General features: G+C 39.4%; 1 protein-coding gene across 2 annotated transcripts; it reads left to right on the top strand.

The window, feature by feature from the left end:
* Positions 1 to 312: 312 nt before the first annotated feature.
* Positions 313 to 72950, top strand: PRRX1 (paired related homeobox 1). Of its 2 annotated transcripts, XM_082400642.1 has the most exons (5): positions 331 to 1939; positions 55206 to 55381; positions 59810 to 59991; positions 63782 to 63853; positions 69577 to 72950. In XM_082400642.1, exons 1-4 carry the CDS (start codon positions 1699 to 1701, stop codon positions 63834 to 63836), a joined length of 654 nt encoding a protein of 217 aa, XP_082256768.1. In that variant the 5' UTR covers positions 331 to 1698; the 3' UTR covers positions 63837 to 63853; positions 69577 to 72950. The 2 variants fall into 2 exon arrangements, with proteins under 2 accessions (XP_082256767.1, XP_082256768.1); XM_082400641.1 differs by lacking the exon at positions 63782 to 63853 and having other exon boundaries at positions 313 to 1939.
* The last annotated feature ends 48946 nt before the right edge of the window (positions 72951 to 121896 follow it).

The raw sequence follows: 121896 nt of genomic DNA, 5'->3' as shown, positions 1-121896 counted from the left end.
CCAGCTAAATAAATATGTAAATTTCCTACTGCCTGGCCCCGGGATTCCTAGCGGCGCGGAAAGACTCGAATCGATTCAGTGCCTTCTAGATCTCCCCCAACCTGCCTTCAGTCCACGGAGGAAGCGTGGGAGAGCCTTCCATTATGATCACTCCTGTCATTTTATTACATTATTTAATAGGCTGCCTCTACAGGGCCAAATGTAGCCTTAATATGCTTGCTGTCTCCCTTGTTCTCAGACGCTCTTCCAGCCCCACCACCCAAAAATTGTTAGAACAGCAGGAAACGTTAAAAAAAAAAAAAAGGCAGAGGGAGAAGAAAATTTGATTGAGATAGTTGTGGATTTTTTCCAACAAGTTTCCCCGCAGCTGTTATCAAAACATGCAAATGAGATTTTCCAACAGGATCTTAAACAAATCTGGAGGAGTTAATGCCGAAGCAAAATAATCAGCCCGTTTGAAGTGACTATGGGTTTCAGTTTGTCTTTTCTCCCCGTGATACTATTGCAGGGGAATGATAATTAGACCTTTACTTAAAAAATCCGAAGGGGCTCTCTCGCTTTCTTTTCCCTCCCTTTTCTCCCCCCTCCTCCCTCTCTCCCTCTCTCGCTCCCTCCCTCTCTCCTTCTTTCTTGCTCAGAAGTTGGCAAAGGGGGTTTTCTTAATCAGACTGTTTTTTTGGTCCGAGGGAAAGGAGGAAGAAGGAGATTGTGATGGAGAAAAGGGGTCTGTAAAACGTCAGGCACCGCACAAAGGCTTTGCCACGTAATTACAGGCTCCTATTAAGTCGAGATCTGCCCTCCCAGGGGTCTCCAATTTTCTTGTATTCCCTACAAAGCCTCCTCTGCATGCCAGTTTGTGCCTTTTGAAGTGCCAGAGAGCTTCTTGATCCAACTGAGAAGGAAAAAGGAGCTCAGCAAGAAGAGGGGGAGAGGGAGAAGGGAACGGGGAAACCCACCACCCTCCTTCGGACTCTTGGAGCCCTTTTTTTTTTTTTCCTTACGAAAAGTAAAGTGAGAATCCTGCTCTCCAATACATCTGCAAGACATCACCCTCTCCTCCTGAAACTTTAGTCACTCCTGAGAATCCACAGGAGTGCAGAGAGGGGGAACACGTTTTCTTGAAGATGTTTTAAAGCTGGAACAAGCCTTCTTCTGTTGGTGCTTGAACTCTTGCCTGGGAATAACTTTTTTAACCTTAAAAAAAAAAACCACTTTGATTCTTCTCTCCCACCCCTTCTTCTCTGTTCTTCTGTTTGCCTAACTCCCCCGCCCTGCTGGCCTCCCCTTTCCTCTCTCCCCCTTATTATTATTTTTAGTGTGTGCGCGTGGACGCTTTTGGAGAGCTGGAAGGGATTTTTTTTCTCCTGACTTGAACATAGGGTGACTTTTAATTTTATTTTTTGGTGTGGATTATCTCTTTGGACCCCGCCGGACTTGGCCTCAGGAAAGCAACCGAGGCTGTCGAAGGCTGCTGGTGCAGAACGCTCTGCTCTACACAAGGGGGTCCCCCGCCCTCTTTCCACTTTTTTTTTTGTTCTTCCCCTCCTTCTCTCTCTCTCTCTCTCTCTCTCTCTCTCCCTCTCTCTCTCCACTCCCCCCCTCTCTTCCCCACTCTTCTCCTCTCCCCCCTCGCGCCCACAGCGTTTGGTGTTGATTCGAGCGGGAAGAGGGGGGTGGGTGGGATCGGAGGGGGAGACCATGACCTCCAGCTACGGGCACGTTCTGGAGCGGCAACCGGCGCTGGGCGGCCGCTTGGACAGCCCGGGCAACCTCGACACCCTGCAGGCGAAAAAGAACTTCTCCGTCAGTCACCTGCTAGACCTGGAGGAAGCCGGGGACATGGTGGCGGCGCAGGCGGACGAGAGCGTGGGCGAGGCCGGCCGGAGCCTACTGGAGTCGCCGGGACTCACCAGCGGCAGCGACACCCCGCAACAGGACAGTGAGTGAGGGGCGCATGCCCGCGGGGGTGTGTGTCCCGGGTCGAGGACGGGGGTCCGGGCTGGGCGGCTGGAGCCCGCCTGGGGCCAGGGGGAGAAAGTCAGGAACCAGGAGAGGTTGGTGGCAGTGGCCGGAGGAATGGCCGGTCACAGACAGAGGGAAAAGGATGAGAAAAGGAGGGCTCCGCGGAGGACGGAGCCAGGGCGGACGCTGGAGGGAGGCCCTGCGGTTGGGGTCAGGGACTCTGCCCGCCGCAGACTCTCGCCGAAGCCGACTGCGCTGCCTCTCCGTCCCGAACGAGTGCGGCTGCCAGATCTTCCCGCTTGCGGGGCGACGGGGCTGGGCTGGAAAAGGGTCCCAGGGCGGTGCAAATTCGGGGAGCCCGCCCTGTTTCGGAAGGCATTGGGTTAAAGATGCTGAGTCGAGTCCGGAGGGCTTCTCCCGGGCGGCGTAAGCGGGTTGGAGGGCAGACGGGACAGAGGTGGCGGAGGGCACCGCGTAAATCGAGCTAGACCCGCGCTGCTCTGGCTGCGCACCGCGCGCGGGCTCCGAAGGCCGGGTGTGCCGGAGAGGCGGCGCCGGAGCGCCCGGCTAGAAAGCCGGATCCGCTCTCTGTCCCCGGAGCCACTCTCTGTCCCCGGCTGTTGCGGACACCTGCATAAGGGTTTGAGACCTCCGGTAGAATGAAAGGCCTGAATGACACGGGAAGACTCAGGCGAAGCAAAGGTAGTGTCCTTTAGGGGTGAAACCCGAGCTGCCGCCCCGCATGAGCCCGCACGGGAGAGATGCGCTGGGAAAGTGCGGAGCGCTGTGTCGCATTGAAGGAGCTCTCCCTACTGGTCCCAAAATTTCCAGAAAAGTCCATGTATAGTCTCCCTTCCGCAACCTACCTGATTGGTATCGCGCCCCCAAGGAAATCTCACCTCGCGTTATTAGCTGTACCTCAAAAAACGTGACTCGGAGTGTATCCATACGTCCTGGAGTCAGTAACAGACCTGTCACCTGCCTCATCCCAGGTGACGTGGGGTTGGATATTTCCTACACAAGGTTGCTAGAGTCAGAACTTGGCTGGAAGTTTTTAAATGAGGCTGATCCCTTTCCATGCCATTATTTGCTGACTGCTATTTCGTCTTGGAACTTGGAGACTGTGGAACCAGGGGGTCCACTGGAATTCTGTGATTTTCAAAAAACAGTGCCAAGGTCAGACTCTCAGAAAACAGATAGCAAAGCAAACGGGACTTAGAAACAGCTGGAAGCAAGGCCTGTGCAAAGTGGTGGGAGGGCCAAGCTGAAACAGGCCGCAGGGAGAGCCCATCTCTACCGCAGGCCGCCTGCTGCTTGCCCAGCATCCTTGGTCCAGGCCTGGGCTCCCCTTAGAGCTTATTAGCCAAAAGCAAACTGGGACAGATCCACCCTAATACACGCAGAGGCAGAGGGTGATGGGGAGTCTGACCTGGCCTGACACTAGGGAAAAACTGGGCAACTCTGAGGAGTGAAGACCCGTGTCCCCAAGTCCCCGATAATGGCTAGGCGCAGAGGCCTCCTTGTTGAGGTTGCTGGTGCTTTCTGGGGAGCTGCTCAGGCCCAGCACAGGCAGGCAGCATGAGTCAACCACCGAAGGCGTAGGCACTTGTAGCTCAAGAAAATGCACTGTGAAATCATATTATTTTAAAACACTTTACTAGGGAATATTTAAACATACAAAGAGTAGGCAGAATAGGATTATGAATTTCCATGTGCCTATTACCCAGCTTCACTAATTCTGCAAATTCTGCCGTTTTTTGTTTTGCCATGGCTAATTATTAATCACAACGTTTATCACTATTCGGAGAACTGAAGGCTGGAGCCACAACAGAAAACAACATTGTGAAGAAACTGCTGTATAGAAAATCAGGGTGCGGCAAGGGAGACCAGCCGGGGTTGCTTTGCCCCAAAAGCAAGCGGAGGGCTGTGTAAAGCAGGCCCAGGGTCAGTGGCCACAGCAAGCCCAGGGCCCACGCAGGGCAGGTCTGGAGAGATGCTGACGGTTCCTGTCGTTTGACTTTAAGTGGACACAAAGAGAGGGGAGTTCGGGTTCATGGAGGCCTCCTAGTGGGTACAGAGCAAGACCGGGCTGAGGCGCCCAGCTGGGAAGCACCCCCAAGCTGAGGCGAGGCCGCAGTGGTGGGGAAGCAGCCCAGGGATGGCTCTTTCAAGACCCAGGCCTGGCGCAGCTGAGGCTGCGTTGAGCACGTGACAACCACGGGGCGGTTGGCGACAGGCAAAGAGCAGCAGGAGGAGTTGGGGACCGTTTGTCCTGAGGGAAAAAGGGATGACACCTGTGGGAACCTGCCTGCTTGATACTTGAGCACATCACAGAGTTTCTAGTAGTAAGGAGGCCTAGTGGGGAGTGACCCCAGAAAGGAAACAGATTCTGGGGGAGAGGGTGTTTGAGGAAGAATGGTAGACAAACAGTTCCAGAAGGAGGTCACAGAATGCAGAGCGAGGTCATGGGGATGAGCTGATGGACACCTGGGGCTGAGAAAGTAGCCGAGAAAAAACACATGCCCAACCCCCCCCCCCCCCCACACGCCACAGGCCTTGCTTTCTGGAGATGACCAGGGCCTATCCTTCTAACAAATAGTAGTTGCTTTTAGAAGCAAAGTTTCCTCAACCTCCTTCCCCATCTCTGGGATGAGAATAAGAGGGTTTGGTAAGTTGAGTGATAGCAAGTGTCCAGGAGGACCCTTATCCTTAATCTTGGGCCCCAACCAGGAGATGCCAAGGAAGCTGTCATGAGCTACCTGGAAGTCAGGACCAGTGGGGTCCTGCTGGCCTCCAGTCCACTGTGGGCAGTGAGGGTCAGACTGTGAATCAGAGAAGAGAGGAGCCTCCAGGCAGGGGGTTGGAGCTAGGCTGCCAGCCGCGAGGGACAGAGGAGGGCACCAAGCGTCAGGCGCTTTTAGCAGCCTGCTGGGAGTCTACTCCAGAGTGAGAAATCCTAATCTCCTTTGGAGAGATGAGGAACATTTAAAAGACACCTTTTCCTCTTAGAGCTATATAGAAACAGGTCCTTCCTAAATTTTCTGTTCAGCTGAAATAAGTAAAACAGACTCTACTTACACTTGCAATATTAGATCATTAATACTGCAAATTTTTCTGAATTACAAACTGGACCCGTCTTAGCAAAGAGGGGCCAAGTACTGTCCAAAGTGAAGGCTTCCCGCTGATCTCCTGCACTCCACACCACAATTCTGTTTCCCCCTCCCCTCTTTTTTTATTCACTCCACTTTCCTCTCTGTTGAAGGATTTCTTTCTCCTTTTACTGATACTCCCAGCCTAGTAAATTTCTCAAACTTCTCGGTTCAAATATCTTAAGTGTTTAAAGAACCGGTTCTTTAACACGGTTAGAAATCCAGTGGCTAATGGGGGCGTGTGGAGTGAGAAGGGGGTGGTGGTAGAACAGGGGTAGTCAGGGAGAGGAAAGAGAAACAGGTCATAAAAATAGGCAGACCTACTTCTAGGAGGACGGTGCATCCCGCTGTCATTTCTTAATCTGAACTTCTGCAAACTCTTAAAAAAAAAAAAAAAAAAAAAAAAAAAGCGCCTGCCTTCCACGTTCCCAACCTCTAAATTAGTGAAACCAGATTGTCCTAATAAGACCTTTTGTTGGAAACACATGTAGTCATAAAAAGGTAGACGGAAAGTCAATTAGACACGCGTGCACACTAGCACACATTCACAAGGCTGTTCTAAGTGTGCACCGGGCGCAGCTGGACCGCGGGCCACGGCGGGATGCAAATGCAGAACAGCGGCGCGGGGAAATCGATTTGTCACAAAGGGAGAGGTGTAAACGCGGCGCGAAGGAATCACCCGCCCAGTGCGCCTGCCACATTCCCGGGGGCCCATCTCTGCCGACTCCTGTAGGCCAGAGAAACGCCCAGGAGAGCGGGACCGTTCTCCAGGGCGCTCCCTGCTTGGAATTCATATCGGAACATCAATTCCACTGGAGTCTCAATATCTGCAACACCTACAGCGCCAAGAAATTTTCCTTTGCGGCACCACCCTGGGGCCCTGGAGCCGGTGCCGCCACTCTGAATTTGGGCCTCGATTCAGGGGAGGGGAGCGAACGAAATATACCGTTTTAAGCGTAGCCTGGAATTTTTTTCTCTTTAAAGGAGGCAGTGAAATCCAGGATCAAGGGAGGTCACTGAGTCCCCAAGGTTGAATGTCAAGTCCAGAAAAGAGGTTGTGAATTCTGTTTACCTTACGTGCAGAAGCAAGGGGCTGAACGGCCTCCTCTTACCATTTCGGAGAAATTGACCGTCTAGTGACTCCCTCCCGCTTTGGAGCGAAGGGCGCTTGGAGTTTGAAGCTTCGGGGAGGGGAGCCTCTAAAGTCCGAGGCCTCGGCTGCCAATACTCCCTGGCGCTCCAGATCCCCCAGGTCTAGAAGACAGTCACTGGCTCCACAGTTCACTTCACTGAGGAGGCCCTGCCCAAGTCTCCGGAGCGCCTTTCCCGCACCTTGGGCGTCGCGCAAACCTGCATTTTTGCTCGGCGACCTTAACCTTCCCCGGGCAAGCTCAGGTCAGAGTGTAGGGGCGTCTGGCGAGGAGCAGTAGGTCACACGGGTCCCTGCAGTTCCTTCGTCTTCCCAGGGGCGTCATTTTAGATTTTACAACACGAGTAAATAAATCATCTCCAAACCAACAAGATGTCACCCCCCTCCCGCCCCCTGCGAAAACCCCCCCAGCAATTTCAGAGCCAAGATCTTCCTACTCCACTGTCTCAGATCAGCTCAGATCCGAATTTTGAACGCCGCTCCGGTCAGCGGCTACCTCCGGGAACCTTTTTCGGTTTTAAATGACATCTATAGATTTTCAACGATGAGGATCCCTAGACCCATTTGATTTTTCTTTTAAAAGATGTGTTTCTTTTACAGTTCCTCTCCCATATCCTGTTTACCTGCTCCCTCCTTCAGCAGGGCCGACAGTCAAAGCAGACCTCCAGCTCCTGGAGAACCCCTCTGCTTCGCGGGGGCGCCAGGGACACGGGTACGAGGAAGTTGCAAATCCGTGCGCGCCTGTACGTGCGCGGCGAACCCCGCGTGCCTCTCGCTCCTGGCGGTGCGGACTTTCAATGGCTCTGAGAATATGTATTTATTTTTTACCCTTTAGGAGAGATGGAGTCAGCAAAAGCCATAAGAAGTACAATTTTTAGGAATCGGGGGAGTGTATTTGTAGAAAAGGATATAAGGCTTTTTTTTTTTTTTTTTTTTTTTTGTCCCCCTGAGAGTGGATAAGGGGCCAACTCCCTGTTGCCACTTCGTGTCCAAACATTCACAGAACTACCTGTGATTGCGGGCCATTGTAATCCGATTGGACGCTCTTTGTCGAATTCCGGGTTTTAACTTGATGCGGGGCGAGTGCCACTCTCATAGTTTTGGTACGCTTTAACTCCCTTTTCAACAATTCAAAGGAGATGCATATGTCAACAGCGTTATTATTTATCCACAAGAATTTAGATTCTTGTAAAATCAAATAGTTTGGTGAGCAGGCTAACAGCACTCAGTTAAAAACCAACCATCTCAAAAAGTAATAATAATATCAACAAACTGCCACGAACTCCTTTTCTCTAAATGCTGTTTGTTATTAAATCAGTAAATGCGGAGAAACATTTGCTGAGACGTCTGAGGAGGGACAGTCATCGGTGTTTCAGGGTCAGTGGGTTTGTTTTCCAAACAAACGTAAGTTTTTGAGTAAGGAGTCTCCACCGTGATCTGAATATTAGTAGATTCTTGGCATTGTCATTTGTCTAATTTAGTGAGGCAGCCTCAAGGAAGTAGTCGTACAGAGAATTATGGCCTATCAATTTTAGGTTTAAGACAAAAAAAAAAAATCACTACATTTCACTTGTCCTGGAAGCACTTTTCTTGATGAAAAAATATCTGGGAAGCCGATTACAGGGGCAAGCAACTTCAGGGGAGGGGAGGGGAACAAAGGCACAAATGGTGGTGGGTTGGGGAAATTTTATGAAAGAAAATAAAGAAAACACGTCAGAACAAATCAATCACAAACACAAGTGACTTCTCAGAAGAGTCTGAGTGCAACTAGAATCAAGGATTCTGCTGTTCCCGGAGTTCTCAAATACAGGAATTTATATAGGTCTGAGTTAGGACCAGAATGCAGTTCTCGGGCACTGGATAGCCGTCGCTTTGCTGCACCACGTAATGAGGGAGCTCTAATTCCCAAGAACTTTGGGCCTCATTTTTGCCATTATTGATTTCCCCAGACTCAGCTCCAAATGAGGAATGCATTTGAAAAATGTGTATTAATTTGAATCCCCAAGACCCGAGTTATAAGAAAGAACAAGGACAGGTCCTCTGGTTCCTATTTTGTCTACTTTCAGGGAGTTATTTGCAAGCGATTGGAAATACTCTTAACTGCCGGATGAGGAGAGACTATACCGAAACTCTCGTGCAGGAATGGCGGTCGCACCCGGCCAGAACTGCAGGCTCTCTTCGACGCTCATCTATTTGGGGGAAGAGAGGCGGGAGACGTGGGGGAGGGAGTAGATTGGGCGAGGGAGAATTAATTCAGTAATTCAGTGAAGAATTTTAACTTGTAAAATAGAGACACAGTATCTTAGATTTTAATGTTCTCCATCTCTGCTGGCCGGGACGAAGATGCGAAAACCGCCACCCCACCTCCGTCCTTTTCCTCCCAGTTCCAGGGGCGCTGGGGCGTAGCTCTCGGCGAGGTGGAACGCACTCGCGAGCCTTGCCAGACGCACCTCTCCTTGCTCTCTCTCGCCGAAAGGGGGCGCATTCCTCCCAGGTCGGGGCTGGAACTTAACCCCGGCCCTCAAAAACCCTTGGACTCCCGCAGGAGAGAGAGACGTGCTGGAAGACCTCTCTACACAAGTAGCAAAAGATGGGAAATATCCATAGCGTGAAGTCACTGCGGGGACTGCGTAAATATATGCTACACATGCGTTTTAACGGAAACATGGAAACAGCTGGTAGGCTTTGTGCCTTCCTCTACTTTGAAATGAGGGTGGTCAGTATTCCAGGGTTAGCAGGCAGGGACGGGAGGAGAGTGGGACTAGATGACCCTGGATAGGTGGGTGCTAGGGCTGAAGCCTGGGTTCCAATGGGAAGGAGAAGATTTGTCCTTATGGAGGTGGGTGAGACATTTCTGTAGATGAACTCCAAGTATTTAAAGAAAGAGGGGCAGTTCTGAGAGCCGGAGAGCTGGCAGTAGTAGTGAGATGCTGCAAAACTGCCACAGAAACCCTCATAGTACCTGAAGTCCTTGGATAGGGCAGAGCATTGGCCACCTTAGAGTTAGGCCCTAGGGTTAGGGTAAGCCTCTTCCCCTCAAAGGAAGAGCAATAGCTGCCCCCGCCGTCTTTTGTGTGCCTGCAACTTGGGCACTCACAACCATTTCCAACCCCTGAATCTGACTCCTGGCCTCCACTGGTCCTCCCTTTTTGGGCAAGAGTTTCAAGAGACTTACAGGACAGATGAGGATACACCCTTGTACATCTTGGGATCTTCTACTTCTCTCTTGGTCTGTTTCTCACCCTGACATTGGAGGGTCAACAGGACAAGGCAATGCTGGGAACAGCAAACGGACAGAATGAATATTTTGTCTTCTTAGCATCGATGGTAGTTTATACATACCTTCCAAGATAATCTTGAGCTTGGGTGTTCACTAGAAACAGAAGCATGAGGCCAGAACTGGAAGGGAAATTGCTTTCCCACAAACGTTTGTCTGAGAGTAAGAACATTCACCCCATTCACTTAATTTCTCATCATCAGTCATGTCATTATATTTTAAGGGACCTCGGAGTGCTGGAAGGTGGTGTGGTTATAAATAAGCATAAAAACAGATGGGTACTCTTCCAGTACTCTGAATATACATGCGGAGGCCAAATCTCTTCAAAGATGATTGAGATATACAACTTAAAGGCCAAGGGGCTCAACTCAATCAAAATTTGAGCCAGGAAATGCTAAGTTCAATCAGCTTGACTATGGGCAAAGTGAAAGGCCTAGCCAGCACTTCAGATATATACAGAGAACATGTTTTCTCAAGTTGCCGTTGTATTTATCTACACAAATTCATGGTAGTCTGCAAAGGTCTTGGTAGAATTGGCTTGGGTCTGTTGAGTGATAGGGAGTCAGTGTTCCGGCCTTCTGAGCTTGTCCACCATCCTTTTCTTCTTTGCATTCATTTCCTGTGCCCCAACTGGCTGTCCAAGATCTGTGTGCCGTGGAGAAAACTGATGCTAGAGGCCACAGAAGCCTCTTAAATGCTGTTCTAGAATCCTCAGAAAAGGAGAAGGCTTTTGATCAAACTATGTAATGTACTAGGTATTTTCATGTATTTGTCCTCTCTGATGATTCATTTTATAATAGCCGGTTAGAGACTTCTTGGGGATTGAGGTTTGGGAAACTGGTTACTATTCTGCTTCTTTTTCAAGTAACTCATAAATATATGAAGTTGAAAGTTCTAGTGGAAACAGGCATTGAATCTAACTCTTTATACCTGGACACTGACATACATCAACATTAATCCAAACTGGGAGGTGACACTAAATAATTATGTACCTTGTGACTTTTCTTTCCATTTTCTACCAGTGCTACTTCCCTAAATACTGGTCTGGATTACAGCAGTCACACACCACTGGGACAGGTGCCAAACTGTTGTCTGTGCTCAGTAAATGCTTATTAAGTGATAGAATGAGCTCCCTAAGTTTAGTGGATACCCTTTCTAACCTAGCATAAGTACTAAGCCCCCTCCCCTCCTCTTCCCACTCTAAACCCTTTGCCTTGGAGATCTCCTCTAGGCTCACCATTTTAGTAACCATCTATATACTAATGACTCCCAGGATATAACTTCAAGGCCCCCCCTTGGAGCTGCAGATCTATATATGCATCTACCTATTGGACATTTCCATTTGAACAGCACAAAATGCTTCAACCTCAAAAACAACCTAAACATGGCACTAATGAGCTCCTTTTCCCAGTCTGATCCTCTCATAACTTTTTCTGTTTTCCTGTATCAAAACATGTGGGTGCAACACTCAGAAACTTCAGACTCATTCTTGACTCCTTCCTTTATGCCTCTGTCCAATCCAACTCCAAATCCCAACAATTTTACCTTCTAAAATCACTTGAATGCATGTCCTTTTTAAATCTTTACGATATCTCACCTGCACTGCTAAGCCAGCCTCCTAACTAATTGGGTCTGCCTGCATCCATGCTTGTCCTCCTCTGTGTGTACATGATGGCAGAGTGGATATAACAGATCTTCAAAGAATATTGGTTGAATGAATGATTGAATGCTAGTGCATTTTTTACAAATATATTTTTTTAAAAATCGTGGCTCTCCTCTTCTTTAGAATTCACAATTACTTTTCATTCTTTTCTATCTTAAGACCAAATTTTGTCCTGTTTTTTTTTTAAATCACTCTTTACAATCTATATTTTTATCTCTGCCCCAGCAACCTGCTCATTCACACACACATGCTGATTCGAACCTTTCCCCTACTTTTCACTAGTATGCCAGTTAGGCTAGTACATGTGCTCTAGTCTCTTTTCTGCGTCTTTGATTCTGATCTGGAATGTACTTGCTCCATGCCTCTTTTTTGCAAACCCACCCATGCTACCTTTCAAGGTTCTGCTTCCATCACCTCCTTGTGACATCTTCTTTGTCTGCTTCTTTTAGACCAAGCAAATCCCTTTTCTCAATGCTTACTGTAGAAATAATCAGTTCCTCTACAGGTATTGCTTAATTCTTTTCTAAATGTTTTAAATTGTTAATTTACCTTGAGAATTTTCTTAAGATTAGAGACTTTTTTGGGCGGGGTTTATTCCACAGGTGTAGTAAGCAAATATATCAAATAGATAATTTTAGGGAGGTATTGTACGATTCTTCCGTTTATGCAATCTCTAATGCAAGTAATTTTTAAAATATGAGTAATACCAAAGTGCAATACATGCTTATTTTAGAAAATGTATTATTTTACATTAAAAAGTTTAAGTGGGAAAGTCAACTAAATTTCACCACCCTGAGGTAGACACAGGTAACAGTCAGATGTTAAAGTATTTCTTTTTTATTTTTTACACAATGTTTGTATTAACATTTTTTTTTTATAAATTTATTTATTTTTATTTTTGGCTGCGTTGAGTCTTCTTTGCTGTGCGCGGGCTTTCTCTAGTTGCGGCGAGCGGGGGCTACTCTTCGTTGTGGTGTGCAGGCTTCTCATTGCGGTGGCTTCTCTTGTTGTGGAGCATGGCCTTCAGTAGTTGTGACGCGTGGGCTCAGTAGTTGTGGCTCACGGGCTCTAGAGCGCAAGCTCAGTAGTTGTGGCACACGGGCTTAATTGCTCCACGGCATTTGGGATCTTCCCAGACCAGGGTTTGTACCTGTATCCCCTGCATTGGTAGGCGGATTCTTAACCACTGCGCCACCAGGGAAGCCCATGTACAACATTCTTGATGGCTGATTTTTCTTAATTTTTCAAAGACTGTGTTTCCACCAAATTAAGAAAACACACACACGTTGAACCCACTTGCTTTCATCAGAAAAGTTAAACAAACACACAAACAACAAACAAAAGTTCTCCAAGAATGATGAGAGCTGTGACATCACAGTTATTTCCCAGCGTTCTCAAGTTCCAGTGGGTACATTTCCAGCAGTAAAGACCTTCAGAGTAAACAGTTTCTTTTTCTTTTCTGCTTGTTCTAGCTGGGAACCTTCCCTAGACATGAGCACATGTCTCCTTTTGAAATTGGAAAAGCCTGCCTAATACCTAAAGGACATTCCAAGACCACAGTTGGAGAGCTACTGCTCAAAAAAAATCATTTTTACATGATTTAGTAAGAAAAGTGCCACAAAGCAAGTTGAGAAGAAAATATCTTAAGGGACTGAAAATTTTCTATTATTGTAGATCCCTGGATCTTGAATTTTCTTTTATTAAATGTTTTAAGACTCATACATGCTTTTGTAGAAAAAAGAGGAGGAAAATGACATATATTTCCCTGTACCCTGTAGAGTGATGATTGGGTTGGATAGCAACATATTCCAGGACACGGTAGTGTGTTCTGACAGAAGACGAAGCACTTAGAAAAAATCAAAGACAATGCATTTATCCAGATATGAAAGTCTGCAGTCCCCCAGCCCTTATTTAAAGTGATAATTGCAGAGAAAATATAAATTGTTATTATGAAGTCTATGTAAAAATCATTCCCAGGCAAAATGATGCTGAAACATTTGCCTGATGAATGCAAATATTTTCTTTAGGGAAAGTATTAACAAGTGATATAACATCATGCAGAACAAAATTTTAAAATTATGAATTAGATATAGCTAAATAATTAATCTTTCTCATGAAAAAGGGGGAAACAGGGAGAGTAATCATCATTTTTGAGGATTAAAAATCACTCTTCCCCAATAAAAGTTTCTGCAGTTTCCCACATTGCCTAGTTTTAAAGGAGGAAAGAAGGAGAACCACCCAGAGAGCTCTTTGCCTATAACCAGATGTGCTGTTCAGCTGCTCTAATCCTCAAGTTCGAGGGGAGAACACAGGATGAATCCTTAACACATTTAAGAAATAAAACGTAGTTTGGTTCATTAATCATGAAACTGAAATCTGCAGTTTTGCTACATATATTTCAAAGGCTGAATCCCTTTTGACAAGAGAAGAAGAAAATAATATCACTGCATGTTTGACTGTTATTGAGTCTGTTCTAGCTTCCCTCAGGGAAGAAGAGACTTTTCCGCGTGTGATCATTTTTTACTCAGAATATATGAAGTGTTATTTAAATTTATGTATTTTTTCCCTTACCCTAACATTCTTCTTTCTCAGGGTGATGAGAATATCTGTTGTCTGCACTGTTTTGGATTTTTCTTTTTTGTGTGTGTGTGTGTTTGAAGATTCAGGGCTACCTTGAACAGCCAGGAAATTCCAGCTGTGCTTGGGTAGGCCTTAAAAGTACAATTGTTTAAACTGAATTAATATACTCAGGCTGCTGGTTTGCTTAATTCTTTTCCCTTATTACTTGTATAAATTGATGACTTACTTGTCTTAAAGGATTAATAACATTAATAATAGGAATGATAAAGTGAGATAAAATGTGAAACTGCTTCACAGACTCTAAGAACATGTGCCACTGCTATTATGTTTTGTAAAGGCAATTCTAAGAAGCAGGTAGGGGTAGCATAATTATTTTTATTTTACAGATAAGAAAACTGTGGCTTGGAGAATTTTCGTGAGCTACTGTTGAGTGACTTGAATCTTGATCAGGAATCTCTTCTGATCCCATTTTAATTTTTGTCATTGTATCCCACCACCTTTGATGTCAACTGGATTCTTTTAGATACATTATTATCTAGAGAAACAACACTGAGTTACGAAGAGGGACCCCAGCATGCCACTTCATGACACACTGCCATGCTGCACAAATCTCTTTTAATTCCTCTGGCTCTTATTCTTCGTTATAAACTGGGCATATAACTTCATTATAAACTGTGCCTATCTTCCTCATGGGAATGTAGCAGGCCAAAAAGATATTGCATTTGTGAAAATATTTGAGAAATAAAGGGCTAAATTTATGTACATTAGTATACCATAAGGAATCAAATGGAAGCTTTTCTAAATTAAGTTATCAAATAAAGATCAAAAACAAGAATGTATTTCAATACATTTATATCCAATTCTCAAAAGCAAGAATACTTAATTTAGATTTAGGGGCACTAGGAGGTTCAAAGCATTTTACTTTGTTTTTAGACAAATCCATGTTAAATGATGGGTCTGCAATTTACTTACTGGTTGACTTTAGACAAGTCTCTGGGTCTTGATTTTCTCATCTAAAAAACTGACACATTAATATCTATCACACAGGTTTATTGTTTGGAATGATGAGATGATGTAAACAAAGACCCTGAATGCTTGCCCTTTCCCTGTTCTCCAATTCTACAACCTCTCTGACAAGTTCAGGCTCAGTTATGTATTCAATATGGTTTCCCAATCCATGCTGGAGGTCATTTAATGTCACTGAAATTAGGAATATTCCCATCCTCCAAAAGTCACAGTCTGACAGCATGTCACTTACCAAGTGACCTGGGAGACATCCATTTTTGATCTACAGTTCAGAGCTGATGCCTTAGGATTTTTAGTGACACTCCTAAGACCACACCATAAGTTCCTGGCAGAGCCTGGAGTCTGGCTCAGATGTTCCTGACTACGGTCATCTCTTTCAGGCCACCCTCCCCTTCTTTAGCATGAAACAGTATTGCACATCTTTTTAAACTTTGAGATGGGACCAACCTTTCATATTTCCACGTGCTTCATCCATCACTGCAGACTTTATTGTGACTGAAGAAGACAAACACCCAACCCCAATTTAGACACTGAATTTAATGGAGAATATATGACATATGCTTAGGCTACCAGCTGTCAAGACTTCTTATCCCAGACCTGACACAGCCAGTAAGTTTCCAGGAGACCAATCACGTTAAATTTTCTCTGTAGTACAATATCTCTAACATAGCACTGTCATACCACCACTCCTCTGAGATTTCTGTGGGTTTTACTTAATTTTTTTGTACATGAATAATACTAAGTTAAATGTGATTATATATAAAGTTGCCATTCTTTTGCCAACTTAGATTTCCTAACCAGTTGAGTAAGATAAACATTCTGTTCTCAGTTTGATACGTGACCTGCTTTCATATGTATGGCTTTGAAATCTGATAAACCTGGAAGACATACAGACTGCATTTCTATATCATGAAGCATCCAGGACTCTTTATTTTTTCTTTTTGCCAAGCAATTAACGATTAAATCTCCCTGGCATTTTTCTGTAACAGAACAGCATGGCTAATGCTTGTGCATGTGGAGAAAATGGGTCACTGTGGGTGAGGCACTTTGAAGACGGTTTATTGCAGGACGTGTGCTAGCTGTCTAGAGGAGAAGCAGGGTACCATGTACCTTCTGCACATGATAGATGAGAGGCAGATCATCTCTTAAACATGCTCAGTGGGTATTAGTCAGAGATTAGGAGCACAGCTTTGTTGGGAATATCAGTTCCGACATATGGAAAAGTGTTTGTGTGTTTGCTAAAAATGCTTTGTGCGCTTTACAGTGTTACGTAGTCTCTAATTGGGGGTGTAGATAACCGGGTTACTGCTTTCCTTTAGGGAACATGGAGTCCTTCCTCATCCAGGAAAATTATCCTTTGGTCCTTATATTCTTCCTTTCTTTCTCCTATATACATCTCTCCCATGTGCAGTTCATTTCTAATGATTTAGAGAAAAAGGATAAAGAGAAATAACAGGTAATCTGATTCTTTCTCTAATGCCCTTGCAATCTAATCCTGTGTATCTTAAAGTGTGATCCCTAACTCACCCGCATGCATCAGAAAGAAGAGTCTTAAAATGCAGATTCCAAGGCCCCACCCACACCCAGTGAATCAGAATCTATGAATCATGTGCATTCTAAATATCCTGGATGATTTTTATATACCGCAAAGTTTGAAAACACTGATGTACACCACTTTCTCTCATAGTAATTGGTATTGAATGATGTTTCTTTGTGACATCCACTGTGTTTTATGTGTTCCATTGTTATTTAACTCTCCCTAAGTGTCAATCTTATCTTTTCCACCAGGTGTATAAAGTTTTGAAGACAAGGGCAAAGAGGCAGGTATTTTATAACTTCAGAGTGCTTATCACGGTGCTTTTCATGTCGTAGATGGCTTAATAAAAAGCAGTTATTAAATAAATGAATGCATGAACAAAGTGGGAGATAAAAAGAGCACACATAAAGCACTCACTAGGTGCCTGGCACTGTTTTAAATCTTCACGTAAAACAAAGAAAAACAGTTTGAGGCAATTATTGGGGGTTGTAAAAATCCTATGATAAATTTTCAGTGATTGTTATCTCAGCTCTTCTTCTAGAAGAAAAATGTTAAAGAAGGAGCAATCTATCACACAGATACTAATATTTGCAATTTCATTTTAGTTTTAAGTAAGTTTTAAGATGAAAGCATGCCACATTTAGGAAGTTATAGTTCAGTATTTTGTATAATTTTTTTTTTTACGAAGTCCTTCCTTTCTGATGGTTGATAAAGTACAGTTTTTCTAATATTTATGCAATTTTGTGTACTTATCTTCTACATGGTCTGAGAAAGCCAAGTTTTAATTTACCCTTTTTTCAGACATTGACTGTGGGAAGGTTGTATTTTGAAATTTCAACATAACTTTTCCAAGTTTGCCTGTTTAGAGACAAATTTATTCCATTAGTGGGCACATACATTAGCTTGGCACATACTAAAGTTACATCTCAAATATCTCCTTTTAAGGTGTGTTCCAGGGCTTTTGCCCTAAATGGATTTTTCTGTTAAATATCACGCTTTGCTTTTTTCTAGTGAAGTATATCTAATTCATAGATTGCTGTTCAAAGAGTGTGGAGGAGATGTGGATAGCCTCTTAAATGACACACCATTCAGTTAAAAAGCAACTGCATTTAGAAAGGCAGGGTTAGTGTGATTTTAGAGAGCTCAGAGGAAGAGACTAAGAAAGGAGGACCTTTGCAGAGATGAGAAGGGGCAAAAACCAAGGGGAAAGGCTTTCCTGGAGTCATATCTGCAGCAGAGACCACTGCTGAGTTACAGGCCTCTAAGCTCATCTGGGATCCTTTGGTGACCTAAACTTTGCTCTAGTGGTTTATGGCATCACTGGCACCCCCTTAGTGGAATTGCAACTTCATAATTTACAGTTAGCTGTTGTTTATTTTATATTTAATCATTTGTGGAGCATACTGGCAGTATACTCAGGAGAACTATGTGGTCATGCTCCTGCAAATCTTGTTGTTGCATAATTAAGTACGTAAGAAGTAATTCACCCAGTGTCATAACATCCCATATTTCAGGTCTTGCAGATGCTGGCCTTGGTTGTGAGTGTCCTGAAAGTTAGCCCTGCTGACTCACCTTCTCAATGAGTTTTTCTTTGGGCTGAACAGTTACCAAAGACAGCTGGGCTTCCTGGTTTAAATACAGTTTTCTAAGTAGCAAGCATAATGCTTCCATAGAAAGATAATCCTCTATGTGATATTAACTTCTATAATGTAACTGTAAAATGTGTTTCTATTCCTATTAACCCAGAAGAATGTAAAATGTATCCATGATATAACAAAGAAGGTTCTTGAGTTAGCAAAGGGAATTTGGATTAGTCTCTATATTTCTCTGTGTTTGGCCCTGCGGCTCAGAGATGATACCACTTATCTAATGTCTTTGGATCTTTCGATGGAGGAAGGGAGCTAAGGGAAAGAAATTAAGATTTATTGAGCACTCATCATGACCAGGTACTGTGCTGGGTGATTTATACTACTTAATACTGTTTAAATTTTCACAATAATGCTGAGTGGTAGATATTGTCATGCCCATTTTACAAATAGGGTTTTGAGACTCAGAAGGGGCTAAGCAACTTGCCTAAAGCCTCAAAGTTAATCCTGACAAAACCAGAACCTGTCTTGACCCCTCTGGTTACCCGTATTCTGTTATCCTATCACTTATCCTCCAGTGGCTAGAAAAGTGGAAGAAGATGATTGAGTTGAATGGCTTTTCTGTGACGTTTAGTCCGTGGAGCACGGGACTCCTGTAACTGTGGTACAGGACTGTTCACTGGGCTTACAAGTTAAAAAATGCAAATAGTCCTTTAGAAAATTACATTTTTGCAAAGAAAACCCCTCGTGTCACTGGATACTTCAATGACAGTTAAGCAGCAAAGTTGAGGTTAATTACAGGGCTCGGTGAACTTGACTGAAAAGGTGATCTGAAGATAGTACTAGAGAAGAGATTAGGAGAGCCAGAGAGCTTTCCTCAAGATAAGGACTTGATTTTGATCATGGCTCTGACCTTGAACATGCCACCCAGCCCCTCTGAGCTATAATCCTCTCAAATAGAAAGCATACCAGTATAGTTTTTACAAGTCCATTGAAGATTAAATCAGGTATATATGGATCTTCTTTACCTCATCTCAACGAGTGGTACAAATCTTTTAAATTGTGTCAGGTCTAATACTGGATTAAAATATTGAAACAAAATGACAGGTCCAAAATTTCTGGTTATATTCTTTCCTGCTATGGAAATGATTTTTTTTTTTTTTTTATAACAAAGAAGAGGGTTTTGTTTGAAAGAGTCAGTCTGATTTGGTTGTTTGGAATTGGAAATTCATTTTTCCAGATGCAATGTTATAAGTGGTGATTAGGGTCCCAGGAAGCCTCCAACAGACTAGTAAAAGTATGGTATAGATGAACAGTAGTGATGATGGAGGCATCCAGAGGGTTGTGTCCTGGAAGGAAGTGTCTCAGGGGCTCAACAGTGAGGAGGAAAGGGATGACTTCCCCTCTTTACTGGTATAAGACCAGTGCTGGGAAAAATTTAGAACTGGATGAATTTTATCTCTGGCAGCCTTCTTTAGCACCTACCCCCTGACCACCAACGTATGCATTCAGCCCTTCTCTCCTGGTGCTCTCATGTCGTTTATGGTGTGGTCTCTTTGCCCGGTTTCTTTAAGAATGCCACTGAGGTTTTGGTGCCTCGACCATCCTTCTCACCCCTCTTCTTTCTTAGTTCCCAGTGATAAAGATAAACACACAGAACAGTAGTTTAATGGGAAATGATATACTGAATTTTCATCATCTGGACCAACACTCAATAAACCCCGGGCAGCCCAAGGCCCCATCTTCTGAGATTTGCTGATGAAACAAAGTTGGAGGCCTAAGTTTAAGTCTGTCATGATTGTGGAACAGACTCCCATTGCACTGTCTTTTCTGTTCCTCTCACTCATTTTCTCATGTTTGACAGCTATGTTTTGAGTACCTGCTGTGTGCCAGTCACTATCCTAGGTTTTGGAGATGAAGCAGTGAAAAAGACAAATTGTTTCTTCTCCTAAACCTTACATTCTCCTGGGAAAGAAAGGTGATAAACCTGTACATAAACGAACAACTAGATAAATGATTCAATTACACATGATGCTAAGTCCTATAAAGGAAATGAACAGGATTATATGAGCAAGGATATAATGAAAAGAAGGAGCTAACCGTGAGGAGATGGGAGTAAAGAGCCTCTCAGGCAGTAGGAATGAACAGCAAGTGCAAAGGCCCTGTGGCAGGTACAAACTTGATAGGTCCAAGGAACAGAAAGAAGGTCAGTGTGACTGGAAAATAACAAGTGATAGGAGTTTGCCAGATGAGATCATAGACATAGGTAGGGGCCAGGTGATAGTGACCTTGTCCGTCACAGTGAGGAGCTGGGCTTATATTCTACGTGTGATGGCGGTGGGAAGCCAGTGGAGAGATTTAAGCTGGGGAGTTCTGTAATCTGACTGATGAATTTAAAAGAACAGTATGACTGCTATATGGAAAATAGATATTAGAGGGGAAAGGAGAAGCAATTAGGAGGTTATTGCAACAGGCCAGGTCGGGGGCGATGGTGTTTTGAACCAGCTGTATGGATGAAAAGCTGAGCAGCGGTGGCGGGCACCCAGACTGTGCTTACTATAGGGGCCTGGGAGGCTGATGGGAGCCAGCTGGCTTAGTAGATAAAAGAGGCCTTGCCTGGAGGACTGACCCCAGGTGCTTACTTTTCTTAGCCTCACCTTTTCTGTATTTCCTTACCCAGGTTTTCTCTCAAACTTGCAAGCCTTTTCTCAGGGAGCTCCCTGGAATCAGTTGACAAAGAAGAGGGAGTGGTAGGGTACAGTGCAGTGTGAAATGTGGGCAATTTTTTTCTCGAGTTTGTGATTTGAAAAGTTTGAGCCTGTAATTCAGGTACTGCCTGTAATTTTCCCAGAAAGGAAGGATTCTGTTTTAAGTTTAAGTTCAAAAGCAGCCTCTTTGTAATTTAACAAAACATCAGAAGGTAGTATTACTAACGACCGCAATTCAGATACGTGATAACTGAAATGCCTTGAGACGTTATTTGTTATTTCCTAGGTTGGAGCTCCTCCCCTTTAGCGTGTGTGCATTAATGCAGTCAAAGGTCAGAAGTCAGTGAGGTCTTTTCTCCAAACAATGAAATAGTACGCAGAGTTCAGATGAGCTCAAATTAGAACATTTTACCTACCACTGGTCATCCAGCTAACAAGTATTTATTGTGTTCGGCACCATGTCAAGCACTTTGGAGGATACTGAAGATGCATATGACATGGGCTTTTGCCAAAAAAAGCCAATCATCTGATTGGCGAGATGAATCTAATACTGGCCCTCACATAGCTCACCTTCAGTGTAATTTTAACACGTCCAATCCTGAGATCACCCGTCCTCCATACCTTTTCCTCCTCTTTTCCCCATCACTCAAGGGTACCTCAGGCTACCAGGTGAACCCAGCTCAAACTTTCAACAGCAACTGCAACTCCTTCCTGTCTTCTGTTCTACATGCCTGTTTCTCCGGGCAGACATTTTGTTTCACAGGGGTTGATCAGATCTTCCCTTATAGTTCTTTACAGATGGAATTTTCTATGACCTGGAAGTGATTCTAAACTGGAGGAAGAATTTCAAACATGTAAGAAACCACTAGTTGGAAAGAAGAAACTTTGAATAGATACATCTTGCTTTTATTTATTTTTTATTTTTTAACATTTTTATTGGAGTATAGTTGATTTACAATGTTGTGTTAGTTTCAGATGTACAGCAAAGTGAATCAGTTATACGTATATCTACTCTTTTGTAGATTCTTTTCCCATATAGGCCATTACAGAGTGTTGAGCAGAGTTCCCTGTGCTATACAGTAGGTCCTTATTAGTTATCTATTTTAGATATAGTAAGGTGTATATGTCAATCCTAATCTTCCAATTTATCCTCTCCCCCCCTTACCCCCTGGTAACCACAAATATGTTTTCAACATCTCCTCTTGCTTTTAAAGAATATTTTGAACCTCCAGTACTTTAAGCATTGTGCAGCTTATAGTACCACGAGAGTTAAGAAATGCCTCATTATCTCATTTTCCTCAGCATTCTAAACCTTCTAACACTTCTCATGATTTTCAAGTTATTTGGCAAATGATGTTATAGTCAGCATAAATGTACAAGTATGCAATCAATTAAACAGACCACACAGAAAAGTTCAGTAGTTGGAAAGAAAAACTGGACTTCATATAAACTGAACCTTGGAACAAGCTGACAGTCCCCTAACTTTGAGACTAGAATTCAGAGACGGTTTATTAATTTCTTAACACAGGGAATCTAGACAATATTTTTCCTGAGGCTGGAATATTGGCTTTGCAACAGGGCTTATTTGAGGTTTTATTAGGCTTCTCACTTCTTCTGAGCTTCCACTAATGTCTTTATTAATGATCTGAAAAAAGGAGCAGAGGAAATTGGGTCAGGATAAATCATTTTACACCAGTGGTGGCTGGAACCAGCCCTGCACATCTCCTGACGCAGGGGGGACACAGAGGACAGTGTGAGGTGGGGAAGCCCTGCAGCCTGACAAGGCCGGCCATAGTCAGCTCAGACCTGGGAAGGCTGGTCAAAGGGTAATTCAAGTCCTGACTAGTAGCTGAAGGGAACAACTCAGCAGTTCTCAGAAGGCTGATTCCAAGCCAGAGGATTTATGGAGGCAATCTGCAAGACACAGTTAGAGGGAAGATGATTTGGGAATTACAGTGCTTTCATCCAGACTAGGAAGTTTAAAAAATATTTGTTTTGGTAGGTGAAGAATAGAAGAATTTGGAATTTGAAATCAGAACATCTAGATTTCAGTCCTGCCTATGTGTGCCACTCTTGGCCTCTATTACCCATCTGTAAAATGGAATGATAATGCATGCTTGATTTGTCTTTTTTTTTTTTTTTTTAATGGAGTCTTGAAGGGGGCACAACATGGAAGAAAAGATGTATATGAGAAGAAACTAACACAACATTGTAAATGAACTATACCCTAATAAAAATTAAAAGAAAAAAGATGTATGTGGTTTGAGGTCTGATCAACACTACTATAAAACTCTAGTATAACAGAAGGGTAGCAAACTGCTAGGGAATCAGACGGTGGGTTTTTCAAACTAGCAGCGTTACATGAGGAAAGGCGTCCTGGAAAAGGCAGCATTTGAACGGGACTTGGGTGTAGCAGAATTTTTTTACAAGTTGGAACACTGTGAGTTAAGAACAATATAAACACTAAGCAAACAAATTTCAAATGGACATGTACCTGTTCAATCCCACAAAGACGCTTGCAAGCAGAAGGGTGAGGCCTGTGAATTTCCTTGGCAGTAGCTGTCATTGCTTCACTCTGTTATAGTTAAAATTATAGACCCTCCGCCTCCAGGCTGTCAATCTAGGCACCTTTCACCAGCATTAAACTCACTTAAAAATGATTTGAAACAACATTACATTTAAAAAAAAAAAAAAAAAAGCCTGGTAGATTTTTAGTCAAGGGTACAAAAAACAAGTTGCTGTTTGTGTTCCAGATATTTTTTAAAAAATATGGTCTGGTGAGTGGAGAACGGCAGCTTGGAAAAAATGCTGGCTTTTAGAGGGCCAGAAAACCTAAGAGGGCAAAAGCGGGCAGCTCTGCATTTTATAACCCAGCTTTTCTTTAAAAGGAGCTATTGGAGACCCTGGAAAGGGGGGAAGGAGAGAAGTGGGGAAGAGAACTCATTCAAATAATCCCATGGTTTTCAGCAAGGTCAAAAGTCTGAGAGTTCTGTGGTGCCTTGGGGAGTGGGACTAAGGAAAATGTGACTTGGCAAGGTCAGCAATTTCTGACACTCATTCAAATTCTAGCCTTAGGAGGGTAGCTATTTGATGAGAACAGAGGAAGAGGTGGCATGAATAGATGACATTTAACATCGGTAGGAGACAGGCGGCTGCAGCAGCTTGTGCACTCAATTCCAGGAGAGACATTTCCAGAGCAAACAGCATCACCTCTTAATTGCCTGCATATGGATTTCCCACTTGGTGGATTCTTTTAATGTCGATGGTTGCTGTCTCTAACTTGCACACTCCAGAGGTACTTCATTTCATTATCCCAGAGACTGCACGTTGAGAACCCAAAATCATCTGGAAACTAAACCTAGGCAAAACCTGTTAGAAATGTATACCTCCTAGGTAAATGAAAACAAAGAAACTATATAATATTTTTCAAGCGTAAATACAGAAGGCTTCTGGACTACCTTTTGTTTTGGGGAGTGGAACTAACATTCATTGAGTACCTTGTAAATGGTCATGGCTTGCTTCTCTCTTAGTTAGAACAATCAATAATTGATTGGACACTTCCTCATCCCCACCCCAAATACAAGTCATTTAAGCATTTTTAAATTAATACTAGGCTCTTTCCAGAGTAACACAAAGTTAAACAGAAAGCATAGTTTCTATGATATTAAGAGCTTCTTTTAGAAAGGTCACCTTGACCACTTAGGATTCTTTTTTTTACAGGTCAGAATATTGTGAGTGAAGAACAATATAAACAGGCAAATTTCAAACTCCGTACGTGAAAGCTGGTTTTTATTTTTATTTATTTATTTTTTAATAAATTTATTTATTTTATTATTTTATCTTATTTATTTATTGTTTCTGGCTGCATTGGGTCTTTGTTGCTGCGCGCGGGCTTTTCTCTTGTTGTGGCGAGCAGGGGGCGACTCTTCGTTGCGGTGGCTTCTCTCGTTGCGGAGCACGGGCTCTAGGTGCACGGGCTTCAGTAGTTGTGGTACGTGGGCTCAGTAGTTGTGGCTCACGGGCTTAGCTGCTTCGCGGCATGTGGGATCTTCCCAGACCAGGGCTCGAACCCGTGTCCCCTGCCCTGGCAGGCGGATTCTTAACCACTGCGCAACCAGGGAAGCCCTGGTTTTTAAATAGTGAGAAAGTGTTGGCGTCATATATTTACAGTCTGTTGCTATATTTGGTGAACAAGTCTGTGGGAAGTACTCATGGATATTAAACAAGGAAGACTCTTGGTCTACAAACCTTCTTCTCTCACCTTTAAAAGGAAATTTATTTGGATGTTCAGGGATGCTCCACAGCTTCTGTGAATTCTTTCCTCTGTGTCCTGCGCTAAGCCAACAGGAGAAGAGCTTTGCTCTGAGAGAGAGGCAGGGCCCACCAGCTAAGAATGTGGACTGAGTATAGCAGCCCATTCCCTCACTTCATGTTCTGTGGTTACTCTCTGAGCCCCACCTTCCTTTTCTCCAAAACGAAGAGTACAAAACCTCCCATATAGGGCTATTGTGAGCATCCAGTGAGATAATGTATTGAGCGTGGTTAGCGCCGTGCCTGGCATGTAGCAAATACTTGCAGAATGGAAGTTATTTTATAATAAGCACTTGATCCTTATTTTACAATTGAGCAGACACTGTGGAGTCCTTTATCACTCAGCCATAAAATCTGTGTGAATATTTCCTTGAAATATTTGTAAACATCTGGAAACAATTTAGTCCGAGGACACTTTAGGTAACTAAAGGGACTCATTCTTAAAATGAATATATAGTCTCAGGAGACTCTGGGGTCAGAGAGCAAGTGACCAAATACTTCTACTCAATCCAGAAAGCTTTGTGGTGAGAGAGAGGGAAAAAGAAGGAGGGCGAAAGAGAACGGGTGGGAGAGAAATAGATTTTGCTTAAAGCTAAGGATCAAGCATATTTTGTTTGAGAAGCAACATGTTGCTTACTCTATGATTTAAAAGTCAAAGCATCTAGGCTATATATCTATTTATTTGCTGAGTGACCTCTAAATCCAGTGCAGTACCTCTCTAAAAATTATTATTGTTATTATTATTATTAAATCTATTAACCTAGAGATCTTGGGAGATAAAGCCTAGAACTGCCTGCTGAATTTGGACCTCGAAGCAGTGTAAAATCACTGAAGGGAAACATTAGTACTCAGAGTACAACGTGGATTAGAAAAATGTAATGTTACGTAGTGTAAAGAGATATCTGTGGAATTGGGCTATACTTGCAAAAATGGAGGTATTTGGGGTTTTTTTCTACTTTTCTTAGACATTGCCTTTTTTTATAAACCAATCCATTTGAAAAAGCAATTGGAGTTTTAAATTTTGCTCTTAAAGATAACACAAAGCCAGGTGTGTTTTGAGGGTTTCCAACTTTTAGCCTTTCAAAATTAATTTCAGATTCATGCTCGGGATAATCTAGACTTTAGAAATTTATTTAGTTGTAAAATTTTATTCAAAAAATTCTGGGCATTCTTACTTATTTAGCCAAATAAGGACATTTATATAAACTTCCTACTCTTTTCTGACTATATTGTTTCATAAAGAAAAGGATACTATAGCACCAAAATAATAAAATGACTATAATCTCAGAATAAAACATATGGGCGCATTTAACTTATGAAGAAACTCACTGCTTTGTACTTATTTCCTCCCCATTTTATATTGGAACCTTGAAAGCTTTGTCTTTGTTCTGAGGACTGTTGACTAGGAATCTCTGATCTAGGTATTTTTTGCCTCCTATATCTTCACTATATAATTGCTGATTTTGTTATTGAAACTCATTTGATGATTTCATGGTGACCCTAGTTCAAGTAAAATTCATATTATTCTTTAGCTATGCATTTTCAGTTCTTAGTTCTGTGGCAATAAAATTATCATCAATATGCCTTAACAACCAATTACATATTTAAAACCAGATGAAAGATAATCTGAGTAAAAAGTAGACATTTGAGACTTTTTTTCAGGAATTATTGATTTGAAGCTGTACGCAATCCATCAGGATCTACTTTTTCCTTATCCACTGGTACCCAAGTTCAGATTCCGCAGCTTCTTAGGGGCAGTGATAGGAAAACTTTACTAATTTTCAGTTATTTCAAAACACCTAATGAAAATATATGTTTACTCTCTACGGACAAAGAAAAAACTTTAAGATTTCTTGATTGGATTGATATTAATTTACTGTAACTTTGTGGAGCATTGTATAGCTCTTAGAATACAGTAGGGACTCATTAAAGAGCTGATTGAATGCATAATGAATGATGATATTCCTGGCTATCACAAGCTAAACGACACTATAGACTGACAATTTTGAGTTTACTTAATGCAAATAACAAATTATAGTTTAATTTCCGGTAAAGTTTTTAAAACATGGAATCTATGGTGGGAGGGAAGGTATTCCACGGAACTGAAAAGATTGACAGCATTCTTTTCTTGCGTGAAGATGTGAGTGGAAACAGGCTGTGCTTTGAGGGAGTTTTGTGCACTTAATCTTTATGTTTGTGACCAGAGGTCTATGCCAAGAAGCGTGTGATTTTTTTAAACGTTCAGTATATGATTCTAAGGTCCTGATATTTATCAGCTTAAAAACAATCCTTTTCATTTCTTAGATATTTTTCTTGCTTTTGGACACCAGGTGGCGATATGAGGTGAGATGTGGGGAGCTTGGGGCCCTGAGGCTGGATTATGTCACAAGACAGATAAATTAAAAAGGGAAGGTGTTTTAACGATTTGGCTGTATTTTGGCTGAGAAAGGCTAGGTTGGCATTCATCATCTGTATGAAACACTTTTCTCACCAGATTTCAGGCAATATTTCACTTGGAAAATTCAGGAGCTGCCAGAATGTCTGTAGCTCCTGCTAGCCATTTTTGATTAGTCTTTCATAATATACAAGACCTGCCCTCCTCCCATCTCTCACATTCATTCAACATTTACAGAGTACCTACACTGTTGCACGCACTGTTATATGCACTAGAAATATTGTGTTGTATAAGGTCTAGGCCCTGCCCCGTAGGACCGCATAGTTTAGAAGAGGCAGACATATGAATCCTAAATCAGCAACATGTCATGGATTCTAGGATGGAGTCAGGATCAAGGCAGGATAAAGAAGAGTCACAAAGGATGAAGTTGTCAGCCAAATGGCTAAGGAAGAACTACATGGAAGATACGAACTTTGGGCTGAATAATGAAAGATGAATAGATGTTAATCACTTAGAACAGATTGGGGGAAGGGAATTCCCTTTATACATAACAGTCCATTTTGCCACCACAGACAGTTCAAGTATGTGTGGTATGTACAAGAAAAGTTGGTTGGGTCTTAGCAGTTAGTCATAGTCATACCCAAAAGCAAACTTGGTAGTTAACATTAGTAACCTAGTTTTTGGATTTGAAAATGTGAGAGAATACACTGTTGGCAAAACCCGCCACCTCCTCCTATATATGAGAATTTTTGTGATAAGAGTAATTGTAATATAAATTGGGTTTAAACATTCAAATGTTTTTACGGGGTCAGGATGGTTTAAATATGGGCCACCTGGATTTTGTGTCAGAAAGGTCTGGACGTGTGTTTCTTGAAAGAGTTTGAATTAAAAAAAATTAGAAACTCTTCAGAGAGACAGAAATTTCAGAAGATGTAAGAGCCTGGAGAGAGAATAGTAAGTTGGCTTGATGCAAGCACTGCCATTGGGGTCAGAACCAGGGACTGCAGGGATTGATCAGAGATACGCCATTAGAAAAGGTTTGATCGCAGGGAGAAGGTACTAATGGTTTTATCTGGGCAGACAAAAAGAATTTAGAGAGGATAATGTGATGAAAAAGATGCTTGCTTGACAAAATTTGGGGATGGATAATAGCACTAGTTTGGGTTTCAGATGGCTGTGGAGAGAGTCGGGTAATCCTTTCAAGTGAGAGACATGTTTTGTTCGCCACTATTTTTCCAATGCCAATCACAGACCTGGGAAATTGTTCCTCAAAAAGCATTTGTTGAGTAAATGAAATAAAGTAGATGGGTTGGGTGCCAGCAAGCAAACTCAGATTGGGTTAAAAAATGTTTATTAGCCAACCTGGGCATGAAATATAAAGTAATGTCTTAGACACTGCCAATGGATTTAATCAGGTCAAATTTAACCCAAGTAATGAGAACCAACTTGTTTTTATAGAGTTGCCACTCACATGAATTCTGACTTAGAGAAGAAATTACATTCATTTCTTCCTTCTTTCTTCTTCCCTTCCTCCCTCTTTCCTTCTCTCCTTCCCTCCCTCCCTCCCTTCTTTCCTTCTTTCCTTTTTTTTTTCTTTCTCATGTTTTTGCTATTATTTCAGGTACATTGAATTATGTAGTTTTCCCCAGTTCCCATCTTTTCTTCCTCTCTCCTTCTTTTTCTCTCCCTTTTCTTCTTTTTCTCCCCCATTCTTCTGCATTCCCTCCCCCACCCTTCCTTTTCTCCTCCTCTCCTTCCCCCTTCTCCTTCCTCTCCCTCTTTTTCCTCCCCTATTCTTGTGTGAGTGACAAATATAGAATTGAAAATAAATAAACTAAAGGAGCACAGTCCCAAGGGTTTAATGTAAAATGGAAATCTTTTAACCCTTGTGCTCTGGTGGCTGACAGAGTTCTAGCTGCAGGTTTCAGGGGACCACTCGACCTTCTGTTGGGGTGGGGGAAGCAATGCCTTATTACAACACTTAAACCTACCTTATTGCAACATTAATTCAAGAAATATTTAATGCACCAACATATGTACATGGTACTGTGTTAAGCACTCTGAGAACACAAAGTTCTTTGTCCCTCAAAAAACTTGAGTTGATGGATGGGTCTAGAATCTAGGCTCTAGATTAGATAAACCCAAAATAAATATAATATTAAATGGAAAGTGATGTTACAAGAGACGAACAAATTATTTGATACAGGAGTTATTTTTATCTTGGAAGTCCAAAATTGGAGTAGGATTTATATTTCTGGGAAAGAATATGCATCTATATTAATGATTGTCCAGGATCAGGAAGTTCTTCCTAATAACTGACAATCTTTATGGGTTAAAAATCTAGTTAGTTTTCCATAGTTTCAATATTTTTGATTAAATTCTTAATTTGAAGGGTTTAACTCAAGAGAAGAGCCTTAAAAATCCCAATAAATGGGGTTAGTAAGACTGTTGGAATATTCTTCCTTGATTCACTGTTGAATTATATATTAGAATGTAGCCAACTTTCTAGAATGTAGTTAAAAGATAACCTTACATTATTATTATAACCCTACATTATAATGAGCATTATAACCTTATTATTATTCTTAAGTTATGCATTACATGTATCTGACGAAAAATCAAAGCTGTTTTTATTTCAGGTCACTAGTATTCTCTTATTATTTAAGAATTAGATTTGTCCTAGTTGTGGAATCATTTTTTTTTCAAGATAAAAAATGATAGTCTGTGACAAGTATTGAGGATTTAAATGGGTTCAGTAGAGAACTTTCATGGAAATAAGTTAAAGAAGTCTTTAACTAATTAATTCCCAACCACCACATAACACACACTCACCCCTACCTCTCTTACATTTTTCTGCATTTGGGGCTTTTGGAATTTGTATATCATCAAAAAGCCTTACCTTCTGCAGAAAGCCCTTGACCTTGAGGTACCTTGGGAAACTTTAGGAGCTTGCTTAATCCTATATATATTCCAGGCAAATTTTGACAGCCTTATTGCTTTTCATCATTAAGTGATCCTGGAACTTTTCCTAAATAGTTGGGCATATTAACACCAGCATCTTGATTCATTTCCAACCCAACCTTCAATTTATTCCACTTAGGCTAGTCATAGCATTCTTCCCTGCTCGTTCTGTGACCTAAGCCATTTGGGAGAACACTGTGTGTGCTGTTAATATGTGTAGAGTTCTCAGGAGACAGAAGCTATAGAAAAGCCAAATAGCATGGTTTTGTTATTATTACTAATCACAGAGCTCTACCTCAAAGGAATGAGGGTGAGAAAAGATGAAATAGCATTGATAAATGACTTGCACAATAAAATATGCTGTAGAAAAGTTCTAAATGTTACTATAAAGAGTGGAGACAGCATGCAAATGTGATTAAGGAGGTGGGGCCAGAGGGCAAAAGCTGGAATATGGGTGCACTTAGGGTCAACGAGACTGAATTCTGCTATGATGTAACTTCCCGCACATACCAATCTCAGAGTCATGTTTTCAGGAAACAGGATATTTGATATGACAGCAGTGCCTTACTTATGAAGGGGACCAGGAAAGAACAACAGTTAACTTTCTTGCTGGGCTACGATCCCCCTCTTCCCCTACCCCTAACCCCCACTAAATTCAACAGTTACCATTGTAAATAATTTGAAAATTGGTGTTGCTAGGTAGAACTTGCTCAGCCAGACTCTTAAAAGGAGAACTTTTAGGAATGAGACGTTTGATAGTACAGCTGGTATGATGGAGGATGGGTAATGGGGTTGATGGGGCCATTTATTACTTGGAATTTCTTGGAAATTGAATTAAAAAGACGAGAAGATCAGACCTCGAATTGGACTAAATTTTGAGATGAGACAATCAGAAATCTGATCTGATTGGAGGACAGTGAGATGTATCAGTAGTAGCAAAGAAACAAGTCTAGATAGTATAAATTGCAGGTGAGTTTTTGTCTGCAAAATAAAATGGTTGGGAGTAATAATTCCATTTTATTTCAAACATTTGATTCCTAATTTCCATGTTTTCTGCCTGTGAGAAGAGGGAATAGTATTGTTCACCACAGATAGATACCATAGAGTTTTAGTTTTGTATAGCACTTTGCAGTTTTTTTGGAAGAAGGTTGCTGTCACAAAGGATTTTATTACCACATACTTTGGTTTCTAGGTGCAAATGTGTCCAAAATCCCAGGTGCAAATTTATCCAGATTTCAGCACCACAAGGTTTTAGTTTCTCACTTGTGTTTGTTATAGCCCCTGCCAACAAATAAAACACAGTAAAAAGGTTGGGTCAATTTCTAAAATGAATTAAGGAGAAAATGGTAACTTACAGAACCTCTGAACTCACAGTTGAAAGAGCGTTTATAAGTGATTGAATCAAATCTATTCTGGGATCTGGAATTCTTCCTCTGGTATTCCTGGATTAAACAAAATCCAGGGCTTGTTTAAAGGTTTTCACAGCTAAGGAGTGCACTATCTCACAGAACAGCTGTTTTCTTTGTAGGGTGGAAATTATCTTTATAAAATTTATATGAAAATTTTGTACATGTACATGCTTGTGTGCATGTATTATACATATGCCCATTTAAAAGAGGCATATTCCCTATATAACTTCATTTTCTTATTCAAAAGCTAGTCACATGGGCTAAAAAGTGTGAGCATATTTATGGGGAAAATAAGAGAATTGGAATAGTGCTTAAAATCTGGGAAATGTGCCCGCAGTATTTACCACTCTTTTAAGAAAGCATATTTAGGCTTTTAATACCAAGCACATCTTTTTATTAACTCAGGAACTTCTACTATTTCACAATGAAAGCAGACTGTAAATAAAACGTTACTGATTTTCTTTTTTCCTTTTCCTGTAGTAACCAAATGCTTTCAGCCACTGGAGTCTAATGAATAACAGCTGTGCTTGAAGTGTTTCTATAGATAAAAAATTTTAAGTACGATAACATCTAAGGATTTTTTTGTTGTTGTTAGAATAACAATAGATGCGGGAAACTAAGTGGTGGCTAAAGGCATCAGTTCTTCTAATTTGTCATTCAGCCTCTTCATGAAGTAAATTAGGAACTGGCAGAGTCTAACAATCCATTGCATTGGGAGAGAGGCCGGGGCTCTCTGAACCTGCATGTAGTTGCAAGAACTTGCAATGGAAGAGTCTAGTTCACCCACTGGGATGTCTTTGGGGGCCTGATTTACAAGATATCTGATATTAGAATGGCTAAATGCAATAACTCTACCCCCATGGATGATTAGAGCTACAAGGGGCTGGAGAGGGTGTCCTTCCAAACCTCTTATTTGCAAAATGAGGAATCTGAGGTGATTTACACAAGATCAGGTCGCTGGTGGCAGAACTGTGTCTGCAAATGGAGCGCCTCTTTAATGCCCATTATGTTCCACCAGTGGCTTTTCCAAAGCTGCCTTCTGGTTGTAACCGCCCCAAATAAGATGCTATATAAATGCTACATACCTAAATATTCAATCAATTGTCCTCCCCCCCCCAACCTTTTAGCAAAACCTTTCTGCAATATATTTGACGCTAGTGTCATGTGTCTGTTCACATACACTTAGTGAAGGACTATTTGTCTTTGGGTGGAAAGGTCATTCTTTCATGCTGGGAATATGTACATGCATGAGATTCTCAGGCACAGTTAGATAGAGGAGAATATTTTCTTCTTCAGAGTCAGGATCAGAAGCCTTTATACTGCCAGCTGTACTTGAGTTCTTTTCACTTGGACATATCAACTCCCAGTCAATTATATTTTCTATTAGTTCAAATCATTTCCTATCATAATATTGTAATACTTATATTCAATACTACATAATATTGTAATACTTCAGTTAAAAAATAAAAACTCAAAAAAGAAAGTAGAGACTATTGCCACCAACAGTTTTGGATTTGTATGCTGGCAAGAGTCAAACATCAAAGAAATTTTGCTGCAAAGTTTTTAGATTTAGATTGTGTTAAAAAAAAGAGAGCAACTGAAGTAGTGCTGGTTCATTATTTTAAAATATTAAATCTGCAACACATAAGCAGTGGTTTGATTAATAGTGGCTAATAATTATGGATGTGCTTTTTTGCTCTATTCAGTAAGGAATCATTTTTAAAGTCTTTATGTGTGAACTTATAGACTCATATTGGCATTAGATATTATAAGAATAATAGTTACTGGTAAATAATAAAAAGAAAACATAAAACTAGATGTATTTAAGGTCCTGAAACTATTTTATTTATTTGTTTATTTGATCTTTTATTTTTTTTTTAATAAAATGCATATATATTCAAGGTAAAAAAAAAATCACTTCCTGTTAGTTCCTGTTAGAAAGTCACACCTCTAGTCAACAAGAAATCTATAAGAGGTATGAAATCACACCTTTCCCTCCAACTATCCTAACTGAGTCTTCTCTTTTCACTTCTTTTCCTGGATGTACTCTTTTTTGCTCTATTCTCTGGGCCCTTATCTGGCACCCCAGTTGATGTAATGTAACATAGGCTTAGAGTGATTTAGGATGATTTTTCTGGGACCTTCCAGATGTTCAGTGTGGAGACATAAAATATAGATGTGCTTCCCTCTAGACTTCAACATAAAAGGCTTGGGCTTTTAGCTTCCTCTCCCTGTAGTGGTACGTGTCCAAAATCCAGCACAAAAGAGAGACAGCATCCACACCTCACATCTGCACGGGTCACTCATGCAAGGTGCCAGCTAGGCAGGAGCAAAGGAGAGAGTGACACATGAAAAGTCCCAGGGCCACATGACAGTAAGACCAGCCTGGCATGCTTTTCTAGAGCGATTTGGAAACTCAGTGGGTGTTATCCCCCCCACTGCAGGAAGGGTGCTAAATGCATTATTAGTCACGGCCAGCGGTGACGTGTCTGTATTAGAGAAAAAGAGGCAACCTTGGATCTCAATATCATATTTTTTGTCTTACTTTGCCTCTTCCCTAGTGTGCAGTTCTCAGAGAGGAATGTGCCATAGTATTCCAATGGTTATGAAAAGATAACATAAGTACAGCTGGCAGTCCAGAAAGGATGTGGTTAAGATTTAAGCCACTTGAAGTTCTTTATAAGTAAAAATACCTCACTCAATGGCTCTTATGATTCAATTTTCCAGTTAAAAAAGGGCAAAGAACACATTTTGCCATTTGTGCTAGAGATTAGTATCTCTTTATTTACATGCAAATTACTTTAAAAGCTAGGAAAACCTATAAAATCTTAAATATTCCACACCGGGGACTCAAACTAAGAGTCTTTGTCAAATAAAATGAATTCTCTGAGATCTGCTTTGAGCTACTTTCTTTGCATCTAAGCACAGCCTGTCTTAGAGGAAGGAAATAGTAAAGTTCTCACAGGGAGAGAAAACGTTTACCACTCAGTAAAAATCCTGGGGCCTCGCTGTATGAAAGCTTTAATTTAGCTCGGCTCACTCCTCCATGGGTTAATTTAGAGCACTAATAAAAGGAGATTATTTTTGGACTGAGAATCTGCCTGGTACATTCTTTGAACCTAATAGAGCTAAATAAAGCCATCCAAACTCCTGTGATTTTTGGAGGCGGTCACCCACAAGTGATAGCCCTGTGATAGTTTTTATGAACATAGCAGACCAAATGTGAAGGAACATGCTCTAATCTGGAGAGATTAGGAGCCTCATATATGAATAGACCCGCTTCTTAAACCCACATTAACTGGGAAAGATATGGAATGTGAATGTGCAAGTGTGCCTGAGTGTGCACACGCACACACACACACACACACATCAGTGCAGGAGGCAGCAAGGAGAAAGGGAAAGCACATAGGCCTAGAAGTAAAATAAGCCATGTCTCAGCTTTGGCTGTGGTACCTACCTGGTTTCCACTGGGCAAATCACTTAATCTCTTTAAGTCTCAGTTACTTTATTGTAAAAATGGGAACAGTCAAAGGGTTATCATATTGGCTGTGAAAAGTATATACATTCACAATCACCTTGCAAGCCTAATATTTTAGCTTTGATTTTTTTCCTTGCCTGTACCTTTTCTGTTTTTTTCTCATAATAAATGAAAGAGAAGCTCATCATAGAAAATTAAGAGTATAGAAAAGACAATATGAGAAAAATATCTGTTATTGCATCACTCAGAGGTAAATACTCTTAACATTTTGATTTATCTCCTTCCAGTCTTTTTTTGCTGAATGATGTTTCACACAGTTAAGAATATACCACGTGTATAACTTGCATTCGTATATATATGGATATATATGTTCACAAGTGTTCTTTCATAACATTAAAAAGGCTTTATAAACACAAATCTTAATACTGCATATTCCCCCTCCTCCTCATCTTTATCAGCATTATTGCCAACAACATCATTAGCATCATTTATTGATCACTATATACTAAACAAAAAATAAGTGGTTTACATATATTCTGTTATTTTACTTCATTCTGATAAAATACTGATGTTTGTATACTGAGACAAATATAGTCAATAAAAGCAAAATATTGAAGGAAATAATAATATTAATCTGTAAGTCTCTGAGAGAAACTCCAGGACCATTTAAATTAAATTAACTGGCAACAAGGTGATAGTAATACTGACAATGACCTCATACTTCTCTGGAAAGTTAAATCTAAATAAAGATACACACACATGTTTCTTGAAAAAGATGTCGAACCACATATATGCACTTGAGACTAAATTTTTTTTTTATTTTAAAGTCTGGAAAACAAAGCATCTCTTTGTTTTTCTGTTCCTAAGGGATGAAATCATTTAAAGATGGTTTAATGCTTCAGTGAAATGCAAAAAGGCTTCTTCCAAGAATACATAGGCACCATTCAGGGTTTGGGAGGGTGTTTTAGAATCACAGTAGAGGCCTTTTGCTTATTAAAATTCACTATTTTTCTGACCAGTTAGCCTCTAAATGAAGCAGCTGAGAGGAATAAGACCATATTATTTCTTTAGTTTTCAGAAACCAATCTTGTCATTTCCATTTTTATCAACAGAGCTCATTCAGAGCAGAATTGGAGCAAAGTTGCTGCTGACTTGATTTGGCCAAAGATTCTTAAGTTAAGGCCTTTCACAACCATTGCATCTTTTTGCTGAAAGCTTGCTGGTGAAGGGAGAGAGTGCAAGAGATGGGAGAGTCAGCCTTTAAAGGGGAAGAGGGTGGGCGAGGAAGGGTCGAGGGGGGTCTCTGGGGAAGGGGCTCTTGGTGTTTAATGTTCTAATCCTCCCTTCAGAGTGGCCCACTGGCCGCCAAGGCTGGTGTTATCCTGTGTGCAGTGTTGATGGTCTGTAATCCTTTGTCAGAGTAATTGATGGTGAAGTCTGCACTTTTGCAGCTAATGATAAATAGGGCTTTTAAAGGTTATAATTTCTTGTTTAACTGATGCCAGTTGCAAATACTTTGTGCTGAGGAATAATTCCTCTCTGCCAAATAAAATACAGTGGAAGTCTGGGGCGTGTTTTTCAGCTTATTGTTAATCACAGCTTGCCTGACAGAGCACTTTCTGTGCAGGAGATAAATGCTCAGGCCGTCTGGCTGCCAATTTCAGTACAGAAAGGACTTTTCTTGTGGAAAAAGCTTTTCTGTTTCTCCAGCAAACATTAATAAGCCTTGTTTATTTTTATTTTTTTTTACTTTTGATTTTTATTCTTGTATAAAACACTTTCAGAGGGGTAAATGTTTAGTTCCTTGAAAAGAGAGGGATTCTTTGAGTTTCTGAATGTGTCTCACTTCTTTCTCTGTTCCATTCTGGAGCTGCGGTGTGCACATAGCTCCTCCAGATAAATGGCAAGAAGGCAACTTTCTCAATTCACAGAAAACTGAATTATGAGCAATAGGGTTGGGGATGAGGATCTTGAGGGGTCTGCCCATTTCAAGACTGAAGGAAAAGTTATAGTAAAAAGGGCTGGAGAATGGCAAAGAGAAGAGAAATAAGGGTTCCTGTGGGCTCAGAAGGAGACAGGCTCGCTTGGATTTGAATCGGACAAAGCAACACAAAAATACGATGAGAAATGCCAGTTTGTCTCAAAGTACAAATGCATGCATTTCTGGGGTTTTCATATATATATAATTATACTTAAAATATACAAATAGAGTTAGCAATTTTAAAATATCCTGTGGTCAATATTTTGTCATATCTGATATTATATTTTTGGAAATTTTCTTTCTTTTTTTAATAAATCAAGTTGCTTAAAGTGAGACTCCTCAGGAGTCTGGGAAGTTCAGTAGGTCTCAGGTGGAACGTTGGAGGGTGGAGGCAATACCAGGTAGTACAGAGCCTTTGATGGGTTGTGTTACTGCAGGCTCCTAGTGGAGGGGTGCATGGACTTTTTGGATATACATTTGGACCATTTGGAAAGTCCTTCAAAGCTCTGCCATACAGTAAAAAATTGCACTTCTTCATGTCCTGAATTTGTACTTTGCATCTTTTGTAACTCAGATACACATATACTTAATAGATTGAAAGAAAGATGAGCAGGGAAGTTAAAAACAGGTACATACTGGAGAGATAGTGAGAGATGATGGACAGAGATATTATGGTGGAAGTTTAAGAATCAGAGATGCCTGGGGCTTCCCTGGTGGTGCAGTGGTTGAGAATCTGCCTGCCAATGCAAGGGACACGGGTTCGAGCCCTGGTCTGGGAAGATCCCACATGCCGCGGAGCAACTAGGCCCGTGAGCCACAACTACTGAGCCTGCGCGTCTGGAGCCTGTGCTCCGCAACAAGAGAGGCCGCGATAGTGAGAGGCCCGCGCACCGCGATGAAGAGTGGCCCCCGCTTGCCGCGACTAGAGAAAGCCCTCGCACAGAAACGAAGACCCAACACAGCCAAAAATAAATAATAAATAAATAATAAGTAAATTAAAAAAAAAAAAAAGAATCAGAGATGCCTAAAGCATCATGAGCATTAGAAGTAGCAGGATGGGCCACATTATTAGTACTGACTTTTTGAATATATAAAGTGTCGATGTTTGCCTCATGCCCAGCCAAAACCACACTCTATGCAATTAGCAGGATGCTATCTGAAAGGCAAAACTGCTCCTGTCACCCACTCCCCTGCTGAAAAATTCATTACTGACTCCCCTGCACTAAAGGATGAAGTCCAAATGCATGTTTTAGGAGGCCCTCCACCATCTGGCCCTGCTTTCCCTACAGCTCCATCTTTCTCCTCTTCTCAAAGCTCCCAATGCTCAGCTTCAGCAACACAGGAAAGTCAAGATCATATCACTTACCAGCCCTGCGTTCTTGAGATGTCTACTTTTCTGAAACTCTGAAATTAGGACAATGACATGCTCCTTCATGGGGCTGGAATGAGGAATAAATGAAGTGAAAATCCTCTATTAGGAATGAGTAATACTGCTTTCTATCACTTTGCTCCATCCATTACAAGCAGTCATTCCCCCACCCCACCCCACCCCCGGTCAAAGTGTAATTTTTTTCCTTGAAAATTCAGTGCAATTTGTTTCTCCTTTTCTGTGACTCTTTTTTTCATCTGTTAAGATACAGTTGATCCCTCCTTTGTTCCACAGCTGTGCAGTGTATGCCTCTGTTATTTTACGTAGCTCATTTTGTTTGAAGTTACCTGTTTATAGATCTGTTTTTCCCACTAAACTGTGAGCTCCTTGTGGGGGTGAAGGCCATTGACCTTTCATACCCACCAGCCACTAGGTGTTCAATAAACATATGTCATATTGAATAGAAAGAAAACACAAGATAGGAAACCTGAACTGATTCATCATTGCAACTTTATTTTAATTCCATGGTTTAAAGGTTCGTATACACCACGGGCATGAACTCAGTTTAATTTGTGGGCTACTGATCGTTCCATCTCTACTCAGACCAAATGCTTTGCTTGCTTTGTTCAAGAATTGCTCATTTGTCAGACTCCCCCTATGGAGTTGGCCTGTGTGTGAGGTGCGTGTGAGAGAAAAGCAGAGGCACATTTCTGCTAACAAATGTAGTCTCCATCACAAAAGAACTAAAAAGAGAACTACCCAACTTAATTTCTTAGTGGGGCTCACCGGATCCTTAAATTGAGGTGCTTATCTACGTTCACATCAGATGATATTGAATTTTGATGTTTTTTTCTCATGTTTTCCGTTGTTCTATCACATGAGCACCCTCTGAAGGATAAACACTTAAATTTTTAATTTTAGTTTGATAGCACTTAAGACAAAGACAGTATAATATGGTTCTTCCATAAATGGCAATAGTAGAGTCTTTCAAACAACGTGGGGATTCCTGAAAGCTGAGGTCGTGGCAGTTCAGTGATTGATGATGCTGAGTGTAACGGATGGGTACTAGATCTATGCAATTATCTTGTTCCCACTGGCCTTGTGCACAATCGGATTTATGCTCCCATGATTCTGGGAAGAATTTGTCACCAGTTGATCAGGAGAAGAATAGAAACATCTCATGGGCTGTAACTTCAATGTTTAACATTTTGCCAAATCAAATGCTCAGAAGTGTTTCTCTGAAAGAAACACTTCTTATACACATCATACGATTGCAACCCAATCATATATATCAAGAAGTTGGTGTATTTATTTATTTCAAATTCTGAGTTAAAATTCTATCCAACACACGCTCACAAATTCCTATGCACTTCTTAAAAGTTCTTTCATTTTTTGATAGTTTTAGGAAGGACATTTTATAACCTCTGCATACTTTCAGGAAAGAATGCTGGTTCTATGAAAGGCAAGCAGAGTAAAGAGTTTCAGAACTTGGGCTCTGTAGCCAAACTACTAAGAGTCAAGTGTCAGCTATGTGCCCCTGGTCAGGCTGCTCAATCCCTCTCAGCCTTGGTTTCTTCATTTGCAACATGAGCATAATAATAACATGACCTATTAAGGTAATGAAATATAAAATATTCCATGTAAAGTACTTAACAGTGATTCTTGGAAAGTAGTAAGTACTCAGTAATTGTTCGTTATTAAGAAATATTAATTAAGTACTTACTTGGGAAATCATATTAACACAACATCACATTAGATCCTGGAAAGCAGGTGAGACAGTTACAAAATATTGTCTCTGCCTTCGCAGAGTTTACAATAATAATGTCTTATTTGTATGCATAGTAGTTTTTAGAAAAAAAATCTTATCTGAACCTCACAACCTCCTTTAAGATTTTTTTTCATTTGTTAGTAAAGAAACTGGAGCATAGTAAGGCTGTGAGTTTGTTGAATGACAGTGAGGGGCAGACACAGGTCGGGCACTCAAGGCTCTGTCTTGAGTTAGTGTCATTTCCAATACACATCAGTCTCTCCCTTTGAGTAGCTATTGAGACTAAAATACATAGAAAACAAAGAAGACAATGTAACAGTGTATAACAATGTGCTAAATTGTGTGAATCAAGCACTTAGTGCAATTAGAGTTAAGAAAAGAGAATAACTCATATGATCCTGAGAAGTTGGGAAAAGTAAAATAAAATTTTTAATTAGAAATAAAAACAATGAACTCACCCACTAACCATTTTTAATTATGAATGTTACTGAACATTGGTTTCTCTTGTATATTAAATTAAGTAAATGTTACTTTACTTAGTTTTGCTAAACTGTATTAAATTATTAATATATTTTTCCTTAAAATTGTATTAAGTGCTCTTTTCTTATACTGTGAACACATTTGGAATATAAATGAAATAGCATATGTGAGGTGTTTTATGATCTTTGGAAGAAAGGCATCATATAAATGCAACCTCTCAACCCTCAGAAGTTATGAATACAATTACATTGTCTCTCTCTATTGGAATTCTGTCCTCTCCAACTGCACTGAGAATAAAGTGGGGAACATAGATTTCTAGTTCTATTCCTGAGGTTTAAAAATCTCTAGGCTGTGGTTAACTTTTGGCTTGAGACCACAAAAAACACACTCCAAATATTTGTCATATCCAAAGGTTAAGCAGGGTACAAAGATGTAATTGATTTATTGGCCATTGCTCACTGGAGTCATTGTATAGGACTGTATGCAAACTTGCCTTCTTAGCTGTACTATATTCTTAAAGGCACCTTGAGAAGCAAGCTAGACTTGGGAAAGCCAGTGACATACATCTTCCTGTCTCCTGTCCTGAGCTCCCACAAGGGATGATCTTGGAGAAACTCGTCATCATGATAGTCTTTGTTGAAACAAGTAAAATGGTAGACAGATTTGCCCCAACAGATCTGCACCCTGTGTATAATAGACTATACACCAAACTTTTCTTAATCCTAAATGTCAGAGTTTTTCTCTCAGCCTGGGAAATAAATTGTTTTTCTGAAAACTCTCCTTTTGGAAGAGGCATCAACTTGGAATCTAACTAACAGGCCTAAATTCTGTTGTTACTGGATCCTTTGTAACATTATTTTTCCAGCCCTGACCAGAAACTGCTTTTCTAGAGGGACCCATAAAATCTACCTAGTGGCTTTGGTCTGGATTTTGAAACATATACTGCAAATGGTTCCAAAGGCTCACATATTACTTGGGTCCTAGTGGGACGGTGTTAATGTATAAATACTCACAGTTTAATGGAAGAGCATCCTTAGTGATTCATCTTTAATGCACTCCTACTCCTTTTGTGCCACTTCCCCTCCTCTATGTCTGCATTGTGCAGCAATTTAAGACCCCATTGATATAGCACTTGGTTGTACCAACCAGCACAACTTGGCAATCGACTCACTTGGAACCTTACACACTCTGCCTTGGTTTATTTAAACTTTAAACATCTGAAATATCTATTTAAGATTCTTTTTTGTTTACAGCTGAGTCCAGCTGGCACTGATATCACATGAGCCATTGTCGGGGAGCTCCTACCTAGAAACTAATATGTCAAAGTGAGTTACCAGATATAGCTGACATGAGACTAGGTAATGATGATAGGTCTTAACGGTTTTAGTGGGCTACACGGAAAGCCCAAACAAGTAAAATCTTTCACCGTGCCAAAGGTTGGTCCTTTCCAGTGTGGGCAATTGGATCTGCTTTTGGTTCTCATGTTTATAGCACTGTTGCAGTTCAACCCAGGATTCTCTGAGCTGAGTCACACACACACTCATGCAGACACACACCCCCACACACATGCACATGCACACAGACTTTTTATAAAAAATATGTCCCCCACTTCTAAATGTCAGATTATTTTAAAATTCCAGAACTTTATAAAATGGTTTTTCATCTTTGCTCTCTTCTCAACTGTTTGAATACTTGCTAAATCTGAACATTTTCTTTAAAGTTTATCTAAAAGAAAATAAGCATCTATGCAATGCTGAAATAACCCTGATATCCACAAAGATCATCAGTAATGTTATTTAAAACATCAAGAACACTGCAAATTTGACTACAAAACTGTGTATCCTTGGAGTTATATAATATCTAGTTAATCATAGATTCCAAAATTGGAGATAATTAGTAAGTAAATATGTTATTCTTTACTATATACCTCTTTGAGGGCACAGATTTATTCATTGGACAAGTATTTGAAGAAGAATTTATAATTTAAAATCAGGAAAAGATATTAAAAAATCTAATAACATGCCACATTTGATAACAATAGAAATGGAAACCCAGCTTGGCAAAGTTACATGCTTAAGATCACATGACTGGGAAAAAAAACCACATGATTTTTAGTACCAGACAGGTCAAGAACCCAGGATGTCTGACTTTTAATCCACTGGAGTAGCTCCCCCACCCCTGCCCCCACCAATTATATAAAATTGTCTTTATAATACAATTCTATGAAAAGACATAAACATTGGATTGCTGGGGAAAGGTATAAAATCACTATCATGAAAATCTGATCTGGGGTTATGACTAATTAGAGATAAAGTCTGATATAAAACTAGACTCTCTCAAGTCAAGAAGTTAATTATACTGATGTCATTCGGTGACCACCTAGGCTTAGTGACAAACAAAGTTAGTGCCCTTTTGGCTTTTGGGAAGATCTGAGACTGGTGCTAAAACTAGAAGTCTCCAGGAAAGAAAATCATGATAATCCTCTAGCCAAGGAGTTTTACTTCCAAACTGACAGACCTGTAGTAAAGAAAGAAGTTTAATTATGCTCTCAAGGGAGGTATGGCCACTACTGGAAAACCTTAGTTTGAAAACAACCAAACAGAACAAAGTGAAGGAGCCCAGCAGGGGTCTGCAAAACACAACTGAATAGCAAGAAGGAAGTTGACTTCCTTGTAGGTAACTCCCTCTTTGGCTAGATAAAAAAGTGTAAAACTGCAGCTTAGGATGGTCTCACTTTCCCAAATCAGTTACCGTATGCACACTTCCTTCAACAAATTTATGGCAAACATTATGTTTATAAAATCTTATTTTCTAAAATCTCTTCTCCCACCTACACACCTAATGCATATTATGTTTTTTTTGTGAGTCACCTGAGTTCATAAAATCTTCCAGTTTATTCCTAAGATGCTTTATTTTAAAGGTGCTGCCTTCCCAGTAAGCTAACCACATCGTCAAACCCTGTGCCATTTTATCAAAGTTGCAGAGGAATAGAGAAGAAATAAGAAGAAAGCCAGCAAGTGAAAGTTGAAGAATGGTTTTGTAGTGGAATTAAACACTAGTTTGTCCTGGTTTGTCCTTCCTCTTGGTTCAACATATTGCTCTCAAAGTCCTTTCTTGAAAATAACTTAAAGGTTGGAAAAAAATCTAAAGGTAGGGAAAATCTGTAAAAAGACGGGAGGATGGGGAAGGAAGAATGGCTGTATTGGCAATGGATGCACATTGGGAACAGGTGTCAAAGAAGAGAATGATTTAGGTGGTGACTAAAAAGCCATTGTTCTTACCCTTGGTTATCCTCCTTTTCTAGTTATCTTCTTTTTAATCAATAAAACTTGTTATTAGGTCTTTCCTCCATCCTGGTTTCTTCCTGTTATGAGTTGAGCAGTATAAAGTCTTCTTGCCAACTTTCAGATGATGCGGAGTTGGAAGTGGTGGCCATGACATGAGTCACAGTGACACATAGATTACTCATAGGTTTCCACTCTAGGCAGACAGAATCACCTACTAACAAGGAGTTCTTTAGGGCTGTTCAACAGCAGGGGACATGATTCAGTGGGATAAGATTATTCCACATGGATTTTTGAGTGCTTTGCCCAAAACCTTTTTTCTCTCATATGACCTTAGTGCATCAGCTTTCTTACCAGTTAAAAGTCACATATCCCTGGAGAGGAAATCACCATATAATTAAGGTTTAGGTGTGGTTGACAGACAGTAATGTTCTTGTATGTTGGCGAATGAATTAGTCATGCTTTTGCCCAAGCTCCTTTACCAGTGAAAAGGAACAGAAAACACAGAAATAACTAACTAGAAGAGAACATAACCTAAAGCTAAAAATATATATTTTTGGAACAGAAATAACTGTATCAGGTCACAACTAAAATGTTCAATAATTCCATAATGTGTCATCATTACCAAAGTCAAACATTTAATGAGTGTTACTGAGATGTATAGGGCTCTGTTCTACACACTTATTCACCTACCTCAAGGCTCTCTTCTAACTGGGGTGATAATTACTGATGCGAAGTCGTGTACAAAGAAAGTGCATGAAAGACCTGGATAACGCATGCTCCTGGAATTTATGTGCCTTGCAGAGATTGCAGTAACCCTTCATAACAGGAAAGTTTCTGTGCCAAGACTTTATAGAAACTCATCCCTGAAAGGGCTGTCAGGTTTGGTGGCTGAGTGTGAATCAACCAGGTGTACAGAATAGGCATTTTCACCAAGCACAGTTAACGTATTCATTAGTCATTCAAAGAAAAGAGCCTAAAGTATGCCAGGCACTAATGCTAGAGGCTGGGATACTACAGTTACAAGTCAGAAAAGGTTCCTGCCCCCCCATGAAACTCATATTCTAGTGTGTGAGCCAATCAACAGCAATAATTACAGATTGTCATAAGTTACAAAGCAGATGGTTCATTCCGATTCCGGAAGGGGAATAGTTATAGGAAGGCTACTTCTCCTTGGTGAACAAAGAGGGTCCCTATGGAGAGCTGACAGGAGGAGGTTAACTATGGAGGTTAACTGAGACTTGGAGGAAGAGAAGGTGCCATCAATATAAAGAGTCAGTGGATAGGGGAAAGGCCTAGTGTGTGTGGTTAGGCAAAGACAGACAAGGTCAAAGAAGAGTATGAATGACAAATGAGGAAGGTGTGATTTGTCACCATCATCAGCTGAACAACCAGAATGGGGTGAATGGAATGACAAGTCATAATGCAGCTGAAAAAAGGATGCTGAACTTCACACGTGACAGAGGGAGGCTCATGCTGACTGTGTCTTCTTACTTGCCACCCGCTTTGGTGTCTCTGTACTCCTCCCTCGCCCATTACTGGCTCTGATGGCCACCACATCTACTGGAATCTCTTTTCTCTGTTTTTACTTTACTTTTCAAGTGCTCATGACTTCATTTCCCAAATCAACTCTAAAGTTCCTTGAAGGTAGACTACATGTAATATTTGTCTATTTCTCAGAGCACCTACTTGCCTCGTGTGTAGTAGACGCACACTTAATATTTGTTCAAATGAATGAATAAGGTGATAGAGATAGGATGTGAAGGTCAAGAATAAGTGTGACCATTGTTAGTGGCACCAGTTTTGGGATTAGTCTTAAGCGGTTGACACAGACAGTGTCTTCAGCAAGTGTACTGTCACCCAACCCACAGTTAGGTGGTCAAAGCTAGTAGAAGTAATAATAGAAATAACAGTTATTCTCATTTCTGTTAAGTAAATTTAAATGTTAGAATAACTGTTTCTTAGAAACCTCTCAGGTTTCCTCTTTTTCTTGACTGTGATTATAGGTGAACTAATTTCTTTTAAAATAAAGATTCACATTAATTTCAGTTTGGAGACATATCTGCAGAGTACTCTGGGCATACAGGAATGGGTCAGTCACTTCAGCTTCCTCCAGGCATGAGTAATTACAGAATAGTCTTCATCCAATATGTCATCTAGCCAAAGGTTTTCCAAAACAAAGACAAGAAAAAACAAAGCAAAACCAAAAACATAACAACAAAAACCAAAGGACATGGTTCATTCATTGCCTTAAACAAACAATTATGAAAAGTTTTCTATTGGGCTAGATACTGAAAATATAAAAACAATCCTAAAAACCCACAGTGCTGGATTTGAAAGAGATCTTAGTTGCCTAGTCCAACCTATAATTTTTCCAGTAAGAACACTAAGGCCAAACATCACATATTTGGTCAGCAATCCTGCTGAATTAGGATCTGAACCTCCTGATTGCCAATCTAACGCCCTAATTGCCAATTTCCACAATTGCTACATAACAGAATTTAAAGCAAAATAGAAGGGAATGTGTATATGCCTAGTTGTTATAATTTTTAAAAAACATGTACTGTTTATGTCATAAAGCAACCCCATTTTACAGATAATAAAGTTGAAATCCAGAGACGTTACAGTGTGATACATTTCTCAGAATATGTCAAGCTTTAAACCACTGTTTACACTTTGGCTTTTCTAATTCTTGAAAGAGAATTTTAATTTCTTTTCACTTAAACATTGTTTAAAGATAGCAGGCTTCTTATGTTGACCATTTTGGCATATTTTAGTCTTTATATTAGTTTGATGTCAGAGGCCAGAGTAACACCTGAGAGGGGCTTTAATCTCCTCTTTAGCCCTCTTCCTTTACTCTGTACAGTGTTACAGTTATCCTTGGCTCCATCTTTATTGTGATGAAAAGCTAATTCTCTGTTCTCTGTGGCTTTCTCTGCTATAGGCATCTGTCCTTTTAACTTGAGATGAAAAAGCATAAGGAAATACAAGTCATGCTTCTATTCTTAAGTGTTCAAGCCTCATAATTGTCTTTTTATCCAAGTAAAAGAGTCTTGTTCCACCACTACTGTCCTTTCAAGAGCTGAGCTGACTCATTAATCATGTACATCTCCTTCATTACTATCTGCTGCCAGCTATGTTTGTTTGTTTGTTTGTTTTTTTAAAAAAACGTGGTTTTTTTACCATATTTTTCTTGAGGACATTAACATTTATTACCTGAAAAATTAATCATTAAAAAAAATGACTTATAGTGGTTGCCTCCCATGAAGACACCAATTTCCACTGCTAATGTTAAGACAGATGTTGTGTCTTTTACAAAATAACAACAAGTCTTACTACAAAGGGAAAATGCTACCTAAAGAAGACAGGAGCTTATAACTCCTCTAGAGCTTTGTTTGTAATCCTACTGAAGTACCCGGCGCTTCCAAGGGGACCACACACCTGGAATACTGCAAGTTTAGAAAGCTTTTAAAATCTCCATCAGAACTCACTCTTTTCCCAGAATTTGCTTTCCTTGGTTTCTTTTTATCCCTTTGGAATTCACCAAAATGCTCAGACATTTAGAAAAAAAAAAGTCACTGAATAAATATTGAGTAGTATGACCCAACTTTTGTGTTTTTAGACATGTGGCAACCGAATTAGTCAACCCGAGGCAAACAGGCTGCGAAATCATTGAATTTTCATAGCCTGGGTTTTAGCCCTTGGTTGTCTTCTTCCTTTTTCCTGTATTTTTTTAAAAAACTTGTTTCTAGTGAGATTACTTGTTAAAGGAACAGGTTGCTTAACTGTCTTTGAGTCTTAGAATCTGCCTGCTTTCTGAAAGTTTCTTTTCAAAATTTTAGTTGAGAAAGGAAAATTGATTGCCTTGTTAGAAAGCCAGGAATTGACTAGCAGTAGAAAAGTGACCCAAACTGCACTGATTTCCATGTGCAATTTTGGGTCTATTGTCATGTTTCAGTTCTTTTTAATTTATAAAGTTTTTACTCATTTTTCATGCTCCCTAGATCTCAACTATGCTCTCCATCAAACCTAACTAAGCCAGATCAACATATTTGAATGTTTTTCTCACTATCTCCCCAATTATGCTGTGATAGAGATCTTAGTGAATAGTTAGATACCAACAAACAGTAAGCAGAAGAAAAAAGGAAGACCAGCAGTGGTTTTGACAATCCACCTCCAAGAAGAAATTGCAGCAGCAGTGGTAGCTGTAAAATCCAGCACTTAACAAAACAACTGCTATGTGCCAGACTATCTGCCTGCTCTGTGTTCATTATATCTTCAAGTGACCCTAGGAAGTAGGTAGTCTTACTTCCATTTTATTGTTTTGAAAATTGAGGCTCAGAGAAGTGAAGTGTCTTACTCAAGACCACACAGCTATTAAAGTAGCAGGGCCTATAGGAGAACACAGGTCATTCTGATCGCCAAGCCAGTGAACTTTCCTCTCTAATCCACTGCACTCCCTCCTGATTATAGTGTAGTTGGCTCTGAGTAAAACATTCTCATTTTCCACTATTTTAGACATCCAGAAATGAATTGAAAAATGAGTAAATAAGTGATTCATCCGTAGAGAATTGGGAGTAGGTTACATATCTGAAGCTGGAATTTTATGTCTTTATCGAAGGGAAGGTATTTCGTGCAGTAACTGAACTCCTATGATAATAATTCCAATATATGAATATTTTATGTCTGATTATTAATTTGTATTCACTGAGCATTGATAAGAGCTTCAATTAAATACACATGTAAACTTTGTACTCTGAAGTTATAGTCTAAAATAAACCCAGAGTCACATGGAAAAATGATAGCATGGGGAAAATTGTCAATATAGTCCCAGAAGAAAGCTAGGGTTCCAATATAGGGCTGCATCGGAAGGCTTGCTTTGTATCGGATATCCTCAAGGTTCTGGTCAGGAATCCTTTCAGAAAAATGTCTTAAGAGAGTTAAAGTAGATAAGATGATATGGATTGTGTTGATATTTTTGACTGTATGGAAATGTATTGGTCCTACAGAGGTGAAAGCAAATATGTGAGATGAAGTGAAAAGCAGTACAAACTGTATTATGATACCTCATATTCTCCAGTATTTTCTATTTCACATGAGAGTTGGTTATATTCAGAGAGCTCAACTTTGAGCTGTATCTGCTTGAAACCACTATAGCTTTACACAGAGCCACTGATCCATCTTTTGGGTGAAAACCATTCAAAATAACGTTATTTCACACTTTTTAGAGCATTTTATTCTCCAAAGAACATATATTCCCCCAAATGTTTAAGGCGTTTTAATGCTATTTTCTAAGGTTTAGGACTCATACTTGACCAAAAATAAACCATGTCTATGCCAAGTTGACAGTAAAGGAAAAAATATACTCATCAAAGACCATGATGCAAAGTTCCGGTTCTGGCAGCCATGACCCTAAGGCGAGTAATAGCTGTACAGTTGGGCATTTGTATTGGCTGAAACCTGGTCACTCTTGACAGTTGCTGGGATTCAGCAGTGGAGGATACGAGGTATGCTGCCGAGAAGATGCAGATGTGCTGCTGAACGGCTTTGGTCAGTGGGATGTGCTAAACTCAGTCTACACTCATCCCGGTGAGGACCTATGTGCCATTTATCGGAGCACTTATTAAAAGGATGCTGTCCTAATTACAATTGGAGCTTAGTGTAACCAAAGAAGCTCAAATGAATGCCATAGCTGTATCTCACTGCTTTTCATAAGCCTTGCAATAAAAGCTAAACAGTTTTTAGTGGCTTTTACAATTATACTTCCCTTCAATTTTCCAAAGGTTACAGGGCCTGAACCACACAAATCCCATTAAAGTAAGTAGTTGTTGTGCAATATAAGTTCCTTTGAAAACATTCTTCAATGCCCATAAAATGATCAGCAGCCTGCTTTTTAGATCCGCTCGCCTGCCATGTTTTCAGCCAAAAGGCAGATGACAAGCTTTGATGTGGTGGTTGGTTTCTGCTACTGAAGCTGGCGTTTTATCTTCTTGCATCAGATTTCTTCTCAAATTGATGTGACTCAGGCATACGAAACACATTTTTTTTCTTCAGATTTTATTCCTAAAATATGTTTTTGCTGTACCTTTAAATTACATTTGGCTGACTGATTTTGGAATCTCAAGGGTCCCACAAGGTACAGAGCAGGAGAGGGTCAGGGCCTTTGGGAGTACACTGGAGCCTGAACAGTGAGTGCAAACCTTAGTGTGGGGGGACCGCGGTGTGCTGTGGGCTCCTCAGGCTTGAGGATGGCACCCCTCCCTGTCTTCTCCACCCTCCCTTCAGTGAACCTTCAGCAGCCACGAGTGAAGTTCAGAGTGAATTTCAATCTAGAGCCAAGGACAGAGCTATTGTTCTCTTTAACTTCTACTTGAAAACGTGAGGGGTCTCCTCCCTAGAATTTACGACTTTCTTTCCTAAAGAAGTGCTTGATAAGTATTCTAACATCCTGTTCCATCGGAAACACCATTCTCTTTAGCAGCTCTCCCCCCTGCGTGTTCCTGTTTGTTGAAATCATTCATTTATCTTAGATCTGCTTTTCTTGTAGGGAATAAAAAAGAAGGACCAGCTCCTTCATTTACGGAAGAGTCAGACCCACCCAGCTTTCTCCCATCTCTCTAAATCTGGTGGTGAACCTGTTTGAAAAAGAAACATGGTAAAAAGATTTTTTTCCTCCACAGGTAAAATTATCCAGGGACAAAAGATAATGTTAACCTAATTATTTACTATGCACTGTTAAAAATAATCATTGGAATTCAGAAGTTATTCAGCCCTTACGTAAAACCTTACGTAAATCACCAAGGTTCTAATTTTCTGGGACTACTTCTATACCACAATACTATCATAACTCTTCCAAATTTTATTGTCATTTAATCTATCAAAAGATCTTATGTCTTTTATATAGGAATACTTGAGCACAGCGAGGTGACAAAACATTTACATAAAAAAGAAATGAACCATAATTTTTAAAAAGTATTTGATTATGTACTAAAATATGGTTAGGAATTTAGATATGGAGAAATCAATATAGATTGGCATTATCAGCAAAGTTTTATAGAGAAAATAGGATTAAGATGTGTCATAGGAGACAGAGATTTTGAACTGTGTCCTAAAATGAAAGAAAGGGAAGCACTAATATGAATGTGAGGAGAATACGGAAGATGAGGGTTTACTACTCTGCTAAAGTAACCCTGCACACACTTAATTGATGAAGCAAGGACTTAGAGAGGCCTTTGAAAAGTGAAATCCAAGAACATCTGGATCAAAGTTGCTGTCCTAGATGAGAATGGTTGCATTTTTTTAATGGCTCTTCTGGCAGGAATAACAATGTGTGATACATGTGGACCCTGTTCCTGAGACCCTCTTTATACAGCTAGTTTGGATAAACCTATCTTTCCCATAAAATTTTTTCCTGGGGTAGTGGTTTTCTATTTATATCTCTGGTGAGTCATTGCCCCTCTCCTGCACAGGGTGTATGTTGTCATTGGCACTTAAAAGTAGAGTGGAATTAGAAGTCCTGGCTTCCACACTACTATATATAAAATAGGTAACCAACAAGGACCTACTGTATAGCACAGGGAACTATACTCAATATTTTGTAATAACCTATAAGGCAAAAGAATCTGAAAAAGAATAAATATATATTCTTTTATATATATATATATATATCTATCTCTGAATCACTTCGCTGTACACCTGAAACTAACACAACATTGTAAATCAACTATACCTTAAATTAAAAAAAAAAAGAAGTCCTGGCTTCTAGCTCTGGCTCAGTCACAGCTTGTATTGTGATTTGAGGCAAATCACTTCATTCTTCTAAGCCTCATTTACCTCATCTGTAAAATAAAAGGGTTGAATTAGATAATTTCTCTGGTTTCATGTGGTGCCAATATTTTACGACTCATGAATCCAAGTGAAAATTAACCTGCTAATAAGATCATTTTTCTTATTTTTATTAGAAAGCATGGCAGTAACTGCATACTTACAATTTACTCAATCATTCATAACATACATAATCATCCATAGAATCTGTAAACACCTTGGATTTGAAACATGATTTTGATAAAAATGTATCCATGTACCCTGTGGTTATCCTGCAGTTTGGTGAACCCTACCCATTTCAGAATACCAAAGAATTAGCTATTTCCTGATGGCCAGTTGGCTGTCAGCATCCTTGGGCAGCATCTTTCAAAATCAACCTTTACAGTAGCTGTTTTTACCAGAAAGATGATATTCCAGCAATGATAAAAATACACTACTTTCTCTACCCTGTGTTCAGCCAGAGTTCAGAATCTGATAACAGTTCTTATCCCAGGTGTTTCAAATACCCCACGTTTGTAAACCTGTACGATGTTCACATTTTCTCTCCTGCTGCTGATGAGATTGTACTGATCCTGTTCTGTGTTCTTGGGGGGAAACAGGGAGCTCATAGTTGGTGATTAGTGAGCAAAGACAGACGAGCCGAAGGGCTGCTGCTCAAGCTGTCTCTGTTGCCCCCTCACTGTCTCTTTCTATTATACTTGTGCTCTGAAGGACATTTGCCAGATACACTCCTTGGACCCCTGTTATTTGTGTGTCTTTTCTCACCTTCAACATGATCTGGACTGGTGTTTTCATTTGTTAAAAACAACAAGAACATTCACTGGGAAACTTTTGCTGGAATCATTTCAGGTCATCATAGCTATTTATTCTCTGTCATAAACTGTAATTCTCCATTTCCCTTGCTCCCATGTCAGGGGAGTTGGTGGTTTATGGGGGACAAGCAGTGGAATTTGAGTGAAGAGTGGAAGATTTCAAAGAACTGCTGAGAGACTATGCAGCAGGTTGTAGTACTAACAACAAAACATAAAAAATTCTTGTTCTCCATCATAGTTTGGCAGTACAAGAAGAAATGGGCTTACCAAACAGCATAAAGGATTTATAATTTGTGGTTATACCTGAGAAAGCATTTTCTTTGAGGAAAGAACACAAATCATGGGATTGGCTTAACAAGGGATTTCCTTTATATGATTAAAATAGCCTAGGGTCTAATTGGTCTCAGTCTAGGGTTGGCATGGAAGCTAAAGATTTTTTGCAGACTTCTGTTTAATAGGAGCATGAAATACAGGTGTGGTGCTGTCAAAAGGCCTGAATGACTGAGAGAGACCTGAAGTGCAAGACATAGAACTGTGAAAAGATTTAGAAAGAGAATGGGAGCAACAGGAATGCCTTCAAATATTCAAATAGGAAGGAACATACAAATGCAAGGCAACAGCTGAAAGATGTATGATCCTAGGTGTTTGAACTCTAGTGTTGACATTATTGTAAACTAATTTTGCTAATAGCTAAATAGTGGTAAAATCAGGGTTGTTGGATGGAATATTCCAGGCGTTGATAGATCCCAGAAATCATGATAATTAAATTGGCTCCATTCTCAAGATGCCACTGATCTGACCTTCTTATTGAGAGTGTCACAAAAGTGCCTTCAAAGCAGGACTCCTAGTTGAGGTACCACAGTGGAAGAAACTAGAGAGGTGGTCAACTCTGAACACAACCATAAAGCTGAGAGAATGGGTGTCAGCAGCTTCTTAGCTGGAGGAATGTGGTTGAGATCATACTGGTTTTTTTTTTTTTTTTCCTACAGAAACAATTTTCTAAAGACAGGAAAAGTTTCACATTTTCCCTGGACACAAATTCAACAAGCACTTACTATATCTAGGTACTTCAACTATCAGGAAGGAATGAGCAGTCTCTCTTCTGAGCTCCAAGGGCATCACTGATGAAGCAGCACTCATGAAGGGGTCTCTCATGAAAAAGTCTTGGAGGCCTCAGTTAGGCACTGAGAGATCTGAGCTAGGAACTCCTAGATTTAAGCTGCACTTTGAATCCCCACCCAAATCTGGAACATGCCCTCAATTTGTAATAATACTACTATAGCTCAGGGGTGGGTCACTCTCCTTGGGGCATTAGAATTCATGCTAGTAATTTTCTTGAGTGTTTTGTGTGTTTATAGTCAGAGAGGATCAGGAGACTTTACATGTTGGAAAAAATGGCTGAGAGCTACTTTCTGTTGAATGTGGAGCGAGTGGCCATGCTCTTCTTTCTCTCCATCTTCACTCTCACTCCTCATATTTTTCTTTGAGCTGAGTGGGGAAAGTGATTAGAAGTGTGAGTTCAGTTCATCAGGCTGAGCATGTGACTTGGGCCTGAGCAGCTCGAGCTGTAAATCTCTGAGTGCTACACGGGCTCTGCAGTGGCTTGGGTGTCAGGGTGAGGGCTTGATGGTGGTGTTAGCACAACTGGTATTCCGCTCAGCTTCACACATCCATCATTCCTGTCTGGGCTGAAGGAGGGTGGCAGGACAGGAGCACACTACTCTCTGACTGCCATGGGCAACCTGGATGATCAGCTTGCCAGGGTGCCTTTGGGGGCATTCAGAGAAAACCAAGGAGGAATCTTGACAGGTGAAAACATGGGGAAATGATTCTCCAAAGGTTCCCAAGAGCTCAAAGCCTTAGAACTCAAATTTGGAGTGCAACTGTTTCAGAGATGTTTCAGGACTGTTCTTGAGTTCTTAGAGGGTGAGTCTCAGGTCAGTGTCAGCTTTTGATGGTGTTATAGCACGAGCTCTGATCTAGGCTGAGGCCCCTGAAGCCTGCCTCAGCAACAGCGTGGAGCCTTGAGCAAATACAGTTGGGAGTTACTTGCTATTTCCAGGAAAATGATTGGTAAAACAGAGATCCTTCTAAAACTGTCTAAGACAAATGAGGTACAAAGCAATCTACTCTCCTTCCCCCATCTCCAGAGAATATGGAGAGGAGTTAAATTTTCCTTTAGCCCTCTTTGACAAAACAGGCTTCAAAAAAAATTTTTTTTTTTCAGCATACAAAAAATGTCCCTCTGACAGTTCAGGTCTGGTCCCAGATTTAGAAGCAACGACCAAGCATCAGAACTGCTGCGGGTTCTTGGCATATGAAACTGATAGCACCAATGCCTGCATTTGCACACTGAAAGTGGCATTTGGCTATAGCACTTTGATAAGCATGTGAGCCAAGGAAACAATCTCACTGTAGGTACACAGTAAAGAAGTGTAAACCGGGACCTCCAACGTGACTTTTTAGCTCCTTACCATCAATTTCTTCTATTCCAGATGATCAACTGAACTCAGAGGAAAAGAAAAAGAGAAAGCAGCGGAGGAACAGGACAACCTTCAACAGCAGCCAGCTGCAGGCTTTGGAGCGTGTCTTTGAGCGGACACACTACCCAGATGCTTTTGTGCGAGAAGACCTCGCCCGCCGGGTGAACCTCACCGAGGCCAGAGTGCAGGTAACCGGAGTATTCCCCTCCTTAGAGGCACATCTCTGAAGACTGTTGAAAAACACAACTTGCAGGTTTCAGACCAGAGCTGATACTAAAAAGAATTATAAATGGACAGCATGAGAACAGAATCAGTTTCTAATTGTGTTTCTTTTGGCAGCAGAGTATTTTTAAAAATTGCAGTGAATGCCTTTCAGTAGGGCAGAAAATGCCTTGCTAGAGGTCTCATTCCTCCCAATGTTTCTCACTCTTCCAGATCCATGTTATAAACATTGTCTATGGGAGCATTTGACTCTGCACCCTCCCTCCTCCACGTCCCAGCTTTCGACTTGAGCTGTAGGGTGGCGGGAGAGATGAACTCTCTGTCCTCGATCTCAGTTTTCTTCCCCAGACTTTGGGAATATCCAAATCTTCAGGAAATGTATTATAAATACACACAATTATGGACATGGATGGGAGTGGGAAACGAACACACCAAAGACCTTGCCCTTAGGAACTGCATTAAGAGCACATTCAAATAGATGATTTTGTGTTTCTATGAAGTAAAGAAGGGTAAGGGCATGTAAGACAGGGGAAAGAGAATAGCATGTGTTTCTCATATGAATGCCATGAGACATCAACTACAAGCCAGACATCTAGAAATAATACAACCTGTGATTAGGAATAATAATGATGATAATAATAACTAACACTAGTTGAGCCCTTATATGCCAACTAGTGTTTGTAGTTACATAAACTAACCTGTCTAATCCTCACAACAATTCACTGAGGTGGATAACATTATTCATCTTGCAGATGAGGGAACTGAGACTCAGAGGTTAAAGTAGTTTCCCCAATGTCACACAGCTAGGAAATGGCTGAACTAGGATTTGAAGACAGATATGCAGATTCAGAGTTCATGATTTTAAGCACTACAGTAAATTTTAAATAAATAAGAGTCTTCTGGCTAAATGCTTTTTCAAGCAGTGCTTTGCTATCTTTGCTGAGAGTCCAGATTTTATTATTTTCCATATTGCCAGTGGTAGGCTGCTCTTTTGATAAAGAGGGGTTGTGGGCCAAATCTGTCTTGTCTTCCCGAATGAATTATTGTTTGCATATCTGTGTTCAGTCTGGGCTTAAAGCGTTTCTTTCTGCAAATAATAACCCTCTTGATGGGGACTTGAGCTAGACTCGAAGGGCGTGGAGGGTAGGAACTGTATCTAGTACCCTATGCTACGAGAGACATTCGTTGAGTTGAGGGAGAGGGTCCTAGAGGTCCCTTCAGCCTGAAGAGAGCATTCAAGAGTTTTCCCCATGGGAAACAGGGACTTCACCTAGAAGTGTTCCCCAGGAGAAAAAAAAAATGTCATTGACAAAAGGGGAAAGTTGCCTGGGCACTGTGGTGCCCCCGAGGGTAGGTGAGGAGAAGGCATATGTGAGGATGCATATGTTACTGCGTGGCGGTCTCTCAGGGCTCAGATGAGAGTGGTCCACAGGCACAAACTCAGTTCTGCTCTCTCCATCCTGCAGCCCAAAGCAGAACTCAGAGGTCTGCCTTCCCACATCCTCTTCCCCCATGCTGCTCACTACAGTTCTCCAAACACGTTCTCTGTTTCTACTCTTAAATCCCTTCCTCTCCTTCAAAACCCCATACGTTTTATACCCCAGGCTTGGCCTACAGTGGCCTAATAAATAATTTTAGGCCAATAACCCACAATTCCTGAAAGTACCATTTTTGCCATGGTGATCTGAATTTTAAATAAGGAAACCTGGACAGGGCAACGCTGGAAATTAAAAAAAAAATGTGAAAGAACAATTTTGGGTTGAGAGCTATTTTGGCCCCATCACAACAATGAGCAAATGACTTTCTTATATGCTGAAACTATTCTATCTTCCACCTTTTCCATCCTGCTATGTTCTAATGTCTTTTAGAGTTGTGAACATTTCCCACGTGAGCAGGACAGAATTCTCCCTCCGTGACTTTATTCTTCCTCCATGAAGTCTTACCCTTTGCCAGTGTGAACCACTCCCTCTGACTCTGGCCTTCTTTATATTTATGGCTTTTATCACAACATGACATGTATTATATTGAGTTGTACGTGGGCCAACTTCCCCAACTAGACGGTGAAGGCCTCTTGGATGGAAGCCATATCTTATCATCTTTGCAAAATTCACTTTTTTCCCTCAAATATTTATCTAGCATCTGTTATTCGCTTGGAACTGGTTTTGGTTTGCTGGGCATAAATAATACACTGACCTCTCTCCTTAAAGATGTTACAGACTGGGGGCAGAGAAGACAGATGTGTATATCATACTGTTATCATAGAGTAAGATGATTCCTACAGTAAAGGAATGTTCAAGAATTAGTGATAGACCAGAGGAGGGAATGATTAAATCTGCCTGGGGAAAAAGAGAACACATGAACATTAAGCAGCCATTCTGAGCCAAGTCTCACAACAACCTGTGAGTAGGTATAATTATCTTCATTTGATTGGGAGACAAAGGATCGGAGAAATTAAATAACTATCCAAGGACAAACCTTTAAAGTCATGGAGCCAGTGTTTTTATCCAACTCTGTTAGACTTTAAAGTTATGTTCTTTCCACTACAACATTTCACAAAGACGGTGATATTAAAGTTAAATCTTAAAGAAACATGTCTTTGGCATGTGGACAAAAGGGAAGAATATCGCAGGCAGAGAGAACATTCAGTGTGAATACACGTAGGTGGGAGAATAACCAAATATATTTGGGAGTCTTAAGCCCAGGTAGGATTGGAAATGATGAAGGGCCAGTGCATGAGATTCAAGTGATACAGGATGTGGCTGACTTGGTGGACGATGAGCTAATTCTTGAACAGTCTTTGTTCTATGGTAAGATATTTTGATTTTAATCTGTGGGTGATATAGAGTCAGAGGATGATATAAAGCTAAAGCGAAGCCCTAATACAATTATATTTGCATTTAAAATGATAACTCTAATAGCAATATGAAGGACACATTAGAAACAAAAGAAGTGAAGCCAGAAAAGATTCTGCCTCTACTGATTTGCACCCTGGTCTTCCATGGGGCACCAATCACGTGGTATTTTATGTGAACGTTACCAACTAGAACTGTGAAATTGTCCCACTCCGCACCATAGGATTTCTTTCTCCCACACCTTGTCATGCTTTTCCATAATTGCACTTAAAATTCTTGTAATTTTTCAAATTTACATGTCTATCTTCTTTTAATAGATTGTGAGCTGCTTATGAGCAGAGAATAAGTCTCACCTCTCCATTCCCGGTATTTAGGCCAGGGTCTAGAACGCAATCGCCAGAGACTTCTTGAATGAGTAAATGAATGAATAAAATACCATGACAGTCTGGAAGAGTTGTAGTATCATGAGTCAGATGTTCTTAAGCTCAAAAACTCAGCCATTTATTACTTGTGAGAACTTCAACAGATTACTTAATTTCATTGAAACGGTTTCCTCAACTCTGAAATAGAAATAATAATACCTAATTGTGGAATTGTCATGATAACTAGAAATAATGTAGGTAACGTGCTTATATAAGTTCCTAGCCCTAATAGCACTTAATAAGTGGTAGGTTTATTATTAGCTGTAGTCGATGATATCATTGCTGCCCATTTCCTTGGAACCCTACAATTAAATATACTCCAGCCAACTTCCAATTTTCAGTATCTGCATTTCTGTTTCACAAGTTTCTTTCTAGAACTTCGGGAGCCATGCCAGAAGTGTTGGAACATTTATAATCAATGACTGACAGGAGCAAGTGTACAAATCCACAATTCTCTCACCCCTCCGGTGGGAGGTGTGTGCCCTGCATTCGTCCTTAGAGTCCCTTAAGGATTGAGCTCCCACAGAGGAAGCTGGTTCAGTAGCACAGTTAGAGGTTGCTTTTCTTCTCTTACTTCCTCCCTCTCTTACTGATATTCCTTGCACCTCCCAGATAAATTATTTGCTCCTTAAATCCTTGTCGCAGGGTCTACTTTTGGGAAGATGGAGAATTTTCTTTACATATCCAATAAGTATTATGAAAGCAGTTGAAGATTTTGCCTTTTGAAGAATTTTGAAAAAAACTTTTAAAATGCCATTGTATCTGTGCAGAAGTCTAACGAGATTTTTCTTTTTTTTTATTACAATTACAATAGGGATTATAATCCATATTTTGCTGTCACATGGGTTAGTCATGGATCCCATCTCTGGTGGCTTGATTATTGGAAGTACCTCATGGTCCTGTTCTAATAGTCTTTGTCCTTAACAGCCCTGGAACATGGCCCACCAGGGAAGGATTATGGCATGTTTTCTGTTGTTCTGGGAAGAATTCCATACTTAGCCTGTATCTTCCCTGGGAAGGTATTGCATGGTAAAAATCAACCAGGACTTGATTCATGGAACCTCTTCTTTGTTTCTTCTCTCCCTCCTCATGCTCTTCTCTCCTCCCGACAATCTTCCAGGTGTGGTTTCAGAACCGAAGAGCCAAATTCCGCAGGAATGAGAGAGCCATGCTGGCCAATAAAAACGCTTCCCTCCTCAAATCCTACTCAGGAGATGTGACTGCTGTGGAGCAGCCCATCGTACCTCGTCCTGCTCCGAGACCCACTGATTATCTCTCCTGGGGGACGGCCTCTCCGTACAGGTGAATGACTGGCCCACTCTCCCTTGCTCCACTTCCACACGTTTCTCAGCGGTTGGTCACGTTTAAAGCTGCTTGTGCAGCTGGCTGACATTTCTTACTGGGTTAACCTCTTCAGAGACATTCAACTTGCTGACATCCCCAGATTTTCACAGGAGATTACTAGTTGCCCCAGGAGCAGGGTTTGGGGCAGAAGAGAGAGGGGCAGGCCATCAGCAATCTCCTCTTGGACTCAGGAACTCTTGCAGAGGTTTCAAAGATGGGGAAGAATCTAAAAGAAAAGATCATTAAGCTATGCCCAGAGTCCCTCTTGTAATCATTCTGGAACAAAACTTCACTCCATTTCCAAATCTGATAGATTGGTATGATTATGCGCAAGTAGGAATTTAACATGTAAGGCTCTAAGTGTAGGACCAAAGGCAAACTTCACAATAAAACTGATTTTGAATGAAAAGAAAAGAAGTAAGGAAGGAAAAAAGAAGGAGAGAGACAGAGAGAGAGAGAGAGAGAAGGGGAAAAAACCCAAGATCATTCAGATAACTTTCATGGCCATAGTTCTTTGTTAGTAGGTGGGGATGCCTTATGATCCAAGATGCCTTCCTAATCTATTGCTAATTCTTGTCTACTTATCTGAAGTTCTTTGAGGGGTTAGTTTGTGTGTTTTTAAAAAAGAAAAAAATATAAAAAACAATGTATAATTTACACTAAAATTTTATATTTAAAAGGTGAAAAATATTAAGGAAGCAAATAACAGAGTATTATTTCAATGGCTTGGAAAGGCTTTTAACCTCCATTTATTATGCTGTCCAGAAAATACAGATTAATGCCAGAGGGAAGCTGAGAAACACGTGCCTAATGCATTGTCATCAGTCTAAAGTGTCTTTATTTGAACCTAAACCTGAGTATTCTTAGAAACCAGATCAAGGCTATGTGTTCTCTGGCTGATTGCAGTGGAGGAAGAAGTATTTACAAATTCATTTATTATGCTTCTGTTTACCTTTTTATTGCTAAGGTTAATTAAAAGTTTAAAGAGAGCTTTTAAACTAATTATAAGATTATCTCCCAGTTGATGCTGAGCTACTGATGTGAAATGCAACATTAGTGAAATGCAAATACTTTCAAAAGTTGATCACTCTAATCAAAGCAAAAAACCTCACCTAAATATTCTCTCTGTTCCAAATCAGTTCCTTGAAAGAAACACCATAAATGCATTTGGAAATTTCTTTTAAATTCCCCATTGTGAAATTAGCCTGAATTGCTTTGGTCTTAGTACATGGAGACTCTATGCATAGGAAACTGGAAATTTCTGTTGCTCTCAGACATAGTATGCTTTGCTGATTTCAAAAGATTAGTCATATCTGTGTGTCCTATTTAAAATTTAGACTCCTCGCCCATAGGATTTACTAAAAACATATTTTGAAGACCATCGTGAAATCATATATTCTTTAATATTTTAAATAAGTGGAAGACTGCTTTGTTTTTTGAAGAAATATTGATAGTTCATAGGCTCATTAAATGGCTTGGGAAATGGATGTGGATCAGAGCTTGATGTTTCAAGGTCTCTGGTTTGAATTTGGTCACAACCAGGAAGTTCAGCTCCTTTTTCTTCCTGGATCCTAGTGAGGACATTTTCATACCAGCTGTAATAACCCAGATGGCTGTCACGTGGTCCTTACCAGTGAGAGGCGGAGGGCAGTACACTGCATGAGTGGGGATGAAATCTTCCCTGAATTAATGGCTAGATTACCTGGACCTCAGCAGAAGTTCAAATCCTGTGCCTGCATTATACATACTATGTATATGGGCATCTAACTGAAATTATTATGCAATTTATGTGTGCTATTTGGGGAAGTGTTCTATTTTAATTTGAATGATTATGTAGAAATACTAGATACACTTTAAAAAAAACACTCATAATTCCACCATCTTGAGATAATTAGTGTTTATTTTTGCAATTAGGGTTCAGTATTTTATATAGTATAGACTTAGTATAAATACTATTTTGTATTCTGCTCCTTTCACTTAAAAATCATATAACCTAGTACTTCTTACTCAATTCATGGTATACTTTTATATCATTTCTCTCTTAGACACAGAGTTTGTAAAAAATAATTAATTAAAAATTTCATAGAATCTGATTGTTCATATTCTGTATGAAGAATAAATTAATCTCCAGATTTAAGTAGAAAAATGATGGTTTAAGCAGTAATTTAATCAATAGTAATGTTTTTTGACCCAATGTTGACTGAAGTGTTTATATTTTGATTAATTTCTAAAAGTGGCACAAAGCTATTTTGTTTCTTGGAGATTTTTCTGCTATGTTTAGAACCAAAATACGTTATGATTTCACATTTTGAAGCTTGGTAGGAAATATAAGTCTTGTTAAGGAAATATAAAAGAAAACCAAGTGACGAAAAGCAAAGGAAATGATAGACCTTTTGTGTTATGGAAAATTAACTTGCTATTTCTGTTGGTGCTATTATGTCAAATTAGTTATCTCACATGTGACATTCATTAAAAGGCATTTCTCTTGGTTAATCCTTGGATGCTCCTGTGTGGCAGCTCTGTCCTTGATCTGGTTCCAAAGAACAGACCGAACACTTGCCCAAGTTTAAGCCTTCAGCAAGCAGAATTAGAGCCAGGGCTCATGATCCCTGTTTCTGTCCAAAGTATTAGGCCACATAACCATATTTTCATTCAAATTAAATCTTACACGATATTAAAAATAGTAAATAGTAAAAGACTAGGAAACTACGTAAACACGCCTGTTTGATTCAGGGTTTGTCTCAGATCTGTGAAGCATGCCTGTGACTGAGGTCCACATTCTGGGGTGTGCGGGCAACCCCTGGGATGAGAGAGGCAGCTTGGTCATGCAACCCAGGGACAGTGGAGCAGACAGTTTAGCCAGAGAGGACAGTTTGCTCACTTCCACAGCAAACTGTGGAAGAAGAGAGGAGGAAACCAAGACTCAAAGCAGATAGCGTGCATATGGTCAGAATTATGGGATGGGAAACAGCCAACATATTTTTTTCCGGGTGTCTTTTATATCTAGATTGGTGGCTGTGTAATTTATCATCCAAACTGGGACACTTTTGAAGTAAAAGGGGAGTGCTATTAATAATGACACTAGGACAACAGGCGTAAACTGGGATTGTCCCTGACAAACTGAGACTTATGGTTCACTCTATTTATAGCATGTCCTGACCTCCTTCATTCCCTCGAGGGTGTTAGAGGTGATGATATCAGGTAGGCAACTGAGTCACCAGAAGGAACAAAGCATTCCTTAACAGGACACTACTGTCCTGGCAGGTGTCTTCTTTATCTACCCCTAGACAGTTGAAAGAAGCTTGTCTTTGGCACACATGCTCACTGCTTAGCTCAGAACTGTTTCCTTATGCAAATGAAAGCACACACAAGCACTAGAGTTATTAAGACTCATTATCTTGTACTGCTTTGCCTCTCGGGTAGCAGTGATTTACCAAGTCCTGGACTTTTGACTGTTGTTTTAGATGAAGTAGTCAAGAAACCTTTCTGCAGAGACATCCCTTCCTATGAAAGATAGATAAAGAATGGCCTGGCTCTGCAGTGTTGGTCTGGAGTGCCATTTCCAGAGGGAGGGCTGGGCTTCAAAGAAAACTAATGACAAGTGAAAGAGAGGCCAGCGATCCTTATCCACAATTTCCCTCACCCCACCTTCTCCTCCTCCTCCCCTCATTTGATCGTGGTCACGGTGCTGCCTGACATCTGCTGAACGCATTTGGCTCATTTCTCCCTTTCACACTTTCAAAAATAGATCCTCGTCCCTCCCAAGATGTTGTTTACACGAGGGGCTTCATAACGGATTCTAACGGAAGACACTGAAAAGGTAACTTGTCAGAGGGGGAAGAGGGCGGCTGCTGGGGGTAGGGTTTAAATGGGAATTAAGTATATTCAAGAAAGTGGGGCTTAACAGTCCTAGAAATGAAAGCAGTGAGGTCCTCAAGTGGGGAACACCATTGGAAACCAAAGCTGCAAGAAAAGACATCCACAGAGTTAAGGGTAGTCTGATAGCCTAGAGCAGGGCTCTGCAAAGATTACTGGGCGTATGAATCACCTGGAATCATGGTACGATGCAGAATGAGATTCAGTAAGTCTGGGGCAGGACCTGGGAAATGTACCTCTAACATGCTCCCACGTGATGCCCATGCTGTTGACACTTGGTACATACTTTGAAGAGTGAGGTTTTAGAGGAGATGGGACAGAGGTCAGAAGAACTATGTTCTTGTCCTGGCTCTTGTTGTTCTTCAGGCCAGTTGGGTCATGAATCTCTTATGTAACCTTGTATCTAAGCTTGAGCTAGTGATAGTCTCCCTATTATATATCACACAGGGGCGTTTGGAACCCACGGTTAAGCAATGCGCATTTCAAAAAGAGAAACAAAAATCATTGAGACAACAGAAAGATGCAAGTCTTCATATATAAAACATTTCTAGAAAGAAAAGTTTAAAATGGTGGAAGCATCACTGAACATGCAGTGCAAACTGAAGGCTTGGTAATGAAATATGGCCCAAATGTGTCCACTTTAAGAGCTAAATGTACGTTTAAAAAAATCAACTTCTGAGTTTTAAAAACAGAAGTTGGAAATGATTATTTAAATCACAAAAGATCACTTCCAAAAGAATTTATCCGGTCTCTCCTTAAAAGTAAATTTTCCCTAGGAAAACTCATATTGAATTTTCTTAGATGAAGCAAGTATACCTCTGCTGTTCTTGCATTGACAAAAGAACAAACCAAACAGATGATCTCCAACCTCTACACGTCACAGACAGAGTCATGAAAACCTCAAGCTCTACAGCCTTTCGAAAAATCCCAAGCTGGGAAGCCTTAGGATCTCAGGAAGACACATAGACTTCTTGGGCTGACAGATCTGTCTTTGGGGTGAAATTTTCCATAGCTTGTCATCATTTGTCCACAAGGGCCAAATAGAAAACAAAGTTAGAGTTGAAAACTGAGTCAGGTAGTATTTTTCCCCCAGCTCTCCTCAATTGTTTCGTGATTTGTGGGATTTGCACTCTGGGTGATTAGAAAGCAGAGGGGGAGACGTTCGTAAGTTTCCTGGCTTTAAAACCATACCATGTATAGTATTTTCCATACTTCCTTGGTGTTTGGCAGTCATTTTAACACGTTATCCCTCACGACAACCTCTCAAGGTAGTTTGAAATTATCAAAAATGATTTGTCCCCAGTGAAAACAAAACTCTAACACTGCTGGTGGTTAGCATTCTGCTGTCTGTGGCTGGACTCCATCTGTTAGGAATCTCCAAATAAGGAGAGAGAAAAATTTCAAGCTTACTTAAATGTGTCAGCTCTGTGCAAGTCCCAGAGCAGATTTGCTGAATCAACAGATGGGATACAAGTATTTCTTTTTCATCTCTAATTCTTCAATGCCCTGTACACGGCAATGCCGTTTCTTGGTCACAGACACAGAGAACTTTACATTCTTCAAAACTAAATAGAAATATTGCTTTGGCCAAACCCTATAAGCCCAGTCTTAGTACTCATGTCATGTCTGCATCCTGTTAGAGGAATAAGCAGAAGGCAAGACCAATGGACAGGATCTCTACGTGTTGGAAAGCAGGCTCTTGGTGTTATCATGTGCTTAATAAACGACCTAGTTTCAACCTCATCTTTTTAGCCCAGGAAGCTTAATCCTGTTTAGGAAGGAGAGGTCATTTTACATGGTGCAAATGGCCCCATTAATTTGGTTGAAAACAGCTTATTAACCTCATTGGTTTCTGTCTTGTGAGAAAACATTTCAGGGTTCTCGTTCTTTTCCTAACACAGAGCTTTAGAAGTTTTGGCGACATGGAAAACAGGTGGTCATGAACAATCTTTCAGACTGACAGCCACTCAAGGCTCTCTTGCATCTGTTGTCACTTTTGGAAGTGGGTCCTCTCCATCATACTTCTAATGCCTTTTTAAAGCATGACTAAGCTGCTCTTGGATTAATTTTGTCTTTTCTGACCTGTAACACGTCTTGCTTATTACTGGTATGTCAAAGGACTGGTCCCTACTTGCCTAAATGGCAGTTTTAGTTTAAGTTGAGAAACTAGATTCATGTCAAACTACTGGAGGGAAAACATACTCGTTTTCTTTAGTGTGTGCACACAATATCACTTCAGTCTCCGCCTATAAAGTTGCGTACTCTAAATGTTTGTTTAGAGGCTGTGAATTAAGATGGTCTCTGTTCTTTTATCCTATTTCTTACGGCTATGCGATGCTGAAATAAGTTAGACCGATTTTTGAAAGTTTATAGCTTTCCTAAACGTTTATAGAGTGAAAACCTTATCACTTATCAAGCATATAGGATATTGCAAAACTCATTCATTAATATCAACTGCTTTTTTATTCTCGCATCCCTCTAACTTGAGAGCTACATATAAGTCATTGTTATGGTCTCACTAACACAGTGGTGTCCTTAGAACAGCACCACAGTACAATTAGACAAGGGTGCTGTTCTCAACTCTGCAAACACAGGTTGCTATTTAAGGAAAAATGTCTCAGTGAAAATCCAATCTCCTGTGTAAAATATAACTCTAATTTCATTAATTTGGTTTTGAGATGGGAAGTGGATCAACATTCATCTCGTCTGGGATACTAACATCTGGCCTGCGTTAGAGAATCTCAGTATTTCCAAGATATGTGTTACCATACTAAGTGTTCAGACTAGAAAACCAGATGATACTAGCAAATTATGAAGTAACTGCAGCAAAATGGTTATATAATAGATAAAATTGAAATCGCAAATACAGTAGACATTTCTAGAAAACAGGAACATCATCTTCAGTAAACTAATTCTCCATGGTTCTAATTCCCTTTGTCTGCTAAGGAAAGTGACCACACCTTTGATCATCACAAAAAGAGAGAATCTCTATTAAATAGGACTTTGCTTGTCCAGAATCTCAAAGGATGGAAAACATATCCCCCAAGAAATTGGGCCAAATACGTAAAAGCACAATACTCCATGACAATCTACAGTTTGCCATCAGAGAATTTTTTTTTTCTTTCTGCTCTCTCATGAAGTTTTAGCCTCCTGTTTTCAGAAGCCATTTAATTTTATTCTCAGTACTTAAATAATACAGATAACTCAAAATCTCAGCTTCTCTCCTATGCATTTAAAATTGTACTATGTATCATCTTTAGGACTGAATTCTCTCACAGAAATCTGGCTGAGAAAGGCTGATTTGGTTGATGTCATAATCTATAACTTAGGTACATTTCCCAAATCCAATTATCTTTTTTCTTAGCTACTTAGATCTTTTATTTCTTTGAAATCTTAGATTTCAGTATACCCTAGAAATTTCTTGAGTATGGGATTTATGGATTTGCATATATTTCTGGTAGGGTCTTGAATGGAAGCATGTAATTCATACAGAACTTAAATGATAATATGTATATGGGTTTTGAAAATAAATGAGACTTCTTGGTATGTTGTAACAAAGAAAAAAACTTGTCCCATTTTAACAGATTGTTCTGATTATTTATCTCACTCCTAATTGAAACGTACATGAATTGGGACTCTTTCTGTCTTTGTCTTTTGGTAGACAGTAGTAGAAGTAATAGTCTATTCTATAAGTCTAACCTGCACCAATATTTGTTCATTTTTTACTGTTAAAAGCTATTTATGGTGGATTAAGAATATGCAATCATCAGTCTTGCTTTTGTCATGTCCCTTTTGATTTTGCACATTCAATTAAGATAGCAAAATTAATGGGAAGCACTGGTTCCTTAAAATAAAAGCATGTTGGTAAAATATTTTTAGAAATCATTACTCACAGCAGGATGACAGAGATCACTGATATTGAGCAGGAATCAGTTTAATCATACAATATCTAGATATTTGTCAGTTACTTATCTATTCATTAGATACTTTCTTGAATGCCAAATATGTGCTAGATATGGTGTTAGTTCTACCTGGGGACACAGTGGTGAACAAGGCAGATGTGGTATCTCATCTATGGGGTTTATAGTATGAGGAATTAAAATAAGTCCTAAAAGGAAAAGTACAGGGTGCTATAGATAAATCTAATTTTGTGTAGACAGTTAAGACCATGTACCCAGAAATGAGTAAGAGTGAAACACACAACAATGAAATAGAAGAGTGTAGGGTTATTTTGGAACCCGTCTGAGTCTTCCCCCTGCCATAGGACACAACCATAGACACTCACACTCACACACATACCAGTGTTATAAGGGTCTTAAATTAAGGATTATATTTCTGGAAAGACCTAATTATACTTTTTAACCCAATTTTCCTGGGTTAATTGCTAGTAACTGAGCTGAAATAGGCTCTTGTGAGTCTTGACTCTAAGTCTTGACTGTAAATCTTGACTATGTGGTGTCCCAAATAAGTATTAATGATACAGTCTCTCTATTTGTAGAGTAGCTTTAGTTTTTTCTTTCTGGTCTGTCACTTGATCCCCAGAACCACAAACTCCTGTGTGGCTGACAAAATTGCATAGGAATGCAGGCACCAGAAGAGCACATGTCATTCCATTTATAAGTCTATCTCATTCCAGCCCTCAGTTGAAAGGTATTTTGCTAATCTTAGAAACAACTAGGAACATTTTCATTTAATTAAAATGAGTTCCCTTATAGCTGTTTAGTATCAAGTAATGGATAATTTGCATCCAAGTCTAAGAAACCTTTATTTTCCTTTAAAAGAAATTCATGGGTACAATTAACGGAAAACCACCAATTACAAATTTCTGCCCAGTGGTATTCCTAGGTCTTAAATACAGTCTCTGACAGTGAAAAACAACTTTGGGTTTTTCTCAGCAATAAGAACAGTCAGAAACAGTTACCTCTGAGGTCAGGAATACTGAAACTGGAGCATTTGCTAGTTTATCTAAGAGATTTAAACATTTCCAAAATAAGACTGACCCAAAAGACAGTGTAAGCTGCTCAAGTACTTTTGAGTAAGTTATAAAATCAAGGCCAATTGGAATGGAAACCTCTTGATTTGGCAGTGCTTGGTACTATCAACCAGTGGATCAACAAAGGCAGAGAAGTCATCTTAGATTATTTAACTGATTCTCCAAGTACACTATTTAATATGGTATTCAGTGATTATCTAAAATATGTTAGGATTAATGTCAGCTACCTAGAATGAGGAATGAAAAATGCCCCTTATTCAAATGCCTCCTTCTCTTCCTCCTCACTCCCACAAGCTGGTGATGTAGTCAGGACAAGATTAAACACTGTTTTAACTGGTCAACTGATTAAACACCTGTTATCCACCATAAGTAGCTTTCTTCTCTCATCCCAGAAATAAATCATTACTCACTGTATCCAACACAGAAAATACTTTCCCCCTCGTCTTGTTCCACGCTCCACTGCTTTTCCCTGCCCTTCAAAACACTGCCACCCTTTTCCAAGGGCCTTAGACTAATGGAATCTGGGGCTGTAAGGGACCTCAGAGGTCATGTAGTCCAACCCACCTGCCCCTGCCTGCCCCCATCCTGAGACTTGTACCCATCTGGGGCACAGACTTGCAGCTTTATGAAACTAATGCCTGTTATTCTCCCTGCTCTCTCCTTTGTCCCTACAGCGCCATGGCTACTTATTCTGCCACATGTGCCAACAATAGCCCTGCACAGGGCATCAACATGGCCAACAGCATTGCCAACCTGAGACTGAAGGCCAAGGAATATAGTTTACAGAGGAACCAGGTGCCAACAGTCAACTGAGGAAAAAAATAATTAAACAGGCCTAAGAAGAAATCAAAAACCATAAGACACCTATCCTGCTCTGTCATTTCTACATCTGCTGGAAAAAAATAAAAACAAACAAACAAACAAACAAACAAACACAGAACTAAACTATTGGGACCATGGCAGAGAAAAGCAGGAGAGGAGCAAAATGAAAATTAGTTAACAAATGTTCCTCCTCCCTCTGGGATACCACCACCACTTGTTTCTGTGTGTGTTAATTTTGTTTTTCCTTCTATTCATATGCTTTGCTTGATATATTCTGAGCTTCTTCAGTTAAGTTCAGCCCACCCACCCCCATGATTGTATGGGTTTTAAAAGAATCTACAGCAGCCAAAGAAACCATATATGTATATATATTCAGAATAATTGCCTATAGTCTCCTCATTGACCTGTTTGAACCTCAGTGTCTTACACTATCCTTCTTCCTAGTTCTCTGTACAGAAGCTCTAGGAACTTCTGAAAAGCCAAAGTCTTTCTGAAGAATCTGTGCCAGACATAATTCCCTTTCTCATTGTCTCCATCTCTGTTGGTCATGGTAAGCTTGTACCATCAGCTACTGGAAAGAAAAAGCAATTGTATACAACATCTGGTCACTGGCCTGTCTGATCCAGTGTGATTGGCTATGTCTGGCTAATTCTAAGCTCTAAGTTCTAGATCTAAGCTCTAGATTTAAGCTCTAAACTATAGAGGATAATATTACCATCACTACCACCCTTCACCCCTATCCAATCAATCAGCCATCCTAAGTTAAAGATATTTGTTGTTTCTTGAATGATTTGCTGTCATAACGCTATTTGATAGAAGACATATTTTTCACTTGAGAGAGGGAGAGACATTTCTCTAGGAAAACAAAGACTAAGTTGTGAAAGGCATGGCCTATATCTCTTTGGTGCCTTAAGGGTAGTCAGATGCACACTTATATATATACTGTATATATTTATATATTATATATATATAAAATATTCTTGCAAGCTTGAGTTTGCAGTTTTTCAAACACTACAAAGAGCAAATTTCACACCATCACCAGTGTCTTTATTTCTACAGTGATAAGACTTTTTATTAGGGATCTCATTTCCTTTCTTTCGCTACACAAAATTCTCATTACGGCCACAGAGCAATTGATAGGGCAGCTGTTTGAAAACAGGTCTAATTTTCACATTAGGGTTTTAAATAAATTAGAAACTATTTGAGGCTATGAAAATGTCCTTGAGTTTGGCACCTGAACTCTGGTGGAATGCTGATACATTCTGATCTATCACGGGAATTACACTTAGAAGAGGGAAAGCCATTTAGTCATCTGTCCTTTTTCCACTCAACAGAAATCTGAAAGATACATCTTTAAAGATGTATCTTTCAGATTTCAGAATACTTAAAGGTTTATCTAAATTCTAAAAATTTAAAAGGCAATTGTGGGCTATTTTTATCTTCTAATATATTGAAATAAAGTTTCGTGTCTAGGGCTGGGAGCCAGGACTGACCTTTTCTTTGTTTCTTTCTCTTTGTTTCCACCCGTGCTTTTGTAACTTGTCAGGTAAACTTGACCAAACCATGTTACCATGCTGTGCCTTGTTTTACCTTTTTTGTAAAATGGGTTTAACAATATTTACCTACCTCACAGGGGTGTTGTGAGGCTCTAATCATTTGCTTCTTCTTTCTTTCCTGTATTCTCTGTATGTCCAGCGCTTTGTAGCCATGGGAGGAAAGGAAATATAAAAGTATACCATGTTAATAGAAGGCTGCTGTACCCAGAAGCCTTATTTTCTAGCAAGGAAATGCTACCTTGCTGTAAATACTTATAACCTTGTATTTGGAAATGAGAAATAGGTTTATATTTGCAGACCTCTCAAAAAATCACATCATTTGACCAAAGAATAATTTAAGACACACAGAGTAGACATATCTTTGACTTATGTTTTCATCCTGACCAACTTGGATTTCTAATAATTTTTATCAGTAATTTGAAAAGGTTTAGATTGATTTTGGCCAAATATGCCAACTCTGAGTGACAGGCAAGGATTTGGGATTTAAGATGCACTTTCAGTACAGATTTGTTATTTTCCCTGGCGTATCAGATTAAGCTAATGGTGGTATTTTTTCAGTCAAACAGCCACCAATCTGAAAATGTATTTCCTATGTTGATTCTGAACTTCTTTTATTAAGAAGGAAGCCCATCTTATACATTTTGCTTTCATCAGTTGATTCCCTCTTCTTTTAACATACTATTAAAACATTTCTTACTGAATGGTTTGTGTAGGCTGGCTGAACAACACACATTATTTGCTTCCTAAAGTATTCTTCAACTAATTCTTTTGTCCCACTAGCTGCTGCAGATTATCAAGTTTCAAAGGAACAGTGTATCCTAACAGATTAAAACATTCTTTGTGAAATTAGTGCAGTCCAAGAAATTGGTGAACTTTTGGAGTTTGGGGAGAACAGCTAAAAGAGGATTTGGGTTATATAGTGCAGGGAAGAGACATCATACGTGAAAAGATTTTGCTAAAAAGGGGGAAATCTTAGAAGAGGGAGTAAAGAGATAGAGGATCATGTAAAACAAGGTCATTTGAAACTTGCATCCTGACATTCATTTCCAGTGATGAAGAGAAAAGCCTGAACCCATAACCCCAGTGCTGGATGAAATTAGGCAATTTTACCCAACACCTGAGCAAGTGCTGTCCAGAAATATCATAGAGTAACCAGTGCTGTCCACCACAGGAGCTTTTATTGCTAGTGAATCAATACCACAGACATCTATTATGTAAGCATCTGATGGAGAAATGTACACAGGGTACAAGCACTCAATTTTGTTCATTCGTTATTGATTAAAAAAATAGAAGTTTGATATGTGATTTGGAGGAGTAGCCTTCTGGCTCCTAAACCAGGTGTGAACAGAGGGCCTCAGGGACACAAAATTCAAAGGCATATCCCTGTTCCTTATCATCTATACCCAGATAACAGATGAATACATACAAACTATCTGTCTGTGTCCCCAGTTCCCCCCCCAAACAAGGCGCTGATTTGTAGGGTACTTGGCAGGTTAAATCAAGCAGGAAGAAGTGACCGGATAAAAAAGGGAATGACATTTAGGGTATAAAGATCTCATAAGAAATGTAATATGTAAATTATATCTTGCTTTATGATGTAAAATATACATTGTTTGCGCTAGAATAGAAATGATTCCTTTTCAATAAAAAGAAAGAAGGATACTACTATGTTTGCTGAGTCTGCTGGTTCTTTTCTCTTTGACCTTCAAAAACACATCTGCTAAGATCTAAGATTGCACTCAGAAAAGAGTGAAGGTAAGAGGGATTTATGAACAAGAGAACTTCTATCAGAGTGTAATAATATTTTCTAAAAAAGGGAAATAATCTATTGTTCTCACAAACAAAGACAAATGGTGGGAGAAAGAGGGGACTTTTTTAGTATAATGGATAAGTGTAAAGTGGATCTTTTAGGAGAGTTTTGCTATTTTTCATCCACATCTTTAGTATCCACAATAACAGATATCATTAGACAAAACAGATTTTATATAAAGCACAGCCTTTTCTTTTAGAAAAAAGAAGTAACAAAGTAAAATTTCTTAAGCACCTATTGTTATAGCATTGTGTGTGGTAACTGGTGGAGGCGTGATAGAAAAACTAAATAGGAATCGAGTTCTTTCATACAAATTAAAATCTGATTTAAAAGGCAACTACAGCATGAACAAATTTATGCAGTAGTTCAAGACAATAAATTAATGTGTCAAAGAAATAGAGCAGATGGGAGTTCAGAAGAGGAAGCAAGAAAACACTGTGAACTGGAATGGGAGAGGGTTTCACGGAGGAACTGGGACTTGAGTTTCATCAGCAAGGATTTGGGCAGGAGAAGGGAAAGTGATGACTTTCAGGTAGGGGGAGTGGTATGCAGAAGAAAGGAAGAAGGCAGGGATACGGGAATGAGGAATTTGTTCCAGGAGCACGGCAAGATGGGCCTAGATGGGATGGAGAGTTTATTTTCAAGCAGAGTAGAAGAAAACACTGAAGACTGAAGCTGAGTCTTCATCTTGCAAGGTATTATGTGTCAGACAAAGGAGTGTGGACTTTTCCTCAGGCCATAGAGATTCACTGAAAGTTATAAAGCAGGAAAAAAAAATGCCATGCAAAAAATACTTCTTTAGCAGGATTGTTGTGGTAAAAGAATAAACTAGCGCAGAACAGAAACTGGAAGCAGAACAGAGAGAAGGGGAACAAAAAACAAAGGATGAATAAGAAATATCTTGCAAGGAAAGAATCAATAGGACTTTATGATGGGAGAAAGAGAATGGAGTCAAAGACAACCCTGATTTGAAACCTGGGGACTAGGGGGATGAATCACTGACAAAAATCAACAAAAATGGGAGAGACCCAATTACAGGAGAAGATAATTGCAGCTTTAGATGTATTATATAGTACCATTTGAAAACTGAAATGTAGGGACTTCCCTGGCAGTCCAGTGGTTAAGACTCTACACTTTCACTGCAGGGGGCATGGGTTTGGTCCCTACTCAGGGAACTAAGATCCCACATGCTGAGTGGCATGGCCAAAAATACAAAACAAAAAACTGAAATATAAGTGTCCAGTAAGTGAGGAAGTAGGGCTTGGAACCAAGGTCAAGGATGATAGAATTTTGGGATTCATCTTTAAGGAGGTGACACCTTGAGGTACAAGTGTGAATAAGTTCTTCGAGAAGAGAAAGTGTCATTGTGACTCAAATAAATATTTTAATAAGTGGCTGTTGGAGGTAGTTTAGCCCAGGGAGAAAGACAGGACTTTGAAGAACATCTCCAATTAGGGAGAGAGTTACTGAAAGCAATTTACAAGGAGATTTTTGAGAAATAAGAGAGAGGTCAGCTTGTTTGTTATCCCAGAGTTAAGGAAAGAGAAGTTTTCAAAAAGAAGGGAATGCTTAATATACTCAAATGCTGTAGAGCAGACCAGCTAACTGGGGGTGGGGAAAAGGCCATTGGGTTAGTGATTTTCTAGAGTACAGTGTACTAGAGTGCTGAAAGAAGAAGGTACATTTTGGCAAGTTATGGTAAGAAGAAGTGCTTTAAAAAAAATGGAAGCAAAAAAAAAAAAAAATGGAAGCAGTGGCTATAGACCACTTGCTTGAAACTTTTGGGATTGAAAGTGTATTAATAAGGATCCTGGGGCTTCCCTGGTGGCACAGTGGTTGAGAATCTGCCTGCCAATGCAGGGGACACGGGTTCGAGCTCTGGTCTGGGAAGATCCCACATGCCGCAGAGCAGCTGGGTCCGTGAGTCACAGCTACTGAGCCTGCGCGTCTGGAGCCTGTGCTCCGCAACAAGAGAGGCCGCGATAGTGAGAGGCCCGCGCACCACGATGAGGAGTGGCCCCGCTTGCCGCAACTAAAGAAAGCCCTCGCACAGAAACGAAGACCCAACACAGCCATAAATAAATAAATAAATAAATAAATAAAAATTAAGGATCCTTTTGGTGGCAGAAACTTATCGCACTAGTTCAAATTACAAAGAGCTTTACTTAAAGGACACTAGGGTTGCCCACTGAACCCAGAGAAATACTGCTGGAGCCAGAGTAGCCCTTGGGATCCCAGACACTGGAATGAGGCCCATACCCTTAGACCTGGCAAAGTCCACACACCCTGCCTTGGGTCTCATTAGCACTCCTCTGACTGTGCAAATAGTCTATGGGGCCAGATGGATGTGCCCACCTGGAATCTGCACCACTCATTGTAGACCATCCTTCAGGCACTTGGGATTTGGAATTTCCTGTCAGAATGATCTGGAACCTGCTTTCAGGGTTTCCATAGGCCTCTTTTCCTGGGACCACTGTTTTTGGGGGATGGGGTATGTAGATTGTCCTAGGATATGTGTGCTGCAGTTGCCACCTGTGTGCGCGTGTCTACTTTTGGTGTGGGATGGGGCTGAGGTGAGAAGGGAAGTGGGTAGGCCACAGGCTGGGGGCTAGGTCCTGGCCCTTCCCTACACTGCCATGTTGTGAAAGAAATTACAAAGCAAACAGTCTGAGAATTCTGGATGTGAACCTGGTTCTTCTGGTCATTATGGAAGGATTCATTAATGGAGGAGAGTGGAACATAATTGTTTAGCGGTTTGTTAGCCTGATTTATAATATAAGTGTGTGGATGTAAATATGCGGACCTTCATTTGTACTCTTGCCTGGGTATGGCTCTAGCATCCCCATGGATGAGAGACCTGGCTTGGCTGCCTTTTGATTTAATTTCTGGAGACTCCATCAACTAGAAATCAGTGCCAGAAAGCTTTTTGAGTCATAAATTTTGAATCTGAACCCATCCTGACCCCAGTTTTTTTTTTTTTTCTCTTAGAAATAGGACTCAGAGTTTTGTGCATCTGTAGGACTTCAGCTTGAAGGCTTCTTTCAAATCTTCCTTGGGACAGGGTGACAGGAGAGTTTTGAACAGAGCTAATCTGCCCCCTATCAACCAACATCCCAATTTATTGTGATTTACTTGGGCTGGGGTTTGATACCTTACATCAGGTCTATGGGGAGAGAGAACAGCAGAGAGCTTTGAGAAGGGGCTGAGAAGGGAGATTTCAGTTATTGCTTTAGCTCCTCTTAAGCCCATGTACTTTCCACTGTGTTTCAAACTTCCTGACTTTGCTTAAAAAGGGGAAATTTCTGTTACAGTTCACAGAGTTTGCTATGGTCTGACCCTCGGGAGTCTTGGAGATCTGGCAATGGGTTGAGATCCTCCTGGTTGCACAGAATACCTCAGGTCATGGAGTTCTAGATGTGAGGGCCTATAATAAATGACACTCCTCTTTTACTTACCCATTTCTATACTGTTAGGTACATTTCTGTTGCAAGTGGCAGAAACCCAACCGAAATTAGGTTGAGGCAGTATAATTAGGGTATTTATTAGATGGATGGGAGGTAGGCCAGAGGAAGAAAAGAGGAGCCATGGGAATCAGGGTAGCTCTGAGAAGCTCAGCTACCGGAAGAGACCTGACATCACCAGAACCCTCTGTCTCTCATCTCTGCAGGGAAATTTTCTCCATGGAGTAAGGAAAGTGGCTGCTGACAGAGGCAGACTTACATCCCTTCAGCTTTAGCAGAAAGATCTGAGAAACCAGCTCTTGTTATAAATATCCTGAGAGAGGACTTTAATGTCCTGGCTTGGTTTATGCACACTCATGACCCAATCATTGTGCCCTGGGGGTGGAGGTGTACTGAGCCTCCAGACCAGGGGTGTCTGCCTTTTTCAGGCACCACTTGAGCACCAGTGAACTCCTCTTGTCCTCACTTCTACCTGTAGTCACTACTGAAACACTCAGTCCCCAGCATATTTCCAAAGTCTTGTAGACAGAACATCAACTAAACCAATGTATAAATGCTCCCCACTTTCATTTTCAGGCATACAGTTATTGGACATCAGTCCCCATAGCAGTGGTGGCCACCTTGATAATGGATCCTTGTGTTGGTTTCCCTTTTTTCCTTTTTATTCCTTAAGCCCCTCAATCCTGCTCCCTGGGATCATTCTCCAAATAAACTACCTGCATGTCAGCCATTACCTCCATCTGTGCTTTTCTTTGGGCGGGGGAGGGCTCTGACTAATACGAAGCTCTATTCTCTTTTGCTAGGGGCATCCTCGCCAAAACTATGTGGATTGAGTATTGGGGACCTGTTGTTACCAGATGAAAGAGAAGGAAATGAAATGTAGGCAGATAAAAATAACACAAGCAGGTTGTCCCGAGCAAGGAAAGAGAGAGAAACATTTTTGACTATAAATTGCTTTCCATCTCAATTGGTATTAACTCTTTCTTCTCACTAATGTTGGCAAATGTTTGCTGCAAATACTTCAGTTAAAATCATACCAATTCCTTTCCTCATTCTTGTAGCAGAGACAGCTAGCATTTCAACAAAGTCCATTTACTCTTCTTTCTGTGCACATGGGTAAGTCTCATTCCCCAGCATCCCTTGCAGTAAGGTGTGGTCTTGTGACTAATTTTCAGACAATGGAATGAGAGGAGCGGTATTTGACAACTTCAGTCCTGGCTCATAGCTCCCATCTATGCTTTTCCTTGCTCTTCTTCCCTCTGGCTGCCTGATATGACAGCCTCTGATAAACATTGGGAACCACATTTTAAGGATGGTAAAGCAACAGTCAACTTGGGACTTGGAAAAGTGACTTCAGGAAGCAACGCTGCAACTCTCGCTGACCTGGAAACATTCTGGAGTGTTATATGGTGGGGAAATAAAGCTTTATTCTGTCAGTCCATTACATGACAAGGTTTATTTGTTAACTGCAACTCAGCCCAACCTAATACCTCCTCCCCCTTTCTCCTCCCTTTCCATTCTTCCTTCCTTCAATATCACATGCATTTCAAGATCCTTGCAACTCATTGACTTACGGTTTTCCATGAGCATACATTCTTATTCTCCCATACTGGACATTTGAATATTATAATATATAGTTTTATAGCATCTTGTGCCCTTTGGATAATACCTAATTAATTGAATATTGTAGTAAATGAGTACACTAAATATCACTTTCAATAAATTAGTGCCGGACACTCTGGAGTTCCTGGAAAATATCTCAAAATGTTATTCTAGTTATAAAAAGGCAGCATTCTTGAAAGTAAGATAGCCAGGTCATCTACAAATTGAAGACATCTGAAAACTATTTCTTAGAGCCACATATTTATTTGCTTAGTGTCACTCAGTTACTCAGAGGTAAAATAAGGCTAGCAATCCTGGACAGCTAGAGAAACTCACACATGTGCACAGAAAGATGTGAACAGAAATGTTCATTATAGCACGGTTTGCAATAATAAAATATTGGAAACAAATAAAATGTCCATCAAAGAGAGAATAAACAAACTGTGATATATTCATACAATGGAATATTATTCAGAAATAAAAAATGAATAACTGAGAAATGGCTACACATATCTACTTGGGGACCTCTCAGAAACATAACTTTGAGAAGAAAAAATAAAAATTGCAGAAGGATATATGACACTATTTATATAAAGTTTAAAAATGCACACTAAAATCACATATTGTTTATAAACACAGATGCATGTGGTAAAAATACACATACATATAAATAAATAAAAAGATGAAATGAAAAACAATTTCAGAATACTATTTCAGAAAAGGCAATATCTGAGTAAGGAGGTAAGGCATAGGATTGGAAGGGGCACACTGGGTGCTTCAAGTAAATCAGAACTACTTGATTTCTTAAAAAATATGAAGGTGCCTGCTCTTCTGGTGAGATGGGGCTGGGAGACGCTCTCCTCACCTCCTTGCCTGGGTGGGCATTCAGGCTCTAGGGCCGACAGAAAATCTTGTTTGAGGGTCCCACTGTGTTCCCCGGTCAGAGTGCTGCAGCTGAGGAGAGTGGCTGCATGGGAATACTGCTCAGGCACTGCAGAAAGCCTTCTTGGAATCTGACATGTTATCACTTTGGGACCGTTGGCCTGCTGTTCCTGACTTGGCCACATGAAGGCTCAGACTGTTCCAGTCTCTGAACTGAAGAGAACCAACACTATTAGCATATCTCTCACCACCATGAATGCAAGGTATTTCAATGAAGAGTATCAGGAGGACATCTACAAATCCTAGACTGGCATGTACAAGTTCTGAGGAATGGTAGAATAACCCAATGTATCTGGGTGACATTTGGAGACAGCTGGGACAGAGCTACAACAGGGCAATGGCTGACACCCAACTCATAGCCCACCTTCTCCAGCCATGTGGCTGACAGGGTCTTGGTGCTCTGGCCGGCTGTCAGGCCTGAGCCTCCGAGGTGGGAGAGCTGAATTCAGGACATTATCCACCAGAGACCTCCCAGCCCCACATAATATCAATGGGCGAGAGCTCTCCCAGTGATCTCTGTCTCAATGCTAAGACCCAGCTCCACTCAACGACCAGCAAGCTCCAGTGCTGGACACCCTATGCCAAACAACTAGCAAGACAGGAACACAAACCCACCCATTAGCAGAGAGGCTGCCTAAAATCATTTTAAGGTCACAGACACCCCAAACCACATCACCAGATGCAGTCCTGCCCACCAGAAAGACAAGATCCAGTCTCATCCACCAGAACACAGGCACCAGTCCCCTCCAACAGGAAGCCTACACAACCCACTGAACCAAACTTACCCACTGGGGGCAAACACCAAAAACGACAGGAACTACGAACCAGCAGCCTGCGAAAAGGAGACGCCAAACACAGTAAGTTAAGCAAAATGAGAAGACAGAGAAATACACAGCAGATGAAGGAACAAGGAAAAACCCACCAGACCAAACAAATGAAGAGGAAATAGGTAGTCTACCTGAAAAAGAATTCAGAGTAATCACAGCAAAGATAATCCCAAATATTGGAAATAGAATGGAGAAAATACAAGAAACGTTTAACAAGGACCTAGAAGAACTAAAGTGCAAACAAACAATGATGAATAACACAATAAACTAAATTAAAAATTCTCTAGAAGGAATCAATAGCAGAATAACTGAGGCAGAAGAATGGATAAGTGACCTAAAAGATAAAATAATGGAAATAACTACCATAGAGCAGAATAAAGAAAAAAGAATGAAAAGAATTGAGGACAGCCTCAGAAAACTCTGGGACAACATTAAACACACCAACATTCAAATTATAGGGGTCCCAGAAGAAGAAGAGAAAAAGAAAGGGACTGAGAAAATATTTGAAAAGATTATACTTGAAAACTTCTTTAATATGGGAAAAGATATAGTCATTCAAGTCCAGGAAGCACAGAGAGTCCCATACAGGATATATCCGAGGAGAAACACACCAAGACACATATTAATCAAACTATCAAAAATTAAGTAAAAAGAAAAAACATTAAAAGCAGCAAGGGAAAAACAACAAATAACATACAAGGGAATCCCCATAAGGTTAACAACTGATCTTTCAGCAGAAACTCTGCAAGCCAGAAGGGAGTGGTAGGACATGTTTAAAGTGATGGAGGTCTGGGCAAGATGGCGGAAGAGTAAGACGCGGAGATCACCTTCCTTCCCACAGATACAGTAGAAATACATCTACACGTGGAACTGCTCCTACAGAACACCTACTGAACACTGGCAGAAGACGTCAGACCTCCCAAAAGGCAAGAAACTCCCCACGTACTTGGGTAGGGCAAAAGAAAAAAGAAATAACAGAGACAAAAGAATAGGGATGGGACCTGCACCAGTGGGAGGGAGCCGTGAAGGAGTAAAGGTTTCCACACATTAGGAAGCCCCGTCGCGGGCAGAGACTGCGGGTGGCAGAGGGGGGAAGCTTCAGAGCCATGGAGGAGAGCGCAGACACAGGGGTGCAGAGGGCAAAGCGGAGAGATTCCCGCACGGAGGATCGGCGCCGAGCAGCACTCACCAGCCCAAGAGGCTTGTCTGCTCAGTCGCCGGGGCGAGCGGGGGCTGGGAGCTGAGGCTCGGGCTTTGGTCGGATCGCAGGGAGAGGACTGGGGTTGGGGGCGTGAACACAGCCTGAAAGGGTTAGTGCACCACAGCTAGCCGGGAGGGAGCCCGAGAAAAAGTCTGCAGCTGCCAAACAGGCAAGAGACTTTTTCTTGCCTCTTTGTTTCGCGGCGCGCAAGGAGAGGGGATTCAGAGCGCCACCTAAATGAGCTCCAGAGATGGGCGCGAGCCGCGGTTATCAGCGTGGACCCCAGAGGTGGGCGTGAGACGCTAAGGCTGCTGCTGCTGCCACCAAAAAGCCTGTGTGCGAGCACAGGTCACTCTCCACACCACCCCTCCCGGGAGCCTGTGCAGCCTGCCACTGCCAGGCTCCTGTGACCCAGGAACGACTTCCCCGGGAGAATGCACAGCGCACCTCAGGCTGCTGCAATGTCACGCCGGCCTATGCCGCCACAGGCTCGCCCCACATCCGTACCCTTCCCTCCCCCCGGCCTGAGTGAGCCAGAGCCCCCGAAGCAGCTGCTCCTTTAACCCCGTCCTGTCTGGGCGGGGAACAGACGCCCTCAGGCGACCTACATGCAGAGGCAGGTCCAAATCCAAAGCTGAACCCTGGGAGCTGTATGAACAAAGAAGAGAAAGGGAAATCTCTCCCAGCAGCGTCAGAAGCAGCGGATTAAAGCTCCACAAACAACTTGATGTGCCTGCACCTGTTGAATACCTGAATAGACAACGAATCATCCCAAATTCAGGAGGTGGACTTTGGGAGCAGGATATATTAATTTTTCCCCTTTTCCTTTTTTTGTGAGTGTATATGTGTATGCTTCTGGGTGAGATTTTGTCTGTATAGTTCTGCTTTCACCATTAGTCCTAGTGTTAGGTCCGTACTTTTTTTTTTTTTTTTTTACTTTTACTTAAAACATTTTTTTTTCCTAATAAATGTTTTCTTAATAATTTTTTCCTTATTTTCTATTTTTAGAAATTAAAAAAATTTTTAATAAGTTTTTTTCATATTTTTTAATTTTAAAAAATTAATAAATCTATTTTTAAAAATTAAAAAAATTTTTTTAAATAAATTTATTCTTAATTTTTTTCTTATTTTTTATTATAATAGCTTTATTTTATTTTATTTTATCCTCTTTCTTTCTTTCTATTTTTTTCTCCCTTTTATTCTGAGCCGTGTGGATGAAAGGCTCTTGGTGCTCCACCCAGGCATCAGGGCTGTGCCTCTGAGGTGGGAGAGCCAACTTCAGGACACTGGTCCACAAGAGACCTCCCAGCTCCACGTAATACCAAACGGCAAAAATCTCTCAGAGATCTCCATCTCAACATCAAGACCCAGCTTCACTCAACGACCAGCAAGCTACAGTGGTGGACACCCTATGCCAAATAACTAGCAAGACAGGAACACAGCCCCATCCATTAGCAGAGAGGCTGCCTAAAATCATAATAAGGCCACAAACACCCCAAAACACACCACCAGACGTGGACGTGCCCACCAGAAAGACAAGATCCAACCTCATCCACCAGAACACAGGCACTAGTCCCCTCCACCAGGAAGCCTACACAACCCACTGAACGAACCTTAGCCACTGGGGACAGATACCAAAAACAACAGGAACTACGAACCTGCAGCCTGCGAAAAGGAGACCTCAAACACAGTAAGATAAGCAAAATGAGAAGACAAAAAAACACACAGCAGGTGAAGGAGCAGGGTCAAAACACACCAGACCTAACAAATGAAGAGGAAATAGGCAGTCTACCTGAAAAAGAATTCAGAATAATGATAGTAAAGATGATCCAAAATCTTGGAAATAGAATAGACAAAATGCAAGAAACATTTAACAAGGACGTAGAAGAACTAAAGAGGAACCAAGCAACGATGAAAAACACAATAAATGAAATCAAAAATACTCTAGACGGGATCAATAGCAGAATAACTGAGGCAGAAGAACGGATAAGTGACCTGGAAGATAAAATAGTGGAAATAACTACTGCAGAGCAGAATAAAGAAAAAAGAATGAAAAGAACTGAGGACAGTCTCAGAGACCTCTGGGACAACATTAAATGCACCAACATTCGAATTATAGGGGTCCCAGAAGAAGAAGAGAAAAAGAAAGGGACTGAGAAAATATTTGAAGAGATTATAGTTGAAAACTTCCCTAATATGGGAAAGGAAATACTTAATCAAGTTCTGGAAGCACAGAGAGTCCCATACAGGATAAATCCAAGGAGAAACACGCCAAGACACATATTAATCAAACTATCAAAAATTAAATATAAAGAAAACATATTAAAAGCAGCAAGGGAAAAACAACAAATAACACACAAGGGAATCCCCATAAGGTTAACAGCTGACCTTTCAGCAGAAACTCTGCAAGCCAGAAGGGAGTGGCAGGATATACTTAAAGTCATGAAGGAGAAAAACCTACAACCAAAGTTACTCTACCCAGCAAGGATCTCATTCAGATTTGATGGAGAAATTAAAAACTTTACAGACAAGCAAAAGCTGAGAGAGTTCAGCACCACCAAACCAGCTTTACAACAAATGCTAAAGGAACTTCTCTAGGCAAGAAACGCAAGAGAAGGAAAACACCTACAATAACAAACCCAAAATATTTAAGAAAATGGGAATAGGAACATACATATCGTTAATTACCTTAAATGTAAATGGATTAAATGCTCCCACCAAAAGACACAGACTGGCTGAATGGATACAAAAACAAGACCCATATATATGCTGTCTACAAGAGACCCACTTCAGACCTAGAGACACATACAGACTGAAGGTGAGGGGATGGAAAAAGATATTCCATGCAAATGGAAATCAAAAGAAAGCTGGAGTAGCAATTCTCATATCAGACAAAATAGACTTTAAAATAAAGACTATTACAAGAGACAAAGAAGGTCACTATATAATGATCAAGGGATCGATCCAAGAGGAAGGTATAACAATTGTAAATATATATGCACCCAACATAGGAGCACCTCAATACATAAGGCAAATACTAACATCCATAAAAGGGGAAATCGACAGTAACACAATCATAGTAGGGGACTTTAACACCCCACTTTCACCAATGGACAGATCATCGAAAATGAAAATAAATAAGGAAACACAAGTTTTAAATGATACATTAAACAAGATGGACTTAATTGATATTTATAGGACATTCCACCCAAAAACAACAGAATACACATTTTTCTCAAGTGCTCATGGAACATTCTCCAGGATAGACCATATCTTGGGTCACAAATCAAACCTTGGTAAATTTAAGAAAGTGGAAATCGTATCAAGTATCTTTTCCGACCACAACGCTATGAGACTAGTTATTAATTACAGGAAAAGATCTGTAAAAAATACAAATGCATGGAGGCTACACAATACACTACTTAATAACGAAGTGATCACTGAAGAAATCAAAGGGGAAATCAAAAAATACATAGAAACAAATGACAATGGAGACACGACGATCCAAAACCTATGGGATGCAGCAAAAGCAGTGCTAAGAGGGAAGTTTATAGCAATACAAGCCTACATCAAGAAACAGGAAACATCTCGAATAAACAACCTAACCTTGCACCTAAAGCAATTAGAGAAAGAAGAGCAAAAAAACCCCAAAGCTAGCAGAAGGAAAGAAATCATAAAGATCAGATCAGAAATAAATGAAAAAGAAATGAAGGAAACAATAGCAAAAATCAATGAAACTAAAAGCTGGTTTTTCGAGAAGATAAACAAAATTGATAAACAATTAGCCAGACTCATCAAGAGAAAAAGGGAGAAGACTCAAATCAATAGAATTAGAAATGAAAAAGGAGAAGTAACCACTGACACTGCAGAAATACAAACGATTATGAGAGATTACTACAAGCAACTCTATGCCAATAAAATGGACACCCTGGAAGAAATGGACAGATTCGTAGAAATGCACAACCTGCCGAGACTGAACCAGGAAGAAATAGAAAATATGAACAGACCAATCACAAGCACTGAAATTGAAACTGTGATTAAAAATCTTCCAACAAACAAAAGCCCAGGACCAGATGGCTTCACAGGCGAATTCTATCAAACATTTAGAGAAGAGCTAACACCTATCCTTCTCAAACTCTTCCAAAATATTACAGAGGGAGGAACACTCCCCAACTCATTCTACGAGGCCACCATCACCCTGATACCAAAACCAGACAAATATGTCACAAAGAAAGAAGACTACAGGCCAATATCACTGATGAACATAGATGCAAAAATCCTCAACAAAATACTAGCAAACAGAATCCAACAGCACATTAAAAGGATTATACACCCTGATCAAGTGGGGTTTATTCCAGGAATGCAAGGATTCTTCAATATATGCAAATCAATCAACATGATACATCATATTAACAAATTGAAAGAGAAAAACCATATGATCATCTCAATAGATGCAGAGAAAGCTTTTGACAAAATTCAACACCCATTTATGATAAAAGCCCTGCAGAAAGTAGGCATAGAGGGAACTTTCCTCAACATAATAAAGGCCATGTATGACAAACCCACAGCCAACATTGTCTTCAATGGTGAAAAACTGAAACCATTTCCACTAAGATCAGGAACAAGACAAGGTTGCCCACTCTCACCACTATTATTCAACATAGTTTTGGAAGTGTTAGCCACAGCAATCAGAGAAGAAAGAGAAATAAAAAGAATCCAAATCGGAAAAGAAGAAGTAAAGCTGTCACTGTTTGCAGATGACATGATACTATACACAGAGAATCCTAAAGATGCTACCAGAAAACTCCTTGAGCTAATCAATGAATTTGGTAAAGTAGCAGGATACAAAATTAATGCACAGAAATCTCTTGCATTCCTATATACTAATGATGAAAAATCTGAAAGTGAAATTAAGAAAACACTCCCGTTTACCATTGCAACAAAAAGAATAAAATATCTAGGAATAAACCTACTTAAGGAGACGAAAGACCTGTATGCAGAAAATTATAGGACACAGATGAAAGAAATTAAAGATGATAAAATAGATGGAGAGATATACCATGTTTTTGGATTGGAAGAATCAACATTGTGAAAATGACTCTACTACCCAAAGCAATCTACAGATTCAATGCAATCCCTATCAAACTACCACTGGCATTTTTCACAGAACTAGAACAAAAAATTTCACAATTTGTATGGAGACACAAAAGACCCCGAATAGCCAAAGCAATCTTGAGAACGAAAAATGGAGCTGGAGGAATCAGGCTCCCTGAATTCAGACTATATTACAAAGCTACAGTAATCAAGACAATATGGTACTGGCACAAAAACAGAACTATAGATCAATGGAACAGGATAGAAAGCCCAGAGATAAACCCACGCACATATGGTCACCTTATCTTTGATAAAGGAGGCAAGCATATACAGTAGAGAAAAGACAGCCTCTTCAATAAGTGGTGCTGGGAAAATTGGACAGGTATATGTAAAAGTATGAAATTAGAACACTCTCTGACACCATACACAAAAATAAACTCAAAATGGATTAAAGACCTAAGTGTAAGGCCAGACACTATAAAACTCCTAGAGGAAAACATAGGCAAAACACTCTATGACATAAATCACAGCAAGATCCTTTTTAACCCAGCCCCTAGAGAAATGGAAATAAAAACACAAATAAACAAATGGGACCTAATGAAACTTAAAAGCTTTTGCACAGCAAAGGAAACCATAAACAAGACCAAAAGACAACCCTCAGAATGGGAGAAAATATTTGCAAATGAAGCAACTGACAAAGGATTAATCTCCAAGATTTACAAGCAGCTCATGCAGCTCAATAACAAAAAAACAAACAACCCAATCCAAAAATGGGCAGAAGACCTAAATAGACATTTCTCCAAAGAAGATATACAGATGGCCAAGAGACACATGAAAGAATGCTCAACATCATTAATCATTAGAGAAATGCAAATCAAAACTACAATGAGGTATCATCTCACACCGGTCAGAATGGCCATCATCAAAAAATCTACAAACAATAAATGCTGGAGAGGGTGTGGAGAAAAGGGAACACTCTTGCATTGTTGGTGGGAATGTAAATTGATACAGCCACTATGGAGAACAGTATGGAGGTTCCTTAAAAAACTAAATATAGAACTACCATATGACCCAGCAATCCCACTACTGGGCATATACCCTGAGAAAACCATAATTCAAAAAGTGTCATGTAACAAAATGTTCATTGCAGCTCTATTTACAATAGCCAGGACATGGAAGCAACCTAAGTGTCCATCATCGGATGAATGGATAAAGAAGATGTGGCACATATATACAATGGAATATTACTCAGCCATAAAAAGAAATGAAATGGAGGTATTTGTAATGAGGTGGATGGAGTTAGAGTCTGTCATACGAGTGAAGTAAGTCAGAAAGAGAAAAACAAATACAGTATGCTAACACATATATATGGAATCTAAGGAAAAAAAAAAAAAGGTCATGAAGAACCTAGTGGCAAGATGGGAATAAAGACACAGACCTACTAGAGAATGGACTTGAGGATATGGGAAGGGGGAAGGGTGAGATGTGACAGGGTGAGAGAGTGTCGTGGACATATATACACTACCAAATGTAAAATAGATAGCTAGTGGGAAGCAGCTGCATAGCATAGGGAGATCAGCTCGGTGATTTGTGACCACCTAGAGGGGTGGGATAGGGAGGGTGTGAGGGAGGGAGATGCAAGAGGGAAGAGATATGGGAACATATGTATATGTATAACTGATTCACTTTGTTATAAAGCAGAAACTAACACACCATTGTAAAGCAATTATACTTCAATAAAGATGTTTAAAACAATAAATAAATAAATAAAATAAAGTGATGGAAGGGAAAAACCTACAACCAAGATTACACTACCCAGCAATGATCTCATTCAGATTAGACAGAGAAATTACAATTTTTACAGACAAGTGAAAGCTAAGAGAATTCAGCACCACCAAACCAGGTTTACAACAAATGCTAAAGGAACTTCTCTAGGCAGGAAACACAAGACAAGGAAAAGACCTACAATAACAAACCCAACAATTAAGAAAATGGTAATAAGAACATACATATCGATAATTACATTAAATGTAAATAGATTAAATGCTCCAACCAAGACACATAGACTGGCTGAACGTATACAAAAACAAGACCGTATATATGCTGTCTACAAGAGACCAACTTCAGACCTAGGGACATATACAGACTGAAAGTGAGGGGATGAAAACAGATATTCCATGCAAAAGGAAATCAAAAGAAAGCTGGAGTAGCAATTCTCATATCAGACAAAATAGACTTTAACACAAAGACTATTACAAGAAACAAAGAAGGACACTACATAATGATCAAGTGATCAATCCAAGAAGATATAAAACTTGTAAATATATATGCACCCAAAATAGGAGCACCTCAATACATAAGGCAAATGCTAACAACCATAAAAGGGGAAATCGACAGTAACACAATCATAGCAGGGGACTTTCTTCTTTCAGCAATGGACAGATCATCTAAAATGAAAATACATAAGGAAACATAAGCTTTAATTGACACATTAAACAAGATGGACTTAATTGATATTTATAGAATACTCCATCCAACACAACAGAATACACTTTCTTCTCAAGTGTTCATGGAACATTCTCCAGGATAGATCATATCTTGGGTCACAAATCAAGCCTTGGTAAATGTAAGAAAGTTGAAATAGTATCAAGTATCTTTTCTGACCACAATGCTATAAGACTAGATATCAATTACAGGAAAAAATCTGTAAAAAATACAAACACATGGAGACTAAACAATACACTACTAAATAACCAAGAGATTACTGAAGAAATCAAAGAGGCAATCAAAAAATACCTAGAAACAAATGACAATGAAAACATGATGACCCAAAACCTATGGGATGCAGCAAAAGCCATTTTAAGACGGAAGTTTATAGCAATAAAATCTTACCTCAGGAAACAAGAAAAATCTCAAATGAACCACCTAAACTTACACCTAAGCAATTAAGGAAGGAAGAACAAAAACAAACCCAAAGTTAATAGAAGGGAAGAAATCATTAAGATCAGATCAGAAATCAATGAAGGAAATGATAGCAAAGATCAATAAAATTAAAAGCTGGTTCTTTGGGAAGATAAACAAAATTGATAAACCATTAGCCAGACTCATCAAGAAAAAAAGGGAGAAGACTCAAATCAATAGAATTAGAAATGTAAAAGGAGAAGTAACAACTGACACTGCAGAAATACAAAGGATCATGAGAGACTACTACAAGCAACTATATGCCAATAAAATGGACAACCTGGAGGAAATGGACAAATTCTTTGAAAAGCACAACCTACCGAGACTGAACCAGGAAGAAATAGAAAATATAAACAGAAAAATCACAACCACTGAAATGGAAACTGTGATTAAAAGTCTTCCAACATGGGGAGGGTGGGAGGGAGGGAGATTTGGGAGGGAGGAGATATGGGGATATATGTATATGTATAGCTGATTCACTTTGTTATAAAGCAGAAACTAACACACCATTGTGAAGCACTTATACTTCAATAAAGATGTTTAAAAAAAAAAAAAAAGTCTTCCAACATACGAAAGCCCAGGACCAGATGCCTTTGCAGGTGAATTCTATCAAACATTTAGAGAAGAGTTAACACCTATCCTTCTCAAACTCTTCCAAAATATAGCAGAGGGAGGAACACTCCCAATTTCATTCTACGAGGACACCGGCACCCTGATACTAAAACCAGACAAAGATGTCACAAAGAAAGAAAACTAGAGGTCAATATCACCGATGAACATTGACGCAAAAATCCTCAACAAAATACTAGCAAACAGGATACAACAGGACATTAAAATGATCATACACCCTGATCAAGTGGGGTTTATCCCAGGAATACAAGGATTCTTGAGTATATGCAAATCAATCAATGTGATACATCAAATTAACAAATTGAAGGATAAAAATCATATGATCATCTCAATAGATGCAGAAAAAGCTTTTGACAAAATTCAACACCCATTTATGATAAAAACCCTAGAGAAAGTAGGCATAGAGGGAACTTACCTCAACATGATAAAGACCATATATGACAAACCGACAGCCAACATCATTCTCAATGGTGAAAAACTAAAACCATTTCCACTAAGATCAGGAACAAGACAAGGTTGCCCACTCTCACCACTATTATTCAACATAGTTTTGGAAGTTTTAGCCACAGCAATCAGAGAAGAAAAAGAAATAAAAGTAATCCAAATCGGAAAAGAAGAAGTTAAGCTGTCACTGTTTGCAGATGACATGATACTATACATAGACAATCCTAAAGACACTACCAGAAAACTACTAGACTTTAACAATGAATTTGGTAAAGTAGCAGGATACAAAATTAATGCACAGAAATCTCTTGCATTCCTATACACTAATGATGAAAAATCTGAAAGAGAAATTCAGGACAGACTCATATGTATTGTTGCAACAAAAAGAATAAAATACCAAGGAATAAACCTACCTAAGGAGACAAAACACCTGCATGCAGAAAATTATAAGACACTGATGAAAGAAATTAAAGATGATACAAACAGATGAAGAGATATACCATGTCCTTGTTTTAGAAGAATTAACATTGTGAAAATGACTCTACTGCCCAAAGCAATCTACAGATTCAATGCAATCCCTATCAAACTACCAATGGCATTTTTCACAGAATTAGAACCAAAAGTTTCACAATTTGTATAGAAACACAAAAGATCTCGAAAGGCCAAAGCAATCTTGAGAAAGAAAAATGGAGCTGGAGGAATCAGGCTCCCTGACTTCAGACTATACTACAAAGCTACAGTAATCAAGACAGTATGGTACAGGCACAAAAACAGAAATATAGCTCAATGGAACAAGGAAGAAAGCACAGGGATAAACCCACGCTCATATGGTCACCTTATTTTTGAAAAAGGAGGCAAGAATATACAATGGAGGACAGACAGCCTCTCCAGGAAGTGGAGCTGGGAAAACTGGACAGCTACATGTAAAAGAATGAAATTAGAACACTCCCTAACACTATACACAAAAATAAATGCAAAATGGATGAAACACCTAAATGTAAGGCCAGACATTATAAAACTCTTAGAGGAAAACATAGGCAGAACACTCTATGACATAAATCACAGCAACATCCTGTTTGACCCACCTCCTAGAGAAAGGGAAATAAAAACAAAAATAAACCAGTGGTACCTAATGAAACTTAAAAGCTTTTGCACAGCAAAGGAAACCATAAAGAAGACTAAAAGACAACCCTCAGAATGGGAGAAAATATTTGCAAATGAAACAAAAGACAAAGGATTAATCTCCAAAATATACAAACAACTCATGGAGCTCAATATAAAAAAAATAAATAATCCAATCCAAAAATGGGCAGAATACCAAAATAGACATTTCTCCAAAGGAGATATGCAGATTGCCAACAAACACATGAAAGGATGCTCAACATCACTAATCTTTAGAGAAATGCAAATCAAAACTAAAATGAGGTATCACCTCACACCAGTCACAATGGCCATCATCAAAAAATCTACAAACAATAAATGCTGGAGGGGGTGTGGGGAAAAGGGAACCCTCTTGCATTGTTGGTGGGAATGTAAATTGATACAGCCACTATGGAGAACAGTATGGAGGTTCCTTAAAAACTAAAAATAGAACTACCATATGACCCAGCAATCCCACTACTGGGCATATACCCTGAGAAAACCATAATTCAAAAAGAGTCATGTGCCACAATGTTCATTGCAGCTCTATTTACAATAGCCAGGACATGGAAGCAACCTAAGTGTCCATCGACAGGTGAATGAATAAAGAAGATGGGGCACATATATACAATGGAATATTACTCAGCCATAAAAAGGAACAAAACTGAGTTATTTGTAGTGAGGTGGATGGACCTAGAGTCTGTCATACAGAGTGAAGTAAGTCAGAAAGAGGAAAACAAATACCGTATGCTAACACATATATATGGAATCTATTTAAAAAAAAAAGTTCTGAAGAACCTAGGGGCAGGATAGGAATAAAAACGCCTATGTAGAGAATGGACTTGAGGATATGAGGAGGGGTAAGGGTAAGCTGGGACGAAGTGAGAGAGTGGCCTGGACTTATATATGCTAACAAATGTAAAATAGATTGCTATTGCGAAGCAGCCACATAGCACAGGGAGATCAGCTCGGTGCTTTGTGACCACCTAGAGGGGTGGGATGGGGGGGTGGGAAGTAGACGCAAGAGGGAGGAGATATGGGGATATACGTATATGTAGAGCTGATTCACTTTGTTATAAAGCAGAAACTAACACCATTGTAAAGTGATTATACTCCAATAAAAATATTTTTAAAAAATCTCTTAGAGGAAAACATTGGCTGAACACTCTATGACATAAATCACAGCAACATCTTTTTTGACCCACCTACTAGAGCAAGGGAAATAAAAACAAAAATAAACAAATGGGACCTAATGAAGCTTAAAAGCTTTTGCACAGCACAGAAACTATAACCAAGACTAAAAGACAACCCTCAGAATGGGAGAAAATATTTGCAAACGAATCATTGGACAAATCATTAATCTCCAAAATATACAAGGAGCTCATGCTGCTCAATATCAAAAAACAAACAACCTATTCAAAAAATGGGCAGAAGACCTAAACAGACATTTCTCCAAAGAAGATATACAGATTGTCAACAAACACATGAAAGGATGCTCAACTTCACAAATCATTAGAGAAATGCAAATCAAAACGACAATGAGGTATCACCTCACACCAGTCACAATGGCCATCATCAAAAAATCTACAAACAATAAATGCTGGAGGGGGTGTGGAGAAAAGGGAACCCTCTTGCATTGTTGGTGGGAATGTAAATTGATACAGCCACTATGGAGAACAGTATGGAAGTTACTTAAAAACTAAAAATAGAACTACCATATGACCCAGCAATCCCACTACTGGGCATATACCCTGAGAAAACCATAATTCAAAAAGAGACATGTACCACAATGCTCATTGCAGCACTACTTACAATAGCCAGGACATGGAAGCAACCTAAGTGTCCATCGACAGATGAATGGATAAAGAAGATGTGGCACATATATACAATGGAATATTACTCAACCATAGAAAGAAACGAAATTGAGTTATTTGTAGTGAGGTGGATGGACCTAGAGTGTGTCATACAGAATGAAGTGAGAAAAAGAAAAACAAATATTGTGTGCTAACCCATGTATATGGTATCTTAAAAAAAAAAAAAAAAGTCCTGAAGAACCTAGGGGCAGGAGAGGAATAAAGATGCAGAGGTGGAGAGTGGACTTGAGGACATGGGGAGGGAGAGAGTTGGGCTGGGATGAGGTGAGAGAGTGGCATGGACATATATACACTACCAAATATAGAATGGATCACAGGTGGGAAGCAGCTGCAGAGCACAGGGAGATCAGCTGGCTGCTTTTTTTTTTTTTAACATCTTTATTGAAGTATAATTACTTTACAATGGTGTGTTAGTTGCTGCTTTATAACAAAGTGAATCAGCTATGCATAAAGATGTATCCCCATGTCTCCTTCCTCTTGTGTCTCCCTCCTACCCTCCCTATCCCGCCTCTCTAGGTGGTCACAAAACACCGAGCTGATCTCCCTGTGCTATGCGGCTGCTTCCCACTAGCTATATATTTTACATTTGGTAGCATATATAAGTCCAGGCCACTCTCTCACTTCGTCCCAGCTTACCCTTGCCCCTCACCCTGTCCTCAAGTCCATTCTCTACATCTCGAACTTTATTCCTGTCCTGACCTTAGGTTCTTCGTAAGCATTTTTTTTTTTTAGATTCCTTATGTATATGTTAGCATATAGTATTTGTTTTTCTCTTTCTGACTTCACTCTGTATGACAGACTCTACGTCCATCCAACTCACTACAAATAATTCAATTTCTTTTCTTTTTATGGCTGAGTAATTTGTGTATAATTGTATATATGTGCCACATCTTCTTTGTCCATTCATCTGTCGATGGACACTTAGGTTGCTTCCATGTCCTGGCTATTGTAAATAGAGCTGCAATGAACATTGTGGCACATGACTCTTTTTGAATTATGGTTTTCTCAGGGTATATGCCCAGTAGTGGGATTGCTGGGTCGTATGGTAGTTCTATTTTTAGTTTTTAAGTAACCTCCATACTATTCTCCATAGTGGCTGTATCAATTTACATTCCCACCAACAATGCAAGAGGGTTTCCTTTTCTACACACCCTCTCCAGCATTTATTGTTTGTAGATATTTTGATGATGGCCATTGTGACTGGTGTGAGGTGATACCTCATTGTAGTTTTGATTTGCATTTCTCTAATGATTAGTGATGTTGAGCATTCTTTCATGTGTTTGTTGGCTATCTGTATATCTTTGGAGAAATGTCTATTTAGGTCTTCTGCCCATTTTTGGATTGGGTTGTTTATTTTTTTGATATTGAGCTGCATGAGCTGCTTGTATTTTTTGGAGATTAATCCTTTGTCAGTTGCTTCATCAGCAAATATTTTCTCCCATTCTGAGGGCTGTCTTTTAGTCTTGTTTATGTCTTCCTTTGCTGTGCAAAAGCTTTTAAGTTTCATTAGGTCCCATTTGTTTATCTTTGTTTTTATTTCCCTTTCTCTAGGAGGTGGGTCAAAAAGGATGTTGCTGTGATTTATGTCATAGAGTGTTCTGCCTATGTTTTCCTCTAAGAGTTTTATAGTGTCTGGGCTTACATTTAGGTCTTTAATCCATTTTGAGTTTATTTTTGTTTATGGTGTTAGGGAGTGTTCTAATTTCATTCTTTTACATGTAGCTGTGCAGTTTTCCCAGTACCAATTATTGAAGAGGCTGTCTTTTCTCCATTGTATATTCTTGCTTCCTTTGTCAAAAATAAGGTGACCATATGTGTGTGGGTTTATCCCTGGGTTTTCTATTCTGTTCCATTGATCTATGTTTCTCTTTTTGTGCCTGTACCATACTGTCTTGATTACTGTAGCTTTGTAGTATTGTATGAAGTCATGGATCCTGATTCCTCCAGCTCCGTTTTTCTTTCTCAAGATTGCTTTGGCTATTCGGGGTCTTTTCTGTTTCTATACAAATTGTGAAATTTTTTGTTCTACTTCTCTGAAAATGCCATTGGTAGTTTGATAGGGATTGCATTGAATCTGTAGATTGCTTTCGGCAGTAGAGTCATTTTCACAATGTTGATTCTTCTAAAACAAGGACATGGTATATCTCTCCATCTGTTTGTATCATCTTTAATTTCTTTCATCAGTGTCTTACAGTTTTCTGCATACAGGTCTTTTGTCTCCTTAGGTAGTATTATTCCTAGGTATTTTATTCTTTTTGTTGCATTGGTAAATGGGAGTGTTTCCTGAATTTCTCTTTCAGATTTTTCATCATTAGTGTATAGGAATGCAAGAGATTTCTGTTAGTTAATTTTGTATCCAGCTACTTTACTAAATTCACTGATTAACTCTAGTAGTTTTCTGGTAGCATCTTTAGGATTCTCTATGGATTGTATCATGTCATCTGCAAACAGTGACAGCTTAACTTCTTCTTTTCTGATTTGGATTCCTTTTATTTCTTTTTCTTCTTCAATTGCTGTGCCTAAAACTTCCAAAACTATGTTGAATAATAGTGGTGAGAGTAGGTAACCTTGTCTTGCTCCTGATCTTAGTGGAAATGGTTTCAGTTTTTTGCCATTGAGAACAATGTTGGCTGTGGGTTTGTAATATATGGCCTTTATTATGTTGAGGTAAGTTCCCTCTATGCCTACTTTCTCTAGGGTTTTTATCATAAATGGGTGTTGAATTTTGTCGAAAGCTTTTTCTGCATCTTTTTTAGATGATCATATGGTTGCTATTCTTCAATTTGCTAATATGGTGTATCACATTGATTTATTAAATAATATATTGAAGAATCCTTGCATTCCTGGGATAAATCCCATTTGATCACGGTGTATGATCCTTTTAATGTGCTGTTGGATTCTGTTTGCTAGTATTTTGTTGAGGATTTTTGCATCTATGTTCATCAGTGATATTGACCTCTAGTCTTCTTTCTTTGTGACATCTTTGTCTGGTTTTGGTATTGGGTGATGGTGTTCTCATAGAATGAGATTGGGAGTGTTCCTCCCTCTGCTATATTTTGGAACAGTTTGAGAAGGATAGGTGTTAGCTCTTCTCTTAATGTTTGTTACAATTCGCCTGTGAAGCCAGCTGGTCCTGGGCTTTTGTTTGTTGGAAGATTTTTAAACACAGATTCAATTTCAGTGCTTGTTTTTGGTCTGTTTATTATTTTCTATTTCTTCCTGATTCAGTCTCGGAAGGTTGTGCTTTTCTAAGAATTTGTCCATTTCTTCCAGGTTTTCCATATTATTGGCATATGGTTGCTTGTAGTAGTCTCTCTGATCCTTTGTATTTCTGTAGGGTCAGTTATTTCTCCTTTTTCACTTCTAATTCTATTGATTTCAGTCTTCTCCCTTTTTTTCTTCATGAGTCTGGCTGATGTTTTATCAATTTTTTATCTTCTCAAAGAACCAGCTTTTAGTTTTATTGATCTTTGCTCTTTTTTCCTTCATTTCTTTTTCATTTATTTCTGCTCTAATCTTTATGATTTTTTCCCTTCTGCTTACTTTGGGGATTTTTTTGTTCTTCTTTCTGTAATTGCTTTAGGTGTAACATTATGTTATTTATTTGAGGTGTTTCTTGTTTCTTGAGGTGGGATTGTATTGCTATAAACTTCCCTCTTAGAACTGCTTTTGCTGCATCCCATAGGTTTTGGTTCATCTTGTTTTCATTGTCATTTGTTTCTAAGTATTTTTTGATTTCCTCTTTGATTTCCTCAGTGATGTCTTGGTTGTTAAATAATGTGTTGTTTAGCCTCCATGTGTTTGTATTTTTACAGATTATTTTCTTGCAATTGATATCTAGTCTAGCTTTGTGGTCAGAAAATATACTTGATACGATTTCAATTTTCTTAAATTTACCAAGGCTTGGTTTTTTACCCACGATATGATCTATCCTGGAGAATGTTCCATGAGCACTTGAGAAGAAAGTGTATTCTGTTGTTTTTGGATGGAATGTCCTATAAATATCAATTAAGTCATCTTGTTTAATGTGTCATTTAACTTTGTGTTTCCTTATTAATGTTCTGTTTGGATGATCTGTCCATTGGTGAAAGTGGGGTTTTAAAGTCCCCTAGTATGATTTTGTTATTGTCAATTTCCCCTTTTATAGCTGTTAGCATTTACCTTATTTACTGAGGTGCTCCTATGTTGGGTGCATAAATATTTAGAATTGTTATATCTTCTTTTGGGATTGATCCCTTGATCATTATGCAGTGTACTGGTTTGTCTCTTGTAATATTTTTTATTTTAAAGTGTATTTTGTCTGATATGAGAATTGCTACTCCAGCTTTCTTTTGATTTCCATTTGCATGGAATATCTTTTTCTATCCCCTCACTTTCAGTCTGTATGTGTCCCTAGGTCTGAAGTGGGGTCTTGTAGACAACATATATATGGGCCTTGTTTTTGTATCCGTTCAGCCAGTCTACGTCTTTTGGTTGGAGCATTTAATCCATTTACATTTAAGGTAATTATCAATATGTATGTTCCTATTACCGTTTTCTTAATTGTTTTGGGTTTGTTTTGTGAGTCTTTTTCTTCTCGTGTTTCCCACCTAGAGAAGTTTCTTTAGCATTTTTTCTAAAGCTGGCTTTGTGGTGCCGAATTCTCTTAGCTTTCGCTTGTCTGTAAAGATAGTAATTTCTCTGTCTAATCTGAATGGGATTCTTGCTGGGTAGAGTAATCTTGGTTTTAGGTTTTTCCCTTTCATCACTTTAAATATGTGCTGCCACTCCCTTCTGGCTTGCAGAGTTTCTGCTGAAAGATCAGCTGTTAACTTTATGGGGATTCCCTTGTATGTTATTTGTTGCTTTTTCCTTGCTGCTTTTAATATTTTTCTTTGTATTTAATTTTTTTTTAAGAAATCTACATTTTAATTTTTATTTATTTATTTATTTATTTATTTATGGCTGTGTTGGGTCTTCCTTTCTGGGTGAGGTCTTTCTCTAGTTGCGGCAAGTGGGGGTCACTCTTCCTCACGGTGCATGGGCCTCTCACTATCACGGCCTCTCTTGTTGCGGAGCACAGGCTCCAGATGCGCAGGCTCAGTAGTTGTGGCTTATGTGCCCAGCCGCTCCGCGGCATGTGGTATCTTCCCAGACCAGGGCTCGAATCCGTGTCCCCTGCATTGGCAGGTGGATTCTCAACCACTGCGCCACCCAGGAAGCTCTGTATTTAATTTTTGATAGTTTGATTAATATGTGTCTTGGCGTGTTTCTCCTTGGATTTATCCTGTATGGGAATCTCTGTGCTTCCTGCACTTGATTATTTCCTTTTCCATAATAGGTAAGTTTTCTAGTATAATCTCTTCAAATATTTTCTCAGTCCCTTTCTTTTTCTATTCTTCTTTTGGGACCCCTCTAATTCGAATGTTGGTGCCCTTAAGTTTGTCCCAGAGGTCTCTGAGACTGTCCTCAGTTCTTTTCATTCTTTTTTCTTTATTCTGCTCTGCAGTAGTTATTTCCACTATTTTATCTTCCAGGTCACTTATCCATTCTTCTGCCTCAGTTATTGTGCTATTGATCCCTTCTAGAGTATTTTTAATTTCATTTATTGTGTTGTTCCTCATTGTTTAGTTGTTCTTTAGTTCTTCTTGGTCCTTGTTAAACATTTCTTGTGTTTTCTCCATTCTATTTCCAAGATTTTGGATCATCTTTACTGTCATTACTCTGAATTCTTTTCCAGGTAGACTGCCTATTTCCTCTTCATTTGTTTGGTCTGGTGGGTTTTTACCTTGCTCTTTCATCTGCTGTGTGTTTCTCTGTCTTCTCATTTTGCTTAACTTACTGTGTTTGGGGTCTCCTTTTCGCAGGCTGCAGGTTCTTAGTTCCTGTTGTTTTTGGTATCTGTCCCCAGTGGCTAAGGTTTGTTCAGTGGGTTGTGTAGGCTTCCTGGTGGAGGGGACTGGTGCCTGTGTTCTGGTGGATGAGGCTGGATCTTGTCTTTCTGGTGGGCAGGACAGTGTCTGGTGGTGTGTTTTGGGGTGTCTGTGACCTTAATATGATTTTAGGCAGCCTCTCTGCTAATGGGTGTGGTCATGTTCCTGTCTTGCTAGTTGTTTGGCATAGTGTGTCCATCACTGTTTCTTGCTGGTCATTGAGTGAAGCTGGGTCTTGGCGTTTAGATGGAGATCTCTAGGAGTGCTTTTGCCATTTGACACTATGTGGAGCCCTGAGGTCTCTGGTAAACCAATGTCCTGAACTCAGCTCTCCCACCCCAGAGACACAGGCCTGACACCTGGCCAGAGCACCAAGACCCTGTCCGCCACATGGTTCAGAAGAAAAGGAGAAAAAAAGAAAGAAACTAAGAAATAAAATAAAATAAAGTTATTAAAATAAAATAGTAAAATGTAATTATTGAAAAGAAAAAAATTAAAAAGTAATACAAAGAAAGAAAAAAGAACAGAGCAACCAAACCAAAAAACCAATCCACGAATGATAACAAGTGCTAAAAACTATACTAAAACAAACAAACAGCAAAAAACAACAAAAGAAACGGACAGACGGAACCCTAGGACAAATGGTTAAAACAAAGCTATAGAGACAAAATCACACAAAGAAACATACACATACCCACTCACAAAAAAGAAAAAAGAAAAAAAAATATATTTCATTGCTCTCAAAGTCCACTCCCTCAATTTTGGGATGATTTGTTGTCTATTCAGGTATTCCACTGATGCAGGGTACATCAAGTTTATTGTGGAGATTCAATCCGCTGCTCCTGAGGCTGCTGGGAGAAATTTCCCTTTCTCTTCCTTGTTCGCACAGCTCCTGGGGTTCAGCTTTGTATTTGGTCCTGCCTCTGTGTGTAAGTCGCCTGAGGACTTCTGTTCTTCACTCAGACTTGACGGGGTTAAAGAAGCAGCTGATTTGGGGGCTCTGGCTCACACAGGCTGGGGATGGTGGGGGGGTGGGCGGGGTACCAAATGCGGAGTGAGCCTGAGGCAGCAGAGGCCGGTGTGACGTTGCAACAGCCTGAGGCACTCTGTGTGTTTTCCCAGCTCTGTGCTTTGTGACCAGGTAGAGGGGTGGGTTAGGGAGGGTGAGAGGGAGACACAAGAGGGAGGGGATTTGGGGATGTGTATACGTTTGGCTGATTCACTTTGTTATACAGCAGAAGCTAATGAACCATTGTAGAGCAATTATACTCCAATAAAGATGTTGAAAAAAAATGAGATGCAAATATGACAAATATTAAAGTTTGACAAAAGCTGGGTGGCAAGCACAGTATGTTCAAGATACTGATCTCTGTACTTTTCTGTGCTTATTATATTTCAAAATTTGTTAAATATGGGAAAAAATAATGGGCATGTATATCTTACAACCTCAGTAGGGGGACATGCAAGATTGTGGTGGGTGTGTTTGTGTAATCCTAGACTTTGCTCTAGCCAAGAAGGGAGGAAAGATGCTATAATACATTTTTAAGAAGAGTTTTTTAAAAATCCTACATAGAAGTTATCTCACCCAATCAAGCTTCTAGGCATGGAAGAGGCAATGCCCCTTAAAGATTTATACCAAAAATATTTTCCTTGTTTTTTTACTGTAAACCTAAATTTCTGCCTTTACTGTTTGGGTTTCCAGGAGTCTCCCATTATCTGGGCTGTATGAAGTAACCCATACCTTGAAGCTATTATTAGCCATTATAACTCCTGCATGGTGTTGAAAGCATAGGGCATAGTTTTGATGTATGTGATGGGGGCAGTGGAGAAGTATGTGTGTGTGGTATGGGAATCCTGTTGCAGAATAGCAAACACTGATGGGAACTCTACAGAGGGGAATTTTAGGGGATAACATGATGTAATGGGAAAAGCATGGACCTTGTTTCCAGTCTCTACTAACTTATTTTCAGTGTAATCTTGGAAAGTTATTTATCCCCTATGAGCCTTTTCTCTTTGTTTGTAAAATGATACCTACACCATTGGTTGGTGGAGGGATTAAACAAGGCAACACACATGAAGGATTAACATACTACTTGAATCACATTGTAGATTTCCTTTTTCTTCCATACTTCCAAGGGACAGCTCAGATTCAACGGAGAGAGTCATGATTTGTAGGTTAGGAAGCCCAGACTCTCTGTGTGGCAACATAGCAGAAGGAATTCAAAGATGAGAGAAGTGTGGTAACCAATGAGAGAAGGAAAAACATGGAAAGGAAAGGAGGGAGTGTAGAGAATGTGTGTGACTGCCCTACTTTTCCCAGAAGTATATGCAAGACGTTTCTCCTGTTGTCTAGCTACTCTTAAAATTAAAGTTGGCTTCCCCCACCTCCTTTGGGTACAAAAATGAAACTCAAAGTTTAGAAGCCTCTTTTTCCCACCCCTTTGGAAATTCTACAGAACAGTGAGTGAGTTCCGATGAATTTCTTTTTTCTCTTTTGTAACACAAAATAGCCCAGCCCCAAAGTAGCAGTGCACAGAGCTAATTTTTGAGTGAAGACAAAGTTCCCAAAGTATTTTGCTTCCATCCCCTTTCCCTACTGCTTCTTGTCTGTGCAATGCCCCTTTTTGTCAGGAATGGAGTGTTTGATGCCGGTTAGCTGTGAACAACTTGTCTCATCCTGGACAGCACTCGCTATTCCTCCTGAGCTCCAAACTTTCCATTCTTGTCTCCAGGTGAGTTTTCAAAGAGTTTTCTTGAAGTTAACTATTTTTGTGTCAGTGAGGAAAACAGCAGTCACCGTGGATGCCTAAGAATGATTACAAAATTGTCCTTCTTCAAGCTTCAAAAAAATGAAGTCTGGGTCTTTCTCCCAAGTGCCCCTGCTGTCTCTATCACTAGGTACCTAACTCAGCCCCTGCCCTCCCAGGGAAAAAATGAACCTCCTTCCCCATATCAGCCCAACACCATATAAATTGCTGATGGTCAGGTGGGATTAAAAATATACTGCAAATATGCTGTTGACAAGAGATGCACAACACACTAGGATGGAATTTTGAAGAAAATATAAATCAGTTGAGTACTAGGCCAAAAAACCTGGTGTATACATATTAATGACAGATAATACAGACTTTGAGGCCAAGAGCACTATTAGGGATAGGGAGAATCATCACATCATGGTCAAAGAACAACATGAAAACTTAACAATGTAAAATAACACTTAACAACATTTAATGACACAGCCTTAAAATTTATAATCCATACATTGACAGAATTACAAAAAGTAATTTAGAAATTCACAATACCAATTGGAAATTTTAACATACTTCTCTCAGTAAATGATAAAGACTGAAAATTAGAAAGCTTATAGAAGAGTTGAACAAGACAATTTACAATCTTCATCTTTATACATATTGATAATATAAGATAGATTTTAAATATCAAAGAACTCATATAAACTACCTTTTTATTGTAAATTAATTAAATGCTATATCATTAGCAAAAGAAATATAATGGGGAAAACATTATAGGCCATTTTTGAAATTCATAGACAGCAGACAGTATTCCAGAAGAGTAGGCTCAGGAAGATATTTCAACATTTTAAGGAAGGGAGATAACAGGCATTATACCTATATGGGTATAGGGGATAAGCCCTACAACCAGTCAAAGGTCCTGTTAGTTGGGCTCCTGGAGACATCAGAGCAATTGAACCTTGTACTGATCCCACTGTACTGAGTTCAGGAACATACCTGGACTAAACTCATGTTGGCCTACAGGGGTTGAGGGAGATGCTTGAATGTACTATATTGAACTGCTGTCAGTAATAATATTATATAACGATAAGTTTGATGATCTCAGGCATATATTCCAACTAGCCTACGCTCAGACTTCCTCTGGCCTGTATAAGACTGAGAATGCTGGGTTTCCTGAACAGTGATATTATCCTTATTCACTTAGACATTATAATCCATAACTGCAGGATTTTAGGGTGTGGAAATTTGCCCTTCCATCTGTCCTGGAAAATGTGCTGTGTATCCTGACATCGCTAACTTCCTTAAGGATCCTTTAGAAAAATGAATCCAGCTTGATTTCCTAGAGCAATGTCTGTGTTTGCTATTTTGTCAGTTTAAGCTCCCTAATAAGACTTATTAAGTCCTGTTTGACTTTGCTTCCCAGAAAACTACTGAGTGAATGCTTTTTGAGAAAAAGAAAAAAAGAGAGAGTATGGCCACAAGAGGATAGGATGCAGTCATATACTTTATGCTTCTTTAAATAGGCAGGATTTGTAGACTGGTAGTTTGGGATATTCCAAAGTACTTGTTCATCTTCATTTCTGGAAGCCTTTTAAAAATTAGGAAACTTATTATGGCAGGGCTTCTATACCTTTCACCTGATGACTTTATCCTCAGACTGGTAGCTAGAAATTTGAAAATGTCCCAGAGAATTTTTGAGTAAGTTTCTCATTTTTCAACAGAAAAATATAAAGAAATAAGAGATAGATAGTGATATAGTACAGTTGGATATAATTTTTGACTGGCTGAATAATTGTATCCAAAGATTGTGTTTTTTTCATTAGCACACGTCAGAAATTTGTTGTGGGTCCACCTTTGCTCAATATATTAAACAATTGTTAGTATAAAGGCAAGAAAATTGTTATGCTGATCAAAATTTCAAATAACCTAAGCCTTGAAAGAATAGCTAATACACTTGAGTCACAGGATTAATTTCAAGATGGATTCATTTCAATATTAGATAATGGATTAGTAGGCTCCTAATTTCAAGAAAAAAACCCCTACCTAAAGCAACATTTTTCTTTAGTCTGATTTCCACTACACACCCCTTAGAATGGCTAAAATTAGAGATTGTCAATATCAACTGTTGGTGAGGATGTGGAGCAATTGGAAATCTTACACATTGCTGGTGGAAGTGAAAAATGATATAATCACTTTAGAGAACAGTTTGTCAGTTTCTTATCAAGATGAATATATAATTACCATAAGACCAAAAAATTCCACTACTAGATATTTATCCAGGAGAAAAGAAATATATGTAAAGACCTATACACAAATGTTTATAACTGTTTTGTTCATAGTAACCCCAAATCGAAATAACTTAAATGCTCACAATAAATGGATAAACAAACATGTGTGTGGTATATTTATACAATTAAGTACTATTCAGTGATGAGAAGAAACAAACTATTGATTCATGCAACAACATGGATGAATACCAAAAACATTACGTTGAGTGCAAGAAGATGGAGACAAAGTATATATGTATGATTCCATTAAATGACACTCTAGAAAAGACAAATCTAATCTATAGGAATAGAAATTCAGTGGGTTGCCTAGGGCTGGGTTTGGGAGGACTGATTGCAAAGGTTACAAGGGATCTTCCTGAGGGATGGAACAGTCCTCTACCCTGACTGGGGTGATGGCTCCATGACGGCACACATTTGTTAAAACTCATCAAACCATAGTCATAAACTATGTATTTGTATGTAAATTATGCTTCAAAAAAGATTAAAAAATAGTATGATTGTAGAACTCTAAGAAAATGTTGGAGATATCAATAAATCATGCAGCAGAAGAAGCTCCTTGAATGACTGTGTGATGAAAAGTTTAAGTTGCAGGAAGGGGGATCTAAGAACAGTTGTTAATCAATGGCTTGAGCTGCAGAGCAATGAACAAACTTTTGGTATGTGTTAGTTAATTCAATTAATTGGGCATCCATACCAAAAAAAAATTCCCATTGTGACTTCAGAGAATATTATGTATTCAGAATTGCTCTGAAGGCATAAAGGACTAGGGTCTGCAGACAAGCAGTGACAACTATTATCATGATCATAATTATTATTTTTGGTTATATTTGTACTTCCCTTGGTGAATAACATATCTATACATTCACATGAAAGTTTCCTGAAACTTAAACACAATCTACTGTTGGAAGATAATAATGTTGGTACCAAATACAAACTGAACATGATTTTCCAATATGAGATAGTGTGCTTCCATTTCACGTGAATGTAAATCATTTTGTAATTCACAGAAGGAGGATAAGGAAAATCTAAGGTGTTACTTTAAACAATCAAAATTCAAAGATGAACATCAAGCTATGAATATGAAAGCCCTGACGGTAACTTAGGTAAAACCACAGACTGATCCTTAATGCTAAAATTTTCTCTGCTGAGACACAATCGGGTTGGTTCTAGGAGCAAAAGCCTAAATCAAGAAGAATTATATATTGTACTCTCTCCAGATGGAGGCTTACCAATTTGGGTAATGGAAAAGTGACTTCTACATTTCATTCCAATTTTGAATTAGGTATCTATATGATGATAATATTAAAATACACTTTTTAATAGTATTATGACGTATTTTCAATGCCTGAGTGGCATGGCACAAATATGAGTAAGATGCCAGCAAGATGCCAGCTTCTGGTTAGCTAGCTGTTCTTTGGGTACACTGTGGAGTATGCCAGCTTTCAAGTTTGTTTGAGTTTCCAAACCTTTTGTGGCAAAGTTAGACTCAAAAAGGAGAAAAAACAACCCTCACTTATTTTGCTTGCTGGGCAGTCCTATCACATAGATTCAGAATAAAATCGTTAGTGTTGATGAATTTTCCTAGTTATGCTTGAGAACTTAACACACAGTTTTGAGAGTTGCTTCATGTTGCACTGTCTAGCTTGAACTCTAAAAATTGTTCAGTTGCTAAACCAAACATGCCCCAGGTTTGCCAAGGAAAATAATCTATTTTCCTATTTCCTGTGCTCCATCAGGGTACAAAACACAGAATAAGCCAAAATTTCTCCACAGTGGGCTTGCAGTCTTAAGGAGACCATTATTTTCAATGCAGAAAGTCAAATATTTTTTCCAGAACCAATTTTCTTGCTGACCACACTGAGCATTGAGAAATCAGTGAGCGCCTTCTTGGGAAAAATTGAATTGAAGAAGGAATTTGGCTTTAGAAAACAGGAAGTGGGTTTCTATTACTGTATAAGGCCAAGATAGAAGGACTTCTAGACCACATTGTCAAAGGTGTGTGAATAATCTCTAGAGGCAGTGACTATTCCTTTTGATACTTACCTAAACCAAAGCAAGGTTTATCCATTACTCCTCATTTAATGACAAAGCTAGGATAATACTGATGGACTTTTCTTTCTTTTCAAGGAGGAGGAGATCAAGTTGGGAAAGTCCAACTCAACACTTTTAAGAAGTCTTTAGTACAAACATATTTCATCCATTAGGTTAATGTTTTTCTCAGGCTTGTCCAGGAATAAATCCCAATTTTCTCCCCTTAACATCCCAAAGACACAGCTGATTTGTTTTTAGTTGGGGCAATGAAATGTTTAAATGGGAAACATATGTCCATTTGGTCTGGAGAGGACAAGCTAGGAGCTTCTTGTTTACGAGGCCCCCACTCAGCAATAATCTGACAGCCACAGAAAGACTAAACAAGCAACTAGCAATTAACTCCTAAATAATAGTTCTTCCTGGGAATGATAGTGGATTTTAAATCCATGTAGAACACTCAGTACCTAATTCAAGGTTTAAAAGGCTCTTTAATTCAAAAAGGAGGAAATTCTGTTATAAATCTTACTTCATTGTTGCCCTTCTCTTTCTTGGAACACAAATAATTTGACCTAACTCTTCCACCCTAATGCTCATGATCCCAATCCCTGCGTCCTAGGTAGTGTTTCCACGTGGATATTTCTTTCCAGCCTTTCTTTTACCTTTATAGTCTTTTCTAAATTCTGAATCCCAAGCACAATCTGGGAAATGGGAAGAAAAATACTATCATCTCCTGAGAGAATTACACTGAATAAACAACATAGAGAAGTTTCTGAATCAAAGGAATCTCAGGAGATTGTGACATGCGGAGTGGAAGTTTAAGGTCAGCATTTTTGGTACCAGGACAGGAACACGTAGGTGAGATCACAGTCTAATCAGTCTTCCAAGTAGCTGTTACCATGGCCCTGTGTGCTGTTAAGAGTGAGTCTTTCTTGCAAATAAAATAAATATAGTAAGTTTAATCACATGGAATATTTTATACAACTGCTATGAGTAGTGTTTCTGGAAATAACAGGTTTTAGAAACAAAATAAGTCCTTAAATTGATAACGTTGACATGTGATTTTGTATACTGCCATTAACCTTGTTAGAAGATGTAAATGTTACATTATTTAAATCCCACCCGATAATGTTTTCTGGTGTTTTCCAGTGTTTGTATATTTGCTATAGACTGTAGTTTATTTTAGTACTGTTAAACTTAATATCTATGATTTATTAATAATGACCATTAATAAAGTCATAATTAATAATTAATGTATTTATAAACAAATGTGTTTTAGATATCCATAACAAGAAGTAAAGAGCGTACAGAGTATTGAAAGTATTTTAAGAATAACTTATGACTTTGCCAATTCTCAAGAATTCCCAGGAATTCTGATTTCTTGTTCCCAAATCCTAAGATTAATACTTGTCGGGAATTTGAAGCACTAGTCCTTGGGGAACCTAGGAGGAAACATCATTCGTGAATAGAATACCAAATTCCAGTATTCAGTGCCTTAACAAAGAGGGTTGAAAATGTTTTGAACTTGGGAAGTAGAAGAACTAGATTAAGAACCTTCTTTCAGAGACTTGTCCTCTAGACAGCCTTGGGCAAGCCACTGGCAATATGGAAATACTAATGCTTTACTGGGTTGTTGATGAGCTCAAATAAGGTTAAGAATTTCACTTTGCACCCTTTTACGCACTTCAGATAAATTCAGGCAATTATCTCAAATAATCTTGCCAAAATCTGCGTGCCCACTATAAAATGGGGAAGACCCAAAACTGGGCTGGAAGACTGACTGGGAAATTGGTAGAAAGAGCTCTGTGGCTAGTTCCAAGTATTCTGCTCCTAATAGTCTTCTCCATCTGCAAAATAGGACCAGGAATGGGTGTGGTGAACGGCTGATGGATTTTGAGATCCTGGAGATTTCTGCTGACTGCCTCCAGCAAGGCTCCAGATTCAGTGTCCTTCCTTTTTCAATACTAGAAAAAGTCTAATGGGAAAAACACAAAAAAGGAATCAGCCTGAGCAAAAATATCAAAGATCAAATGTGACCCAAGAGACTGAAATGTACACACTGCTATATTTAAAATAGATAACCAACAGGGACCTACTGTATAGCACAGGGAACTCTGCTCAGTATTCTGTCATAACGTTTAAAAATAAAGAAAAAAAATGTGACCCAAGAATGCTACCCAAATATTTAAGGTCATTAGGACACCTTAATCAACCAGTTTTTCCACTGTTTCCAACTTCAATCATTTAAGTACTATATTATACTTTCTACAACATCTGCATACCATCCGTACTCATTTCTTTAATATTTTTCTTTAATTTGGTCCATTTTTAACTTAGTCTTGTCCCAAACAATAATAAACATGAAATTATTGATTGATGTGCAAATTTTATTTCCCTAAAACACATTTGCATAACTATTACATATATCATAACACATTGGTACATAACTATTATGGTAAACAAATGTCCATCTGTGTACCATTTCAGATCATATTGCCTACCACTGGACCACAATTTGAGAAAGAGTTCTACAGACCATTTTCACTAAGTTTACTAACAAAGCCTGAGGAAAGGCATTTTGTCTTAAGTGAGTAAATGGAAACAGACCTGTGAAGTCACACAGGACCCCACGCTCAGAAGGGCCTCATGCTTGGTTTAATACTCTGCTGTCACCCTCCTAAAATTCTTAATAATTTTTATTTATTTTTAATATTTATTTATTTATTTATTTATTTATTTATTTATTTATTTATTTATTTTTAGCTGTTTAGGGTCTTCGTTGCTGCATGTGGGCTTTCTCTAGTTGTGGCTAGCGGGGGCTACTCTTCGTTGCAGCGTGCGAGCTTCTCACTGTGGTGGCTTCTCTTGTTGCGCAGCACGGGTCATAGGCACAGGCTCAGAAGTTGCAGCACGTGGGCTCAGTAGTTGTGGCGCACGGGCTTAGTTGTTCCGCGGCATGGGGGATCTTCCCAGACCAGGGCTCGAACCCGTGTCACCCTGCATTAGCAGGCGGATTCTTAACTACTGTGCCACCAGAGAAGTCTCCTCGAATAATTTTTAAACAAGAAGCCCCACATTTTCATTTTGCACCACGTGCTGCAATTTATATAGTCAGTCCCAAAGGGATAGAGGAATAAAAAAGGATTGGCATCAGAACATAGCTCAAATGTGACATTGAAATTTCATTAATTTCATTCATAACGTTTTCCATTAACAACTTTTTGCAATCAATCTTTAAGTAATTATTCACCCTAAAATTATGCAAGACATTTATGGAAGATTTTAAAAAGAAGTAAGATATTTGTTACCTTATAGTAGAGCTTGTAGTCAGATTGGGGAGTTAAGATGATATTCATTAATCAATTAGCTACTCCATAATGAAGAGCTAAGTTGAATATTGTGGATAATTGTAATAGTAGTTTAGAAAAGAAAGACATCTCAAAGTAGGAACAGTTGGAGAAGATGTGAAAGGGAAAGATTTGAGCCACTTATCATCTCAAATATCTAGGTTTAGAAATATCTATGCTAAACTGTCATGTAAAATCCTCTACAGTCTAGTCCCAATCTTTCTTTCCAGCTTCTTCTCTAACCTGTTTCCCCAAATACAGATCTGTCCCTAAAACTTAAAAAAACCCAGGTCAAAAGTATCAATGGAGGCTCACATCCCATGTATTCAGATGTTTAAAATTTATAAGGCAAAGTAGTAAACTGTTAAATAATACCTGTCATAGTATCCTGCACTGATTATCCTATCTTTATGGCAATCTGGAAGGCTAGGTTCTAATTTAGATTTCCTGGACTCCTGGGAGTTTCACTCTTGAGCTTGGTGGGGTGGGAATAGCTGGCTCCCAGCCTCAGGCTTGCAGCCTACTCCCCTTCTGTTACTGTATCCCACTCCAGCCCACAATGTGAGGGGTCTCATACATACCATGTGGACTCCAGCTCATACACCTAGGCTCGTCCACACCTCCCCCCAGATACCTGCCTCTTGTCCTCACTTCAGTGTAGGTGAGTTCACATCAGCAGCATGATCTGCCTTGGAAAGATGAATTTGGGAAAAAGTCTGTGCAGGCCCTCAGGCAGGTTTGGGGCCATCTGGGCAAGGAATTCTGGATTCCAGGAAACCAGAGTGGGGTGTACAAAGGGCAGGGGTGGGAAGGAGGGTTATAGGGCGGGGGCATGGGCTCTGGGTGGGCATATCTTCTTGCTCATGGTCTTCTTGTTTCATGGAAGGTTTGTAGTTGAGGAGGGCTGAAGCCTGGTCCTGCAATACACAGAACCTCAGGAAGGTACAGCCAATATACCCTATGTGCTACCCACTTCCTAATTTCTCCTTTTCCCTAAAAAGTGTTTTTAAGTATCTCTTTGTCTTTATACATACCACTCTGCCTTTCTTTTTCACCTAGAATACCCACACCCACTCTGTTGAGTATCATAAGAACTTGTTCATATGCCACCTCATCTTTGAAGCTCTGCAAACTCTGTTAGGCACAGATAGTTCATTTCTGCTTTGTGGTCCCTTGACATTTTATTTGTGCCTCTATGATGGTCTTCATTATCTTACATTGTAATCACTATCTTCCTCCACTGCACTGTGAGTGCTTTGTGCATGCTTGGTCTCTGTACCAAAAGAGGAACTAGTGACACACAGTACTCTCTCTTACAAACATATTTACTGAGAGAATAAATGAATGAATTATACTCTTGTGGCCCCCAAATGTGCCATGTTATGTAAAAGTTTGTTTATCTTGGAGCATTACCGGTCTCTAAGAGTAGACTTGAGCATCTACATGGCACCATCCTGGTGAAAACTGGAAACATTCAGTCATCCAGATGTTAGGTGTCATATGGATGAATCCCCAGACGATTGACTGAATTTTTCCATTTTCATTGGAGTGATTGGCATTGTGTATATAGGGCCTTGTGTTATCAGCCCTTGTACTCCCACCACAGTGGGTTCAAAAAGTTACTATTACAGACACAAATGCTCAGCAAGCTATTAATGGGATGCAGCATTCTTCATCATGTGCTACTCACGTGAAAGCTGACAAGTTTGGTGCCAAAGTGATTTCAGTTCATCAGTCCTCATTGTCATTACCGGCTAGCATTTATTAGGCAGTCCCATGTGCAGAGCACATTTTCAAATGAAAGACATCATGACAAACATTAGCTGATGAGAGTTTTTTTTAAGCCACAGAATCAGCTTTCCTGACTCCTACCAAGCTATTTTATAAAAATTCTGCCTAAAGGATTCAGAGCATGTACTACGTTTTGATTTTTAAAATCGCACTCATGTCATGGAAGTCCTCTGTTTCCCCAATTCCCTGCCCTTTGTTATGCCCTTGTCGTTGTCTTTTATCCCAAACTCTAATAATTGAGCATGCATTTGTTTGTTATATTCTGCCTCTTAGCGTGGGTAGACGAGGTACAGTGGAAACACAACGTATTAAGAATCAGAAGCCCGACTTTCACCTTGCCTCTGTCATTTGGGGATTTGAGGAAAATCACTGAACCTCTCAGAAGTTCAGTTTCCTGATTTGTAGTTAGTAATACCTGCCTTAGAGAGCTGCTGTGAGGGTGAATAAAATAATGTATGAGAAAGCACTTTGAAAATTCCTAAGTAATATAAAAGTATTCAGGGTTATTATTCATTGCCTTAAGTGCACCTTTCTATTTGATTTGAGGTTTTGTCTCTTCAAAAACAAGCTTAGATGGTGTCTGAGCATTGGTCCTTGAGGATGTCTAGATAAAACAGCAAAAAAAAAAAAAAGTCAAATGAAGCGTAATAAACAGTAATGATAGTGATTGTGATGGGTAGGAAGGATAATCTTTTAAGCACAGATGGGAAATTCAAGGCCTGGAATTTTCCAGAGGTTTCCAAAGAGATTCCATGACTTCTGATGCAAATTCCAAAGCTCAGTGTGCTCCTTCTACTGTACTGTCCTCCTCCAGCCATAGTTCTCCCTTAGGGAGTTATAAAGTGAGACCTAATTTTTCATGTGCTTTTATGTGGCTCTCATGATGGAAGAGCTGGAGAGCGTCAAAGAACTAGTTCTATCCAGTGTGTCCAGGATAGACACAGGCCATGTGGGTCTCTCACAATGGGGGCCAAGCACTGCTATTCCATGTGGTGTTGTGATAAAAGGTGGCAGCCAACAAATATAGAATTGTCCCTCCTCCTAGAAGCAATGACATGGGCAAATGTGCCTGGCAGGTTTTTCTGAACAAACGCATTTGGCCACCCATTTCCCTCAGCTTCTAGAGGAATTTCAGAACGTAGATATTTAAAAAGTCTTACATAAGGGGGAGAATATAAGTGCTTATTACAGAACTGACAGATAAGATTTAGGAAACATACTCTTTAGATTAGAACTAGTCCAAGGAAAGGCCAGATTGCTAAAAGCAGCAGTTGTTTTAATTGCACAATGATACCACATGGTGGCTCCAGAAAGAACTGCACTGAGAAGACAAAATGTCTAAAACCAGTTTTTCCCCCAGCAGCCTCTTTCTCCAAGGCATTGTGAGAATTTCACAAAACAGGTGCAATTAAAAACAGGAAATTTGCTGAATATCAGAAATTGCTTCCTAAATATTTCAAAGAAGTATTTTAAACTATTCTATTTTATGAAAACTTCTCTGATAGTCCCCAGATGTGTAGGAGCCTCACAGCACTGGGTGTGTGATAATCACCCACTTTACTTGTCTTTCTCACCCAGGAGATGGTAAATCCCTTGAGGACAGGGCAGTGTCTTTCATCTCTGAAAGGCAGGCTAGTATAGTGGAGAGAGTTTCTTTGAGACACCAGCCTGTTCCAGGGTTAACTGTGTGACCTTCAGAATATTACACACTTACTAGACTTAGTTTCCTAACTGAAAAAATGAAGATCAAAATAACTACTTCAAAGAGTCATTGCCAGGAGGATAAGCTCATGGGTGAACACTGCCCAGTATATAGCAGATACTTCATCGATATCTGTTGAATGAATATAAGATGCACCTGTAAAACATCTGCTATTGTATTTTCCATTTTGAAACCCGTGTCTTCAGTATTTTTTCAAAAATGCAATTTAAAAAAAAGTATTAAAACTTTCTCTTTGTATATGCTTCCTATTCTTTCTTTGATCTTCTCTCATATCACCTCTTCAGGAAGATACACCTTGCATTGTGCTTATATAATTTTTTCAGCCTGTCCCTTTAATCTCTCCTCTTATAACACATATCAATATGTTAATAGATTTATGACTTGAAAATATTCCCTTGACCTCAACTCCATCAACCTAATCTTTTATCTTTCTCCACTTTACTATCAAAATTGTCAAGTTAACTTTCTCCTTCTAATGCTTCTCTGTGAAGACACACTACGAACTTTCAAAACTGGCTTATTACCAACTATGCTACAGAAAGCAAATATATTCTTGAGCATCTCCAATGACTTTGTAATCATTAAATTTATGGACTTTAAAATCTTATCATTATAACAATTTCTTAACAAATTCCCTTTTTAAGAGTAAAAATTCTATGTTCTAGATGCAAAGCCGCAGTTTATTAGTTTTATGCTATAAAGTGAGTCTCCTTAAAGGCCTTTGGACCTCAACTTCTAAATATATATACTTCACCAAGTGGTGAGAATAAAGTGAGACAGGGTATATGAAAGTTCTTTGAAAATTGTGAAGTATTGTACTCATATTAAGAATTATTTCTCTTATTACTGTTATCAGGGACACAAGATGAGTTAGAAAAATATCCTGCTCTGGAAGACCCTACTGTCTACTTGTGAAGGAAGACCTATGCAAGATAATTTAGAAATAGACAAATGAGTGCCAAAAGAGCCAGTATAAAAGTTTTTTGGAAAACCTAGAATGGAGTGACTAGGTTGGGGTGGATAAGGAGTAGGCATTTGATTACTGTTGGAGTTGATGAAAGAATGATATTGATACAGAGAATAGATCTTTGAGTAGAATCTTAAAGATGAATAAGAACAATGGTGGGAAGATGGTTCCAGGCAAATAGCCCTGTAGGATATATATGGTGCAGTAGAAGGTGAAGATTCTGGAAAACTAGGCAAGAGCTATATTGTTCAGAGAACATATACTGTTATTACATGGTGCTCATTTCTTACAAATAAAGTTCTAGAATGGCAATAAGGACAATTGTTTGTTGGTACTTCCTTAGCCTTTCCCAAATTATATTTTAATAGTAATTTATCTTTCTTTTAACTTCCTCTAGGGCAGTTGTTCTTAACTGGGAATGATTTTGCTACCAGGAGACATTAGGCAAAGTCTGGAGACATTGTTTGTTGTCACAATTGGTGGAATGCTACGGGCATCTAGAGTGTAGAGGTCAGAGATTCTGCTACACATCTTACAATGTATAGAACATTCCCACACAACAAAGAATTATCTGACTCCAAATATCAATCATGTCAATATTATTTTTCTCCAGAATAAAACAGTCTCATGCAGAAGAATTTAGCCACTTTGTTTCCAGGCTTCTGTCCAGTCAACCCCCATGACTGTAAAGTCTTACCTTGGACTCCAGGTTGCTTATTAGAGTATTTTCTTAAACAAAGAAAATTATTTCTGTAAGAGAAAATCTGGTGCCAGCTTTTAGGATAGTAGACTTTCATATGCTAGGTAGACTCAGATAGAGGAGAAAGGTGTTCTACTCATGCTTACTTAGAACACACCAGCCCTGAAACCCTGAAGATGCACAGATAGAGGGGCATCAGGTAACAGCACCATGGATAGCCGGGGGAGCAGCTAAGGAGAACTGTCCCATCCATGGCTTTGTGAGAAGACATCCACTGATAGGGGAGGAGCCGGGGGGAAGGAAAGGAGTTAGGCAGGAAAAACCCAGCAGCTGTGTGACAGTGGTTGCAGTGGAGAGACTGATTTGTGAGCCTATCCATCACTGATTGGAGATTCTTAGACATAATTGGGAGAGAATGGAAGCCAGAGGTCTCCCATGAGCAAGTAGGCGCAAAATACAGGAAAGTTACATCACTATATAATTGTGATACAACTACATCACTATATAATTCCAAATGAATCTGAAGATATTCATGTGGTCTATAAGTGGCCAGAAGTCCAATTCCAGAGAAGCAAATATTCTGGTAGAATTACTTTTGGGGTCATGAAATATTCCTTATAGCTGTAGAATAAGTGTGACTTTTTACGGTACATTAGCATTTTAATTTAAGCAGAAGAAAGCAATTTCTGATTTACTATATAGAAAATTAATGGAAGAAAGACTAATATTTCTTAGTAGTTTGTTATAGTTTAACCCAGCAGACTTGACTCCAGGGGAAGGTCCTGTGGAATCCAGTTCTTACCCCCTTACTTCTGTTTTGTAGCTATCATGACTGTCACTCAGCCAGAATGGAATCCCTAATGCTAGAGAATCTGGTGTTCCAGGAAAGCTGCTTCGTGCTGAGGCTTGGGGAACCTGCCCATCCTCTACACAGCTCCAATAGCTATAAATACATGTGGGTAGGACAGTGTCATAATCTGGGAAATAAGTACAGATTCCTGTCATGCTCAGAGGCAAGGGATACTTACACATACACAATACATGTACATACATACATAAATGTCTATCTGCTAGATTAGAGGGGTGGATTATAGCCTGTGGAAATGTATTGGAATCTAAGAGAAAAAACAGTTTTTAGTTACTTTAGAAAGAATAGTTATATATTAAAAATATGTTGTTTTTGTATTTGTATATTAACAATGCACATTAACAGTAGTGTGCTATTTAAAATACACAACTGAAGCATCAGTATTTAACAACATTTTTTAGACTTAATTTTTGTTATCATCTGAATTAGAAAACAATCTGTTAAAAAAGTTTGTTATTTTGAGTAGTCACTTCCTTCACTCTTGAGTTAAATCAAATTGTTCACATTTTTACTGTGTCTTATCACAGTGGCTATTTTTATTTTTGAAGAGTAGCTCTATTTTCTACAGAAAGATGAGAGAGATATGATTTTAAAAAAATGGGGCACTAGATTAGAATAGGATGTCCAAATTTCCATCCGGACTCTGTCATAGCAGAACTATTTTTGAACTAGATTAAATCGTCCTGCCCCATGGACTTCAGCATCCTCATCTATTAAATGAAGGCTGTACAACCCCTAAGTTCCCACCAGCTCTGTGATCCTCTGAAATTACTATACTTTTCTTGTATTCTCTCTTCTACTCTCATTACTTCTATTCTTTCAGATAAGAATTTTGCCAACCTTGTTTATTTATCTGTTCTTTTTTTTTTGCCACCTTTATTTTGCTCAGCTTATTGAATAATAAAGTCACATAAGATTCGCCTCCTCCAGGTTATGTTAATCTCATATTGGTTATTGAGGTTCAGTTTAACACTATTTAAAGAGCAGAGGGTTTGGAGTCAGGTAGACCTGCGTTTCAATCCTGGCTCTTCTACTTATTCTGTGACTTTGGGCAAGTCACTTAAACTTCTTACCCACCTGAAGAATATGGTTAAGAATGTCTTCCCTTTAAATTTGTTGTGAGAATGACTTGATCTGAATACTTATGCCAGCATAACCAGCTTTTTCTTATTGAGCTTCTTGCCTTCAAAGCAACCTTCTTCTTTCAGTCAAAAAATATTTATTCAGTGCTTCCTGTATGCAAGCATGCTTCTAGATGCTTGGGTACCATTTTTTTTTGAATTTTTGAATTTTATTTTATTTATTTTTTTATACAGCAGGTTCTTATTAGTTATCCATTTTATACATGTTAGTGTATATATGTCATTCCCAATCTCCAAATTCATCACACCACCACCCACCCACCCCCCCTCCACTTTCCCCCATTGGTGTCCATACGTTTGTTCTCTACATCTGTGTCTCAATTTCTGCCCTGCAAACTGGTTCCTCTGTACCATTTTTCTAGGTTCCACATATATGCATTAAAATATGATATTTGTTTTTCACTTTCTGACTTCCTTCACTCTGTATGACAGTCTCTAGATTCATCCACGTCTCTACAAATGACCCAATTTCGTTCCTTTTTATGGCTGAGTAATATTCCATTGTATATATGTACCACATCTTCTTTATCCATTTATCTGTCAATGGGCATTTAGGTTGCTTCCTGGCTATTGTAAATGACCTGGCTATTGTAAATAGTGCTGCAATGAACATTGGGGTGTATGTGTCTTTTTAATTATGGTTTTTCTCTGGGTATATGCCAAGGAGTGGGATTGATGGGTCATATGTATGGTAATTTGATTGTTGGTTTTTTAAGGAACCTCCATACTGTTCTCCATAGTGGCTGTATCAATTTACATTCCCACCAACAGTGCAAGAGCGTTCCCTTTTTTCCACACCCTCTCCAGCATTTGTTGTTTGTAGATTTTCTGATGAAGCCCATTCTAACTGGTGTGAGGTGTTACCTCATTGTAGTTTTGTTTTTCATTTCTCTAACAATTAGTGATGTTGAGCAGTTTTTCATGTGCTTCTTGGCCATCTCTATGTCTTCTTTGGAGAAATGTCTGTTTAGGTCTTCTGCCCATTTTTGGATTGGATTTTTTTTTTTTTAATATTGAGCTTCATGAGATGATTATATATTTTGGAGATTAATCCTTTGTCCGTTGATTCGTTTGCAAATATTTTCTCCCATTCTGAGGGTTGTCTTTTCGTCTTGTTTATGGTTTCCTTTGCTGTACAAAAGCTTTTTAAGTTTCATTAGGTCCCATTTGTTTATTTTTGTTCTTATTTCCATTACTCTAGGAGGTAGATCAAAAGAGATCTTGCTGTGATTTATGTCAGAGTGTTGTTCCTATGTTTTCCTCTAAGAGTTTTATACTGTCCGCTCTTACATTTAGGTCTCTAATCCATTTTGAGTTTATTTTTGTGTATGGTGTTAAGGAGTGTTCTAATTTCATTCTTTTACATGTAGCTGTCCAGTTTTCCCAGCACCACTTATTGAAGAGACTGTCTTTTCTCCATTGTATATCCTTGGCTCCTTTGTCATAGATTAGTGGACCATAGGTGTGAGGGTTTATCTCTGGGCTTTCTATCCTGTTCCATTGATCTATATTTCTGTTTTTATGTCAGTACCATATTGTCTTGATTACTGTAGCTTTGTAGTATAGTCTGAAGTCAGGGAGTCTGATTGCTCCAGCTCCGTTTTTTCCCCTCAAGACTGCTTTGGCAATTCGGGGTCTTTTGTGTCTCCATATAAATTTTAAGATTTTTTGTTCTAGTTCTGTAAAAAATGTCATTGGTAATTGATAGGGATTGCATTGAATCTGTAGATTGTTTTGGGTAGTATAGTCATTTTCACAATATTGATTCTTCCAATCCAAGAACATGGTATATCTCTCCATTTGTTTGTATCATCTTTAATTTCTTTCATCAGTGTCTTATAGTTTTCTGCATACAGGTATTTTGTCTCCCTAGGTGGGTTTATTCCTAGGTATTTTATTCTTTTTGTTGCATTGGTAAATGGGAGTGTTTCCTTAATTTCTCTTTCAGATTTTCCTCATTAGTGTATAGGAATGCAAGAGATTTCTGTGCATTAATTTTGTATCCTGCAACTTGACCAAATTCATGGATTAGCTCTAGTAGTTTTCTGGTGGCATCTTTAGGATTCTCTATGTATAGTATCATGTCATCTGCAAACACTGACAGTTTTACTTCTTCCTTTCCAATTTGTATTCTTTTTATTTCTTTTCTTCTCTGATTGCTGTGGCTAGGACTTCCAAAACTTTGTTGAATAATAGTGGTGAGAGTGGACATTCTTGTCTTGTTCCTAATCTTAGAGGAAATGCTTTCAATTTTTCACCATTGAGAATGATGTTTGCTGTGAGTTTGTTGTATATGGCCTTTATTTTGTTGAGGTAGGTTCCCTCTATGCCCACTTTCTGGAGGATTTTTATCAAAAATGGGTGCCAAATTTTGTCAAAAGATTTTTCTGCATCTATTGAGATGATCATATGGTTTTATTCTTCAATTTGTTAATATGGTGTATCACATATATTGATTTGCATATATTGAAGAATCCTTGCATCCCTGAGATAAATCCCACTTGATCATGGTGTATGATCCTTTTAATGTGCTGTTGGATTCTGTTTGCTAGTATTTTGTTGAGGATTTTTGCATCTATATTCATCAGTGATATTGGTCTGTAATTTTCTTTTTTTTGTAGTATCTTTGTCTGGTTTTGCTTTCAGGGTGATGGTGGCCTCATAGAATGAGTTTGGGAGTGTTCCTTCTTCTGCAATTTTTTGGAAGAGTTTGAGAAGGATGGGTGCTAGCTTTTCTCTAAATGTTTGTTAGAATTCACCTGTGAAGCCATCTGATCCTGACCTTTTGTTTGGTGGAAGATTTTAATCACAGTTTCAATTTCATTACTTGTGATTGGTCTGTTCATATTTTCTACTTCTTCCTGGTTCAGTCTTGGAAGGTTATACCTTTTTAAGAATTTGTCCATTTCTTCCAGGTTGTCTATTTTATTGACATAGAGTTGCTTGTAGTAGCCTCTTAGGATGCTTTGTATTTCTGTGGTGTCTGTTGTAACTTCTCCTTTTTCATTTCTAATTTTATTGATTTGAGTCTTCTCCCTCTTTTCTTGATGAGTCTGGCTAATTGTTTATCAATCTTGTTTATCTTCTCAAAGAACCGCTTTTAGTTTTATTGATCTTTGCTATTGTTGTCTTTGTTTCTATTTCATTTATTTCTGCTCTGATCTTCATGATTTCTTTCCTTCTGCTAACTTTGGGTTTTGTTTGTTGTTCTTTCTCTAGTCCCTATAGGTGTAAGATTAGATTGTTTATTTCCGATTTTTCTTGTATCTTGAGGTAAGCTTGTATTGCTATAAACTTCCCTCTTAGAACTGCTTTTGCTGCATCCCATAGGTTTTGGATAATCGTGTTTTCATTGTCATTTGTCTCTAGGTATTTTTTGATTTCCTCTTTGATTTCTTCAGTGATCTCTTGGTTATTTAGTAATGTATTGTTTAGCCCCCATGTGTTTGTGTTTTTTACGTTTTTTTCCCCGTAATTATTTCTGATCTCATAGTATTGTGGTCAGAAAAGATGCTTGGTATGATTTCAGTTTTCTTAAATTTACTGAGGCTTGATTTGTGACCCAAGATGTGATCTATCCTGGAGAATGTTCCATGCACACTTGAGAAGAAAGTGTAATCTTCTGTTTTTGGATGGAATATCCTATAAATATCAATTAAATCTATCTGGTCTATTGTTTCATTTAAAGCTTGTGTTTCCTTATTAAGTTTCTGTTTGGATGATCTGTCCATTGGTGTAAGTGAGGTGTTAAAATCTCCCACTATTATTGTGTTACTGTCAATTTCCTCTTTTATAGCTGTTAGCAGTTGCCTTAGGTATTGAGGTGCTTTTATGTTGGGTGCAGATATATATATATATATATATATATTTTTTTTTTTTTTTTAATTTTTATTTATTTATTTATTTATTTATGGCTGTGTTGGGTCTTCGTTTCTGTGTGAGGGCTTTCTCTAGTTGCGGCAAGTGGGGGCCACTCCTCATCACGGTGCGCGGGCCTCTCACTATCGCGGCCTCTTGTTGCGGAGCACAGGCTCCAGATGTGCAGGCTCAGTAATTGTGGCTCATGGGCCCAGTTGCTTCGTGGCATGTGGTATCTTCCCAGACCAGGGCTCGACCCCGTGTCCCCTGCATTGGCAGGCAGACTCTCAACCACTGTGCCGCCAGGGAAGTCCCATGCAGATATATTTTTAATTGTTATTTCTTCTTCTTGGATTGATCCCTTGATCATTAGGTAGTGTCCTTCCTTGTCTCTTGTACATTCTTTATTTTAAAGTCTATTTTATCTGATATGAGTATTGCTACTCCAGCTTTCTTTAGATTTCCATTTGCATGGAATATCTTTTTCCATCTCCTCACTTTCAGTCTGTATGTGTCCCTAGGTCTGAAGTGCATCTCTTGTAGACAGCATATATATGGGTCTTGTTTTTGTATCGATTCAGTCTGTGTCTTTTGATTGGAGCATTTTATCCATTCACGTTTAAGGTAATTATCGATATGTATGTTCCTATTACCATATTCTTACTTGTTTTGGGTTTGTTTTTGTAGGTCTTTTTCTTCTCTTGTGTTTCCCACTTAGAGAAGTTCCTTTAGCATTTGCTGTAGAGCTGGTTTGGTGGTGCTGAATTCTCTTAACTTTTGCTTGTCTGAAAAGCTTTTGATTTCTCCATCGAATCTGAATGAGATCCTTGCCAGATAGAGTAATTTGGTTGTAGGTTCTTCCCTTTCATCATTTTAAATATGACATGCCACTCCCTTCTGGCTTGTAGAGTTTCTGCTGAGAAATCAGCTGTTAACCTTATGGGAGTTCCCTTTTATGTTATTTGTTGTTTTTCCCTTGTTGCTTTCAATAATTTTTCTTTGTCTTTAATATTTCCCAATTTGATTACGATGTGTCTCAGCATGTTTCTCCTTGAGTTTATCCTGCATGGGACTCTCTGCGCTTCCTGGACTTGGGTGGCTATTTCCTTTCACATGTTAGGGGAGTTTTTGACTATACTCTCTTCAAATATTTTCTCTGGTCCTTTCTCTCTCTCTTCTCCTTCTGGGACCCCTATAAGGTGAATGTTGTATTAAATGTTGTCCCAGAGGCCTCTTAGGCTGTCTTCATTTCTTTT

The sequence above is a fragment of the Balaenoptera borealis genome (genome assembly GCF_965194805.1).
Source record: "Balaenoptera borealis genome assembly, chromosome: 1".
NCBI classification, from domain to species: Eukaryota; Metazoa; Chordata; class Mammalia; order Artiodactyla; family Balaenopteridae; genus Balaenoptera; species Balaenoptera borealis.
Note: the sequence above shows the minus strand (reverse complement) of the source record. Positions and strands in the feature narration are given on the sequence as shown.

Bases quoted from the DNA above. Each gene is read 5' to 3' on its own strand.
- PRRX1 (XM_082400641.1), top strand. From the start codon at position 1,699: ATGACCTCCAGCTACGGGCACGTTCTGGAGCGGCAACCGGCGCTGGGC. The intron at 55,382-59,809 runs GTAACCGGAGTA...ACAATCTTCCAG, and splicing joins TCACCGAGGCCAGAGTGCAG to GTGTGGTTTCAGAACCGAAG. The intron at 59,992-69,576 runs GTGAATGACTGG...TTGTCCCTACAG, and splicing joins GGGACGGCCTCTCCGTACAG to CGCCATGGCTACTTATTCTG.